The 144179-nt window shown below is 36.1% G+C and overlaps 1 protein-coding gene across 1 annotated transcript; it reads right to left on the bottom strand.

Moving 5' to 3' along the window:
- Positions 1 to 24451: 24451 nt before the first annotated feature.
- On the bottom strand, positions 24452 to 130855 carry LOC112056293 (uncharacterized). The gene is made up of 8 exons (XM_052883838.1): positions 130023 to 130855; positions 66693 to 66904; positions 65999 to 66134; positions 55265 to 55473; positions 43761 to 43896; positions 41287 to 41420; positions 30848 to 31049; positions 24452 to 25964 (listed from the first exon to the last, which is right to left on the bottom strand). Exons 1-8 carry the CDS (start codon positions 130099 to 130101, stop codon positions 25870 to 25872), a joined length of 1203 nt encoding a protein of 400 aa, XP_052739798.1. The 5' UTR covers positions 130102 to 130855; the 3' UTR covers positions 24452 to 25869.
- Between the last annotated feature and the right edge of the window lie 13324 nt (positions 130856 to 144179).

Below are 144179 nucleotides of genomic sequence, written 5' to 3'. Positions count from 1 at the left end.
TTTTCCATCACCGTTTGAGACATGTTTGTAGGTGAATGCCCTGGATCGGATTTCGAACACCATCCGGAATCGGAGGCAGAGGTCATATCCATTAGGCTATAACGGCTCTCATATCTCTACCTACTGATTGGATTGGTTGAATTAATAAAATGTTATATCCAACAGCATAAAGGAAGTCAAACTTGCTACTGGATGAAGAAGAGGGTCATCATATACAGACATCCGTCTGAAACCTTCCGAACAACTGAACTATACCAGAGCCACTCTACTAACTAACTAATGGATTAATTAATTACAGATTTTGCCAGCGAGGCTTGAGTCCGGCCCTCGCCAATACCGGTCTTCTCAGTAACAACGGACTCCCCGAAGATACAACGTTATACCTGCCTTATATATCGCAAAACGAAAAACACTTCGATATCGTGATGTAGGCCTGAGATGCTGATTGGTGGATACTTCGATATCGTGATAAAGAATCAAGAAGCTGATAGGTGGAATTGAAAGGCAAGCGTGCGTAACCGTCACGGTTTGCGCCTCGACGTGAAACTGCAATGAATAGGAACGTACCACTTTTTTAGTATCGACGTAATTAATATTACATTTGATAATACTTACAAATTCAATAAAAAGCAATCGAATTTCGCCTTTAAGAAATATCTCGTTTCAGGTTCAGAAAAAATTGTCTAGTTTTAGTTTTTGTGATAGACTTTAGTAGGTACCTAGTGCTTTTAGATTTAATTTTTCTAGATTTAATTTTAAGCACATAAATGTTAACATTTTAACTACTTTTGTAAAAATGTGTGCATGTACGTAAGACGTTTTGTATACACGATAAACGAGTCAGTACAGACCTCATAGTTCAATATAATATTAACTTGTTCGTACAATATTATCTACATAAGCAATGATCATTTTAAATTATAGATCGGTTACCTCTCTACAAAATCACCGTTTAAAGTGATCCGAATAATAGGCTACAACACTGAGCGCACACATGCACAATCTTGTCTTTAATTCCATTATATATTTATGTATATATAGTTTTTACAATTCCTGAACACACAACTCAACATTGTAAATGATATTTAGGTATTATTTGTATAAATAACGCTCGTTGTTGACCACAACTAATATTGAGTGGACTATAAATTTCCATTTTGGGGAGCCTCATTTTTCATGCGCTAGTAACACATCTAACAGTATTTAATATCATTGGTTATAAGCAATAAATGAATAGGATTATTCAGATAAAATATTTCTTGATTGATTGATTTTGAGTTACAATTTTCGTTCTCTGGAACCTTTAACATATTTTATTAAAAGCGATGAATTCGCAAAAACGATTAATAAAACAATTTAATTAAATTCACCACTTGATCCTACAGTTGTTTATTATGTAATTTAGTGTTTGACAATGATGAATTGGTGCGAACTTCACGCAGAGTTCCAATTATGTGCGCGTTAACTGACGCTAGACGGGAAACTTTAAACTATTTTTTTTTCATTTATTATTTATTATTCCACAAAATACATATTGAAAATGAATAAACATTAATGAAATTGAAAATTTAGAAAAACCCCCGAATGTCATGAATTTATTTATTACACTCTCGATCTAGTCATTAATAGGTATTCTCTTTCAGTGCGCTTCCATTTGAGACCCCACTCGAGTATATTTGCAGACATTCGGTTGTCCTCCCCCACAACTTTTAAACGGATCAACCGTTTTTCATGAAACATGTCCAAAAACACTCTCCGTAAGTCACCTTTAGTACGAAAAAACTAAATTGTAATCGCTTCATTCGTTCGGGAGTTATGGTGCCACAGACAGACAGACAGACACGTCAAATTTATAACACCCTTCTTTTTAGATCGAGGGTTAAAAACTCAAAAACAAAGATTTTGACGGCCTCCGTGGCGCAGTGCTATGAGCGGTGGATTTACAAGTCGGAGGCCCTGGGTTCGATCCCCGGCTGGGCCGATTGAGGTTTTCTTAATTGGTCCAGGTCTGGCTGGTGGGAGGCTTCGGCCATGGCTAGTTACCACCCTACCGTCAAAAACGTACCGCCAAACGATTTAGCGTTCCGATACGATGTCATATAGAAATGGAAAAGGGTGTAGATTTTCATCCTCCTCCTAACATGTTAGCCCGGTTCCATCTTAGATTGCATCATCACTTACCATTAGGTGAGATTGTAGTCAAGGGTTAACTTGTAAAGAATATAAAAAAATATATATGAAAACTCAGTTTGATCTAGTCCTGGAGAATCGCAGCATATAATCATCATCAACTAATCAGTTGTTTTAACGGTCCGCTCCTGGATCAAGATCCTTAAAAAAGCGGTTTCAGAGCTTAGATACACCACGCTCTTATGCGGATTGACGAGCAGGGTTATCACTTTTAATGTATTAAATGTAACAATTCACAATTTCATTGTTTTCTCTTTTCCTTCCTCAAACTTGCGGATAGAGAGATTAATATTCGGAGCTAGATATCGCTTTCTGTTCAGGATGCCTATGTGAAGCCGACCGGCACTAACGCACGGCATACCAGCGTACCTGAATGCCTTCCCGTGATTCATGCAGCGGAAATGGCGTGGAAGTAACACAGTTATGTATTATACGTATGTGTTTTACTTACCTGGAAATATTTAGGCGTTAATAACTTAAGGGTATGTGGGTCAGCGTGGACTAGGTTAATCGACTGGAAGTAGGAAGGTTGCTAATGCTTTGCACCACTCATTTTCAAAATTGTTTTACTTACTTTTGTGGGGCGTACCAACCATAGTTGGAGATAGGAAGGATGGGAATTGATAACTAGATAGATGCAAATGAAGAGCAAAGAGAAGAACGAAATTGGTAACGCAGGGTGAAGTAGACATAGGTGCTGGTATTTGGAAGAAAAGGCAGGAACAGCAACGGTTTGAAGGCAAGAAGGTTTCTTAGCCGTACAGATGTGCCTAATGGACATTTCTCCCTTTTGTAATACATTTTTCTTTTTTTAGCACAGTTCACAAGTTACAACGCCATGATTTTGGGTGGCCAGCGACTCGTGAAACCAGTCATTTAATTTCATTTCAAAATCTCTGAAGAAACCTTGCTCATTATTTTAAACTTTCGATGTGATCTATCTTATTGATATACTTTTTTTGTAAATCACAACATATTATTGAGTTAACACCAGCAGGATAATTCTCTATCTTTGACGTACGCTATTTGACATAAACGAAATTGAGATTCTATGTAAAAGTGTAATCCGGTGTTTAGGTACTGGTGTATATAAATGACATCAGTAGGTAAATGACATTTTGTAACTTGATTTGATGTTTATTTTAATAGGTTGATAATAAAGACCTAATAATAAATAGGCCAGCAGTTCTTAATGAATAAACGAATTTTGATAAACGAACCTTTGATTTTGTTGGTTTGGCATTAAAATTTAAAATCAGGCTGATGATGAAAATGATGATGAACTTACTGTTTTTTTACTGTTCTATCACGTGCGAGATACGATCAAATAATATCGGCTTCGGTACTTCGTAAGAAATAAAATTTACCTCCAAAGTTATGCGTCGTTCGAGGCAGGATATGGCAGCCATAACGCTTAGCACGTGGCAAATTTACGAGTTACCAACCTAACTGAACGTTCGTGGAAAGGCATAAACAATTCCTTTTCGTCTAACAAGTATGGAAACTAAGTTACGATGGCACGTAACTGAAGTTTCAGCACTTCGACAATGGTGCTGTTCTGTTTCATTACAAGTTGACGGTTGATTTGTTATCGCCGCGTTGCAACGAAGCCGCCGTTTTTAAATTTACATGTTTTTAATAGTGTAGAAAATAGTAGTCTGAGACGGATATGACGTCGCTCGATCTCGTGTTGGCTCGTGCCGACGCTAGGTGGCGCGACTTGTTTTCGTAAAGAGTAGGGATTTAGAAGGGGGTAACGATCGGTTGGCGGGAACGACTTGCGATATAAGGCGCCCGTCGTACGGTCGGCTTCAGTTTGCGTGTGGTGTTCGAGCCGTCCACATTTATTGTTGTGTAATTCTTTATGGGTTACTTGGGATATGCAGCGAGAGTGACTTGAGTGGAAACTATAGTGCTTGTCATTGTGGTGAGTGGCATAATTTTAGAATAAATGTTTTTTCTATTTTTCTTTACATGGCAGACTGCAAGGCCGCCGGTCCAAATCAATATTATTGAAATTAATAATCATAGAGTCAAACATCATCATTACAATCACCACCGGCTCTGCATGATTTCTACGCTCGTAATCCACTCTTTGTTGTTGCCAGTTGCGATCAGTGAATTATTTAATAAATGTTTTATACTATAAATTGCACTTTCATAGACTGCATAAAATATATCAGCCACTGACGATCAAGTAATCTCGCGTGCCAGCAGCGCTAACGGCTTCACAGCCGATAGAACTGATCGTGTGATGGTCGATGTACATAACATCATACCGATCGCGACCTGTTAGCGCTGCAGGCATGTGAGATTACTTGATCGTCAGTGGCTGATATATTTTATGCAGTCTATGAAAGTGCAATTTATAGTATAAAACATTTATTAAATAATTCACTGATCGCAACTGGCAACAACAAAGAGTGGATTACGAGCGTAGAAATCATGCAGAGCCGGTGGTGATTGTAATGATGATGTTTGACTCTATGATTATTAATTTCAATAATATTGATTTGGACCGGCGGCCTTGCAGTCTGCCATGTAAAGAAAAATAGAAAAAACATTTATTCTAAAATTATGCCACTCACCACAATGACAAGCACTATAGTGTCCGATGCCTCAACCACCTAGCTAGGCAAGACCAAAACTTATATAATATATGCACCATAATATTTTTACACTATTTGAATCCATGAATGAGCTCAAGTTAAGGTAAGTTAAGTTTATAAGTTAAACAATAAAGATAATGTATCATCACCAAAAATGCATAACTCTAGGCACGATTAAAAATCAATAACTAACTACTAGGTAGTTAATTTACTACGTATCTACATAATAACTACATACAGCGTCTGAATTCTAATGTAAATATATCGCTAAACGAAAACTGCCGCAAAGGTAAATTATGTTAAATTATAATTAAAAATGGACCCACATTTGTCATTCCTAAAAAAACTACACGAAAGAGAAGTAAGCGCCGGAATACACTGTAAATCACATGTTTCCAAACGATAAAACTGTAACATAAATTATTCATCCGATGCGAACTATTGCGCGCTAACAAAGTTATCTATTTGCGTTATTAATTCGAACAACTTTAGGAATAAACATTCAACTGTATGTGAAACACGATGTAACTTCCTGTAAACTTGTTCAAACTTGTTTATTGGCACGCGAATACTTGCATGTGACTTTGCTGTGACCAATGTTTTGTTTGCAGCTTTTACACACGTTTTCAGACCCACGGCTTGTTGGTAATTAGGCACGTTTATAACTCATTTGCTCTTAAAGTATCTGTTATTTGAACAATTTCAATATTGTAATGTATCTCATTACGCACATATGCCATAATGTAAAGTATAATGCACATGTGCTGTTATGTAATATAAAAACGAACGGTACTTTTTTAAACCTTAGCAAAAAGTTTTTATGTCAGAAAAGTGCTTAATATTTTATGAATAAAATTAGCTTTGTGAGATAAGATATAATAAATAAATATTTAATTATTTCATTCTAATAATTTTGACAATAAATGACAACCCACGATTATTTTAATTTTTATTTATCTGTAATAGAAATGTAAAAATATTAATTTACTTTATTAGTACTGGCTGTTTTTGACGCAATTGTCTAAAAAAAAACGCTGGTGCCTTCGCTATCTGTGTAAAAATGATAAGCGTGTCAAAATGTCATCAATAAAACAGACATAGATGCAAATTAATTTTCAGAAAGTGTGTTTTATCGCAAATGTGTTATAAAACGTCGCATGACATACGTGCGCTTTGATAATTACAGCCTCTGCCTCCTAACTATAGCTCTTGCCAAGGCTCGAGCTGCAATATCGCCTCGGCTGCAACTTACTGCACTTATATCATAATGTACTATTACCTAACTTATTTCGTTAGCCTACTGTTTTATTTTGAAAGTTCAAAAGTGAGCCTTTAAAGTGAATGGCAATTTAGATAAGTTTTGGTGTCCCTTTTTTCGTCTTTTTCTGCTTAAATATTATTCTTTGGCTACAGTAATGGATTTTCAGATGTAAGTACTAATTGAAAAAATATAAGATTTATCGGTCACTAAAAATAAAATTTCAATTTCTGAATTTGACCCTCCAAACAGGGCAAGCTAAATAAAAACAATAATACTTATTGCCTATTTTGTTATGAGGGAGAATATTCTTACGAGTAGTAGAAGCGTGTTTACTCTATTGAACGACGTGTCCTTGTTTACTCTCGATGGCGAGTCAACAATATCTGATATCTAATAGCTCTACAATAATAACGAGTAATATCTGAAATTCAAATGACGTTTACGGAATATTATTACTATAAATATAATTCTAATTTTCCCTACAGTGAGTACAAAACACGGCTTCCTAAGGATACACTGCTTTAACACGAAAGCATGGGCAAACACAAATGACTGCAAACACACTAAAGAGATCTTACCAAGCCTCAACCCATGTTTGACAACAAAAGTACTTAAACCATAGCAGAATTAAACGGTAAAATTTAAAATTAAAATTAAAATAGTACTAATGATGAGACTAAGTATAACTGACAGTCTTCTATGCAGATCATGCTTGGAGGAAGAAGAAACACCAATACACGATAATCTTAGATGCAGAGGTATCTGAACAAGGCATAGCACACATTTGTTCCCCAGCAACACTCCACGAAGCGTTCGGTGACAAGGGCGGTCTGCTAAGTTTCTACAGCGATCTTGGTGAACTGGAGTAACTCCAATGGGGACCAGCTCAATAAATATTACAATAATTACTATTATCTAACTAAATAAACTTTCGGTACTAGAACAGACGGTCTTCCGTGCAGAGCATGTTTGGAGGAAAAGGAAACATCAATATATGGTATGTATGTTATGCTTAGATGCAGAGATGTACCTTGACAAAGCGCAGCACACAACAAAAAGCAACACCTGGGTGGCCTGCTGAGTTTCTAGAGTTTTCTGGAGTTTCTAGAGTCTTGGTTGACTGAAGTGACTCCTGTGGGGATCACCAACTGATGGACCTAAGCACAACAATAGGTCAACAAATATTATCATAATTAGATACTATTAACTAAATACTACTAACTAAACTCACTAAATATCTGGGCAATGTAACGATGTTGTATTGGAAAGCCATTATAGCCGTACTAGCCAAATTTCGTTTTAGAATATCGTCAACGTGGGAACATTGCCTAGTTAATTGGAATATTGATTTAACATTGGATTCTAACTTCAATATTTAGTACTTACTTACTTGTATGGAATATAAATCGGTCGTTTAACAATTTTAATTTAGGTAATGTAATGTGAAATTTTGTGGCGTACAAAAGTAATGTCACAGTTCAGTAAACACAGAAGTCCTGGGTTCGATTCCTAGCGCGGGTGAGTTTATTATATTATAATTTCTAAATTAGCTTAGGTCTACCCCGATGATGTATTAATTCAAGCCATGTAAGAATATCATAAAGATTTAGATTTATCAGACCAGTATTCTTTCATTACAACACGACATCAGATTAGCACCGCCTTCAAGCTGATCAGCAGGTAGAACAAAATATGATGTATTTTTCGCTTTTTAATTTAATCGGTACATTTTATGTTTTTGAAGTCGGTTGTTTTTTTATTAAAGTCTTTCGCCTTTATCATCAGTCCCCTAGTGACAATAATTACCCATATAGGTGGAAAGTTCTCATCAATACACGTTAATCAAGTCCAATCACAAGGTAGCTACTGTAAGCCATTGAGGAGTTCCTTTAACTGTCCTTCGTCTTCTAAACCAGACCCCTCAAGACAGTCACAACTCATCAAGGTGGAAAGTTTCGGTCAACACAAATTGAACAAGCCCAAACACAATTTTATTGTTTTTAACCGTTGAAACAAAGGCGAGGGAACTCCCCTCGCCTTTGTTTAGCAAAAGTCTAAAGTCACCCTTACAATTTTTGAAAGTTTTCCTTGATTTCTCTAGGATCCCATCGTCAGATCCTGACATGATGAAAATGGGACTACCTTTATACTATACCCTTTTAAACCAATAAAAACATATTTAAATCGGTCCAGGCTTCTTCGAGTAGGTAATCGCGTAACATACATACAATTGAGAATTGAGAACCTCCTCCTGTTTTTGAAAAGTATATAATATTATTAATATCTAGTTCCTCGGCGTACGTATTGAACACATGAGTTTCAAAGTCAAATCGATATCTCAATTAACTATGCGATGTAGCGCTGACGTAATCCCGGGGAGAAACTTCGCAACTGTACCTACAACGGCTTTCCGATACAGACTCGTTACTGTTGTTCATGGCTGTAGCTGCTCGTGTTGTTGGTTGTGGCAACTAATGCTTAGAGATGCTATAGAATGACGTAGTATCATTAAAATACATTTTCACTCCTCTTGTTCAAAAGATTACTTGTCAAAATGGGAATGAAATAGTGCTTGAAGCATAAGGGGATTTGAGATTTTGTCAGTTACATAGCCCACAAAAACGTAAAAAAAATTAAATAAAGAAAAACGTAAAACGTTACTAAAGCATAAACGCTTTAGTAACTGTTTACCTATTAATCTTGGTTAAGCATAATATGTCGGCGAGTGAGTTATTTGATCAGTCGGCTCGTGTCATCATGAGTCGAGATAGTACGAAGTTAGGTGGGAAGTAGTGAGAGATCGAGTGCTGGCGATATAAGAGACCTCTCGGGTGGTCTAGCTCATTCTTTCGATCCGTCCACACCTTTGTTGGGTAATAATCCTGGGTTGTTATAGGATAGGCTGAGAGAGTGACTTGAGTGGAAAAAGGGAGTGTTAGATATCTGTCAAAGGTGTCTTTAACCCTACATACATCGTTCACAAGTGCGTGATTCCACTCATGGTCATTCTCTGCCAATGAGGGTTTATTGGTAACATTTTGTAAAGGAGCCCCTCTACCCTACTGGAATCAGTTGCAAGTCTGAGATCCAGTCGTGCTCGACTATCTGCCCTATGATAGTTAATCCGGGTTACATCTGATAGTATCAGCGTTGTACTTGATCAATATTGTAGTTAGAGGGTAGAACTGTATTGGTAAGTTAAACGATCGTTCCGGTAATGATCGATCGTGTTACTTTGTGTATCTGCCATCCTTGACACGTAAAGTTTAGAACCTGCTCTGAGGCTTCTCCGTTATCAGAAGTGGAATTTAGTCTGCTCCGCCGACACATATACTTATTTTGCTTTCAGCGGTGGAGTTATAACTACAGACTTGAAAGACAAGACAAATAAAAGAGATAGCTAACCATCAAAAAATGGTAATATCACGTTCATTCCAATATTCACTGTTCAATATACATATTGAACTTCCGCGAAGAAAAGCCTACTTCTATGCAATACAATATCGCTCTGACAAACAATGCAATCAATGCCGATACACGCCACAGAACTGAATAATATTCAATGAACACTGCAAATTATGCTCGACACTGAGCTGAATTGTTTCATGGAACAGTATTCATCAAAACTTGAAAATTAGCTCTCCTATTGAATCCTGTCGACTGTTAACCCTAACAACTACTGTTGCTAGTCGACGTCGCAGTGAATTGAATATATTGGGTTAGAATAAAACTTAATGAACTGTAAGTCTAATACAGTTTAAAACTATTATATACTGGGTAAAGATTTCTCATAAAAGAAACAATAATGCGTACTTAGAATTAAAAAAAACAGTGACAGAACCTATAAAGAATGTTTTCATTTTTTGACCGCACGTTTAACCCGGGAAAAATATTGCTTATTTTGAATTTTGTCATTTTCTTGTTGGTTCCAAGTAAATATTTAGGGTTTTTTTATGATTATCTTCCAGAAAGCACCAGATTAGGTAACATTGTGGATTACATTTTACCAATTTTTGCTTTCACACTTAAGAAGTGTAGTCCGGGGGTAGATATGGTGGCAGCTACGCACCTGGTGCTTATTCATGATCAACATAATAAACGTCAATATAACGATCATCAAACGGAAGTTCTCATCAAAACTTGAGATTGTGCTCAAAACCGAAGCATTACGCCGAGGAGTCATATTTTACAAAAGTTGGAAATTAGCTTCCATTCCTAATTAAACCTGTCGGTGGTTAGTCCTCCCCTCTCATCCCTCAACCCTCAGCGCGGCTTCTTAGCTAAATATTGAGTTTGAATATAACTTTTTTATTGTTTCAGGCTTATTGGCTTCTAATTCACCTTTTCAATTTTAAACAAAAAAGTTGAAATGGAATTGAGGTTTGAATTTGATGAAATTTTCCGTTACTTTGAATTAGCAATACGATGGCAGCTGCTTTCCATCCCAATACGTAAGCTAAACTAGGTAATCAGCGTCTCATACGATGCGCTGTAGAAAACATTAAAGACTATTTGAACAAGCTTTACTTATTTACTCCTGGTCCTGCTAAATTGATTTGTATTTCAGTGGCTAGCCAGAATAGCTTTGAATCACGGGGTCTTGGGTTCGAACCCTGGGTCAGGCAATGAAGAACGTCATTATCATCATATCAGCCGATGGACGTCCACTGCAAGACATAGGCCTTTTGTAGGGACTTCCAAACATCACGATGCTGAGCCACCTGCATCCAGCGAATCCCTGCGACTCGTTTGATGTAGTCAGTCCACCTGGTCTGGGGGTCTACCAAAACTGCGCTTACTAAAGCAGAGTCGCCATTCTAGCACTTTGGGACACCAACGTCCATCGGCTTCAAAAACTAGAAAAATGTATGGAAATGGGAACAAATTTTGATCACGTGACCTGTCGAAGCAAATGTCATTCCCATACATTTTTCTAGTTATCGAAGCGTTTGCGATCGTAGAAAGAGAATCGTGCTACTTGGCTACAGGGGCTGGCCTGTAATGGGCCGTTGAAATAGGCTATTGATGATAGTAGGTAATTATTAAAAAAAATAGTTTCAATCTTGCAAATGTTACGTTTAGGAGGTAAGTCAGTCACAGTAACTAAAACTGTAATTCATAATCGTTCATCTTTAAAATGTACCTATAGTTTATAAAAAAATATTACCTACAGACATTGCAAATGTATTTTAAATACATTTATTAACTCTGTTCACCAACTATTACTAAAATAATAAAATGTTCAAAGACATAATACAAAAGTTGTTCTTTAAAATGTGGTTTGAAATCTAATAAAAACCTCATCAAGATTTCGGTTTCATCTCAAAGACATAAGAATCTAGTTACCGCCGCAGAACGCCCGGGGTCTTTAGTTATTCCACGTGCGATCTTCAAAGAATAAAGCAGCCTTTTGTCTAAAGTACGAATGGAGTTTTATTAGTTTTAGAACGGAATATCAATAAAGATAGGTTTGCCAACCTCTCTGGATGCAGTAGCATGTGCCTTGCAAGGATGTCTTGAGTTGGATTATCAGTACAGTCCAATTTATAATATTCCATCAGATATAATAGAAAGTCGTGTTAGTTACTATAATAGAAAGTCGTGTTAGTTACTATAATAGAAAGTCGTGTTAGTTACACTATTTATAAGTCAATAACGGCTAGACCGACTAAGCTGAAATTTGGTGGAGAGATAGCTTAGAACCAGGAGATGGACATAAGGTAGGGGTAGGGTTTCACGCGGATGAAGTCGCGGGAACAAAGTTCATTTTTAAACCTAAATTGATAATTAGGCCATTATCAATTCGCATTGCAAAGTATGCAAGTAAATGAATGCCTGAATACCTATAATTAACCATCAATAGTAGGTACCATTTAATATAGCGAAAGAAAAGCAAACAATTAGACCAAGAAATATATAATTTATCATAGCTCATAGCTGCTTTTGCAAAGAATAAGTATTGCTATTAAAAACTGTTACTTCACCAAAGTGAATAAATCTAGCTAGATTCGCCTACATAAATTTTACAGCAATGGTGAGAAAGGGGACTGCTATTTAATTCATTCAGGCGCTAACATATGCCAGACTGTTAATGCAGTTTTACATTGAAACATTATTACTACTGGCCATTGTTCATTTCTTAGCATATATTTTATATTAGCTTTACAACCGTCTACTTTCAACATAATGCTTGAGCTAAAATTATTATTGTAGTTTGGAGAAAAATTCATATAATAATTTTGTTTCTTTTAAAATTTGTTGTATATGATTTTAAATCATTGACTTTTTATTAAATCAAAGGTAAAATGATTGAAAGTAATAATTTTGATATCTAGAAAACCATAAATGAATGCCTCAATATTTCAGTACGTTGAATATTTGTGCGGTTATTAAAGGTTCATTCATTTCCCCCTTCTGTCGTACCTGATCGTAAAACAAGTTATTCTCAAACTAGGTAACCTTTTTACCTAGTAGTCAAAAGTGCAAAAAATAACTGTTAGTGTTCATCTTTTTTTTAATAAAAAAATTGTTGAGAAGTCGTAGGTATACGTAGTGTCAGTGGTAGGTATAGATAGATTATTTTCATTAATCTATAGCAAAGTTTTATAATAGTGAAGTTGACAGGGTTAAGTTTTTTTTAAAAACCAACAGGACATATTTAGAAAATGACTAGTTTCTTAGATTTGTTAAACATTTTAAAAACAAAGTCAAGTTTCTAAAACGTTACAAATATCTTATTATCAAAAGCTATTCAAGAAGGTGGAAATTGGATATTTTGTGAAAATATTTTCATTAAATTTACGATTTTAATTCAATTCTGTTTTCCACTGGCAAGTGTTTTCTCAATTTGGTCGTTAAAAGCGAATTTGTTGTTTTTGCCAACAAAATAAAAATGATAAGTGGTTACCCGTCTCCTAAATTAATTTCCTTTGATCTATTGAATGAGGCTTTACCTTAAGGCTCTGTTTTTTTTTAACATTTTCTTAAGCCCTCTTTCATGAATGTTATGAATCTCTAACAGTTGTAGATAAGTAGTTGTGGCGTGTGTTTTAAATTGTAGCGTTCCGGGGAAATATTCCGGGGGCCATGGTTAGTCACCAACCCGTTGCTTATTATAATTGGTCCAGTAGACCTATTCACTAATGGTCTTTATTAACAGCCTATTAAAAAAAACACCAAATCAACTGAGAAATGTCACCTACTTACTGTTTAATATCCACAATTTGATTTGTTGCCTAGAATTTCAATTTCGAATATATCGACTAACATACGTCAAAGTTAGTGAATGAGCCTGCAGTCAAAGTTCTGTCGTAAGCAACTGCTTGGAGGAGTGCACACTTTTTGATAGTAATAATATTTATTATTTTTGAAAAATTTCATAAATCAAATATTGACGAATTGATTTATGAAATTTTAAAATCAGTTCATGATTATAATAATTATTGTTCTACTATCAAAAATTATGACCTTCTCCAAGCAGTTGTGTAAGACAGAACTTTGACTTGGGTGGTCAATGCAATCCATACATTAAGCATCTATGTGTGTACAGCGCATAAGTGTTATTTCTTTTTGAGGTACTGAACCCTGAAAATGAAATGCGTTAAGTTTCAAAGTATTCACATGAAACAGCATGTAACTCCGGAATCTCTCCGCATGGTTGTACAACAACACTTTTTCTTCCTTAAACCGAAATTAATCGGAGTTCCCAACTAAACTTGCCAGGGTTTGCGCCACAGAATAAATATAAACAATATTCCGTTAAACTTTTCGCATTAAAATCGCTTTATTATTCACGGAAGGCTGCCCTGACCGTTTACGGCATTAAGAATGCAAACCTCGTGGTGTGCGCGTGTTTCAATTATATGTTACGTCGGAATTTAAACGTAAAACGTAAAATGCAAACAGAGATAACGCAAAAAACAACAGCCTTCGTAGCTGTGGCGTTTGTGTTTTGACCTATATGCAGTGCCGAAAAAGGCTCTTTTTTGTTATAAAAAAATGTGTTTCCCGTTTCAAAAATCTACGCATATGTTTTTGCAATAGGAGTTGAAAGTTCATTATAGAGGGCGGCGGTTAATAAAGTGCTTTCTTCATAGAAGATGGCGATTCAAATGGAAAGTAAAAAGTTTATATACTTTCAGATTGAAACGATTATTTTATGTTCATACATGTTCTTGTATTATTGTACGTCATTCATGAATCAGGAGTCATTCATGAATGGCTCCTGATTTTGGTAATTTTGTTTCCCCTCCTCTCCAATCTCTCTGATGGTGGTGTGTACTTCACACATGCAAACATGCAGTGCTCTGAGGCCGTATTGCAGAAGAAATTTTCCATTTTGTACATGATTTGTATATTTAATGCCTACCCTTTGCTTTGCTTTTTACATAACTAGTCATAGCCCGAGACATTTGTGAGAATGCCCATATTATCACATAATATGATATTGCAATAATACATGTTTAAGTTCCAAAACTGGTTATATTTTTATATTTTTCATTTTATTTTCTAAAAACAATTAGCAATTTTTTCTTAACATTGTGAAAAATAATATTTATTTCCTCCATTGTTCCGATTTAAATATGTGAAGCTTATCTATTTACTTTTAATAAGATTTACATACGATATTTATCTAACAAAATCGAATTCCAAAGATATTTTTCCATCTCCCAATAATGAATAGAATCTTCCCGAAGTATTCCCGGAATATTTCCCTGGGAATCGTGTGTGATTCATTATAAAAATGCAAAAACCTCGTTTGATAATAACGAAGGGAACGTACGTTTCCATTGTTAGGAGTTTTAAATTAAATTTACGCACAAAAAGTTTGGGCGTTCATTATTTTAACGCTTCAAATTACTTATGTGACACATATATGAAATGTAAATGTTGAATGTTATATTATTCAGCATATTCATCATCTATGATGAAATTCACAGCCCGTAGAAGGAAAGTTGATGTCATATCAACTTTCCTTCTACGGGCTGTGAATTTTTACTAAAATATAAACTTTATATTTTATATAAGCATTTTAGTCCTATTATAAAAAAGTTCTATAAATTCCATCAGCCGAAGTCAATGGAAACGATTCAAATATAAACAATCAAGAAAATAGAATTAAAACCCATTTTCAACAGGTCAGGTGAACAAACAAAAGATATTTATATCGGTCTATTATTTACTTAGGCATCTCTCATGAAATTAAGACACACCATCTAAAAATAATATAAAACACCATAAGAAACACAACCTACAAAGCTAACTGGACCCTAATAAGGAAGGATAAAGAATGAACTTATAAAAAGTTAGCGCCGAAGTTAAATTATGTTTTAAAACCAACTGAGACAGTGGAAACTGGAAACGCCCCGAAGGCTTATTAACACTTTGCAGAATCTTTCAAGAACTCGTCCACTTTGAAAATATCGTATAACTTCAGCATGGCGCGATTCAATTTCTGTTCACCGTTGTACTTTAGCGTGTTTTTATGTTGTTTCCCATTTAGACATTTTATAGTACGTACGTACCTAGTTATTCTTTTGTTCAATGATAAGTTGCTTTTTACTTTTTTATTACGTGTAAGTAAAGACTTACATTATTCATTACCTTCCTACTACCATTTTAGACAAAACATAAAAATGGCGTACAAAGTTGTTCATTGTTTGTTGTTCTCATGCTGAAGGGGGAGCAACAATTTGACAAGTTTTCATATAATCTTGATGAAGTGATCATCGAGTCTAGTCTAGGGCCGTAGGTATAATGAATATCGTTGATCATTAACTGCCTGACTCCGAGCTGGTACATAAAATTACTTGAATAAAAGAGAAGCTCAAATTATCATAGCCCTCGTGTTTCGTATACAGACTAACCAGTAGACCAACGGGGCATATAAAAATATATAAAGACAAGATAATTCCGAGTGAGTAGGCTGACAATAATTGTCACGTGTCAAGTGAAAGCAGACAGTGTAACGCTCGGCTAAGTTCATGAGCGTCTAGATGCTGTCAAGTGGCGGAATCACCGTGTTGGTGTGACAGCTTACAAATGTGTCACAATACGAGTATGTATGGAAGGGACTATCTACGTCACACAAATTTGATACATTTATTTGATAAGTGCCTTGTTGGTACAGTAGTTTACCCATGTGGTTCGGATCATGAGGTCTTGGGACCGAACCTTGGGTCGGGCTATGAGAAATTTAGTTTATCTATTTTCTGGGAGGATTTTTAGTTGAAATTCAGAGAACGCGTACCGCCGTAGGTCCCAGTTACTCAAATTAATATCTGATTGTGATCATCAAAGAATCGTTCTCACCATAAGATCGCAAACCCGCATTGGAGCAGCTCTACATCTCCTCTTCTATAAGAAGGAAAGCCTGGCCTTGTAGTGTGCTGAGGTGGATACCTGTTTTGTCCACGACCAGATATTTGTATGTTCTGTTTATTTTTTTTTTTTATTACTCGTGTGTGGACAAATAAAGATATATTCTATTCTATTCTATTGATGCCATTAAAATAGGCAGTATTATCATTATCATTAAAATTAGCAAGGCGTCAAAGCATTTTCGAATTAAAAAGTAGGTAAGTTTTTGTCGTAACGTATTGTTTAAATAATAGCGACTTTGATCTCGAACTCGTTTGACAAGTCAAAACTTAAAATATAAATTTAAAAAAAAAAAGCTGATAATGATGATCACAATTTCATAATTACTGTATGATGTACCTTACCTTAGTTAAGATCTCGTCACCATCGTATAATTATAAATCCATTGTAATAACCAAGTACGCCTGTAACTTCAAAATCTTTATTTATACATAGATTAAATATTGCTATTTCATTTTTAAGAGCGTTCTAAACAAATCACTTTGAAGAATTTTCAAAAAATATATTTTTACCTTGTCACGTGAAGCTTCTGAATTACGTGTGAAATGAGGAGCATATATAAAGAAAAATGATTAATACGACCGTGACCTGAAACCTACTCATGAAAAATGTATTTCATATTTTTTGCTAGTTTTATTTTTGTGTCTTACTTTTCTAGTATCTCATTAATTCGTATTACGTTCGCTCTATGGGACGGTTTTGTGTTTCCTCATAATAAATATAATAGAAGCTTTTTTATGGTTTTACATAAAGAAATTATTTGGTTTCGGCCTAGTTTCGAAAATAGGAATAATAATTTGATATCTACGTTGTTGGTCCAGTAGTTAGTCTTTACTATTACGAGTTCGGGATAAGAAACTTTATAATAAAATCTCAATGGTTGGGAGGTTGGTAGTGCTAACCCCGTACATCGGAGTGCACGTGCTCTGTCGGTTTCGCACATTATCTATAATTTTTTGTCTCTCATTTATTTATTTATCTTTTTTTTAATTTTTAACAATTTTAATACAAAAATATAATACAAAACACTATTAAAAGCTTATTAAAAAATAAACCCCCTCCCGGTGCAGCACATTTGAGTGCCCAAGCAACCGGTGGTCAGGGCTCCAGAGTGAGGAACCTCCTCACAATACGCGCCGTCTGAAGAATCACATACACACAAAAGAACTGTATCCGACTCTTGATCCAACAGTTAAGTGAAAGCTTCTTAAGATGTTGGTCGAAGCTTTTCGCTATAAGAACATTGGCTGAAACAACTATCGGGGCAATAACAGTTGACTCAACATTCCACATGACGGTAATCTCGTGAGCAAGGTTTTCGGCTTTAACCAGATTGTCGTCATGTGGAACAGTATCCAGCAGATGACGTCGCTGGATTGCCCGCACCTGATCCGATAGTCTTTGCGCAGTCACGGTCACTGGTTCAAGAGTCTGAAACAGAGACAACATCCTTGACCGGTACGCAGTAAGTTTAGTTCCCCCCTCTGTTGCCCCATAGTACGCACGCGCTCCTATATTATTAAAGTATAGTAGTTATAACCAACGAACATACATGGTTACCCTTTACAATATTAGTTTTCCGATAACTAGTTTATGTTCCCGTCCCAAGAGCAAAACAAGCGGCCGGCTCAAATCTCCGTATTCCGTGCCCGCATCCATCTGTGCCCATACTTCATTCAAGCAAGTAAATGCAACGAGTTTCCTAATTACTCGCTTACTCCAAACGATATCTCGTCACGGAAACTACTCACGCGATATCACGTATTTTATTCTCTACATCTATAAGGTCCGCCGCACACTTAATATATTGTCAATAGAGTATGGTATAATTAGGTTGACTAAAATCGAACCCCCTATCTTCCTCCAATCAAATTAACCAAAAAAAAAATTCAACTTGAAATTAGAGTGTTTAGAATGAGCTCTAAATTGATATACATCTTCATTTTGGTGTTGTTTCAAAATTATTTATTTTTATTATACAAGGTGCTCGGAATATTTTCCATAACTTTAAAGTGTTGACAATTCCACTTGTAGGAGCCGAACGTAACAAATATAACAAATTATTTTTACTAAAAAATTTTTTAAAGTTTTCACACAAAGTAATTCTAATATGTAATTCCGACTATCCATGTAACACACGCCTTTATCTATCCTTGCATTTTAAAATATTATGTAATCGTAGTGGGTAAGGCTGTCAATATCGACGAGATACTGCAACTGGCACTCCGCACTTCACTAGTAAGCTACTTCATGATATTTGTCAATGAATAAGTTTGGCTAAGTTTTAATATAAGGATGCGATATAAGGGACACAATTAGTCCTTACTACCTTATTAGGTAATAATATAATCTGTTTCTTCCCTGTTTTTGTTATACCTATTCATTTCTTTTGTTTACAACCTCTGCCACTGCCAAGGATCACTGGCAGATATCTCTTGTAGATATGTGTTTTCTTGTCCACTGTTTTTCTATTACTTTTGTTTGTGTTGAATGATGGAAAATATGTTCTTTTTTCTTTTCTTTCAATCTTAATATTTTCCTAGCAAGTGTCACCAATTGCAAATTGATGCTATTATACTCTATTTTTTTTTTCTGCGAAATAATGTATTTTTTTCATTTGTGTTTTCTTCTTTCAGACTATCTTCATTTGTTTCGTCGAAGGATCGATACTGAAAGCTCTTGCCGAGATTATGCTGACTTGGAGAAGATCATTTAAAAGCAAATTCGGGAGCAAAACACTGCAAGTTCCGACCAAGTTCGGCTTGCCGAAGTTTCTAGAGCCCGGGCAAGAAACAACAAGAAAAACATGACGTCACGGAACGCTTGACGTGTTTCCAATACCAAACTTCCACCGACTCTCAATAGTCCCGTCCGGCAAAAACACTGCGAAGTTTTTAATTTAACTTTAAAGCCAGATCGCGGGATCTCGCTTGCAAATATTTATTTGCAAAGGTAATGCGCCGTAACTTTTTTTTAAATTAAAGTTAAACGGTGAAATGTTACGATCTTGGTTGCTTTTAAGAAACTCGAAAATTGGGATACTTGCAATGTTTTCGTCTGCAATCTATTTTTGTAAGAGTTTTGTGCTGGTTTCCATCTTTTTAACCGACTTCCAAAAAGGAAGAGGTTCTACGTTCGGCTGTATGTATGGTTTTTTTTTGATCTATGAAGATTTACGTTTATGAAAATTGGATTGGTCTGATCATGAATCCGAAAAGTAGCCAAAACAATTAAAAATAAAGATGCCTTTACTGATTAAAAAATATCTATTTATCATATATATCATTTGTTTTTAATTACATAAATGGTATCCAGGGTTTAATGGAGTTTACATTACTATTTTAAGTTTTTTCAATATAGTTCTGCAAACATCTAAAATACTTAGTTTGTAATGGTCGAGACACACATTTAAAAAAAATATTATATAAATATACTTTTGTTACTCATAGTGATATATTTATAGGTACGATTACTTTCATGATATAAAGTACGTATGATTTTTTAAAACTAAGAAAGCAAAAAAAATGCTATAGATATCGTAAAACGGCTAACAGAGTGATTTTGAACATTTTGAAGAGACGTTTCGCCTAAATGACCATTTGTGGGCCAAAATGGATCGTATAATAGCTTTTACGGGTTGACAGGTTGGGTGCCACTCCGCCCATTAATCGCCCATTTACGGGTGAGAAATTAAATTAATCGCGCAAAATTTTGGCAACAAATCCGCGACGAACGCAGCCGTATCGGAAATACGTCGGATTCATTTTGAATTAGTATTATATTGTAGATCCTGTCATGCTCATACGTGTATGTCCATCTACATTTTGGAATAACTGCAGGGTTTTTTTTTAAAAAAAAAAGAATATTTTATTGAGATCGTGTTGTGTTGAGTTCAATCTTTTAAGGTAGGCGTCCACATATCCGCATCGTGCGCATCGCATCAAACGGATTTTAGTATTTTTTGTATAGAAAGTCATACAAGCGCGTCCACTGTTCCGTATCGTTAGAATCGCATCGAACGGATTTTTAACTGACTTCAGAAAAAGGAGGAGGTTATCAATTCATCGGAATCTTTTTTATCTGCCGTAAAATTAAATTCCGTTTGATGCTATGCTTCCGATACATACGACGCGTTTCAGAGGACGCCTGCCATTAATGTGAAGCTATTGAGGCACAGTATATATTTTTACTGTGATTGATGTTTAACGTACATATCGGTTATTTTTGATAGGTTTCTGACATTAGCGTGTTCAACCAAACGAACATACGAATTCTTCAGCTTTATAGTATTAAGAACAAGCAGACACCCAGCAGTTTTACCCACGTATTTCCCATTCGCGTTAGAAACATAACATGTGTTACTCGCTGATAACGTAACATTATATTGTAATCTGTCGATATATTGTGAACTCAACATATTGATTACAATATTGCGAGTGAGATTATAAACTAACGTATTTTACAATTTAACGGTAACATATACAAACTACATCTATTTTTTTCAAAGTCGTATAGAAGCTGTGTAGTCTGTGCAAATACCTTTCGTACAAAGGCATACTTTAGAGCTACGGTAGTGTAAACTGAAAACATTTCAGAACTTTTTTTTTTTCGTCGGATCTTTTTAGCGGGTTTTTCAACCAGTCCCGCGTTGTGCTTTTTGAAAACCTTTCTCGAATTCATGTTTCTACCCATTTCGACGGCTCCATGTAAAGTATTTTTTTATTCGGTTTTTACGCGATACCTCGTGCGGTTGGAAATTTTGCAAGACCTTTTTAATTAAATATTATGATTAGATTTCAAAAAGGCGGGCTTATTAAGGTTTCTGTGCGATAATTTAGGAGGTAAATAAGGATTTTTTTTGGAAAAAAAAATCCTTATTTACTACGTTCTGTAGTACATCATAATGGGATACCAGTAAATCTTGGATTTAATACCAACTTTGAAACGGTGGTGTTGATTGATTTGAATTGGCAGACTTCACACACGCAGATAATTAAGAAAATTCTCTGGTATGCAGGTTTCCTCACGATGTTTTCCTTCACCGTATGAGACACGTGATATTTAATTTCTTAAAATGCACACAACTGAAAAGTTGGAGGTGCATGCCCCAGACCGGTTCAACCCCACATCTTCTGTAAACGGAGGCGAGTTAAATATATAAATAAATAAAAAAAAAATAAAAAAAATATAGTACTAGCGGACGCCCGCGACTTCGTCCGCGTGGAATTTAGTTTATCACAAATCCCTCGGGAACCATGGATTTTTCCGGGATAAAAAGTAGCCTATGTGTTAATCCAGGCTATAATATATCTTAAATCTTAATACCTAATTTCAGCTATTTCGGTTCAGTAGTCGAGGCGTGAAAGAGTAACAAACTAAATATAAGATAAAAAATATTATCAAAATTAAAGTTTTCGCAAGTCTCGGGAAACCATGATTTTTTCGAAATAAAAAGTGGCCTACGCGTTAATCCAGAGAAAAATCCATTTCCAATCCGAATTTCAGCCAAATCGCTTCAGTAGTAGCGGCGTTAAAGAGTAACAAACATCCAAACATCCATACAAACTTTCGCGTTTATAATATTAGTAGGATTAGTAGAATTGTGATAGGTACTATGACATCAGCTAGGTTAGACCTCTCGTTACCCGTATACGACCGGAATGTGATTAAAAAGTTCATCGTTAGTTTGGAGCGCCGAATTGCGAAACAACTCGCTACACCAATAAACTTTGCCCGCGTGCCTTCGTGTGATTTTGACCTATATCATCGGCCGCATGAATCTAAATTTTCTTATCTGTGGTTCTTGATTTTCATTTGAGAACAGCGCAATATATCAGCCCCCCCCCCCCCCCAGAAAAATGTATAAATGATATCGCCGCGTTGGCCGCGTTTTCCGATCTCGGGCTGGCTTCAGTGTTCTCGTGAAATTCGAGCCGTCCACATCTCTTGTTATGTAATTCTTTATGGGTTACTTGGGATAGGCGGGGAGAGTGACTTGAGTGGAAAAGGGGAGTGTTAGATATCTGTCAAAGGCGCCGTTAACCCTACACACATCGTTCACAAGTACGTGACTCCACTCAAGGTCATTCTCTGCCATTCTAGGGTCTTATTTTGGTTACAGTTTGATTTGTTAATTAAGTTGTTCTGACAAATGTTGTGAATCATAACCTTTGTTCGACATTAGTTTTCTTATATTTGTAATCACCTTTTGAGTCCTATAATAGGAATGACATTTGGTATCGACAGGTCACGTGATCAAGATCTGCCATTCCCATACATTTTTCTAGTTTTCGAAGCGTTAGCGATCGTAGAAAGAGAATCGACGTGCTGCTTGGCTACACGGGCAGTTCCTTATTGTTAAGGAACAATACAGACAACCCAACGACCAGAGCAAGTAAGAACTTTTGTAAAGGTCATCGCGTTTAATTTTAATATTCTAATTTTTGGCTGGTGGGAGGCTTCGGCCGTGGCTAGTTACCACCCTACCGGCAAAGACGTGCCGCCAAGCGATTTAGCGTTCCGGTACGATGCCGTGTAGAAACCGAAAAGGGGTGTGGATTTTCATCCTCCTCGTGACAAGCCCGCTTCCATCTTAAATTGCATCATCACTTACAATCAGGTGAGATTGTAGTCGAGGGCTAACTTTTAAAGAATAAAAAAAATCCTCCTTTCATATCACATGTTGGTCTAAGTAAAACCAAATAATTAATTTGAATTATTTTGTATAAGTATCAAATTATTCAATTTCCACAAGTTACAAGATCAAACGCTACTTCAAAAGCGCTTGTCAAGTTGTACAGGAATGCCAGCTTTGACATACAATCGATATTACCTACTTGAGTTGAGTTCGGGCATCTGATCTGGCTGAACCAATTTGTTGTATCGGGCTTTCATTAACGTACTTAACGTCAGATGTAATTTGCTGTAAGTAGATGTATGTTGGTATTGGGGATTAAATTTGTATTTGGCAAATTGGCATTTTCCTTATGATGTAAAAGGCTGTAATTGCTATAATTTTGTAATTTTATATAGCGAAGAGTTGCTATGATGATTAGAGGGCTTGATATATGGCGATTGAGGGTATGTTTTTTTGTTGTGTGGGTATTCTCCGTCCGTAGAAACGGGGCGGGGGTATGCCTCCTTGCTCAGGTGCGTTGCTCCCCCAGTTCTCTCTTCCTCCCGGGGTTGAAGCGTAAAGGTTGTCTAGGTTCGTCAAATACAGTGTCGCGTCACATACGCCACGCTAGAGCACGGACGAATTCCTCCATGGTTGACGTCCTTATGTCACGATGGATGACGTCATTTCTGACGTACCTCGGAGCTCCCGTGGCATGGCGCAAGCAATTGGTTTTGCTGGATTTGAAACCGGTTCTTCTGGTACGTGGAGCACAGCGCGGACCAGAGCGGGGCCGCGTACGAGAGACGCGAGTGGGCATAGGTGTTGATGATCTTCAACTTGTCCTTAGTGGTAGTTGGAAGGTGCAGCATCCACCTGGCCTAATATCCTATGCTTTGTTATATTATTCTGAAAAAAATTACACCATTGAGGCACTGGATTTTGTTACCTGCTCCCAAATCTATACCATGATGAAAACTCCATATTTTCCTAACGAGCCGTTATAACCCAGTGGATATGACCTCAGCCTTCGATTCGAAGGGCGTAGGTTGGAATCCTTTCCGGCGCATGCACCTCGAACGTTTGAGATATATGCATTTTAAGAAATTAATATATCACGTGTCTCAACCAGTGAAGAAAAACATCATATCTAAGAATTTTCTTAATTCTCTACGTGTGTGAAGTCTACCAATTCGCATTGGGCCAGCGTGTTTGACTATCAGCCTAACCCCTCTCATTCTGAGAGGAGACTCGTGCTCAACAGTGAGCCCAATATGGGATTAACGATGATGATGTACTTCGTATTATAAGGTCCTACATTCTAGTCCCTGGTCTATACTTAACGTTCCACTATGCCTAGAATGTGTCATTGGAGATGAAAATAATAAACACATATTTTTCACATATAATTTGTATTAAATCAACAATATTCTTAGTCTTTACAATCTTTGGTATTAATATTATTTAGCTCATTTAGGTACAATTAACTATTTATAATTTTCTTCTTATCATCTGACCAGATTTAATATACATCTATGGCGTATCTATTTTATAAATAGAACAATATTTCACTGCGTCATTTGAAAAAAGAACACATCGCCTTTAGAATCCACCAATCGGATTTTAATTACAAATGGATGCGATTGGTTGGTGTAATTTTTAATTTTCAGTTAAAATTACATTGATACAAAAACAAAAGATACACACATTTTCAGAAATGCCTAACTAATAAATTGTCTTGTCTGCTTTTTTATAAAAACATATTATATAAAAATCATCATTCTAATAAACTTGCAAACAAACAGAAAAATTATATGAAAACATCTTATTTCATTAAGCAGCTTAAAACAAACAAACTAAAAAAAATGTTATATGAATAGTATATTACATTTCGTTTGCGTTTTAAGCGTAATCATTATATTGTCAATCCTAGCTAATATAAATGGGCATGTTAGACTGGTTTTACACGATGCGTTGCGGCGCCGCAGCGGTTTCTCTGCGTCATCTTACATAGAAATATCTGTGGCATGTCACACGATTCGCTCCGGCGCCGCACCGGACTTGCAACCTCCGAGAAGAAGCGGGGAGGGGTGAATGAGTTGCGACGTCGGAGAGGCACCGCTCAGTTGTTTATGCGTCTCAACATTACTTTATTAACAGACTGTCTAATACAGCGCCGCCGTGACATAGCAACGTTGCGGCGCCGCACCGCTCGTGTGCTCCCGCTCTTAGTTTGTTGTTGTGTTGCCTTTCCCGCCAGAACTTCTTGCCTGTTAATCATGTAACTTTGTATACGTATCTATGTATTATTCTAGAAGTCAATAGTTAAGTTAAAAGGATAGAAATAACTTTAGTTTACCTGAGTTTACTGTATTTACTCAATGTAATTACTCAAGCCTTTATAGTCCAAAAATTTAATCAACTCGTAAATTGAATTAAACATTTACCCATAATATAGGTAAAACCTTTTTACCAAATTCGGACTTTACCCAAAAGGCTTGGGTAATACTAGTTATACTAAGGTAAACATAATTTAAACCAACTTTCTAACATAACTCGTATACATGGTCAAGAGTAAAAAAGCACAGTGTACTTTACATTCAGAAAAAAAGACATTTCTGAGGGACAGAAGACTAACTTTCACATGAACGTCCAACATAAAAGTAATTGACACAAAATATAAACCGTTCTCAAAGACATAGACAAAAGCTTGTATGCTTTAAATGGACACACATTTATAACAACTTTTGTTATCGAAGTCTTGTTTCTTGTCGCAGTGAAACATCACTCTTTCGCGAGTTTTATGACTATCCCTATGTATTGTTAGCCCACAGAGCCCACACTATAATGTGGAGTAGTAGAAGGATTTGGCACGCGCGCAGCTTGGCTCCGGAACCCGGTGACGTCACTGCAAAAAAAAAGCATTTTGTAGAATATGAGATGCGACCGAATTTGCTTTTGAGTTGTACCGCGAGGCGCATACGATATCGGCTTGATTTGCTGCAGCGCTATCCACGAGGGTAGAATTTTATTTTTCAAACACGTATAAATAAGATTTACCATTCTCTGGTACGAATATGTGTGCATACAAAGATGTTTGGATTTTTGAATATTCGTAACTCAATCTTATATCAACGACTGAACTGAACGGATTTAAATATATTTATGCTATTATTATAAAGAGGAAAGAATTTATTGTTTGTTTGCATTGAATAGGCTCTGAAATTACTGAACCGATTTGAAAAATTCTTACACTGTTAGGAAGCTACATAGTTCCCAAGTGCTATATTTTATCGCCGTATTCCTACGGTAACGTGAACAACGCGAGTGAAACCGTGCGGCATTTGCTAGTATAAAAATAAAAAGTTTGTACGTTAGCCTCACAAAAAAATAGCTTGGAGCGTTATAGTCCTATATTTGTTTCATTAAGATTTGGTTAAAATTCATAAGTGTACCGCTTTACGAGTATCTTGGAACGAGTAGGTGAATCGCTTAGCGCTGGCGTTTTTTGCCAGTAAGGTGTTAATTACGTTACCCTACCGGCAAAGAGTAAGTAAAGAGCAGATCTGAGCCTCATTGGAAAATATAAATTCCTGCAATAACTAGAACTATGAATCAAATTGATCATTCGATCAAAGAGTCATTCGAGGCCTTCGTATGCCTCGAATACCATGCTCTTCAGAACGAAACACAAGAATACAAATTGGCGTCTGAAATAAGCATAGCAGTAGAAGGTACTTCTCCAGACTTCTCCCAAAAATATCTACTACTCGTAACTTATTTCATGGGAATAGTTTTCTCTCTTTCCCTGCAATTAAGCGAAGCATTTAGTGTGGTTTAGTGGACGAGGTACTACAATAGTTCAAATGACAAGGTTTAAATCGTATAATAATAATAATTTGCTAAAAATACTTGGACCTTGCTCACGAGATTACCGCCATGTGGAATGTTGAGTCAACTATTATTGTTCCGATAGTTGTTTCAGTCAATGGTCTTATAGCGAAAAGCTTCGACCAACACCTTAAGAAGCTTTCGCTTAACTGTTGGATCAAGAGTCGGATACAAAAGGCAGTGATTCTTGAGACGGCGCGTATTGTGAGGAGGTTCCTCACTCTGGAGCCCTGACCACCGGTTGCTTGGGCACTCAAATGTCCCGCAGCGGGAGGGTGAATTTTTTTTTATAAATTTTTAATAATGTTTTGTATTTTATACTTTTATTGTTAAAAATTTAAAAAAAAAGAAATAATAAATAAATGAGAGACAAATAATTTGCTAAAACATGGCTTATAACAAATACAATGAATACAATTCACAATTACTGGTCCAAACATGTTTTGCCACAAATTAGGCGTGCAAATTTTATAAATCAAGTAATACAATATAAATGTTCAAATTATTAATATATGTTACATGTTTATTTGTATAGATTTTGACGGCCTCTGTTGGCACAGTGGTATGTGTGTTGGATTTATAATACGCAGGTCCTGGGTTCGATCCCTGGCGATCCTTAATTGGTCCAGGTCTGGCTGGTGGGAGGCTGATGCCGTGGCTATTTACCACCCTACCGGTAAAAACGTACCGCCAAGCGATTTAGCATTCCGGTACGATGTCGTGTAGAAACTGAAAGGGGTGTGGATTTTCATCCTCCACCTAACAAGTTAGCCCGCTTCCAACTTAGATTGCATCATCAATTACCATAAGGTGAGATTGTAGTAAATATATATATATATATATATATATATATATATATATATATATATATATATATATATATATATATATATATATAGGTACATATCGGATTTTAGTTTAGTTCCTTAACCGTGAGATATTTAACCTTAACTTTATTAGTTTTGAACGACCATAATAGATAACTCAATGTATCGTCTAAAGACCGCAGTTTCTCAGAACGTTGTAACTAACATTGTCGGAACATGCGTCGAGCTGAAATTACGCCTTAACAAAGGCACCCAGTGTACTCAAAGGAAATTGTATTCGTAAATGAGGCGGGTAGCAATAATTTACGGGGACTCAATGACCTCTTTGCTACCAGTAATAATATTACTATGGTTTCCTGTCACGAGATTTGCCACGCGAATGTAACGCTTAACTTGTATGTAAACGCTCTTGCAATAGACACTATTTTTCCGTGTAACACTTACTTAGTTGATGAAGGTAATAAATGAGTTAAGTCTTTAGTGAAGTTACTATGTAGGAAATGAAGTTTCTTTATGAACGTAATGGTCGATGGGTGAAGATTTTTACGCTCACATTGTTTCAGTAGTAGTCTAAGAGCCAGTGATAGTCAAACCTTTGTTATTTTATTAAATGGCTTGTCCGATATGGTAGATAAATCTATACAGGGTGACTGGGAGTATTTCCCATAACTTCAAGGTGTTGACGAGTCCACTTACAGGAGCCAAACTGCATAACTAATACTTTTGTAACTAAAAAATAAATCATATAAAGTAATTCAAATAATTCGACTATCCATGTAGCACACGCCTTCATCGATCCTTGCATTTTAATTGTAAAACTTGGCAACGTCATAATTAATAAAGATGCGTATAAGGGACACAGTTTAAGATCTATTTAAAAAATAAATATTATTTACCCCTAAAATATTAATTTTAGAACACACAATAAATGTTCCTTGAACATTTTTGATTAATTTTCGGTAAAGAATATAACCCCAGAGTAATGAGAAAAAATTGGTGGAGAGGTCGCTTAGAGCCAGTAAATGGACATAGCATACATAGGGGTAGTTTATAGGGTAGGAGTAAGGTATAGGGGTAGGATTTCACGCGGACGAACTCGCGGGTGTCCGCTAGTAGGTAATTTTAAAAACTCAAAATTAAACTGTAAAGGTCTCGGATCGATAATTTTTCGTCGGAAAATTCTTGTCTCTTTAATTATTATCGATATAAGCTGCGCTAGTAAAGAGTAAGCTATAAACTTCAAGTCCTGAGTATTATTTTAGCATCATATTCAATGATAAACAGAATAGCTTTTAGTCCTTTTAGGGCATGGGATGCTAAAAAATACAATTGAATAACTGAAAATATAATTAGGGTCGTGATAACCCAGTGGATATGACCTAATGGTGGACTATTGGCCTAGGGGTTAGGCCAATAGTCCACCACGCTGGCCCAATAGCCTCATCCTGAGAGAAGACTCGAGCTCATCAGTGAGCCGACAATGGGTTGATAATAATGAAATGAAATTAAATTAAAATACGCTTTATTGTACACCACAAAGAAACATACAATGCAGAAAAATAATAAAAAAAAATGCACAATAGGCGGCCTAATCCCTAAAAAGCGATCTCTTTCAGGCAACCTAACGAAGAAACTAATAATAAAAATTATAAAGATGTAGGCTAGGGTGTACAGAAGTAATATGAACTAAAAATTAAATTATTTTGACATGACATTAAATTATTCGTTTCAAAGTTATACAAGCAAGAGTGTTAAGGTGTTACAATTTTGACTCGTTCGCAAAACGAAGTGAAAAGTAGGTCAACATGGCATTACTTCAAAGTTTTCATCATAATTTCGGTTTCCTTTTATAAGTGTAATACCTTTAAGTACTTTGGGTCTATGCTGAAATTCAACAATAGTGATATTTAAGTTGAAGCGGGCTTTTGTCTTAAAGCTCTTTCGTTGAGCTTTGAATGCCCTCTAGATCTTCGGATTAAATTTACCTACTAGGTATTCAGCAGATGAATAGATGGATCAAGAATTAAATTTAAATTAATTTATTAATAAAACAGTAGATTGCTTGTAAACGTGGCATCAGGATTTTAGGACTTTGTTTCTCTACTTCAGTTCTTGTTTAAATAAAAGATTAAAATTACTTATGAAGCTATTTTAAAAAGATAGACAAATTAATTTTATTAATAAACACGATTATATAAGGTCAGAGTATGTCAGACTAGTTTCGAACCCATACGAGGACCTTACTCATGTGCTGGTTCATGCAACGCGAGCCATTTCGAGACTAGTTGGGCATACTCCGAAGTTGAATCCCTTGAGTTTTATCCGTGTTTTATGATAAACTAGCTGACGTCATGCGGTTTCACCCGCGTGGTTCCCGGTCCCGTAGATATACGGGAATAAAATATAGCCTAAAGCCTTCCTCGATAAATGGACTATCTAAAACTACTTCAGCTTTATAATATTAGTATGGATTAATATGAATAACACTCACGATAGTTTAAATTCTTAGATAGACAAATTGTTACTTTTCTTTTGGATGATCTTAACGACCAAAACAAATGCTATTATGGTTATTCATATTCATATTTTCCTTTTATTTTATCTTTATAATAGGTTTTAGGTAGTTAATTTAGTTCAAATTAAATATTATTGTTTTAGTTGGTATAAATAATAACACCTAAAAAACTCTTTTAAATATTGGATAGAAGCAGGCGTTATTTTGCGGAAGTTCATCATGATTATATAATGATTTATTTATTTTGCTATCATCCGCGAAAAGTCGACGAACCCATGCGACAACGCCACCCAGGTCCGACAAAATACTCTCTACGTACGTTTCACCCCGAAACCGGAGCATCCTCAGGAGAAGCAAAGACGTGCAATTCCAAAGACAATGGACTTTGCAATTGCACGTTGTAGAGTCAACATCTCCTGAGGATGCTCCGGTTTCGGGGTGAAACGTACGTAGAGAGTATTTTGTCGGACCTGGGTGGCGTTGTCGCATGGGTTCGTCGACTTTTCGCGGATGATAGCAAAATAAATAAATCATTATATAACCTAAAAAACAATTTACCTCTTTCAATTTTAGGGTCACTATTGGCCGAGTACAATGCCACAGCGGAGTTGTCTCTATACAGGTCCGCTACTTTGGCCTCGCAGCGGAGGATCGGCGCGCCCCGCTCGTAGTGCGCGGGCCACAGCTGTACTTGCACGTACAACTCCGACCAGAACAGGCCCTCCGGGGCCGGTTGCTCCTGGTACATGCCTGGTGTTACCTGGGGACAAACATCTATGTTGTATAGTATCGCCGCGTTGCAACGACTTGCGATACGGACGGCTTCAGTGTGCTCGTGGCGTTCGAGCCGTCCACATCTCTTGCTGTGTAATTCTTTATGGGTTACTTGGAATAGGCGGGGAGAGTGACATGAGTGGAAAGGGGGAGTGTTTGTTAACAGTCAAATGATCCTTTAATCCTGAACACATCGTTCACAAGTGCGTGACTCCACTCAAGGTCATTCTCTGCCACTTAGGGTTTATTGGTAACATTCTTAGTGGGAATTGTTAGACCTGGCAGACTTTCGTTCAATAATTGTGTTTTGCAAACAACCGCTTCTGATGTGAAACCCCTTATACTCCGACAATAGCTTGGCAAATCCGATGGTCCGCGGCGGCCGGGAGGCGGGTAGGGAAGACAGATAAATCCACAACTGCACCCCAGTTCCAGCCTCTACTCTATAATTCACACTTGCACAGTCTCCTTTCCTCCCCGTCGCCCGCATATCATCGGAGTGTCATCAACTAACTTGTCAAGCTATAGGAGGATTTATGTTGGTAATCTAGATTTCGCGTAGCTCCTGATTTAGTAGAAGTATGGGAATAAAATATAGCCTGTGTTACTCGCTGATAATATAGCTATTCATTGATAAAAGGTTATTAAAAATCAGTTTAGCCGTGAAAACGTAACAATCGTTCACACTTTGGCATTTATAATTAAAACCTTATTACAAAGCATTTGTAATTGTAGTGTATAACTCGGTGAAAATGTAGCAATCTAATGGTGAATGAAATTTAAGATTGATCGTGTAGTATTCTAGTAAAAATCAAACAAACTAAAATTCAAACCTTACATACTAATACTTTATATGAGTATAAACATTAACAAGCTCTATTTTTTATTATAATATTGTATTAAAAAGATTAAAATTTTCCAAGGTATTGAGTAATCATCTCTTATTCTTAGAGGTAAAGCTAAAGATTTGTATTTTAATCTCTGTAAAGATGAAACTAAGTCGAAGCTTAGGGCGTTCTATGTATAATCTAGATTAAAAGATTTATTACAATATTAAATTAATCCGAACTAATTGGCATCTCTTTGAGCTGACTTTACCTATACAATTTTGTTTGAAAATTATAATACAAAATTTCTTAACTAACACACATAAATATATAACATTTATTTTATTTTATAAGAATATTTTTACACTTTAAAATAATACTAGCTGACGCCGCGAGGTTTTACCCGCGTGGTTCTCGTTTCCGTAAGAATACGGGGATAATATATAGCCTAAAGCCTTCCTCGATAAATGGGCTATTTAGCACTGAAATAATTATTCAAATCGGACCAGTAGTTCCTTATATTAGCGCGTTCAATCAAACAAACAAACAAACAAAGTCTTCAGCTTTATATTATTAGTATAGATTTGGGGTCCTGCAACTCGCGTTAATGTGAAAGAATATAAATGAATAAACTACATATTATTATATTAAAATTAAATTTAAGTCTGTGATGTGAAAATTGCTTAAGTTTTTGTTTGTACTCGTATTAGTGACAAAAACACAATCAAAGTTTTTAAATTTTTTGTATGTTGACCCGATTTTAGAGATAAAGGATAGGTAGATAAGGTTATTGAGTATCATATTATATAGGTGACACTTTTATTCTTTAAAATGTATACAACCCGCCCGATTTACGAACAGTCGTACATAAAATATGTTCCGAGAATCCATTCTATCTCAAATTAGAAAATAAAATCGGGTTCAAAAAACTCACAAAGCCAACTAATAAGTCAAGAAGTCCAAAATACAGTCATCCAATTAAAACCCGCCACAGTAATCCGACCACAGCTTAAAATAAAGTGCAAATATCAACAATGTAAACAACCAGTAAACAATGTTGATTGCTTCAACTTATTTTAAGCTGTGAGCGGTGTTGTTGACAGAGGCAAACGGTTCTGTGGCTGGTAAATATTAATAAGATGAGTTACAGTTCTCAAAGTTTTGTTTGTTATTTCGGGGAAATTGATGAAATGGGCATCATAATGAAAGTTTTATTTGACTTTTGGAAGTCAGGGTCGTTGTTCCGGGCATTGGAGTTGCAATTATGTGCGTAACGCGTTTTTGAACGACTTCAAATAACCGGAATTTTCCATAAGAAGTGTTGTTTTGTGTAGTAAATTTTATTAATATATCAATGATGGCAAGTTTGGCAAGAGAGCTAGCAGAGTCATTAATATTGACAATGATATTATGTAGAATAAGGTTGCCCATAAGAAAAATATAATGCCGTGGCTAGTTACCATCCTACTGGCAAAGACGTACCGCCAAGCATATTTAGAGATTAATAATGGTATGCCTAATAAGCGTATTACAAAAAATTTATTCTAGAGTAAATTTAAGTAATGTTATCCACTATCATTTGTAGACTAGTTTTTATAAATAAAATATGCGAAAATATAAATAAGAGGGGGTGAAATAGGGGTTGAAAATTTACATTGATGTCGATGTTATTAAATCTATCATTATTTATAAACTTTTTAAATTTTTTTTTTGGTATCGTTTTTTTTTCTTTATTATTCTTTACAAGTTAGCTCTTGAATTGAGATTGTCTCACCTGATGGTAGGTGATGATACAATCTAAGATGAAAGCGGGCTAACTTGTTAGGAGGAGGATGAAAATTCACACCCCTTTCGGTTTCTACACAACATCATACCGGAACGCTATATCGCTTGGCGGTACGTCTTTGTCGGTAGGGTGGTAACTTGCCACGGCCGAAGCCTCCCACCAGCCAATAGTACATTAATTTTATTTAGAGTCCATGAGACATTAGTTTATAATTATTGTTTACGGTAAAACCGTTAAAACCTAAACCTAAACCAATGTAGATCATTTTGATCGAATCGTTTTCAATGAAACAGCCAAACAGCCTTCGCAAATTCTGTTTATCATACTTAATGAGTGACGCAGTACACGGGCATCGGGCGTCAAATGAAATGCTCTTTGAACGGCTTTTTACACGAAACGATGTCCATTGCACCATTTCATGTATACTAAAAATATATTACGTATAATTTCAGAAATGTAACGCCTATTTATTTATTCAAAAGTAATTGTTTTTATTACTTATTATAAGCGCACCACCGATTGTGTTCGCATGGAATTCACATTTATTTGCATATTATTTTATTTTTGATCTCAATTAAGCAGAGCTTTGCACCAAGAGCCTGCATGAGTGATGCGTCATTTTATTTTTATCTTATTACTAGCTGACGCCGCTCAGTTTCACCCGCGTGGTTCTCGTTTCCGTAGGAATACGGGGATAATATATAACCTATAGCCTTCCTAGATAAATGGACTATCTAACACTGAAAGAATTTTTCAAATCGGACCAGTAGTTCCTGAGTTTAGAGCGTTCTATCAAACAAACAAACAAACAAACAAACTCTTCAGCTTTATAATATTAGTATAGATAGTGTTAATTATTATATAAACAATAAAAAGCTTGATATTGAACTGCTCTACACGATTGGATACTTAGTTCTAGATATGTTCGTAAAATGATGGTAACCAAATAAAACCTCGGCTGAGTTTGTTATGGGCTCTGCTCGGACCAAAGCGCGTTTGGTACCTTCGTAACTTTAATTTCAAGTTTTGGACTTAAATTACAATAGCACCTTAAATCATGACATAACTTAACGTTTCCTCCTACCATACGGTCAACTATAAAATTTAGAACGTGTTGGTTTTGAATGGTTGCAGGTTTCAATTTGAAGTCGCGACCGTCTGCTAGTCATAACTATAAAAATGAATCTCTAACCTTTGGCTTAAAAACCATAAAAACAATCATAAGAACTTTGAAGTTCATTAACAAAATTATATTTATATTTTAAACTTATATATATATAACTCATAATTTATTATAAACTTCGATCATTAAATTAACCTTAAAACCAACAACTTCAAAAATCAAATTGTGACAAATGACAAATGACAAGTTTCTATATTGTCGATAGGAAAAAGGTGCTGTATACACTCTACAATTAGAGTGCAACGTATAGAATGCCACAGTTTAAATAAAATTTACAGCGACAAAGGTATTGCCGCGCTAAATCTACCGGGCATACGTATGTCCCACGGGCATTCAAGGGTCGATCGATTACCGGGACGCACTCATCCCATGGGCGTTTCAGTGGCTAATTTTCTTAGTCACGGCATCACACGTGACCGGTGGAAACTATTTTGCAAATTATTACTAGACTTGGTGGGTGTACTGCCGTGCCCCCAAATTTTCGTGTTATGTTTGTTAATGTCAGAAGGTTCTCATGAAAGAGAAAATTAGGAAATTTCGCTGAGCTTTAGAAAATTGCGTTTTGCGAAATTATATCAAATTGAATTCAATAGAACTAAGTCTGTCGGGTCAGGTACTACGATTTAATATTATACGAACTTGTTACATTAATTTTATGAGTAATCAAATAATACTGCACAATGATTTTGAAAACAAACATGTGCAGCGAGAGGGAATCCGTTTGTCCAAACAATTTGTGTGTTATTACGAAATCATACAACTGTCAAAACAATTAAATTTTGGAACACGTAACGTATTTATTGAACAAATATTTAATTTGTTGGAAATAATAATGAGTTATGTTTACCAACGAATAAAATATTATTATTTAAATTTTTCCTGCAATCTCATTTGATTGATGTTTATTTTAATAGGTAGTTAATGGTGACCAAATTAGTGAATAGACCAGCAGGTGAGATTGTCACAAAAGTTGAATGATTAGTTAGTTTTTAAACCAAACCATATCGTAGAGTATTGGATAGAAGCAGGCGTTACTTTGCGGAAGTTCATCATGATTATATAATGATTTATTTATTTTGCTATCAACCGCGAAAATTCGCTTTGCTTCGTCTTTTATAGACCAAAAACTTATACTAGACTTTTTGGTCTATAAAAGACGAAGCAAAGGTCGAAAACGACACTTTGCAATTGCACGTTGTAGAGTCAACATCTCCTGAGGATGCTCCGGTTTCGGGGTGAAACGTACGTAGAGAGTATTTTGTCGGACCTGGGTGACGTTGTCGCATGGGTTCGCCGAATTTTCGCGAATGATAGCAAAATAAATAAATCATTATATAATCATATCGTAGAGGACATTACAATATCAAAAGAAATACGGAAGCTCGCTCACCAAAATATTCTGCAAAAATCCAGACATTTTGAATCTTATTTTACGTAAATTTGTTTTCCATTCCATGAATCATGTTACAATTTCGCACTTTAAGTTAACTTTTAGATATTAAAGTAACTTTAGTTTCACGTAAAGCGGATTTAATGCGGACATAATTTGACGCTCAAAGCGACGGATGCTCCTCATTATACGTCATAGAACGTCGCTAAAGGCGTTATGCGACGAGATTTACTCGCTAAATAGAGCGGCTTTTCGAAAAAATATCAAGTTGCATTTTGATTGTTAAAATGCAACTTGAAAAAATAGAAGTTGCATTTGTAATTTGTAACGTAGTCTAACTAGGACAGAGGGAAATAGTCATAATCAGTGGCGGATCAAAGGTCCAGAGCGCCCTAGGCAATCACTTCATTGGCGCCCCTGTACCGGCCACAAATGGCCATCATAATACTATTTTAACTAGTTGTTTTTTGCAATTACGATGACGTTTTATCATCAAACCCTAGACTTTAAAAGACCAGGACCCTTGTACTACACTAATTCGCGAATAAAATATGACGTTATTATAACTGTGATTATATCAAGAGGGACGACAGAACGAACATCGAAAATCATGATTTCTCTCTGCTCTGGGAAATAGACCTTTGTGTTGACAGATGATGGTGTGTTTTGAATACTTATATCACTAGAGGTTTAGGTTATACCTACATCAGCATTTAGTTCTTAATCGTCAATATGTTATTTTCTTTATTGATTTAAAAATTCTGAGCTCGCGCGCCCCTTGTAACTACACGCCTCTAGGCACGTGCCTAGTTTGCCTTACGGATAATCCGCCACTGGTCATAATTGAATAACGAAACTCAAATGGATGGATGACTTTGGAACTAGATAACATTAATCAGTAAATTTAATATTACTTTTGGCTTATGTAACTATTTATATATTTCTTTATTTTGATTGTGCTCTTATATTTATTTTTGATTTGAATTTGTTGAATTGAAATCGTCCGATTTTGTCCCCTCTACTTATTAAGTTAGTTATGTTTGTCATCATGAGATATTTTCGAACATTTTCGTCGTAATATGGTTAGTATTTACAAGTAACATATTATATAAAGTGCAAATGCTGTAATTAAAAATCTTCTCTTTTTCTTCTCCTTTAGATTTTTTTCCGTACTCATTAACTACCGGTTGTTTTTGGCCTACAGTTTGTTTTATATAAGGTCCGGGTGACAGTTCGTTTCACTCTTGAAAGTTTGCCGCGATTCACCATAATAGTACGTATTATGAACGTCATACAGGCGACTGTCACCGTACCCATGCTATCGAAAAAACATTTCAGTACTCAAACTTCGTTGGACCTGTGACGCTGTCCAAACCGCTGAGAAAAAAGTTACCACAGAATTTAATTATAAAAGGCTCCACAAAGGTTTGTCACATTGTCATTGTATTGCCTGCTTCCATTAAATATTTGATTTCGTTAGCGTAGTCATATTTCATTTTGGGGTAACGTTGATATAATGCCGGACGTTTGTATAATCTCTGTTTGCGAAAGCTGATACGTTGGCTTTGCGATGCAGGTGCTTTGTGCGTTCTAAAATGTAAGAGAATTGAGTTTCGGATATAAATCTCTTTGATGTTAAGCCTGAGCTTGTAATTATAATAAGTGAACTGCTCCAAATGGGTTAGCGGGATATATTTTTTAACGTACTTGATATTAAAAAAAATCATCCATTTAATAGATCGGTGAAGGTCGTTCCTAATTCAGATCTTCTACTAACATTTGGATACTCAATATTACATCCACAATCAGGGCAAACCTGAACCAGTTGTAAAATACAAAATTGTTTTGTCGACTAATAACGGCGACATCGAAAATATCGCTCTTTCTTTTATTGTGAAGTAAAGAGAATTATATTTATAGATGATGATGATGATGATATTATCGATGGCGCCACTATTGGTCGACAGTATGTCTGATTCTCTTCACGAGATATCTTTCGGTGCGTAATAAGTGTATTCTCTTGCTCTGCTGGCTACAGAGAGACATGAGCACGGACGACATGCAGGAATCCTTCGCGTCTGAGCAGGAACAGCTTCGCCTGGCGCAGCTCGGCTTGGGCAGACTGTTCAAGATTATTGAAAAAGGTATGGGTTTCAAGTAAAACTTCTTTTCTTTTCTTTTTAAGATGCGTGCTACCATCTACAGGTATAGTGAATCAGTTTGTTTGTTTATTCCTCTGTCACAAACTCTAAAGAGGATCCGAACTGTTTAGGTGGCATAGTGTATAATATACAAACATTCTTTATTGTCGGCAAAAGAAGGAAAAAAGGTGTTGCACATAAGTTTTTAGAATGGTATCCTAGAGGAGGCAAGTGAAGATGTGGCATGTCAAAGGCGAAGCGGTCTATTCAAACGGAGATAAAGGCTGCCGATCTGTCCTGAAGTGATACTGAAAAAAATTAACACTAAGCAAAACAACAAAGTTTGTTTGAACTATAATAGTACATAACATCATATAAATTGATGCCAGCGTATTAGGTACCTTGCCTCTGGGTGAACAATTTAGATGGTGTGTATCTCTTATAATATACTGTTGATTCTTAATTTTAATAATTTGACTATTAACCAATATAAATTAACAAAAAATTATAAAAAAAAAACATCAAAATAAAGAGTACAAATGTTATAAAATTGATATCAAAACTTGAGATGAGTACATAAAAGAAGAGCAAGAAGAAAAGTAATATTTTTTTTAAATAAATAATAACTCGAAGCAAATTGAAGCGCATGTTAAATGTTTTGTTAGCAGCAAAAAGTAAAAATAATCTTCAAATAATAATTAAAGTTAGAATTGGAATAAAAGTATCCAACAATCTTCAGACCGTCCGAAGCTGTTATTGCAAATTGTCAATTGCGCCAGCTGTGGGGACGACCAGAACCGACTCCAGTATTGTTTCCTTTTAATTCCGAATGTCGTTCAGCTGAAATGTGTGAAAGTGTCACACAACAGCCCGTTACAAAATCTTACAAGAACAATAAGCAAACTGGAGGCAGAAACGTAAATTACGCTGTGGGAAAGCGATGTGACCAGACGACACGATTTCGTCGGAAAAGTATTAGTTTAGGTATGCTGTATTTTGATAGTGATAGTTGACAGAACAAGCATATAGATAAGTTGCTTTTAGTGGATAACTATCGCCTCTAGCTGAACATATTTAATAGCTAAAACATGTCCTATAATATAGAGCGCCCTGTATTATGTACCTACTTGTTAAGTTGAAACTTGGGTGTTAATTCTCTAAACCTTTGGAACGAAATCTAGCTTGCTTTGTGGCAGGAATAAGCATGGCGGTAGTACTATGCTGTATGAGTAATCGAGTATTAAATAACCACACAACTTTAATTATAGTAACATTTCAAAAATCTTTATATTTGACTAAAAATTACAGTTGACTCGCTTTCCGGTATAGTCATTGTCGATTATACCAATTACTTGACCTTAGTTTTATCTAACTATTCCTTTTATATTTCAATATTTTGAAATTATTACTTAAATTTGGATACAAATCATTCACTCTCACGCATATTAGTCGCTGGACATGAGCCTTTTGTAGGGACTTCCAAACACCAAGATCCTGAGGCACCTGTATCCAGCGACACCCTGCGATTCACTTATGTAACATATACCTCTATCTCACTTGATGTGAGATAGAGGTATATGTTACATTCTCATAGAATAACTAATAAATATTTCACGTTCAAAATACTAAATAGTTTATTATATAAAAATATTTCACGTATAAAAAGCGTATTATCCAAGTTTGTGCGAAAGCATGGTCACACTAACAATACACCACAACACCGAAGTTGTGGTCGCGTTAAAACTTATATAGAAATTTAAGCGCGTCTTGAAAATGAATTAAACCCGGGCACATGAATAAAGTGTTAATTAAATGTTGATGTTGTAAGAAGTTATGCTGAATAAGTTTTCTCAAGTAAATTGGATTTCAGCAAAATTATGCAATAGGTAAGGAAACACGCTCCAAAGCGGAAAGTTTAAATCGACAAGTACAAAATTACATTTAATATTTATATAAAACTAGCGCAAACTGTTTTCCCTTTAGCTTTATAATGAAGATGAGAAATATATAGTTTTGTGTTTCATATATATTTTCATAAATAATATTGTATACGTTTTTATTCGCATGTGATTATGTCGGATATTAATGAAAATATGAGGAAATATCCTACTACATCAAAGGAAGATAATTATAACCTTTACTTTATGTATATTTTTCCATTTATTCTCGTAGCTTCATATTTAATTAAATATATTTTTGAATTTGATAAAAAAATACATGTTGACCAAAATAATTCAGTTTGCTGATGGATAATTTAGCAGAAGTTTCGCTTTGTTGTTAGGATCTTAAATAAATAATATATTTTGCAATAGAAATGTAACATTTATATATCTATACTCGTAGCAGGAGTACAATTTAAGTTTATTCTATTAGTAGATCTTACTCCTTCATTTAGGTAGTTTATAAACTCGTCATCAACCCATATTCGGCTCACTGCTGAGCTCGAGTCTCCTCTCAGAATGAGAGGGGTTAGGCCAATAGTCCACCACGCTGGCCCAATGCGGATTGGCAAACTTCACACACGCAGAGAATTAAGATAATTCTCTGGTGTGCAGGTTTCCTCACGATGTTTTCCTTCATCGATTGAGACACGTGATATTTAATTTCTTAAAAAGCACACAACTGAAAAGTTGGAGGTGCATGCCCCGGACCGGATTCGAACCCACACCCTCCGGAATCAGAGGCAGAGGTCATATCCACTGGGCTATCACGGCTCTGTTTATAAACTACACTCGAGTTATTAAAAAATCCTATTACGCAACCTTAAAATCTGTCGTGAGACATTCAGCTGGATTTTAACTAAAACGAATTAAATAAAAACTTGTTACGCAACCGATTCTTAAGTAAGTGTTATTATTATTTATTAATTATTGACTTAAATCAGAGGATTACTCACAGGTATATCATTAATGTAGAAGGTAAGCTTAGAGGGCGGTCGACTGGGACCAGACGTGCAGTTCCCGCGAAGGATGTCACCCGGCATGTAGTAGTGCTGCCCTGTGTGGATCACTGGCGACGATGGTGGCAACACTGGAATAAATACAGTTTATAAAGCAATGCTTTCGAAAGAAAAAAAAACGTTTTATTGATTTGACTTACAATCTCTCTATAGTTCGCTCCACAAATATGCTAGGAGAGCTACACTACGGGAGAAATGGCGACGGATAGTGACGCTAGCCACCACACCTGAATGATGACTATCACCACTCTGTCAAAAGTTTAGTGACAAAGCTACAATAATGGCTGGTCATAAGCATTGATGAGGTCTTAGTTGCACTTGCTTAGAAGATGCCTTTTCACCCTTGTGAAGGTGCATCAGTCGTTCTTGTTAGGAAACACGAAAACCGTTTTAGATTACTCTAGTATATAAAATGTTTCGGTAATTCTTAAATGGTATATTTGTTCATTTTTGTAGTATAGAATTTCTTGTAACATCCCAATAGTACAGCTAAAAGGTTCGAAAATTCGCTTAGGTTTTTTACTCTTTCCATTAAACATGTTTGCAATGAGGCACAAGGTTATCGAGCGTTGTAATATATCGAGTCTTTATTAAATTAGTCTGGAATAAGTTTATCCTATCCACAAATATTGCAGCAACATAATATTGATGCCACTGCTACATCTGTGAAAATTCGTGTATCGCAGTTTATCCTGCTTCGATGAGTCAAAGTAGCCTACAGACGCTGTTACACATGCTCATTTCAAGCACGAAAGCATGCTACTATTGCTAATTATTAGCATGTGTATCGCAACATTGCTAATAATGAGCATGCTTATTTCGAATTTGCTCAAGAATCAACAGTCGTGCGATTTATGAGTATGCTACTTCTACTCTTCATCTCTATCTCTCCCTGTCTAACACGATACTATTGACAGAGTGCGATAGATACAAATTAGCATGTGTAATTGGAATGTCTGCTTTGAGCATGCTTATTCAGGAGCATACTTACTTGCTTGTATGGGGCATACTTAATAGCACGTTCTTAGCATGCTATTTTAGAGCATGTGTAACAGTACCTTAAGCAATATTCTAAATTATTCATAACTGTCCTGCCAATCTAAAGTTATACTTACCCACTCGAAAAAGGCAAGTAACTCGACTTGGATTCAAATAATTTTAAAGTATACCTAATCGTAGTATTATTGGTTTTTCGCGTTTGTAATCAATGTAATCTTAAGGAATACCATAACGGAGGTTGTATTTTGTGTATACGAAGAAGAAAATTAATATTATCGTTGTATGTTATACATACATCAATTGGAGAAATCAAATAAAATGCGGTCAAAATAGTCATAAAAATAATACATGGAACAATGATATATTCTGAATAAACATAAATCCTACAAGGTTTTGGTTTTGCACGAATATCTTTTCCTCCTCCCTCAGCATGATTGTTAATAAATATTCATTCCTCGTCCACATTTCGGAAGAGGGAAATAGTGGCGGCGTACTCGTATATCGAACAAATACGGGCGTGTAGCAACATTCACGTAGCAAGATAATTATTACTTTGAGCAATTTGTCTAATACCTATAAGCCTATTTTTGGGCAGAAAGGATGTGGACTAAGGGATAATTTTTGATCACTGTATGGAGGAATATAATATATATCGTATATTAGGTATATATATTTTATGGTACTGATTGAATGATAGAAAAATAGGCTTTTTTTTTCTTTACAAGTTAGCCCTTAACTTGTCTCACCTGTTATGATGTAATCTAAGATGGAACTGGGCTAACTTGTTAGGAGTAGGACGAAAATCCACACCCCTTTCGGTTTCTACACGACATCCTACCGGATCGCTAAATTGCTTGGCGGTACGTCTTTGCCGGTAGGGTGGTAACTATCCACGGCGGAAGCCTCCCACCAGCCTGACCTGAACTTATTAAGAAAACCTCAGCCCAGTCGTTGATTGAACCCAGGACCTCCGTCTTGCAAATCCACCGCGCACACCCTTGAAGGAAGTCAAAAGGCTGTTAAGGCTGCTACTTACACCGACGACCTTGGACCAAATTTGCCTCTAAGGGGACGGGACTCGTTAATTGACATCATTATTTTGGTCAAAACTTTAAATCTACTTTCAGGTATCAGCTTCACAAAAATCTTATTAATATCATTGAGAGCTTAGAAATATCGATATTTATGGCACAAGAATTTGAAAGCGTCTACTAGTAGTGCCTGCAAGATGTTGCTTTCATAGAAGCGATGGTTTTCCATCATAAGAGTCACCACTTAGACGCTGCTGGGATGTTTTCTTCCACACTAACATACCATTAAATTGCTGGGAAATTATTCTTCTACAAAACGTTTCACAAGGAGTGACGGTCGGAAACACGTGAAATAAAACAAAGTATAGCTCTGTTACTTACCAACAACCTCCATGTTATTAGACACGATGGAAGTGGCGAAGGAAGGCGCGTCGGCAGTGACCTCGCAGCTGAAGTTGCCTGACAAACCGAAGCTGACTCGTGTTAGCACCACTTGGCTCTGGTTCGATCTGGCCAGCTGGTGACAAAATAAGCCTGATTAATTTTTTCCTGATTGAGCTTGAGCTTGAGATTTCCTCATCTGTTAGCTCTATAATAGAACTACAGAAGCGTCATCTCGTGGTGTGCGAAAGCTCTGCCTAAGTCTAGCTCAAGAAGAGTATAGTCCTTGATATAGATACATAATTAGGTTAAAACATTTCTCTAAGGGTGTCTGTGCGACTCGGACTTTTGTTTAAAGAAACGTTGAATGTGATTTTGTTTGTGGATGAGTGAGATGACCGTGGATGGAATCCACGTGGCGAAGAAATCGGAGACCTCGTCATCGCTGTCGAAGACACTGTGTGGAGATTGACTGTATTCAATCACATCAGATGAGATGTGATTATAGTCACAGAGTAGACAGGGTTTATTATAGGAACTTCCAAACACCACGGTCCATAATCTCCTGCATCCAGCGATTCTTTGCCGCTTGCGTCAGGTTCCCTGGTGGAGGGGCGACCAAAACTGCGCTTTCCGGTGTATAGTTCACATAAATCAACACCTTGGGAACCTAACTTCCATCCGATCTTCGGATTATATCGAGCCCTCCCCATTGCCTTTTCAGCTTCGCGACTAACTGAGCTATGTCGGTGACTGGTTCTTTTACGGATCTTCTCATTTCTGATCATCATTGAAGTCTCGGAACCATAGATCACTGGCATCACTGGTTCTAATATAAGTACGTAAAGCTAACACAAGGCCATAGTACTTAATGTTGAACCCAAAAGTAACAGAAGGCGTGCCAATTTTTTTAACGAAAATACGACTTTACAAAAAAGACCGCCAATACCTGGATCGCTAAATTATTATGCAGATAACCACATTACACTTCCGTTATTGGTCGAAAATCATGCAATTTTCGCTGCAAGTATATGTATATTTCATGCAATATTTATCTTGTTCAATACGCAAAATAATTTTAGCCACTTTTGTAAATTATAATATCAGATTAATGGTCACCGCAAATGGAACTCAATTATCTGTCGGACTATAATGAGCGTCATTTGTACATTTAACGGTGAGCTTTTACAGTTTTGAGTATTTCACTTGCATAATTTAAAGTTAATTTATAAAACTTTATTTAATTTAATTTGCGTTTATTATTATTTTCAATATACTTGTTACCACCGAAGATTTTATTTTTTAATTTATTTTTATTTGACATCAGAAATCCTGTGATTAATACAAATAATAAAAATTGGAAACCGAAAAATTTTCTGTTTCCTGTATTTCCGGCATTTTCCTGTGCAAACGCGAGATACATTTTTATTTTTTTTTCTACAAAAAAATACACCTCACAAATTATTATTGTAACATGTAGGTATATTGTATACACTATTTGTTTGTATGTACTATTTGTTTTACAAAGAAGATTAAATTCCGAATAGCTGTGTGCAATATTCAATTTCAATTGCTTCGTAAACAACAGAGATCGAGGTGATGCATTTGCGAAACTGTTTCCAGAATTATTAACAACAAAAGCTTGTTTGATTTGGTATCCGAAACGAGGTATTTCAGCTGCACTGCGATCTCACTTGATGTTGAGTGACGATGCAATCTCTTGGACTTACTAACTTGACTACAATTCGTTTTCTAACTTTATTAGGCGGTGATCGAACTAAAAAAGGCCTATGCATTACAGTGTACGTTCAGCGGCTGATATGATGATCGAACTTGAAATCTTTCATCTTTAAACGCTTAAGCGCTTCGAAAATTAAAAAAAAACATTATGCGGATGACATATACTATTCATATATAGGTCACGTGGCCAAGTTTTCGATCGGATCTGTCATTACCATTATTATTTTAACGGCCTCCGTGGCGCAGTGGTATGCGCGGTGGATATACAAGACGGAGGTCCTGGGTTCGATCCCCGGCTGGGCAGATTGAGATTTTCTTAATTTGTCCAGGTCTGGCTGGTGGGAGGCTTCGGCCGTGGCTAGTTACCACCCTACCGGCAAAGACGTACCGCCAAGCGATTTAGCGTTCCGGTACGATGCCGTGTAGAAACCGAAAGGGGTGTGGATTTTCATCCTCCTCCTAACAAGTTAGCCCGCTTCCATCTTGGACTGCATCATCACTTACCATCAGGTGAGATTGTAGTCAAGGGCTAACTTGTAAAGAATAGAAAAAAAAATAGTTTTTTTTTTAGTTTTCGAAGCGTTAGCGTTTGTAGAAAGAAAATCGATATGCCACATGGCTAAATACAAAACTGTGACGCTTTTGAGGATTAAAATTTGGTACTCGTATAAAACATTTTTGACATCATAACAGATGCTGATGCCATTTAGATTGTGACAGATGGGGTTGTAACGGTTGAGAAATAACCCTAAATTTTTTCAATTACGAGCACCTGATTCGGATACGAAGTTTTTCTTTAGAAGTTAGATTTGAAAGTTTTTGAGAATTACTCTTGAAAAACGCTATTAACTTTTCAAAATCTATAGATACTAATAGGTATTATGAAGACTTGTTTTTTTGGTTGTGCGCGCTAATATTAGGAACTACTCGTTTGAATTGAACAAATTTTAAATGTTGAAGCCAATAGGATTTTCGTAGCAGACTTTCCTAACAGCCTTAAAATAATTATAAGCCATACAAACACCCTGTATATTGTGTAATGTAGCCGTTCGACCTAGCTGTTATTGTTGAAAAGTCTGCACTCTTAATTATTCTAGACGAGTACAATAAATAGTTTGAAAAGCCAATAATATCAAGCCATAATAATTAAAAAGACAAACCGAATTATACCGAAACTAGGTATACGTGTCGCAGGGAGCCTAGGATTTTGGGGGTAAGAAAGTCGAAGGCTTTGAAGTGTTATCGACCAACAGTGTGAAACTAGGTGACCTAACGAAATTATTGAACGAGTCACAAGAAGCCGTTGACGGCTCGGGACCGTTACATTTGGAAGTCCCTACAAAAAGCCTATATCCAGCGTGGATATAGGCCGATGTGATGATGATGATGGTGAAATTGTGAATGAGCTTCCAAGAAACTAACGCGTGCTTTTATTTAATACAATAGGAAATATAGTAAGTATGTGAAAAAGGCAGCACTAGTCTTTAATATCAGTCAAGCACACAGCACATCTGGTCTTTATTGCGCTGGCGAAAGACAATTAAATATAACAAGTGCTTCTCAAACATATTATATTTAAGATGCGAATAAGAGTTAAGCATTGAAATGTTTATTATAAAGAGCCTTTTACCTGCAACAGACTCTGATCTGATTTGTTAGAGCTACCAGCAAACAACTTTGCATTGTTCTTTAGATTTTACATTTTTCAAAATGTCTGTGAGTCACAGGTAGTATAAAATATAAAACATATTTATTTTTTGTTTTTAAAGTTTTTAAAGTTTTCATACTTAATCATTCCTTAATTTACCTGCATTGAAAACTGAATCCATGATGTCCTAATTATAAAAAAGTTGCATACAAAAAGTATGTCAGTAAGGTAGATACGTTTATCATTATTTTGTTCCATTCACACCGAAGGCCTAAATCTCATTAAGAATTCCCTCATTTATAATTCCGCGTGCACTTTTATAATCCGCATATTCAGCTCGGAGGCTTATAAAAGGCAAAAGCCAAAAATGTAAAGCGCAAAATTGCATAAACTGAGCTAAACACTAGCCTAGTTTCGAGGTTGAGTCAAATGGTAGGATTTATATTAAAAATTTTTTCAATAGCGAATTTCCGCATTACTCCCATTTTTGGGCGGTAGGTACAGATTATATTTTTCACGTGGAAATTATTGCAAGCTTGGATTTTATTTAATTAAAGTTCATTTAAACTATTTGCGCGAGCTATTCAAGCGCGTAACAAAATATTAAAAACCAAATGAAATAAATTTTAGACGAATAATATGAATGAAATAATGAAAAAATGGTATTATGTTAAAATTATTATGCGATGCTAGAGTTTTGGCTGAGGTTATCTAACCATCATCAATGAATTAGCTTAAGATAGTTAAAGACTCGTTAAAATATGTCCACCAGTTAAGGAGTTACAACGCCACAGACAGACATACAGTAAACTTGTAACACTCCTCCACGAAAAAATATACATAGGTACATAGATATGTGGATACATGTTATTATCATGTCGTCTCCTTAGTAGTGCGTCCACCCCTATAGTAGCTAAGTGGTTTCATGTAGAAAACTTCAGAAGTATCGGTAAAACTCGTATTGTAAATTAATAAAAATTAAGTTAACAACACCTTAGATTTCGAAAATGAAACATCAAAAATGTACTTTAAAATATAAACCTACTCATATATACCTAACTAAATTTAAATGAATTCATTCGGAATAGAAGTGAAGTTAATTCACTTTGTATAGCAACGGTGTTGCTAAATAAAGGCCGTTTAGTTGCTACATTTATAAATAAAGACCATTCAGTTGCTACAATTAGAGTCGTATTGTCCGAAACAGATGCAGGTGACCATTTATCATCCGCGTTATGGTAAACGTTTACTTACTTCTCTCTCAAATAATTAAATTCTTAGTTGTATTCTTGCTTGACTTAAGACACAAGCAATAGCGATTATTCAAATACTTCCCACTATTTGTGCGCTTATAGTTACGCAACAAATTTTAATAAAGTTTTTATTATTAGACAGACTGAATTAAAAGAAAGCTTTTAACGTATAGTTTAAACATCGTTTTCTGAGCTGACCAAGTCTCGGGGGTCCACTAATATGAAGATTTATAGTAATTTTTAATGCGAAACATTAATCTTACAGATTATAATTCTATGTCTATAATGGAACGTGGGGAAAAGGCAATATTTTTTGTATCAGGCTCTAGTTGAATGGTTGGTTGGTTGCCATTTAAATTGCTGATTAAGTATATTATATTCTTATAAAAAAAACAACTGAGTGACCAAGTAACTGAGAAGATACACGGTTATAAAAGAAGGATGATTTAATCAGATGGGTTGTGTCATCAAATACTATGAGCAATATTTATTATTATGTACAATCTATTTAATACTATATTATTGAAATAAAAACGTCTTATGGATCAACGCTCAAGACAGTCTAATAAGCCTTACATTAAACTTTATTAAAATTACACATAATTTTCATTGCAATGTTGTACACGACTGGCTCAAGTTTTACTTTTATTCTTAAAAAACTATGTACTTTGTCATGATATTAAGTATTTTTATTCATTTTGTAAGTTAGAGTTACAGGTTATCGACGTTGGATAGACGTCTGCTCGATAATAATATTTATTTGAAGAATATGCTGTCATTGTATAAGAGATAAGGACGGCTGGAGAACGTCCTTGAGTGTAATGGTCGATGAGTGACTTAGACTGAGTGATACATACAAATAAACACAAACGTTACCTTCTAAAGGCAGTGCAAAGTTTATTAATCTGGAATGTGAAAGAGTATAATGTAACATCAAACATAATTGGGATAGAGTTTCAAGCACATGAATATTTCATTTTATCTTTTCAGAGCAGATTTGACATGCGATTTATCAAGATACGCAATTTGTCATTTTGGGATACAGTCTTTAGAATTATTTATTATCTTTAGAATACCGTTATTCTATAACAACAACAACAACAGAAGGGCGATGGAACGAGCTATGTTAGGAGTATCTCTGCGTGATCGAATCAGAAATGAGGAGATCCGCAGAAGAACCAAAGTCACAGACATAGCTCAACGAGTTGCGAAGCTGAAGTGGCAATGGGCGGGGCACATAGTTCGAAGAGCCGATGGACGTTGGGGTCCCAAAGTGCTGGAATGGCGACCCCGCACTAGTAAGCGCAGTGTTGGCCGACCCCCCACCAGGTGGACTGACGACATCAAGCGAGTCGCAGGGATTCGCTGGATGGAGATGGCTCAGTATCGTGATGTTTGGAAGTCCCTACAAAAGGCCTATGTCCTGCAGTGGACGTCCATCGGCTGATATGATGATGATGATGATGACCGGTATGCAATCTAAAATTCATTCTTCTTTAACATTCTGATCTGATTACAATAAATTGTTCCAAATGGACCATCCATCCAGGTCCACTCTTGTACTCTGTATCTTTAAAATTAAAAAAATACAAGGATCTTATTAAAATTTAAATAAGTGAATAAATCTAACTAAATAAAAAGAAATAAATAAAACTAAAACTCAAAATTTTGAGTTATATCAAGATGGCGCCCTTAAAGCAACTATGATATGACAATTGGCAAACGTCAAATCGACTACTGCATTGAAAACCTCATCAATCCGCGATGAATACCCAGCTTAGTGTTGCATTTCTTATACTAGAATACAGGTACAATAACTGATCCTGGCCTCCATACAATTTTGGACCATCTCCTTTGAGTCTTCAAGAATAGTTGATTTAATTAGTACCCTTCTATATTTGGGGGTTGTTAAGTGTTTAAATGAAAAAAATTCTTGTGCCGCTAACTCTTAAAACTTAAATGTTTGCAAAGATACACAAAGCACCTTCGCTTGAACGCGCGGGAACAATATCCAGTAATAAACCGTAATTGTTTTGTTAAGCTCCTTTGTTGCACTGACATTTTGGATTAAACAATTAATTGAAATTCCATTTTAGATATTATGATACACTTAATTTTATTCAATCCCTCCATCAGGCCCGAAGCCTCTGTTTAAACGTTGTTTAAATGTAAATCCCTCAGAAGTACGCTAGTTTGATGGAAATTAATGGGGTTGTTGGATCACTTGATTTGGGTTTCACGTAAGATACTACATGTAACGTGACGCTTTTGAAGTCGACGTTACATATAATATTAATACGTGTAAGAGTATGTATAAAGTAGGTGAAACGTTTATTATATTAGTTATTATTATATTCAAATTCAAATTCAAAATTCATTTATTTCAAGTAGGCTCAGTTTACAAGCACTTTTGACACGTCAGTTGACTATTTGTTAAGATTCTACCACCGGTTCGGAAGGCAGGTTCTGCTGAGAAGATACCGGCAAGAAACTCAACAGTTGCTCTTTTGAAAAAGTCATACAGTATTACAATTTACATTTGATAACAATTAAATTACAATTTCTTATAGTTTTATTTCCTGTGTGAAGGTGGAAGCTGATCCAATGGCCTCCATGCACCTTTGTCGTTAAGGAACTCATCAATAGTGTAGTAACCTTGACTAAGTAAATGTTTTTTAACACATTGCTTAAAGTTGTGCATTGGCAAGTCCATCACAGTCTTGGGGATCTTGTTATAGAAGAGTACACCCAAACCCACAAAAGATTTTTTAACTCTTTGGAGACGATATGCAGAAATAACTAACTTATGCCCGTGTCTAGTAAGACGTGGGTTTAGATCTCCTTTTCGTTTGTACAAATTAATATTTTGTCTCACATAAACTATACTGTTATATATATACTGACAGGCTACTGTTAAAATGCCTATTTCTTTAAACTTTTGACGAAGGGACTCGCGTGATTTTAGTTGATATATTGCTCGAATTGCTCTTTTTTGAAGTACACATATAGAATGTATATCAGCAGCCTTGCCCCACAACAAAATACCGTAAGACATTACGCTGTGAAAGTACGCAAAATAAACAAGTCTAGCTGTATCAACATCAGTAAACTGTCTTATTTTTCTCACTGCAAAAGCAGCTGAGCTGAGTTTACCTGACAGTTTTTCTATATGAGCACCCCACTGAAGTTTAGAATCCAAGGTCACTCCCAGGAAAACTGTGGAATTCTCTATTTCTAGTTCTAGTTAAGTTAGTTAAGTAAAAGTTAAGTTCTAACAATATTATCACAGTAGCAGTAGTGTGGCATGACGGGTAGCGGCGACATTGATTGTACCATTATTTTGTGGTAGAGGAAACACCTCTAGCAGATCCCAGGACTTGTGACCTTGAGAGTATGTCTAAGGGATCCCTTTCAACTAGCCAAACCTCACCTTACCTGCCCGACATGTTCTCCATGTCCATACAAAGCAATTTATGATAAACAATAGCTACAACACAAAACATTATTGCACAAAATCACTAACACGACTGGCAGCGTGACGGCGTCTACGCTGCCTAACAAACAACTGAGCTCAAGTCATCAAATACCCTCTTAATTATAGCAACATGAATACCTCCCCTCTACAATAATCTAAATAATGTTAATACCACCTGTAATCGAGGAACAGTAGAGTATTTACGAGTTCAGGAAAGTAGGTACTACCGTCATACTAATTTCTGCCTTAAAGTAACATTGATGTGTTTCGATTGAAAGCATGTTTGGCGATGTAATAAGGGTTCAGATTGATGGACTTAGTATCACGAGTTCTTTGCATGCGTGGCGAAGTTTTGCTCCATTTATAGGCGATAGTTTACCGGCTACCGTCATAGGACCCCATCTGTTTAGTCCTTGAAATTTTATTTATACTAATATTAGGTAAGATTGATCGTTTGTTCGTTTGTTTGCACTGAAGCTCTGTAACTACTGAACAGATTTGTAAAATTCTTTCACTGTTGGGAAGCTACACTATCCCCGAGTGCTATAAGCTATATTTTATTCCCGTATTCCTACGGGAACAGGAACCATCTGCTACTTACTACCTATATAAAAAACAAAAGTAAAAGTTTATCATAATTTTCTGATCTGTTTCGTTTTTGAAAAAAAAATATTTATAACCATTTTTCAGATTGATAGATCGATCGACTTGTACCCACAAAATAATACAAAGAAACAACAGAAAACAAAAGCGAAATACGCATAGCGGGTTAGAATGTTTGCAGCAACATCACAACGTCAAAGATTTGCAGTAAAATCTTAACAAGAATACTATGTGAAATCCTGTCTACATTTTTCAATACATTTCTCTGTACACCAATACAAAGTATTCGTATTACATTCGCTACTTAGAATTTGTCTGATCCCCATGTCAAAGTCGCTATCACAGGATACTCTAAAAGGGTTGTGAGGATCCTTACGTGAGTCAAGTATTCAAATATGTTCAATCTTTTACTCACTTATTCAAACGACCACTTTGTTAAGGGGCAAAAAAGTTGATTCAATAAATCTTTGTATGAAAGTTTTTAATATCCAAATGGATGTAGCTTCGTATGTTGGGGTACGAATGTATTTAAAGGTCATTATAGTGAGGAATAAGTTTCTTCTCTGTAACAACCATATCTTTAATATAAAGGTCATCACGAAATCTCGAAAACTGCTAGATATATAAAGATGTAATTTGGCAGTTTATAGCTATTAAATATCCGCTAATAACGGCGATAGGGCCGGATAAAAGAGGTTTAAAGGGTCTCGCAAGTTTGTATGAAAGTTTATTTTTTTTGCTACAAACTTGAAATATAGCCGGGAGGTGGTTTATAGTTAGTAGACGTCCAATGAACGAATTTTGCGAGGGGACCGGATTAAGATGATCTAAAGGCGGACAAAGTCGCGAGCGTCCGCTAGTATGAGTATATGTAATTAAGTATGTTATACCGATTTTTTAAAAACTCATACAAATTTGCAACTGAAAACTCATCACCTTAATAACTATTCCACTCTACTTGCACGCCATTATTTGGTACTTAATTTTGATGCGGTTTCTACTAAAGGAAAGCGTGATAAGTTGAAGTGATAACTTTTATGGGAGGGTAAACCTCTTCGTAACGTAACGCGTTACGGCGCCACTCTGTCTGACATGTCTGTGAAAGAAAGGGAAGTCAGACAGAACGACAGAAGTAATAATCTAAAGTTTAAATTATCACTTCTGTTGAGCACCCCGAGCGTTTTTTATTAAAGGTACTGCAAAACTAAAAGAAATTATATCTGAGTTTTCATAAGCCATTTTTATGATGACTACTTAAAACTCAACTCAACTTATGTGACTACTGTCAGATGTTAATAATAATAACTGGAACTGATGGCTTAACGTGCTCCAGAAGGCACGAGGTGTAACACCACCAACATTCCAACTCAGTAATGAGAATCTATCACAACCCGACCCAGGACTCGAACCCAGAACCACGTGATCCGAAACCTCATAGACTAACCACTAGACCAACGAGGCAGCCACAATTTCATAGTAAGTTTAATTAAATGACAAGGTTTGTCCCAATAAAATACCCTTTAGGGAACTAAGAACTTTATTACCTATCGTAAACTATTGATTTAACATTTCTAGTAAATAGAATCATGTCGTCGAATGTCAATAGCTAATCAAACCATCTTAAATCTAAGACAAGCCGGCAATCAAGGTTTGAGGTTACTAATGAGACGCAGATGTACTTGTTAACGTTTGGATAGCTCGAGTATTGAGGCGTTTATCGAGGTTTTAAATTCAAACGTAATATCGAAATGACAATAATACTGGGCAATATTATATTTATTCGTATTTCAATTGACAAGCAGTATTAGGTTTGATCTCAATTTTCAACTATTCATCATTTATAACCCCTATTCGGCTCACTATTGAGCACAAGTCACCTCTCAGGATTAGAGAAGTTAGGCCAATAATTCACTGCAGCGTAGTAGGACTACGCACACAACTAGGTGTGTGAAGTCTGCCAAATGCGGATTGGCAGACTTCACACACCCAGAGAATTAAGAAAATTTTCAGGTATGGAGGTTTTCTCACGATGTTTTCCTTCACCGTTTGAGTACACGTGATATTTAATATGATAAAATTCACATTACTGAAAAGTTGGAGGTACATGCCCCTGACCGAATTCAAACCTACGACCTCCGAATCGAAAGCAGAGTTCATATCCACTGGACTATCACGGCTCAACTATTACTTAGTAGTAATTAGAAGACAGAGCCGTGATAGCCTAGTGGATATGACAAATTGAGCATATAATGTGTCTCAAACGGTAAAGGAAAAACATCGTGAGGAAACCTGCATAGTCTTTGTAGTCTGCAAATCCGCGCGACAATTAACTTAACCCTTCCTATTCTGGGAAGAGACTCATGCTTAGCAGTGAGCTGAATAATTATGGGTTGTTAGTGATGAACACGCGAGGGACACGATTGCCTAGATGCCTATTCACGCTTGTTTTATAGATACCTTTGGATAGAGGTAAGTAAGTTAAAATACAGACTTGAGAAGGGCCAAACCGTGCGTTAGCCGCGCGTATAAAAAAAAAAAAATAATAATAATCTTTATTTCAGATAATAAAATCCATAAATTACAAGCAATTGATTAAATTTTAATATCCTATTGTTAGTAATATTAGTAGTTACAGGTACTTAAAAACTAGATTAAAATATGTTAGTGTGTTAGTAATGACAGTATCTACCATTTATGAAGCACCGTGAGTGAGTCAAAAAAGCAGACGCAAAGTGTTTTGTTACAAGTCCAAGGAAGATTAATAGGATTCACTTCATAAACTTACGTCAACATTAATCCCGGCAAAGGGAAAGATCTTGGTGGCGGGAGTCTCAGTGGGAGAGTATCGGTAGAACTCATGTCTGCCGCGGTACCACTTGACGGAGTACAGCGGTGCATCTGTCAACTCGTAGAGGCAGGCCAGAGTCACATCGGACCCGCGTTGTACCACCGGCGGCGATATCCTCAGCTCTATGGCGCGCAGACCGCCGATACCTGGTGACAAATATCATGCCGTTCATTAATCTACTACTGATAAGCTCCATTATTAACTGTTGTATGTTTTTATGCCATTTAAATACACAAACCGGCAGCTTTTGGGAGCTAAACATGACGAAACCAATTATAACAATTAAACATCGAGTCTAGAAACAGTTTTTCTTAACATTTAGATCGTTGATTGTTGATATTTGCCGGAGAGGTAACGAGGAGAGAGGTTCCTTTATAATTCTTTTGAGGTATGTACATTGTAGATACCAGTATTTAATGTTAAATTATCTTTTCAAGTTTGCTTCATCTTAGTTGGTAAGCATCGTTATTTGAAGATCACAGTCAAACGTGTTAACCGTTAAACGTGTTACAAATTATGTCAATAAATGAAAAAAATAAAGGAAATAAAAACGCGGCAATAGAAAACAAAGTTACCGATTGAATCCAAAATGGCGGACACGTCTGTAACAACGTGGGCAGCCAGCGACAACCGCAAACAGCCGCTAATCCCACAAGAACCCTGTCTCGAAACTTAACTAAAAGCGTCTCAGCTTGATGCATAAATTTGCTCAAGTAAGAAGTTATTTAGGACAAGAACTCCTTTATCCCTCCCTTCTTTTTGTCAACATCGTAATGCAGACACGGTGAGTCAGCGGTATTCAAACTATTAAATTATCAAAGTATGACATTGACAACGGGTTGGAGACACATTAGGGTCAGTACGGACCGTGGATAGTTGGGGCCGATGCTAGAAATATTGGTGTTTTTTATTTACCTGGTAAATGGTGAGGTAATCATTTTGTCTATCAGGGAAACAGTAGAAGTTAATGTAAAAATAAGGCAGTAGTAGGCAGCATAAGTAATGTAGATCACGCAATAATCAAGGATCATTATGATTTAAAGTTAGTAATTATTTTGTATATTTTAGCCGGAATATTAGGATCACTGTTAAAGTCGTCTTTATTAAACTAGCTGACTATAATATTTGCATTATAAAAGAAACTGATTGACCCTAAGATATGGCGAAGAAAATTTTGCTTATCTACCAACTCGTATTAAAATGCAGTTCTATGCAAATGTGAAATTTATCTTATCTCGGCTTATTAACTGTAACTGATACTATAAATAAGATGTGTATCTTGACAGGTATAATTCTCTACATTCTTTTAAGTCTTAAAACCTACATAGGTTCAGAGTCTTGTGTGCATTGAAAAACAAAAATGGAACTAATAAAAAATAATGAGAAACAAAACTTTGGGAATCTTAGACAATGCCTAGGGTGTAGCTAAAGCAACAGTAGTAACGAAACACAATGGCAAGAAAACTGCTTTTTGTGAAAGGAAAGGGTTTTTACAGTACTTAATAGAATAACACTTGATGCAAAAACTTTTCTATTGTGAGGGAATTGTGAAATTTTCTCTCTGGATAGTGAATTTAAAATTGTGAATAGAAATTTAAAGCTGGCTCTCTGATAGTTATGGCTGACAAATTAAAAATGATTGTCTATCATTCGTAGTTATAGCAAACAAACGTTTTTTTTATAAACAAATACCTATAAAGTCAGCAATTTGGTGTGTATTCGTCGTTATCAACCCATATACGGCTCACTGCTGAGCTCGAGTCTCCTCTCAGTATGAGAGGGGTTAGGCCAATAGTCCACCACGCTGGCCCAATGCGGATTGGCAGACTTCACACACCCAGAGAATTAATAAATTCTCTGGCGTGCAGGTTTCCTCACGATGTTTTCCTTCACCGTTTGAGACACATGATATTTAATTTCTTAAAATGCACACAACTGAAAAGTTGGAGGTGCATGCCTCGGACCGGATTCGAACCCACACCCTCCAGAATTAGTGTGTATTCAGTAGGTATTTTTGATATAACTGCTCCTAAAATCGTTTTTTTAGTTTCGGAGATTTGAAAACAATCAGAAATATAAAAAAATATATTGCTAATTAAGCTATTTCAATATACTACATGTTTGTTAAATTAGCGTTGGAAAGACGAATGCATATTGTTTGCACTATACAAAAGTTATATGATCTTAAGAATACTCAAGTTCCCAACTCTACACGCCCATACCCAACAAATTTCATTTCATTTCATTTCATACCCAACATACAATCCATCATAGTGTACCTATACCATGTCCAGATTGAATTGCGCTATTTGGTAAATAAACAAACCCTTTTGTCGATGCCAAACTTTCATAACAGTTTTCAGAACCATCAAACTATTAAAACACGCACAAACACTTTGTTCTTTACAATCCATCTATGGAGAATCATACAAACGTAACATTTTTTTAATTTACACAGGGTTTAATCAAAATTTTTAGAAATAAACAAAATTAAACACGAAATTATGCACACAGATTACATTTAAATGTTAATTTGACGTTTCGTCTCTCTAAGGTTGTGCCAAGTAAAATTGTCACCACAGATTAAAAATGAACGATTTACCGATTGTAAATATCGAATGTATTCCGTTCAGTATCGATATCGTAATTGAGTAATTTGAATAAAGTAATTTTTTCATAGCGCTGTTTAGTTAGTTACGTACTTATATGTTAAAAAAAGATAATGCGTTAACAAGTACTGCCTAAATTTTTTAGTACTCTTTTAATTTATAACAAACAGATACAAGTAAAAAAAATGTTATTTGTTAGGTATTAATTAATATGTAACAGAAAAAGGTAGATAGTTAATATCGCGCGTATTTTGACTGTGTGATTAGTGTTGCCAACTTAGAAGTGAGTTTTTAAGTAAAGTGATTTTTTTAAAATTGATATAAAATTCGATTAGTAGTAGTTAATTCTCGATATAGTTCATCAACGGCCTATCCCTAGGATGACGTCATAACTAATGTCAGTGATGAATACGGCCATATTTGTTTACAAAATTTTGCAATTCTAAAAAAACGAAGTTTATAGTATTCTGCATGAATTAATGTGCAATAAGAATGAAATCAATGGCTTGTTGTTTATTGTTTAATTGTTTAATAAAACATAATAATATGTATACGCAACAACAAAGATGTCACACTGCTTTCTATTTACAGTAGATGTCAAAGTGTCACCGATGATATGGTATTACAGTTTCCACTCCTCGATCCATATAATCAACTTATTTCCTTTGCGGATACTCACTCTCGTAAACAAAACACGATTCGCGAAAAAAATGGCACCAAAGGGACGTATTAAAGGTACTTTGCGGCTGACTCGGGCAAGAGGGTCAATCTAAATTGCTGATACAGAAAAAAAAACACCACAATTTCAAACAATATTTATGCAACCGTTTACTGTTACGATTAAAGCCAAATATTGCTTCAAAAAAAGGAGAAATAGCAATAAAAATACGCTTTATCGCAAAGTTAAATGAAATGCAAAGAATAATGTGCCTTCATCGCCCCAAAAAACCACCGTGCATTGAAGGCTGTTTAAATATTTTTAAACGATAATCACCCTTATGTTTATTGATATAAGAGCAAGGTAAACACTTTTGCGGCACGTATTCAGATACTCAGGGCCCCACGTTTCGGGACACCGTGTATTTTTAATGGAATTCATTAGGTGATATTTCTTTGGTAGAAAAGGTTTGTTCACTTTGAGTTGTAAATGGGGCAACGTTTCCCCACTTTGCTTTATGTAAATGCTCTTTGGCTGTCCGAGCAGTTCTTGGCCGGTGCGAAAGTTTTGCTGTGCGCTGCAACGGATGTTTTTAGAAGCCTTTGTCTACACTCAAAAGATAGGGATACAATTTTGCAGAAGTGTACTATTTACAAAGTCACTTTGAAAGTACTTTATTGTTCTAGTAATATATTTCAACGAACAATTGTTGCATAATTATATCGTCATCATCATTATCAACCCATATTCGGCTCACTGTTGAGCACAAGTCTCCTCTCAGAATGAGAGTGGTTAGGCCTTAGTCCACCATGCTGTCCCAATGCGGATTGGCAGACTTCATACACGTAGAGAATTATGATAATTATCAGGTAAGCAGGTTTCCCCACGATGGTTTTCCTTTATCGTTTGAGACACGTGATATTTAAATTTCTTAAAATGCACATAACTCAAAAGTTGGAGGTACATGCCCCGGACCGGGTTCAAACCTACGTCTTCCGAATTGAAGGCAGAATTCGTATCTGGGCTATCAGATTTCTATATTATAATAATCTAGGTCATAATTATATGTATAGATCAATTTATATATTATATTTAGTTATATTGGGTACGGTATTTACGTATGTTTTAAGGTTAATGTCCAGCCATTAATATGACACAAAAGCCGTTATTTTAAATTATTAGTTTTTGCGATATTGTGATAAAAAGTAGCCTATGTGTTAGTCTAGGCTATAATTTATCCTAATTCCAAATTTCAGCTGATTCGGTTTAGTAGTCACGATGTGAAAGACAAACATTCACAATGTCATAACCATCAATTTTTGAAAATCTCGCAAATACCATGGATTTTTCGTTATGTGTTAATCTAGGCTCTAGATTATACCCTATTATATTAGTAGGATTAGCAGGAATTATTAGAACTTGTAAACATGTTAAAATAATTTTAAAATTTAAACTATGGTGAGTGTTATTCATATTAATTGATTATGAAACACGGCTGAAACTCACGTGATATTAGGTCGGAGTATGCCCGACTAGTTTCGAACCCATACGGGGCCCTTAGTCATGAGCTGGTTCTTGCATCGCGGCACGATCCAAACTAGTCGGGCATACTCCGACCTAATCACGTGAGTTTTAGCCGTGTTTCATAATCAATTAATATGTTAAAATAATGTTTATCACTTTAGAACTCATGTGCATCTTAACATGTTCTTCAAACGAAATCTCGTTTCGGAGAAACCTTACAATTTTCAAACACAAACTAGGTATGATTACCAACGATACTGTTATCGGAGTCAAAGTGTCGTAAAAATGTCATTACTGCGTCGATAAAGGCCAAAATCGCGTGTCCCAACGGTTAGTGCCTTTATCTGGCCGGCGCTGAGCACTTATTCCCAAAGTTATTGGCTCCGTACGCAAAACAAAGCCATAAATACAACCCGTACGAAACTTTCAATACGAGAGTCGTTAGGTCGTATACATTACGTACGTTCGGATCGCATTGTCATCTTTCATTGTTAATGTACATTTGAAGGATCGGCTAAGTATCTATTTATTTGGATCAATTGTTTTTTTATTCATGACTAACTTTTTTAGGGTTTTATACCCAAAGGATAAAACTGGACCCTATTACTGAGACTCTGCTGTCAGTCCATCCCTCCCCTTTAGTACAACGAACATGACTCTATTGCCGTTTCTGTAAATATTACGCAACCCTTCGTACGCGAGTCCGCTTCGCACGCACGTCGGTTTATTTGTCAATGATAAGTTAGCCATTGACGACGAGTTTATGTTAAGTGACGATGCAGTCTAAGATGAAAGTGGTTTTACTTAGAAGAGATTCAAAATCTATCTCTATACGGCATCGTAGTGATACTATATCTACGCGGCATCGTAGTGATAGGCTAAATCACTTGGCGGTTTGTATTTTCCGGTAGGTAATTAGTCGTGGTATTGTCGTCGTCGAGTGGTGGTCGCCATTCTAGCACCTTCGGACCCCAGCGGCTCTTTGAACTATGTGCCCCGCACATTGTAGATTTCAGCTTCGCGACTCATTGAGCTACTCTATGTCGGTGACTTTGGTTCTTCTCATTTCTGATTCGATCACGCCGAGACACTTCCAGCATTACTTGTTCTATACATGACTCTGAGCCTTCCTATAATCCCTATAGTTAGCGACTTAGTGTCGATATCATCTGGTAACACGCATTGTTCGAAAACTTTTGTCTTCTGGCACTGAGGAATTTCGAATAAAAGAAAGAAAAAAAAGAAAGAAATAGCTTGGTTTTCCGAATTCTATCCAGCGAGTTGAATTTGGGGGTTCGCCTCTTTTTGGAAATTGAACCTTCGTACCTAAGTGGTCCATAATTATGTATTCATATCTACAATTTTGAGTGCTTTTTTCAACTATAACTGTTATAATGAGTTATACACTAATTTTTAAAAACAATCTTGTAAAAACACCATTTAACATGTAAAACAAAAATTAATACACAAAAAACGAAGACCGAAATAACAAGAAACACAATTAATAATTTGTAAACGCAAGTGGAATTAATAATTAAGAACGTCGAGCTTTATTCCAATTATTTCGGTTAAGTCGAAATGTTGGCTTTTACAAGTCCTTGTGAACTCTCGCAGCTCTACCAGCCCGGAATGTTGATTTTACCGCACTAGACTGAAAACTCACTATAGAATATAGACGGCTGGCTTTATAAACGGGAAATATGAATGAGGGGAACTTTTTTAAATGTATTTTCGCGTGTTTATTTTCAACTTGTGAAATGCGATCACTCTGCAAAATAACCGAAAGGGGACCGGCTAGTTTTATTTCCAAAAGCCTCAATACTGCACTAATATTATATGTCTGTATGTATATATGCATGTACCTATATTTTGTTCATGCGGTAGGAGTTTTTGACCCCATACTAAAACCTGATTGTGCTGGCGCGGTGTTTTTTAGACCCGAATTTCTCAACTAAAACTCATAGTAACTCTTAGATAGATTTATCACACAACCTTGACTTAACAGCTTAAATTGGAATATTCATTTCCAACTTGACGTTAAATGCTCTTTGCAGGATAGAGAATACTCCATGTTTTTCTTAGTCTTTCGCTTGAGAGCATCAAAAGTGATAATGGTAGATATAGTTAGACTTAAATTTCAGAGGGTCTAGATAAACTGACGCACGCATAGTTGAACTTTCTAACATTTTACCAGAAATATAGGTACCTGAGTATTTCTTATTATCTACTTAGAACCTTTGCTTAGGATGTAATGGGAGGGATGTAAAACTTCATGGCTTAAATAATTTTCTTTGCCCAACTACAAAAAACATCGTAACTTGACATCAGACAAGCTTATTGTAGACTTAATTAAGATCAGTCGAGCTATGAAGCATTAACTTGTCTGTATAAAAAAGCTTCTTTATTTAACTGAAAATATAGATGGCACAGTTTCATAACATATCTCAATCAACGTCCAGGATTAATTCGCAATTACGTTTTGTCCGAAGTTTATTGATGTTTTAAGCCCAACTGCAGTTTTAAATTTCAACAGCTTCAATAATGTTTTCCAATTTAAAGAATGGCAGCAAACACAATTAATTTATAATGCAAATTTTGGAATTACTGGTAGCAAAATGTTTAATCAAGAATTATAAGTGAATGCTTTTAAATCTTTTGTTTACTTTGATGAAATCGTTTTAATCGATACATTTTTAGTGAACGACGATGAATGATGCATCTATGTGATGAAATTATATACTTAAAATGCTTCTGTTTCTTTTGTTTACATTCTAATTTCATCGAAGCGTTGTTTCTAGTGAAAGATGAAAATTGGGCAGCTTTTGTAACACGAATATCAATGAAATCCTACTTCCATACTTTGTATGGATGTTTGGATGTATGTGTGGATGTTTGGATGTTTGTTACCCTTTAACGCTGCTATTACTGAAGCGATTTGGCTTAAATTTGGAATAGAAATGGACTTTACTCTGGATTAACACATAGGCTACTTTTTATCCCGAAAAAATCCATCGTTTCCCGAGATTTGCGAAAATTGATGATTTTAATGATATGAATGTTTGTTACTCTTTCACGCCTCGACTACTAAATCGAATTAGTTGAAATTTGTATTGAGATGTATTATAGTATGGATTAACACATAGGCTACTTTTTATACCGGAAAAATCCATGGTTCCGGAGGGATTTGTTAAAAACTAAATTCCACGCGGACGAAGTCGCGGGCGTCCGATAGTATGATATAATATGTTAACAATTGTTTTCTTAGTTTATTTGTAAGCGTTTTATTCGAAACTTAGTGAAATATTAAAAATGGGCAGCTTACATAACAAGATTCAATTAAAAATCCTTATCATTCTTTTGTTCTGTAAAGTTTTTGATTTGTGTTTGTTTGTTGTTTTGATCGAGACATCGTTTTAGTGGAAGATGAAAGACTGGCTGCTTTCATATCAACATTAGCAACAAAATATGAATTGAAATGTTAAATTCCATGAGATGTTTATATAATGAGCGCTTTGTCGATGAAATTCAAAGTAATTTATGTTGATCATGTTTTAGTTTACAATCACAATCGGCAACCGAAATCATAATTGCAAATTTGATCACAATCACAAATGTGTTATCACCGATAACATCAAATATCCATTTAGGAGAATTATTAAATTAGGAGAATATTAAAGTATTCACATAAATATGAGAGTATCATCGAATATATTATGAAATAAACATAATTATAATATTGTTTGTCGTGTATGATCTAACGCTGGACCATGGTTGCAAATGTAATCATAATAATCGCCAATTTATCGGTATCATGATTTTGATCATGATTCTTAATCATAATTTGTATGAAAGTATTTAACAACGACATCAAATCTCGCTTTATATTTCGATAGTATATGAAATAAACATAATTATATTATTGTTTGTCGCGTATGATCTAACGCTGATTCGTGATTTAACGTGCATCAATGATAAGAGACCATAGTTGCTGATGTAATCATAATAATCGTCAATTTATCGGTTTCATGATTTTGATTACGATTCTTAATCATGACTTGTATAAAAGTACTTACTGATGACATCAAATCTCGCTTTAAGCATATCTAGTTAACTTATACTTTGTTACTAATGTAATCACAATCATAAATAATTGTCAATTTATCGTGATCTTGATTGTGATCACGACCGTTAACCATGATTACAATTATAGTTTTTGTGATGAAAGCTACTCACCGAAAACGTCAAGTCTCGCTGTGGCCGTGTAATGTGGGTAACTGTGAGCGTTCTGTATGACCTCACAGGTGTAGTTACCGATAAGGCAACGTGACGCGCGTTTAAATAACGTGATTATACTTTGTTACTAATGTAATCACAATCATAAATAATTGACAATTTATCGTGATCATGATTGTGATCACGACCGTTAACCGTGATTACAATTATAGTTTTTGTGATGAAAGCTACTCACCGACAACGTCAAGTCTCGCTGTGGCCGTGTAATATGGGTAACTGTGAGCGTTCTGTATGACCTCACAGCTGTAGTTGCCGCTGAGGCTTGATGTGACGCGCGTTAACACTACGTGATTATACTTTGTTACTAATGTAATCACAATCATAAATAATTGTCAACTTATCGTGATCATGATTGTGATCACGACCGTTAACCGTGATTACAATTATAGTTTTTGTGATGAAAGCTACTCACCGACAACGTCAAGTCTCGCTGTGGCCGTATAATGTGGGTAACTGTGAGCGTTCTGTATGACCTCACAGGTGTAGTTACCGATGAGGCAACGTGACGCGCGTTTGAATAACGTGATTATACTTTGTTACTAATGTAATCACAATCATAAATAATTGTCAATTTATCGTGATCATGATTATGATCACGACCGTTAACCATGATTACAATTATAGTTTTTGTAATGAAAGCTACTCACCGACAACGTCAAGTCTCGCTGTGGCCGTGTAATGTGGGTAACTGTGAGCGTTCTGTATGACCTCACAGCTGTAGTTACCTCTAAGGCAACGTGACGCGCGTTGAAACAACGTGATTATACTTTGTTACTAATGTAATCACAATCATAAATAATTGACAATTTATCGTGATCATGATTGTGATCACGACCGTTAACAATGATTACAGTTATAGTTTTTGTAATGAAAGCTACTCACCGACAACTTCAAGTCTCGCTGTGGCCGTGTAATGTGGGTAACTGAGAGCGTTATGTATGACCTCACAGCTGTAGTTACCGATAAGGCAACGTGACGCGTGTTTAAATAACGTGATTATACTTTGTTACTAATGTAATCACAATCATAAATAATTGTAAATTTGGCGAGATTATGATTGTGATCACGATCGTTAACCGTGATTACAATTATAGTTTTTGTGATGAAAGCTACTTACCGACAACGTCAAGTCTCGCTGTGGCCGTGTAATGTGGGTAACTGTGAGCGTTCTGTATGACCTCACAGCTGTAGTTGCCTCTAAGGCAACGTGACGCGCGTTGAAACAACGTGATTATACTTTGTTACTAATGTAATCACAATCATAAATAATTGTCAACTTATCGTGATCATGATTGTGATCACGACCGTTAACCGTGATTACAATTATAGTTTTTGTAATGAAAGCTACTCACCGACAACGTCAAGTCTCGCTGTGGCCGTGTAATGTGGGTAACTGTGAGCGTTCTGTATGACCTCACAGGTGTAGTTACCGATAAGGCAACGTGACGCGCGTTTGAATAACGTGATTATACTTTGTTACTAATGTAATCACAATCATAAATAATTGTCAATTTATCGTGATCATGATTATGATCACGACCGTTAACCATGATTACAATTATAGTTTTTGTAATGAAAGCTACTCACCGACAACGTCAAGTCTCGCTGTGGCCGTGTAATGTGGGTAACTGTGAGCGTTCTGTATGACCTCACAGCTGTAGTTGCCGCTGAGGCTTGATGTGACGCGCGTTAACACTACGTGCGTCTCATTTGAGCTTAGTCTCTGCAACAAATTACAAAACTTATGAATAATCCTTATAAATTTACCTATCCTGATATACTTTAATGGTTACTGAGAATTCTTGGAAGAAAGAATATCCCGTTCCAGGGCTTGAACCTAGAATATCATTCTAAGCTACCTAGGCTAACCACTTAAAACACTTAAAGGTATTAGCATTTTTTTTATTCAATAAAAAGTTAACCCTTGAGTACTTGTACATATTTTTTCTGTGCCTTGACTACGATTTCATCTGGTGTTAAGTGATGATACAGTCTATCAGGGGATATAGGTTCAAATACGGTCTGGGGCATGCAATTCTAAGTTTTTAGTCATGTGCATTTTAAGGAATTAAATATCACGTGTCTCAAACGGTGAAGGAAAAACATCGTGAGGAAACCTGCATACCTGCTAATTTCTTAATTCTCTACGTGTGTGAAGTCTGCCAATCCGCATTGGGTCAGCGTGGTGGACTATTTTTCCAAACCCCTCTCACTCTGAGAGGAGACACAAGCTCAGCAGTGAGACGAATAATGATGATGATGATGATATAGAAATACTTACATCAACCCTAATTTCCGTTACAGGCCCAATGACCCTTGTCGTGGGCGTTTCTAACGGCGAATACCTGTAGAACTCCTGCGTGCCTCGGTACCACTTAACGGAATATATTTCGCTGGGGTGTATCTGGTAAAGGCACGCCATAGTAACGTTTCTACCTCGCTGCACTACTCGCGGCAGGATGTGGAGTTCCGTGGTACGGAGGCCGCCCGCTTCTGTGGACAAAGAAAAAGGTTTTTAAACCAACTTGAAATATTTAAGTTAACCAAGTAATTTGAACGCCAAATTCCTCCTAATTTGGTTAGAATGAGGAATTATTTTAAATTTTCGACTAACTTTTATCACTAATTCGTGGGAGGCTTCGGCCATGGCTAGTTACCACCCTACCCGCAAAGCTGTACCGCCAAGCGATTTAGCGTTTCGGTACGATATCATATAACCGAAAGGTGTGTGGATTTTTATCCTCCTCCTAACAAGTTAGCCCGCTTCCATCTTAAATTGCATCATCACTTACCATCAGGTGAGACTGTAGACAAGGGCTAACTTGTAAAGAATAAAAAAATTACTTGACGTCTCAAAAGTAAAGTAAAAGTAAGCCTAATTGTAATAAATAATTTTTAATTTAACTTTGATGCCAAAGATGTCTACAGAAGCCATAATTTAAATCTAATTATATAAAAACGAAAGGTCATTTATAACGAAATCTCGTCAACCACTTGAAACACAAAATTGAAGGTAACTAACAACGCAGTTATTCTCTTCACACTTTTAAATATGAAAAAGCTTACACAATTGGATATTTCTGTCCAAGATAAACAGCTACGAAGTATCCTTCCAAAACTGTCGAGTAGGTAAGTCCGTTCGAAATAAAATAGCACTCAAGATACGAAAACTGACGGGCGATTAAAAAGACCAACTCCGGGGATTAGTTGGCGATCCTTTTACTTGAAGAATCTATATCCCATCCGAGTATATCCAGCAAGAAGCTTGTTCAAGTAGATAAACAAACATACTGCCCGAATGTCAAACTTTAGTATTTGGAATTCTGCCAGTGTTGCTATTTCAAAAGTTACTGCCCAACCCGCCCATCGTTTGTGAGAAAGAGCATGCTTTTTGAAAAATAAACCGATGTTACACCGCTTTTTGATAATTTTGTTATATTTTCTAGAAAATATGTGATATTCTTTTTAAATATATTATTTAACTCTAACGTACATCTGTCTACGATTAAGAAACCTTATTTTTATTCATAGCTAAATTATACCTACATTGTCCAATATTTCTATAATTGTCATCTTGGACATCTTATCGTATTAATAAATATGAATAATAATATGATTTTTTGTAAAAAGAAAACAAGTGCGTCTTCCCAAACTTTTTGACAACTCAAGTTAACAAATAACAGAATTACCGCAGACTAAGGATATTTCAAAAAACACTCAGAGCCCAACAAAATTATTAACCAAGAGTTTCCGTCCTGAGTAAATATTGTCTTTATTTGACGGATCATTTATTTGAAGAACTGACATCCCCCAAGTGGGTGCCGAAGCTGATTAAGAGACAGACTGTTCAGATGTCGAACTTGTATTGGAAGGGTGCCAGTAGTTTTAAAATCACATTGCAATTTAGTGCGGGTTGCAGAATAGAGAAATAATCTGAGGTGCGAGTATTATCTATTAGCACCTCAGACCAAATAAAGAAGGACCAGTATCGTACCCGTACCGTACCGTAGTGAATGAAATTTCCTAGTAATCTTCATAGATTTCGTTATTTAGGTACATACTACAGTAGTTTTGTAAACTAGTTAATGCAAAAAAAATATTTTCTTTTTTCTTTTTGTTTTTATTTTTATTTTATTTCCTCATTTCATGTTTCAATTATTATACTCGTAGATTGTTAGATATAAGGCTTATCATTATTGTGTATGTGTGTGTGTGTTTTATTTATACCTTTTAATTTTATATTGTTGATTAATTTGTTGAAACACTTTTATTTGTTTAGCGTAGTCCTATTATTTAGCATATTAATTCAAGGTTGTTTGTTTTTAATTAAAAGGTAATAATATAGCATATTGTCACTGTGGCTATGTATTTCCGTGGTGTCACCTGGATCGAGGTAGCAGCTGAAAATCAGCGCCGCTTGGCCAAGTACTTTGCTTGGTTTATGCGGCACAATGCTGAGCTGTTACCTTTTTTCAAGGTTGTGCCAAACATAACGAAGTGGTTTTTGATGCTTCAATTACTTTAGTTTTGATTTTCAATTGATCAGGTGGTTGAAGCATCAGACACAACAATAGTGCTTAGTTAGGCATTGTGGTGTATGGCACAATTTTTTAAATAAATGTTTTTTCTTTCTTCTTTCTTACCCACATTCATTATCATTCATTCGTTTAGATTTAGTACCTATACCTTATATTAATGCCATTTTTACACCAAATAGGTAATTTTAAAGAGCTCTAACGCGATTACAACTATGAGACATCGATACGGTAGAGACAGTTTTTATAATCGCACTAGATCATTGATCACAATATAGTTTGACAGAAAAGTAACGTCTCACGTTGTAGGTTTTATTCAACAAGTATGAACTCTTTCATTGCTTATCCCGAATATATATTTTTCATTAAAAACAGCACTCTTGATCAGTACCTACTTGCAGACTGTTTGATGAGAAGTATATATCATGATAAAAAAGAAGTAAATTAAACATTATTTGTTCTATATACCACAGTAAATTAATAATAAACAAATACTTGATGTAAATGTTTAGAAAAAAAACAAAGAGAAAAGTTTTTCACAAATCCCTCGGGAACCATGTTTTTCCGTATGAAAAGTAGCCTATGTCACATAAAGCATATGTACAATTACCTATAATTGGTTTAAAATTACCTATGTGTTATTTCAGAATAAAATCTATTTTTAACCGACTTACAAAAAGGAGGAGGTTTTACGTTCGGCTGTATGTATGTTTTTTTTTATGTATGTCCAACGTTAAAGCCGTTTCTGAAAGAGCCACAGAAATTTTGAAATTTAACCGGCTTGAATTAAAACATCACTGGCTTGGCACCGAATTTTTTTTATTAAAATTTTTCTTACTAATATTTTAAACTTTCGCGTTTAAAATATTAGTAGGATTAATGACGCCCCTCGGTTTCACCCGCGTAGTTTTCGTTACCATGAGATTATTTGGCCTATGACACTCGCAAATAACTCAAATTTCTAGAGGTAAAAGAATTTTCAAAATCGGTTCATCAGATCCAGAGATTACCTACCCCCTACAACACCACAAATTTTACCTCTTTATAATATTATTATAAATTATAATTATCATAATATTTCACTGACTACCATTCCCCAGTATTAACCTCTGGGAATCGTAACAGTCCTTAACCATTAAAAAATTGACTATATTTGAATCTTAATTTTCACTTTAATTCTCGGAGTAATTAATGAATTAAACTTAATTACGTCTATTATCTTTAAATACTTAATTAAAATAATGATACCTATTACTGGTTTTGAAGGGAAATTGTAACTACGCTAATTAATTAATCTCGTAATAGGTACCTACATAAGTCATAATGCGTTTTGCATTTGCCGTGTAGACCAGGCGCAGTAAATTATTGAGTGTGCATAATTCGAGGACCGCATTCTGTTTACAGTTTTGTACCTTCTCAGAAAAGCATACACTAACGGTTATCTTCGATTAACAATTACGATTCGATGTTTGCATACTCACATCCTCACAATGCCTGCTCTATTAAAAGATAGATTAGGCTCTCAGATAGATTTGGATCCAAAATACTTCTTATCCTAATTTATCCATATGTATTTACAGGTTCTGCGCGGGTGACACTGAGAGGCAAAGTTATGTAAAGCAGTTTTAATATTTTGGCAGATTTCTCGGTACTTACATTATAGTCATTATAAAATTCGTTAGCCTCTACAGCCTAAGACCATACACTTAAACTCATGGAAGAGAGGCAAGAAATGAGATTGCAGTCTTCAGCAGATGCGTCAAAATACCGACAAATCAGTAGACAGATCTCTAAGTCGCAAACCAGCGACTTGCGAAACTTCAATACCGAGCGTATTAAAAATGCGATTGAAAACAATCGCGGCTCGAAAGTTTTCGCCAGAGATCTGTCTATTGGACAGAGGCAGCTGACGCGTTTGAAGACCGAGCACGGTAATCTTATTTCTTCCAAGCCCGAGTTATTAAGTGAGGTCGAGAAGTTCTATGGACAGCTATACATGACTACTCAGCAGCCTGTTGACAACTTGGCTGAAGACCCCAGAGCCAAGTTGACCCGACACTATACCGAAGATATCCCGGACGTCAGCCTATACGAGATTAGTGTGGCTCTCAAACAACTGAAGAACAATAAGGCGCCAGGTGAGGACGGAATCACAGCAGAACTCCTGAAAGCGGGTGGAAAACCGATACTTAAAGTCCTTCAGCGATTGTTCAATTCCGTCATTCACGAGGGCACGACGCCTGAGGCGTGGCATAGGAGCGTGGTGGTTCTGTTCTTCAAAAAAGGTGACAACACCTTGCTGAAGAATTACAGACCCATCTCGCTGCTAAGCCATGTTTACAAATTGTTCTCGAGAGTCATTACGAATCGTCTCGCTAATAGGTTTGACGACTTCCAGCCTCCCGAACAAGCCGGTTTCCGAAAAGGCTTTAGCACCATAGACCACATCCATACGCTGCGGCAGGTTATACAGAAGACTCACGAGTATAACCAGCCACTTTGCTTAGCGTTTGTGGACTATGAGAAAGCCTTCGATTCGGTGGAAACCTGGGCTGTGCTAAGGTCATTGCAGAGATGCCGAATTGATTACAGGTATATCCAAGCGTTGAAGTGCTTGTACGAAAACGCCACTATGTCAGTCCGTATTCAGGATCAGACTACGAGGCCAATCCAGTTGCAGCGAGGAGTGCGTCAGGGAGATGTGATCTCTCCGAAGCTATTTACCGCCGCATTGGAAGACGTCTTTAAGCTTCTGGACTGGGGCGGACTTGGCATCAACATCAATGGCGAGTACATCACTCAACTGCGGTTCGCGGATGATGTAGTCATCATGGCACAGACTCTGGATGACCTTAGTACCATGCTCAATGACCTCAGCAGCGTTTCTCAACAGGTGGGCCTGAAAATGAACATGGGCAAAACAAAAATAATGTGTAATGCTCATGTATCGCTCCACCCAGTTATAGTTGAGAACGCTGCACTCGAAATTGTAGACGAATACATATACCTAGGACATATGATCCAGTTAGGTAGGTCCAATTTCGAGAAAGAGGTGAACCGTCGAATCCAACTCGGCTGGGCTGCATTCGGGAAACTTCGCGACATCTTTTCGTCCGAAATTCCTCAGTGCCTGAAGACAAAAGTCTTCGAACAGTGCGTGTTGCCAGTGATGACCTATGGTTCCGAGACTTGGTCGCTAACTATGGGCCTCATAAGAAGGCTCAGAGTCACACAGCGGGCGATGGAACGAGCTATGTTAGGAGTATCTCTGCGTGATCGAATCAGAAATGAGGAGATCCGCAGAAGAACCAAAGTCACCGACATAGCTCAACGAGTTGCGAAGCTGAAGTGGCAATGGGCGGGGCACATAGTGCGAAGAGCCGATGGACGTTGGGGTCCCAAAGTGCTGGAATGGCGACCCCGCACTAGTAAGCGCAGTGTTGGCCGACCCCCCACCAGGTGGACTGACGACATCAAGCGAGTCGCAGGGATTCGCTGGATGCAGTTGGCTCAGTATCGTGATGTTTGGAAGTCCCTACAAAAGGCCTATGTCCTGCAGTGGACGTCCATCGGCTGATATGATGATGATGATTTACAGGTTCTGCGCGGGTGACACTGAGAGGCAAAGTTATGTAAAGCAGTTTTAATATTTTGGCAGATTTCTCGGTACTTACATTATAGTCATTATAAAATTCGTTAGCCTTATTTATATCTTAATATTTAATACGATTCTCAGTATAATTAATTAATTACACTGAATTACGCTTGTTATACTTGATTACGTAATTTAAATAATGACACGTTAAAGGCGTCAGTTAAATTAATTAGTCCTCGTAATAAACGAAGCCGCGGTAAGATTATTGTGTAACCAATCTGTTTAATATCTTCATACAGTTGATAACAGTTTATCATACTAAACTATTTGTAAGCTTTTTTAATGAAAATATAGAAAACTAGTCGACGCCCCGCGGTTTCACCTGTAGTTTTCGTTCTCGTGAATGATTCTCAAATAACGTTAAGCCTTGGACATTAACATTAATCGAAAGCCTTTATGGTGCAGTGTTATGCGCGGATTTACAAAACGGAGGTCCTGGGTTCGAGGTCCACGTCTGGCTAGTTACCACTCTACCGGCAAAGACGTACCGCCAAACGATTAAGGGTTCCGGTACGATGTCGTGTAAAAACCGAAAGGGGTGTAGATTTTCATCCTACGGCTAACAAATATTAGCCCGCATCAATCTTAGCTTGCCTCATCACTTACCATCAGGTGAGATTGCAGACAAGGACTAACTTGTAAAGAATAAAAAGAAAATGTAATATTGATCACGTCAGGGTCAAATCAGCTATCAGACTCAATTTTCAGAAGAGGCCTGCATTAAATATAAGTCAAAAGAAAATAATAATAAATATGAACAGACAACTAGACAGATAAAATTTTGTAGATACAAATAGATCTTGCGTGAAAACATTTTGCCGTGTATTGGATTCTGCTAGCGTTAATCGGGTCAAGTTGTATGTCGAGTTGTAGGGGCCGATTTTAATCACAGTTAAATCTGTCTATAAGGCTTTTGAGCGGCGATTGATTGGACGACCTTTATGAGGCTGCAGTATAGACGTTGCTTATAAATATGAGGTCCTAGGTTTCATTTCCAGTTAGGACACTTCATTTCTAAATGATTAGTAATAGCTCTTTACGAGATAGCTTAACGTTAGCTCGACGCACGTTTTTTAAACGCGACGTTGAGGCGCGTTTTAGAAACGTTCGCAGTCGTTTGTATCGATAACGTGCGTTATCATCACGTGCGTTATTATCGCGTTTATAACGATGTAGAAACGGTACGTCATTGTATCGATTCAAACGCGTGTTTGAATTTTTGTCCAGTCCAGTTAATGATATGTGTTCCTTAACCAATATATTTATCAATTTTATTAACTTCTTTTTTCCAGTTTTTTATTTATTTAATTTTCCAATAATTTTAAAACTACGTACGTATTGGCTGAACTACGTACAACTTTTGTATTAACTACATATTAAAAAAAATAATTTTACTAACCAATACCAGTATTTATCTGAAGAGCCGTGATAACCCAATGGATATGACCTCTGCCTTCAATTCCGGAGGGTGTGAGTTCGAATCCTTGGCATGCACCTCCAACTTTAAGAAATTGCATTTTAAGAAATTAAATATCACGTGTCTCAAACGGTAAACTCAAAACATCGTGAGGAAACCTGCATACCAGAGAATTTTCTTAAATCTATGCGTGTGTGAAGTCTTGCAATTCGCATTGGGCCAGTGTGGTGGACTATTGGCCTAACCTCTCTCATTCTGAGAGGAGACTCGAGCTCAGTAGTGAGTCGAATATGGGTTGATGAGGAAGGATATTTATCTATTTTAGATGTGCCAACTAGGTCATCCCGTGTCAATAGCTCAACATTAAGGCATCATTTCCTGAATTAAATGGCAGCGGGAGATACAGGGGGAACCGCTCGAAAGCGATTGCTTTGTGCGGTCAAAGAGACGTGTAAACGTTGTTGAAACACCCTGTGTTTCGGCGCTGTGTAGGTACTATTAAATCCTAACGCAATTCTCTTTGAATTTCACGTTTGTTGCGCACAAAATATACTACCTCTAGTATGGGGGTAATATATGGGTTAAGTAATATTTTATTCAAGTTAAAATTAAGTTACTGTCATTTTTTATTAGATAGGATCGCATAATAAAACATTGGTTATATTTATATACAACGTTTGTTTAAGTAAGTATGTTTATTTCAAGGAAAATATTTAATATGGTTAACTTTATTTTTTTGAAATAACCATGTTAGGTGATAGCAATAACGAAATATCATCGTCACTTGATGTAGTGACACATGTTTTGAATCGTACACTGAAATTCATATAGATACCCCCTGTACCAGGGTTATTATGTATCTCAGTGTATTATTCAAATAATGAGTCACTATAACGTTTTTGTTTGGAAGTCCATGCAAGAGGCCTATGTCCAGCAGTGGACGTCAGCCAGCCAATAAATCCGTCCGTAATATATTTATGATATTTACCTATTTTCTAAAATGTCTGTACAATAATGTCACGTGGATCCATATGATACGTACTCGTAAATATGCGAAGTTGGAATAGCTGTAGGTAAATCGAACAGCGAGTCGACCACATTTACCGGAATATTGTCAAAGGTCCGATACACGGTGCGTGATCAAAGGCCAAACCTTTGATCACGCACCGTGTATCGGACCTGCGTTTAATATCAGTGAATACGAAACAGATTTTGTTTTAAACTGAGTTTTGTGTACCTCATTTGTTCAATAGTTAGCAACGGTGGCTTCGTATTATGGTGATCTGGCTTAAAGCCCTGATTTAGACTTTTAGAGCCTCAATAGCTCAACGATAAGAGCGGTCAGATTCATCACCGAAAGATGGTAGTTCACTCCCCGCCCCGCTGGTCTATTGTCGTAACCACTCCCAATACCGTCTTTCCCGAAAAGTTGGAGGGGTAAGAGATTATTGGTCATTGGATATAAAAAAAAACTACCTACGGAATTTTCACCTTATTTACGAAAAAATTTCAATCACAGCACAGCACGGGCATCAAGTTACTTTAATCCGGCACTATGTTACATGTTTGAAATCGTACACCGAGATTCATAATTAACCTGCTAATGTTAAGTCGAACTTATCTGTGACGAAGAAGAAGTGAACTATCGTCAACACAACATTTTGCAGGGTATGGAAGGATCACATCCTACAATCCGGTATCTGTCTAACTAATATATTTATTTGGTGGAAATATCACGTAAATACGAGCGAGAGTTTTATTCGCAGATCGGAATAATAAAAGTTAAAATTTTCCTAAATTAAATTGGTTCTAATTTATGGTACAATTCAGATGGAGCTGTTTTTTACCACGCTACCGGCAAAGTCAGGTCCCATTTACCGTGATGTTTGCAGCTGTTATTTTGTTTGGAATCTCTAAAATAAAACCCTTCCTAATTAGCGCTCTACCATTTGGGACTACAGTGAAATTTTAGAATTTAAACTATCGTGAGTGTTATTCATATTAATTGATTATGAAACACGATCATGGATCATGGATGGTTGCTGCCCACAGCGTGGAAACCGCTATTTCTTTCATTGTCACATACAACAAACTTGGAACAAGATAGCATTAGTTCGGTTTGCTTACAAGAAGACGAGTCTAATGAAGATGACATTAATGAACCGTCGGAGAGTGTAACGGAACCTTCACTCCCCACCACTCAACCCCTCTCCGCGCGCGCAATGCGTGCAGCAGCGCGTCGCGCAGCCGCTTCGCAGTTTGGATCGTGCCGCGATGCAAGAACCAGCTCATGACTAAGGGCCCCGTATGGGTTCGAAACTAGTCGGGCATACTCCGACGTAATATCACGTGAGTTTTAGCCGTGTTTCATAATCAATTAATACAGTGAAATTGCAACTTCAACTTAATAATGAATACAAAATAATTGTTATTACCTGAATTAGTTTGTATATTTATTATATTTTGTATTATAAACATTGTTAAAATTATATAAATGTATCATCATATCATCGTTATCATCATCATATCAGACGATGGACGTCCACTGCAGGATAGGCCTTTTGTAGGGACTTCCAAACATCACGATACTGAGCCATCTGCATCCAGCGAATCCCTGCGACTCGCTTGATGTCGTCAGTCTACCTGGTGGGGGGTCGATCAACACTGCGCTTTGTAGTGCAGTCTCTATTCCAGCACCTTGGGATCCCAACATCTATCGGCTCTTCAAACTATGTGCCCCGTCTATTGCCACTTCAGCTTCGCGACTCGTTGAGCTATGTCGGTGACTTTGATTCTTATGCGGATCTCCTCATCTATGATTGATTCGATCACGCAGAGATATAAACAATAATAAATGAAAAAAATAGAAAATTATTATCTAATAAATTTAGCTGCATATCTATAAGTTTTTATAGCTGAATTCTATATTGTCCGTGAAAAACAAAGCAACTCTGGTTTAGCTCCTTATAAACTAGGATCACGTATCTTGGAAAACATTGGAATATAAATGGAATAAAATTAATTAAGCGATGGGGAGCGTCTTAATTTTGTTGTCTTAATCAACAGAGCTTGCTTTTGAGATTCATTAAGTGCCACTGGTATAATATTCGCTGTTATAAAAGTGTTCTGACTTTATATGGTGTCATTAGCTGTCTTCATCATCAACATAATAATCATCATCATCATCATCATCATCATCATCATCATCATCATCATCATCATCATCATCATCATCATCATTATCATCACATCAGCTGATGGACTTCCGCTGCAGGACAAAGGCTTTTTGGGACTTCTTGCGACCGCGACTCGACTGCGACTCGCTTGACATCGTCAACCACGTGTTGACCAACACTACGCTTTTTGTAATAATAAATTGTACTATTTTGATAACTCAATCAATATTTTACAAATCACCATTAAAAACTCATATTCGGCCCACTGTTGAACACAAGTCTCCTTTCAGAATGTGAGGGATTAGGCCTTATTGGCAGAGTTCACACACGTAGACCTTTCGCATTTATATATCCGCGGAATAGTCAGAATTCCAAATCCTCGAGGACGAAGCCGCGGAAATCAGCTTGTTAATAATTAAACAAAGCGTTTGTAGTACTTTACAACAATCACACTAGAATTTGTCAATTTCATTGGTATTTTTAAATGTTTCTCAAGCGAAATCTCATTCGGAAACAAAGTAACAAGTAAAAAGCCGTTCTTGTAAGTAACAACTTTGACAATAAATCTTTTTTTAATGTGCCTTCTTAACAGTCAGCGGAACTTTTAATTAATTCGAGACTCGATCTGCACTCGGCCACTTTTTGTTTTTTTTTTTTTACAAAAATAATTTCCCTCATTGTCTTTCCTTTTATCCGTTCGTACCGTTTTATTTATTTCGAAGGTAGACATAAATTTGATTTTCACTTTTTATACGAGTTTTGCTTACATTTTTCTTCTTTTCTTTCTTTAAAGGTGAGGTACCTTAGCCCTATTTGTACATCTAACCAATAAGTTAAAAAAATACATACATACAGCCGAACGTAGAACTTCCTCATTTTTGGAAGTCGGTTTAAAATGTAGCCTCAATAGCTCAACGGTAAAGCGGTCCGACTCATCACCGAGGGGTGGTGGTTTGATCCCCGCCCCGTTGAACTATTGTACGATAGTTGATTAAAATGATATATAAAATGTATCGTTTTAATCAAACACTAATAGAATTATGACTTACGTCATTAATAACACCCCGTATTCAGCTCACTGTTGAGCACGAGACTCCTAGTAAGGGTTAGGCTAATAGTCACACAAATTACACACGTAGAGAATTAAGAACATTCTCAGGTTGCCTCTCGATGTTTTTCTTCTCGTCTTTTACATTTGAGAAACGTGATATTAAATTACATAACTGAAAAGTTGAAGTTTTTTTTTTATTCTTTACAAGTTAGCCCTTCTCTACAATCTCACTTGATGGTGAGTGATGATGAAATCTAAGATGGAAGCGGGCTAACATGTTAGGAGGAGGAGGTGCATGCTCGGAGCGGGTTCGAATCCAAACCTTATGAATCGAAGGCAGAGGTCATATCCACTGGGCTATGACTTACGAGTACATGTATGTAAAGCAGCTAGGGTCTAAGCTCCTTTTCTAAGACGATATCACGAAAAGAAATATCATAAAAAATGTTATAAAACACAGAAATACTTTAACACAAGGAGGAACGGATGAGTATTTTTCAAAAAGCCTTTTGTCTGTATTTCTAAACGTGAGCTCTCTGTGGGATCAAAAAAATATATTAAGAGGAAAAAATTCTATCACAATTTATTCAATACTCCTCTATTATGACGTGAGGATGGCGTCAACAAATAAAAATGTAAAGCTTTCTTTTATACATATTTATACCGAGATACTGAATACGTTTTTATCTGTATCCGGTTTTTCTTCTGCTACATACTCTTTACTTGTCATGCTCGCAGTTTCACTCAAGTATAATGTTACGTTAGGGGTAGGGTAGGGTAGAGTAGGGCTAGGGAAGAGGTATGTGTAGGGGTAGAGTAGGAGTAGAATAGGATAGGGGTAGGGAATAAGTCAAAGCGAAGCTTGACCGGGCTAGCTAGTGTAATAATAATATTAAATAGGTATTTTAATTTAAGATAAAATAAATAAAGTTAATTTTCTTAATATTAATTTGCAATTTCATTTATAAATTAGCCAATAATAATAATAATAATTACATCACAATATTAGATATTTTAACATATACGTGATAGCCCAGTGAATATGATCTTGGCCTACGATTCCTGAGGGTGTGTTCGAATCCGGTCGGGGCATGCACCTCCAACTTTTCAGTTTAGTGCATTTTAAGAAATTAAATATTACGTGTCTGAAACGGTGAAGGAAAACATCGTGAGGAAACCTGCAGACCAGAGAATTTTCTTAATTCTCTGTGTGTGTGAAGTCTGCCGATCCGCATTGGGCCAGCGTGGTGGAGTATTGGCCTAACCCCTCTCATTCTGAGAGGAGACTCGAGCAAAGCAGTGAGCCGTATATGGGCTGGTAACGACGAATATTAGATAGATTTTTAGACATCATAATATACAACAGACAATTAAAGGAAAAGTTAACCTGCCAAGTATCGTTAAAATGGAAGGAAAAATACAAGCGATAGCTCATTCGACGCGGAGTATTGTGTGTTTTATTTATTTTAGGACCATAATTTTCTGAATGCAGGTGAGGTTTTGATACAAAATTCATGTGCGAAAACCTCCGTTAGAGTTTTTAAACGTCACTTACTCAATTCTCATTGTTGTTTTTGGAAGCAGTCATCGTTCTGATATTTCAAAACGCAAACACCGAAGCAAACGCAAACGCAGCGCAAAACGGGGATAAACATTTTTTGTCCCACAGTTCTCAATTTCGACGTTCGTGGAAAATCTGAACGAAGTTTTAATCAAAATTTTGGATTTATGCCACATGCTAACAACGTGGGACTCGTAATGAAATGGGTAACGAATTCAGGGAATAGATTTTAGTTAGACTTAACTTTTTAAACATTTTTTTTTCTTTTCTTTTTGCATTCGGCTTAAAAGCAAGCTGTTTGGATGTCCGTAGAACAGGCGTTCACAGCAGTGGACGTCCATCAGCTGATGATGATGATGCAAATTTTGAAAATTCAACTAGCTGACACCGCGCGGTTTCACCCGCGTAGTTCTCGTTACCATAAGAATATAGAGATAATATAGCCTATAGCCTTCCTCAGTAAATGAGCTATCTAACACTGAAATAATTTTTCAAATCGGATCAGTAGTTTCTGAGATTAGCGCGTTGAATCAAACAAACAAATAAACTCTTCAGCTTTATGATATTAGTGTAGATGTTAGTGATTCCGAAATAGTCTGCCGGAGGGTTTGCAAGTTTCGAGTATTTCTTTTTCCAAGTAATAATAAACGAACCACGCAGAGAGCCAAACAGGAGCAAGGAAGGAAAACCATTTTCTTACAGAGCAAAACTTTAATTTAATTTAATTTTAATTTAATTTAATTTAATATCAAGCAATACCATACATTACATTATACAATATAATAATAATAATTACAAGTTACATTTTGTTACATAATGCAAGTTATGGATACCCAGTTTGGGCGTAGCCTTTTGTCGAGTGAGTGATAGGGAGACCGATTTTATTTTTTGTTTTTATTTGTCATTCAAGTAGTCATTCACCGTGTAATAGCACTTATCGACCAGAAAGTCCCTTAATTTCTTTTTGAAAGCAATATCTTTCGCCTCATTACGTATACGGTCTGGAAGGTTGTTGTAAATTTTTATTGACATTGCGTATGGGCCGGAGCTGTGGAGTATTAATTTTGAAAGAGGGTAAATTAGTTTATTTTCGTTTTTTTCGCGGAAGCGCCGTGGTTTATAAGAGTTTTCGACTTTTTCGTAAAAATGAAAATTTTTTCTCACAAATTTACATATTTCAAAAATATATATGCAGGGCAGGGTCAATATTTTTAGTTGTTTGAAATACGGTTGGCATGATTCAGTCTTACTTATATGTACGAGGATGCGTATACACTTTTTTTGAAGTATAAACAAATCTTGGGCGTTTGTGCTATTTCCCCAAAGGATTACCCCATACCTTAACCACGCGTACCCATAGGCATAAAATGCAGCTAATGCAGTTTTCATGTCAGTGGTTCTTTTTAATTCTTTAAGTCCATATATAAATTTCGATAATTTATTTTTCGTTTTGTGTATATGATTTTTCCAATTTAAATGAGTGTCAATTTCTATACCTAAAAAAGTTAAACTGTCAACACATTCAATATTTATGTCATTATAGGAAAATTTGATATTTAATTCTGTTTTTTGATATGGTCTGAATTGAATTATTTTCGTCTTATTAAAATTACAGGGCAGGCCGCTCTGCGTCTAATCAACTTGAAAGACGTATTGCGTTCTAATGTGACTTATAACACCGGCATACCTTTCAGACGGAAATACAGCAATGTTGCTAGCCACAGGAATAAGTATGGCGATCATACTTTCCCGTCAACTCTGTAAAAGATAATATACTACCGACTATTAATATCATTATCATCATTATCGACCCTTATTCGGCTCACTGCTGAGCTCGAGTCTCCTCTCAGAATGAGAGTGGTTTAGCGAATAGTCCATCACGCTGGCCTAATGCGGATTGGCAGACTTCACACACGCCTCTCACTTGCACACCAGAGAATTTTCTCAAATTCGCTGGTGTGCAAGTTTCTTCACGATGTTTTTCCTTCACCGTTCGAGATACGTGATATTTAATTTCTTGAAATTTCATATCCACTGGGCTATCAACGCTCGAAGTTATTAATATAGTAATAATCATTAGTAAGTATTAGGTACATACGAATACCTATGTATTATATAACTGACACTATATGCTAAACTAAGAAGGTAGGTGAGAGGTAAATGAGTGTGTTCTTAAGTAAGTTATTATCAAATGACTGCGTTGTACCAATATAGTCTTCATTGTAAGACAAAATAAAGAGTATTAATTATAGTTCCAGGAATACATTAGAATAGTTTATGTTCTCAAACACAATGTTCTGGTGTGACCACATTAGATAAAGTTTTGCGTTGATAGTATTTTGTCAGTGAAATCGCTTGGGTAATAAGATTTTGTCGATGATTTTTTAGACGGAAGACCGAAAGAACTAATAAGGATGTTATTATTGCGACGACGATATCACCTCTAAGAGGAAGAAATTAATTGGATGCCTATAATTATATTGAGTGTTTTCTTTATTATCTTACTAGTTATTCAACATGAATTTCACAACAAAAAATAGTCTAACTTCAAAAACTCATGTTTTACAATGGTAAATATCTTGTAAGTTATAAAACTTATTCAATAAAAAGTTTTAAAACTAAAATTCAACCAAAAGATACAACTTCAAACATAAAAATGTTATAAAAATGTTTCTACTGATACATACACTACGAAACAGAAAAAAAATCATAAATGTGCTGACCGTATTGCAGACGCGATATTTATCGTTTTTCGCTCAGGACCTTTGAAACCTGCTTTCGTCCAATCACGACGATCTATACTTTATAGTTCTTGCCTTATTTATTTATGGACGACCATGCGCTGATAAACTTCAAGCTTTTATATAATCACGAAGGTATAGCATCTATTCTTTATGTTTATTGTTGACAGCTCAGCTATTTAAATCGCGTATTCACTCACTATGTCCTCTTCCACAAAATAAGAAGCCATTAAATTGGGACAGAGAGATATATCGCGACTAGTCCAGCAGGTGCAGCAATAAGTAGCAACAGCTGTATCGGAATAAACTAATGGTTATTGCCATCTTATTGCTTCTTATTGCTCTTATTGCTGAGGGAGATTCGGTCCCTTTATATTTGGTCGTCCGTTGTCTTATTAATATTGTATGCTGGTACTGTGTATTATTAGATTGAATACTCGGAATTAAGAGCTGGGGTTTGTTCGTTTGTTTAGTGATTTATTTGTGTTTAACTTCCGGTTTTGTTTATTTTTACCAGAAAGTTTACTTAATTTATTGCTTTCGTTTATTTTGAAATTTTCGGTGTACAATAAAAAGTATTTTCATTTCTTTTCAACTTAATAAGTTCAAATAAGAAAATTGTCCAGCTATTGTCCTGCCTATTTATATATTATTACGTATTTAAGTTAAATGTCATCTACCTGTACGATGCCCACCAGTGGGTACCGGATGATATTTTTGTTCAATAGAATCTCGATTTCGTACAATATGTCAACTAGCATACGTCAAACATTATGTATAATGTTTGTAACAAACATTCAGCTGGATTATTCACAGTGAGGCAAAACAGACATCCAGTATAGGTACGTTTAGATTGCAACTTGATTGCAAACGATCGATTATTCAGCCGCAGCTATTTAATTTAGACAGAAATTCCAAGCATCCGATGCTAGACGAATGACAAATAATTAAAATAGTTAAAGAAATAAAAAACCCGACTGCTTATAATATAAAAACTGACAAATCAATAGGTAATTAAAAAAAATAGAAAACCCGACTGCTGAATCCTTCTAGCAGACTAGACCTGAGCCTATTTATACAATCCTATAGTGACCCATGTTGGGTACCGTGCTGGGAATCAATCTCAGGACCTCTTTGTTTATAACCAATAACCACAACACAAAAAACTGTGCCAGGATTGTCAAAATTCTAACATCTATTCATCTATCAAGAAAAATATTGGAAAAGATAAAAGCCCGACATAAAACGCACCATAAAATTCACATCACACCTACTAAAGCATTTATATGATTTTTCAGTCACTTAACTAAAAGTTTCCCTGCTATCGGAGTTCAGCAACAAAATATACCCACTTATCTCCTATGAATATTTTACGCGATATTTTCCTTTGAAACTAGAAACTCCAAGTATAAGCTGCTATTGACAGCTCCAGCGGAAATATAGTTAGAGAGGAAACTTTTACGTTCTGGCGACGCGACGAAAAAATGTTATCCCTTGCGTTAAGATTAGAAATACTGTGTTACATACGACTTCGCAAGTCTACCTTAGATAAGAACTTTTTGAGGTAAAAGAAAAAATCAGAACTCTTTTAGATTGACTCACTCATCATTGATTCACTCATTTTTGTCTGTCTCTTTCTGTTAATACCCTTTCTCTCGGCGTGAGTTTAAATTCAATCCATCTACTCAGGTGTAGGTACAGTAACTCAAAGATGCGAAAAAATAAAAATTCGACATAAATTTTAAACTACTGTACGGTACTTTCCGTTAATATAAAACTACGAAATTTGACAAATAATATCATCCAAGTATACAAAAATATCTAAAAAAGTTGTAATTAAATCACTAAATAAAAATTTGATTGAATTAACCGTGCTGTGTCAAGTATCGTGTAAAAAGGCTTTATTGGCTAGGGTATCGTATGAAAAGGCGTTATTGGCACAAGCTTAAACGGCTTAACGTACTTTCCGAGGCTGTAACACTTACTTTGTATCTCCAGGATATATACTTACTAAGAATTTCTCTTTAAAAAGAAAAGCTGAGTGTTTTATAGACCTTTCACACAAACCCAAGATCTCATAAATCGTAACTGCACTTGCAAAGCAATCAACGTGGTAATTAAAAAAATATATGAATTATAACTATTTACTCTGAATACAAATAAGAACACATATTGAAGTTCATTTACTGACTAACTGACGCCGCGCGGTTTCACCCGCGTGATTTTCGTTCCCGTTGGAATACGAGGATAATATATACCTTATAGCCTTTCTCGATAAATAGGCTATCTAACACTGAAAGAATTTTTTAAATCGGGCCAGTAGTTTCTGAGATTAGTGCTTTCAATCAAACAAACAAACAAACAAACTCTTCAGCTTTATAATATTAATATAGATTTAGCCTTTCTCAGTAAATGGGCTATCTAACACTGAAAGAATTTTTCAAATCGGACCAGTAGTTCCTGAGATTAGTGCGTTCAAGCAAACAATCAAACAAACTCTTCAAATTAAAGCAAAATACTATATAATCCAGTTAATTAAGCGAACTAAACATTAAACAACATACGATAAACCCGCTTCCACGTGTGGATGCGATGGTATCGATCCGCCGCGGAGTCACAATCGCGCTCAAATGGACCGCAAACTGTAATTGGCTCCAGTGATCCCTTCGTTATTTGATGTGCATTGCGCAGTACGGGTGCACCCAGCGTGTGGGAATTAAAAGATGTACTTTTTTACAATGGACTTTTGCTGGACTGCAATACTGACTCATCATCATCATCATCATATCAGCCGATAGACATCCACTGCAGGACATAGGCCTTTTGTAGGGACTTCCAAACATCACGATACTGAGTCGCCTGCATCAAACGAATCCCTGCGACTCGCTTGATGTCGTCAGTCCACCTGGTGGGAGATCTACCAACATTGCGCTAAATAGTGCGGGGTCGCCATTCCAGCACCTTGGGACCCCAACGTCCATCGGCTCTTCGAACTATGTGCCCCGCCCATTGCTACTTCAGCTTCGCGACTCGTTGAGCTATGTCGGTGATTTTAGTTCTTCTGCGGATCTCCTCATTTCTGATTCGATCACGCAGAGATACTCCGAGCATAGCTTGTTCCATCGTCCGGTGTGTAACTCTGAGCCTTCTTATGAGGCCCATAGTTAGCGACCAAGTCTTGGAACCATATGTCATTACTGGCAACACTCACTGGCAATACTGACTGTCGGAAGGCAATAAGGTTGAAGTTGTAGCACGCTTTGAAGGTGTTATTTGGAGTTGCAGTTCTGCAACGAAACAAATAATGACTGAATTTGATTGTTCTTCGAGATATGGGTGTGTTAAGCTACCAATTTTCCATCTGCTTCTGAGACTCTCGAAAAAATAAAACCCAATGTCTCAAGTTGCATCCGCGAATCGACAATTTTATAATTACACATGTATATCCAGTGGCATGGTGAAAGCTGCTGTAGCTCGTACCTATATACTGCAAATATATCAAAATACGATTTAATACAATTAATTGAGCGAACTAAACTGTAAACAATACACGAAAACCCGATTCCGCTAATATAATAGACATGCTTGATTAGCCAAAATTCAATTAGAAGGAAATAATTTAATTAAATATAACGACAGAAAACGAGAGCCGTGATAGCCCAGTGGATATGACCTCTGCCTTCGATTCGGAGGGCGTGGGTTCCAATCAGGTCCGGGACATGCACCTAAATTTTTTCGGTTAGGTGCATTTAAGGAATTAAATATCATTGCAGGAAAAACATCATGAGGAAACCTGCATTCCAGAGAATTAACTTAATTATCTGCATGTGTGAAGTCTGCCAATCCGTATTGGGCCAGCGTGGTGGACCCCTGGCCTAAGCCATTTCATTCTGAGAGGAGACTCGTGCTCAACAGTGAGCCGCATAAAGGTTGTTAATGATGATGATGATGACCTAAAACACTACTCCGAATTACACATTACCCGGGATCGAAGCTGTAGTCTCCCGAAAGAGTTTACTATCACCGCATTTGAGTTTAAACCTAGATCAACAGAAATTAGGATCTCCTTACCTCAATACTCGAGCTATCCAAACGTTAACAAGTACACCTACGTCTCATTAGTAACCTCAAACCTTGATTGCCGGCTTGTCTTAGATCTAAGATGGTTTGATTAGCTATTGACATTCGACGACATGACTCTATTTACTAGTGCGAAATGTTGAATCAATACCTATTGATACCTACTCCTACAGTATAGTGTATCAGGAATAAAGTCCTCTAGTAAATTATCAGCGGATGTCCGCGACCTCGTCCGCGTGGTATTCAGTTTTTAACAAATCCCGCGGTAACCATGGATTTTTCCGGGATGAAAAGTAGCCTATGTGTTAATTTATACTATTATCTATCTCTACTTTAAATTTCAGGTGATTCGGTCCAGTAGTAGCGGCGTTAAAGAGTAACAAACATCCATACAAACTTTCGCGTTTATAATATTAGTGGGATTTGCTACATGCTATTACTGTAGTCATACTTAATCTGGACATGTAATTAAAATATACCAACCAACATTGGAGCAGTCTAGTAGCTTTTAAGCCTCAAATATCCCCTCTTTCTCCCATAAAATAAAAATCCTGGCCTCATATGGGAACATCTATACTTCTATATTAATATTATAAAGCTGATGATTTTGTTTGTTTGTTTGATTAAACGCGCTAATCTCAGGAACTAGTGATCGATTTGAAAAATTCTTTCAGTGTTAGATAGCCCATTTATCGAAGAAGGCTATAGACTATATATTATCCCCGTATTCTTACGGGAACGGGAACCACGCGGGTGAAACCGCGCGGCGCCAGCTAGTTTTCTATAAAGACTTTCATTAACAGCCCACTATAGGGCAACATAAGAATACCTACTTATATTAGAGGATATATGGAGCTTAGACCGATAACGATATTCCAATGCGGGTAGATGGGCATAAGTTGATAATGTTTGATTCTATAATGATCACGGTAAGACGTTAATGATAGTAATCGACTTACTCGAAACTTGCTCTCCGAGGCAAGAGGGCGTGGCATCACCGACTGCCAACCTCGGGCTGAGAATTTCCATTGGAACGCTTGCTTGCTTTAACGGAGGTCCTGGGTTCCCCTCTGAGCCAATTGAGGTTTTCTCAATTGGTCCAGGTCTGCTACATTTTTCCACCTTCATTCATGAATAGGGGTTGTTGCTGTGAACCCGTTACGCAAAATCAGATGGGCTATTCACTAACTCAGTCGCTTTTAGAGAATTTTTGAAAAGTAGACAATAGTCTACTTTATTATTATTTTATTGTTACTTTATTATTACTTTTTTATTTTATGACTATGCTATAAATTAATATGTATCACGCAGTGAAGTTGCAGTTTTAATTTAACCCATTAAATGTTGTTTGACTATTCGGATTTTATTCTGTGAAAGACATTGAGTTGACGAGTTTTTGGTAGCTGGGAGGCTTCGGCCGTAGCTAGTTACCACCCTACCGGCAAAGACGTACCGCCAAGCGATTTAGTGTTCCAGTACGATGTTGTGTAGAAATCGAAAGGGGTGTGAATTTTCATCCTACATCTAACAAATTAGATTAACCCACAGAACACACAAGGCAAGATTACAGTCAAGGGCTAACTTGTGAAGAATAAAAAGAAGAATTTCTTAGAAGAAAGATAAACTCTAGATATATTTAATCAAAGCGCGACTCAAGTTTAGAAACCAACCTCTTAATTCGAAGAAACAAAACCACTGTCAACAAGGCTATCCACAATTAAGGAGTGCCTGAATAATTTAAGATGACATATTTTGTTCCCAATTCCTTGAAAACACTCAAAATTGTTTAAGTGATTATTTGTTTGCTCACGATTGTGTGAGACGAACCACCTACGCCATCAAACGGATTTCACTAATGTGTTTATATTCACTTTCCCCGCGGAATATCTTTGAAACATACTGGGAATGTTTGCTTGAAATATACACTTGGTGTTCTTAAAGTAATAATGGCGAAGAGAGAAAACAAAGAATGCTAAAACAAAAAATATGCCCTAAATAGACTGTTGGATTATAAACTACTGAAGCGGATTAACTGTTTCGGTAGTTTTTAAAATAATCTATTCGGCATCGCATTACGTGTTTTTTTTGTTAAGAGGGTGTGGGTTCAAATCCTGTCTAGGGCACGCACCTCCAACTTTTCAGTTGTGTGCATTTTAAGAAATTAAATATCACGTGTCTCAAACGGTGAAAGAAAACATCGTGAGGAAACCTGCACACCAGAGAATTTCTTAATTCTCTGCGTGTGTGAAGTCTGCCAATCCGCATTGGGCCAGCGTGGTGGACTATTGACCTAACCTCTATCATTCTGAGAGGAGACTTGATCTCGGCAGTGAGCCGTATATGGGTTGATAACGACAATTACGTAGTTCTAGCTTCGCGTTCTTGTTCGGGGTTGTTTCTTTTAAGAAATTTTAAGTATAAAAGCTCATCGCAAAGTTAAGAAGTGGTGATTCGTTTTTGAGGCCGTATCTTCTATTTACGTTAACATACGAATACAAGTTTGACTTTTGTCACAGCTTCAAGAGACTGTAGACCTGAGTAAATGGTTTTAATTTAAATTCGATATCTACGCGTTTCTGGGATAAAATATCTTGACAGACAGACGGATAACAAAGTGAATACTTGCCTTATATATTTTAAATATAACCAATGCCCCTCAATTCTCAGTTAGACGAACAGAAGCCGGTGGAAAGCGTGGATTCGCAGGAGGTTGGGGTCCTACCAGGACAACGATCTTCAGTAATGAAGGAATGATTGCAGAGAGAGAGAGAGTAGGCAAAGACTGTGTTAGGAGCGGGTTCGCCAATAGTCGAATCACGTCCTCTTGTTGATGAGTATGACCCTTTTAACGGAAGAACTATTGAGGCTTCAATTTCTTCTGTAGAGGCACGGAACCCCGCATAAAATGTAGTTTTGACGGCCTCCGTGGCGCAGTGGTAGGCGCAGTGGATTTACAAAAACGGAGGTCCTGGGTTCGATCCCCGCCTGGGCAGATTGAGATTTTCTTAATTAGTCCAGGTCTGGCTGGTGGGAGGCCTCGGCCGTGGCTAGTTACCACCCTACCGGCAAAGACGTACCGCCAAGCGATTTAGCGTTCCGGTACGATGCCGTGTAGAAACCGAAAGGGGTGTGGATTTTCATCCTCTTCCTAACAAGTTAGCCCGCTTCCAACTTAGACTGCATCATCACTTTCCATCAGGTGAGATTGTAGTCAAGGGCTAACTTGTAAAGAATAAAAAAAAATAGTTGAGCCTACAATAAAGCGTTAAATTCAATTGCATTGTACGCCATATAAACTGAATAGTTAGTTCAAACAAATCGAAACATTTGCATGCGGCCGCACTTTATTAAGTTGATGCGGTGTTTTTGTTTTGCGGCGACGCATTTAGTCAAATTGTGTGCGTAACGTTGATGAGATGGATTGTGCCGTTCGACTGAATTATGGCTGTGCGGTGGTTAGTTTGTATTTTGTTGAGTTTTTGTTTTACTCCTATATAATAATTACATGCGGACGCCCCCGACTTCGTCCGCGTTGGACCCGATGTAAACTTTCAACTCCTATTTCATCTTATTTATATTTTCGCAAGTGTTATGTTTGATAAAGTCCACTAATCATTTAATAAAACTATGACTCAAACATGAACGATTTATAATAAAAAAAACTTCAACCCCTTTTTAACCATCTCTTCTTCTTTTTTATTTTAGAATTTAAATCTCTTCTTCTTGTTGTCTGATCTGATAACCGGTAGAAAGGAGATGGTCCAATTTAGGTTCACTCTAGTACCCCGTATCATTAAAATTTTAAAAATACAAGGTTTTTATTAAAATCTAAATAAGTGAATTAATCTGACTAAATAAAAAGAAATAAATAAAATTAAAATCCCACTTTTTGAGTTATATTATGATGGCAACAAACCTAAATTATGCTTAAAGCAACTATGACATGTTTGTAATCTCTCAGTTCAGGGGTAGTTCACATTTGAGACATTTTTTCCACATTTTAATGCTTACAAATTACTATTAATTGATTATGAAACACGGCTAAAACTCACGTGATATTAGGTCGGAGTATGCCCGACTAGTTTCTTACAAACTTACAAATTGACTATATGTTTTTGTCAATAACGTAGGGCAAGCGTAAACACAGAAATTCATACATATTATTAATGATTATAACTACGCAATATTACAGCATTATTTCCTTACAACTTCAGAAATCTACCGTACTATATTGACAATCTTTTACACTGACAATATTACTATATGGGCGCTGTATTGTGTGAACCACAGAACTTAAAGCACTCTACTCGTAGCTGCATGAACAGTTTTTTTTATAATCAAGTCTTTTTTTGAATATACTTAAATATTTATGTAATACAGGTTATAGGTACTACATACTGAAAGCTATTTTCATAAATGAGACGAATCAATTTACATTTCATAGTATTTTCAACGTGCCAAATGCAAAATACGAGACATACAGACATGTCATAAGACATACGCTCGAAAAACTTAACAGCATTCGGCTAAAATCAACCATTAAGAAATTTAAAGAACATTTGAAAACAACTATTGAAACGCAAACAATTTGAATCGGATTCAAATCCAAAAGACAAATGGTCGGCACTCGTATACGCTCGCTCGGCGTAATCAAATTGATGCGATGCTTTAGTTTCGGTGCGGATACGTTTAGTCAAATTGTGCCCTATCATTTAAAAGGGAGATTGATTATTGCAATTTACTTGATAAAATGGCTGTAACGTTAAATTTCAGCATCCAGGTAAACTTCCTTTTGAAAAATATAAATGTCTTTTTCTCTGAGATTACGTTTTCGTTTAAGATCGAATCCCACGCAGATGAAGTCACATTCTAATATTTCAAATTACATTATTTTCTTAACTGTATCTCTATTATTGTTGGCTGGTGGGAGGTTTCGGCCGTGGCTAGTTACCACCCTACCGACAAAGACGTACAGCCAAGCGATTTAGCGTTCCGGTACGATGTCAAGTAGAAACCGAAAAGGGGTGTGGATTTTCATCGTCCTCCTAACAAGTTAACCCGCTTCCATCTTAGACTGCATTATCACTTACCATCAGGTGAGATTGTAGTCAAAGGCTAACTTGTAAAAAAATAAAAAAATCTACATCGTTTTTTTATACATATTACATATATTATTATTAGATATACCCTTATTTATCTTATTAATTTCTATCGAAATATTTCGGACGTCTCATCTTCATTTTATTTACTAAATTATAAATGAATCATTAGCTTTGATAGAAATTGTAAGGAAATTTATAAAACCCCCAAGTACTATCGAATAATAACAAAAATTACCGAATAAAAATAAAAAAGTTGTATATAAATTTAAAAAATCAATTTCAATTTCAATTTCAATTTAATTATTATTAGAATAATGCCAACTAATTCATTAAATGCGAATATGACTTTGTTTGTAACGCTTTAACTCCTAAAGCAATAAACCATTTTTAAAACAATTTCACAAATAGGAAGCTACATTATCTATCATAGCAATAACTACAATTTTGTCCTCGTATTTCACGAAAATTACGTAGGTGGAAAGGTAAGATATTACAATATACATAAATTATCGATATTATACTTATTTTAATTAGTATTCTAATTATTCACAAAGATGCCTTTTCAAAGATATTTTTGTATAACCCTATATTGAGCTAAGGATCAAACATTTGAAGTGAGTATTCAGTATTCCATTAATTAAAATTGTTTTCGAACTCGCAGCGTTGTTGACTAAAAATCCAGTTCGCCAGCGCCACAAATCATTTGTAATCTTTTAAACTCCTGAAAGCATTCCGAAAATGCAACTAAAAAGAGAATCTACTTCGGTTTGTTGGGTCTGTCCCAATTTTAACTTTAACTTGTTAGCTACCTTGTTTTGTTTTTCTGTGGCTTATAATGTGGCGTTTTTATTACTTAATGACTTTTTAAATATTATATTATATTTTATATGCAAATTAGTCTATTAAGCTTAGTTTACAAGTACCAAACTGTTCTATAATTTTGGGTTATGTTATTTGATGCCATAGACTGCCCATGACTCTATGGTGTTTATTTTCTTCCCTTGTCGTATTTTGGGCACCAAGCATTAATGTGTGTAGCCCATCGTTGCCCTTTCTTCGCATTAAGTACCCATTACCCAGCCTATTTCCATTTTTTTCATGGCAATAGTTATTGCATCTTTATTTTGATCATACTTTTGATAGAATTGTGAACTGAAATACACGATTATCCTTAATCATGTATTTCAGTTAATTACAACAAAATCTGACAGCCTCCGTAGCGCAGTGGTATGCGCGGTGGATTTACAAAACGGAGGCCCTGGGTTCAATTCCCGGCTGGGATTGAGATTTTCTTAATTGGTCCAGGTCTGGCTGGTGGGGAGGCTTCAGTCGTGGCTAGTTACCACCAAGCGACTTAGCGTTCCGGTACGATGTCGTGTAGAAACCGAAAAGGGGTGTGGATTTTCATCCTCCTCCTAACAAGTTAGCCCGCTTCCATCTTAGACTGCATCATAACTTATTACCAGGTGAGATTATAGTCAAGGGCTAACTTGTAAAGAATGAAAAAAAAATAATATCAACGAATGTAATAAGTAGGTACATAAAACAGTCATAAAACAGGCAGAAAATTTGGTTTTTAACGTATGCTTTTTGTACGTATGTTTATCTTTTATGTGCATCTAAGTCATTCATAAAATTGAAATAAGACTAATAAACGGTTTTGCATACGTTTACAAAAAAATTGAAAATGTAAAATGTATTTCCTTGGCATTTCAATGAATGCCGGGCATAGCTAGTTATTTACAATTCAATAATAAGTTATATTAACAGAAATCTTTCCGAGAACTACGAAATGTATGCAAAATATATTATTACGAATGCCAAAGGAAGTCTTCACAATATACCGCAACGGTAATATGGCAGAAAATTTCAAAACATCTCTCTACATAGCGTAATCAAATCGTATCACAACGCCGAGCGGATTTTGATCAACGTTATACTTATTATCCTTGAGGAAGACCCGGGGAAAATCTGCGGGATTATTATACCGAGCGAAGCATAATCCCATACGTTCGTTGCCAAGTGATTTTGGATTAATTTTAACCAATAGCACGTAATCTACGTCTTGAATTACATGATAAAGATTGCGGGAGGCATGAGTAAATTGGTAATGGATTATGACTTTCCTTGAGCACTGTTTATTTCAATCATCTTGATAGACGTACGAGTTTCTTTCTTTCTTTCTTCTTTCTGGTGGAAGGCTTCGGCCGTGGCTAGTTACCATCTTACCGGCAAAGACGTACCACCAAGTGATTCAGCGTTGCGGTACAATGTCGTGTAGAAACAGAAATGGCTGTGGATTTTCATCCTACGCCTAACAAGTTAGCCCGCTTCCATCTTAAACTGCATCATCATGTACCATCAGGTGAGATTGATGAATCTACACAACATCGTACTGGAACGCTAAATCGATTGGCAGTATACATCTTTGCCAGTAGGGCGGTAACAAGCCATGACCGAAAGGCTTCCACCCTGAATGACCTAAATCAACCGGACCCAACTAAGAAAACCGCAATCGGCCCAGCCGGGGATCGAACACAGGACCTCCGTGTTGTAAATCCACCGCGCATACCACTGCGCCACGGAGACCGCACAACTGCTAACAGTGAAATTCATAGACGCTGCAGGGGCACCCCCAGGGGACCATTCATCCGCGAGTGTCGAATTCTCAAACGCATGGAGTTTAAATTTGACACTCAGAGGGTGAATGATACCCTGGGGGCGCCCCCATAACGTCTAAGAATTCCATTGTAAGTTATTTAATGAACTCTTCAGAATAAAACTTTTCAATGCGACTGTCCTATTGAAGAGGAAACAAAATTGTCAAATTATTATGTATTATTCAAAGTAAAAGTAGTCAATCCGACTCACTGTACTATTCAAATTATTATGTATTAGTCAATCCGATTGTTTTATAATAAAACTAGCGGACGCCCGCGACTTCGTCCGCGTAAATTTCGATGTCAACTTTACTACTACCCCTACCCTACCGTACCCCTACCCTACCACTACCCCCACCCTACCCCTACCCTACCCCAAACCTACCCCTACCCTACCCCAAACCTACTCCTACCCTACCCCTACCTTACCTACACCCTACACCCATCCTACCCCTACCCTCCCCGTACCCTATCCCTTTCCTACCCCTATCCTACCCGAACCCCTATCTCACGCCTATCCTACCCCTACCCTACCACTTCCCTATCCTACCCGTACCTCTACCCTACCACTACCCTACCTCTACCCCTACCCTACCACTACCCTAAACCCGGCCCTAAACCTACCCTACCCCTACACTACCCCTACGCTTCCCTACCCGTACCCTATCCTACCCTGTAACTTCTCTATCTTACTCCTACCCTTAGCAAAATCAGTCCAGTCCTTCGAGTATGACCAAGAGAAAGAAATAGAGACTTCTATGCTAATAATATAAAGAGGTAAAGTTCGTGTGGTTGTAGGAGGTAATCTCTGGATCTACTGGACCGATTTGGAAAATTGTTTTATCAATAGAAAGCTACGTTATTTGCGAGAGTCATAGGCTATGTTTGATCCCCATATTCACACGGGAACGGGAACTACGTAAATGAAAGCGTCGGGCGTCATATAGCGGAATTTCTGCGTCTTTTAGAAATTTTGTATTATCTCCGAAACTATTTAAGTAATTAACATACTGTAAAAGGCAAATCTTATCTCCATAATATCCTTGTGATTATTAAATAATTTATTTTAATAAGGATTAAAGTTTAGTTGTATAAATAATGACGTGAACCTAAGTATATAAAATTAATAATTTTTAAAACACAAAAGGTACTATATCTGCTAATATATAGAAGATAGATATATGGTGTCGCGGACTTTTTTGTAGAACTTTTAAAGATACATAAAGTCTCCATACATTAATTTCAATTTTACACAATAGTTAAAGCAGCGCATGCGAATAAGTCTGTTTAAGAGGATTTCAGTCCGACCTGTATGACAATAACTGTGATAACTCGGCTAATATATATGATACCAATTTAAAATATAGCCTATAGCACTCCCCGATAATGTAGCATTCTACTGGTGAAAGAATTTTTAAAATCGGACCAGTAGTTCCGAAGATTACCCCATTTAAAAAATGTGACAAACTTACAAACTTACAAACTTTACCTCTTTATAATATTAGTATAGATGAAGAATATAGTTATACAAGTGACAAGTTACTCAGTAGTTCCTCAGACTGTGATTTATTATAAGTATGGGTAAGCAGATAAGCAATCTATATCTATACCTATAATAAAAGTGGTCGAATTCTATACATTTATTCGCAATTTGAGATTTTACTTACACCATTTGTAACACCAAACGTGGGCCATAACGGACGCCAGCGCCATCTAGAATCTATACTTATAATACGAATACTACTGAATGACTTCAAATGAAACTTAGAGCGGTTTAAGACCATAATACGAAGAAGGTTAAAAGATACTTTTTGTTGCGAAAATAAAATAAGAAGGGTGTGAAATAGGGGTTGAAAGTTTGTATGGAAAGTCCTTAATTTTTTTCTATATCATAAAAAAAAATACGATTATTGGGATTCAAAAATTTTTTAAATCCAGACTTTAAAGTGGTGAAGTAGGGCTTGCAAGTTTACTTTGATTTCCACGCGGACAAAGTCGCGGGTGTCTGCTAGTTACCAATATGATTTCATTACAAAGTTTGGATTCATAAAAAATCAATCCAGAAACACTCATTAAATTCAATTACACGAAACCGAAGTCCCAAAAATATGTGGCGGTTGTCGGCGAAACATTTATAGTCGGGAGTCGCTACAAATATTTTATACGCCCAGTTAAGTGCCAAGCCGTAAACAATACCAGCCATAACCAGGCTGTTAACATGCAGCGTGCAGCCGTTATTGAATATCAAACAGTAACAAAGGCTATATCGTTGCAGTCATATTGATTTTATATAATAACACCGGCCTTTTTGGTGCACTCCGCTACAAAAATGTTTAGTGAGCTCTGTTTTTGGGTGTTGTGAACGAGAAACTCTTATATTTTTAACGCTGGCTGACTCATTTTTTGCGCAAAGGATCAGCCGGACTGTCCAGCGCGGAAATGCAGCCAGTATTCTTGCCACCATTGCACGTGGGCATGATTTGTATAGTTATTAGGATAAGTTAGCTTAAGTTCCTTAATTATTAAGTAGAGTATTCTTTCTCAATAAAAGTGTATTGTTTTAACGATATCCTTTTTAACTTGAAAGTAAGTTGTTCGCTTCTAAAAATGTGTATTCCATTGGAATTTAGTACGTCAATAAGATGGACTGAGTTTTTTCAATTATTATTCCCATAAGGGAGAGTAGGCCAAAATGATCACAACAACGAGGTTCACGAGGATCCCTAAAACATGAAGGAGAAATACTTGATGGACTATAACGCAAAAGAACGTTTGAACGAGGTTCACGAAGATCCCTAAAAACATGAAGGAGAAATACCTGATGGACTATGACGCAAAAGAACATTTAGACAAATTTCACGAAGATCCCTAAAAACATGAAGGAGAAATACCTGATGGACTATGACGCAAAAGAACGTTTGAACGAGGTTCACGAAGATTCCTAAAAACATGAAGGAGAAATACCTGATGGACTATGACGCAAAAGAACGTTTGAACGAGGTTCACGAAGATCTCTAAAAACATGAAGGAGAAATACCTGATGGACTATGACGCAAAAGAACGTTTAAACGAATTTCCCGAAGATCCCTAAAAACATGAAGGAGAAATACCTGATGGACTATGACGCAAAAGAACGTTTGAACGAGCTTCACGAAGATTCCTAAAAACATGAAGGAGAAATACCTGATGGACTATGATGCAAAAGAACGAGAGTAGAGTATCATATGACGCGCATGATTAGAAAATACCTAATAAATTATATATATTGTACGCGGTGCTAAACGGTGCTGTGTTAATTTAAGCTGTTTCTGAAAGAACTAAATGAAAGAACACTGCCTGAAAAATCTAAATCTTTATGATATTCTTACATGGCATAAATTAATCGGCCTAGCACCGCCTTCAAACTGATCATCAGTTAGAACATAATATGATATATAGAACTTAGTATAATGTTATTTTCCGCTTTTTAGTTTAGTCAGTATGTTTTATGTTTCTGAAGTCGGTTGATTTTTTTTTATTAATTTTTTTTTAATTTGTCTTTTTGGCATGTACCTACTCTTTCTTATTTGTGATAGAAAGATTTTTACAGCAATCTATATGCTCTCAATCCATGCCATTTAAACTTAAATAAAAATGCTAAGTTTGATGATTCAGTTTAGTGTCTTTTTCTAGCATGTAACTGTATCAAAAACGACACAATGTTTTTTTTAATTTAATAAAAACTTTTGAGTATATCACTCAAACCGCAGCTTACCTAAACTATCAGTGAAACTGTATAAAAATCTGCGTACGTTAACGCAGATCGACTAAACTGACAGATAAACCGAGTATTTGTCTTGACACGTCAAGGTATCATTACAATAATGTAATCTGTGGCGCAAATTAAAAAAAAAACGATTTTTATTTCGGTTATAGTATAAAAAGTAGTGTTCCGTGTTCTGCTATTTTTCCACCATTTAAATTTTCAAAGTATTATATTATATTTTTTTTTTATTTTTTTACAAGTTAGCCCTTGACTACTATCTCACATGGTGGTAAGTGATGATGCAATCTAAGATAGAAGCGGGCTAACTTGTTAGAAGGAGGATGACAATCCACACCATTTCGGTTTCTACACGACATCATACCGGAACGCTAAATTGCTTGGCGGCACGTCTTTGTCGGTAGGGTGGTAACTAGCTACGGCTGAAGCCTCCCACCTACCAGATCTGGACAAATTAAGAAAACCTCAATTGGCCCAGTCGGGGTTCGAACCCAGGACCTCTGTCTTGTTAATCCACCGCGCATACCACTGCGCCATAGAGGCCGTCAAAATACACAGACATTCAGTTTCTTTCTATTATCATTACATGCATATATAGCACAAAGGAGACGGTCGATTGTGCACGCGCATGTAAGCAATCAACGCTGTCACATTCGTCGTCCTTCTTTCTTCGAAGAGGGTTAACTTGTCATTCAAACATAACCCTTATTCCCTACACAGTAAGAGCTACACACATCTGTTTGCACTTGCGCCGAGTACTTTATGGTGATTTTATTTAAGTCCATTTGAATGGATCCGGTTTTAGCATAACTGAATTTGCTTTGATCCTCGCACTAAGTGTCTGAGAAATCTGTTTGACGAATATCACGTGTATACATTTTTGTCGGGGATAATAAACAAACAAACCATGCTTAGCATTCGTTGGCCAGGAGATACTTTATATGTGTTGAGATCACCAGGTCCTGGGTTCGAGTACTTTCTTTCTTTCTTTTAAATAAAAATCTTCTTAGCTGCCTCGTTGGTCCAGGTTAATTCAGGTCTCGTTATATTTGTTGAGATCACGAGGTCCTGGGTTCGAGTCTTGTCCTTTCTTTCTTAAAAAAAAATCTTCAGCTGTATGTTGGGAAGTTTGTGGTACTTCCTCTGTAGGTGCCTCGGAGCTTTTGGTAAGTGGCAATTTGCCCTGGCTCCTATTTTCGCTCTTGCTTTACGATGTTTACGGTTACTTGCATCCTTTTATAAACCTGGATTATTTGGATTCGTTCAAGTACAGATATTCCGAGTCTCAGAATACAGAAAACACCAGAAGCCACGTTCAATCGTTGTTATAAAGTACCTATACAGGTATACACACAAAACGGCATACACAAAGTGACAGATTACTAGTTTTGTGAAACTACACCAAAAAGAGTAATTTCAACTGCTTCACTTCTATACGTGATCACACCTTCTGAAGTTTTCTGTATTCTGAGTTCCGAGCATACGAGAAACTCCAGTAATATTAAGACTTATTATAAGCCTTACAGTTAGCGACCATATTTTATGACAATTATCATGATTTTTTTTTATAACAATCAAATGATTACTAGAAGTAGTTATTAATCAGCTAAGGTAGCCATATTATTTTATTAGGAAAGCAGAAGTATATAAGTTGGTGAATAAAATAAAATATCCCATAAAAGATTAAAAGGAGCCAATGCTTTCGTCTAATTTATCGGGAACACATAAATCTCCATCTGACTCATACGAGGAAAAGAGATTTACATTCTATTACGTGGAATTTATGTGCTCTACAATGTTTCAATTTGGTTATTACAATAATCTTTGTAACTAATATTCTAAATGCGAATTAAGTTTATTTGTTACCCTTTTAAGCTTACACGAATAAACCAATTTTAGAAATTATTATTTCACTACTCTTGCTCAAAAACACTGTCATATTACCACTCCACAGCGGGGCTAAACAAGCATTTCAGCCTCTAGGGGCTAAAGTAATTTTGTTTTTTTAAATTCTTGTCTGTTACGAGTACTAGCCAAGTACTAGCCTACTATAAAACGGAGGAGGTTTTATTTGAAAATAGAATCATTATAAGTAAGACCCTGATTGTCTTGAAAAATAAATAAAAAACTTTAAATTGGAATTAAATGCAGCGTTCTTGTCTGTGGAATGTGTTTATTTTTTATTTAATTTTTATTAAGTTGCGAATAGAGCGAGATTTGAAGACATGGGACATCCTTTACGGTGTAATACCTTTGCCTTTTTGTCATATAAAAAAAATAAAATTAAAAAGCGAGAATTTAAAAAACGTGGGCGTGAATAATACACACTTGATTTTTTCAGAAAATAATTGTAAATTTGTGACTGTAACTTACATATTTTTCAACAATAATTGTTATTGTTGTTGTCTTCATCTAGTGAGAATGGTGATCCTAAATTCGGAGATGGTTGAAATTTTCAATCTATTACCATCAAAGTCGAGACGCATTTACTTAAATACTTACCTACGATACCTACGAATACCTATGAAAAATTTAATAAGTGGAGAAAACAACAACGAATGGATTTACTTACGAAAGGAGTTTTTTAAACTATTATCTCCCACGTTTACCTCACATACTCATTATTCATCTTCACAGTAGTCGGAAATTATGTTACCGGGTAAAAGCATCTCCCTTATTATCCAAAATTGTAGAGTTTGTACATTTAATTTTCAATTAAAATAAATCATTGAATATTGTACTAAACTATTTTATTTTCTCGCAATTGTAGTGAAAAGCAGAGTGTAACACGTGGGGCTAAACCCATTATAAACTCGGTTTCTATTTAGGCCTCGTATATAAAGGGTCTTTTTAGCCCCTTGTATAACAATCTACTATTTCACCAATGGATCGCTATGTTATCAATAATAACATTTTCAAAAAAATTAGGGATCATTCCTGAAACTCCAATAATGTAACCCAAGGTCTCCAAAAGTTTTGTTTATATTGCGTGCGCTGCAAAAACTATTGATGGTAGAATAAAATAATGTACTACAACTTTGCAGAACACATCATTTTCTACAAAAATGTCGCGACAGCATATATCTATCTTCTATATTCCATATCAGTGCTCAAGGTAGACATGAAACAAAGCAAATACCCAACTACCTCTTTCAAAAAGAACAAAATAAATTTTTCTATGCTAAGTTACTATGCACACTCTAAGCTATCTTATACGGAATAATAACAGCACTGAATCATGGACGGAAACATAAATTCTTCCCACCTGAATGTAAATCTCTATCCCACCGATGCATCAGTATAAGATTTATGAATACTAGATAAATTAAAGTGGAATTCTTCGTATTTCCTGAATGTCTTCAAAGTAGAATAGAGGTAGGTCCCATGATAGGCGGGCGACGAGGGGAAAGACTGCGTGGGTGTGAAATCGTGCGTGCGGTGAAGTGAGGAGCATCAGTCGTGGATTTTTCATTCATCGCTGCATGCCTTAGGCACGCTTAGGCGTGGCTAGTTACCGTCAAACCCACAAAGACGTACCGCCAAGCGATTTAGCGTTTCGGTACGATGTCGCGTAGAAACCAAAAGGGGTGTGGAATTTCATCCTCCTTTCTAACAAATTAGCCCGCTTCCATCTTAGATTGCATCATCACTTACCATCAGGTGATAATGTAGTCAAGGGCTAACTTGTAAAAGATAAAAAAAGGTAGGTACTTTGTGAAACTAGTTTCTAACGCCGGCCATCGTTATTTTTATTTGAAGTGTAATTCTAGCTTAGCTACCACATACTCGCACTCAAGTTGATAAACAGAGAGAAACACACTGTAGACCGTGTTCTAGAGTTCTAGACAAACAGATACAAACATATTTATGTGTATTAAACTACGATTCTAAGGTTTATTAAACTTGGAGCAGGCTTGGCTTTTAATTAAATAATGCATTATTCTAAGAAATTAGAAAGGAGATACAAATAGAACTTACTAGCAAGTAAACTCTGTTTTAGATTGAATATAGTCTTCTATACTAAGTACTTGATACATAACTTTATATATACCCGCGCGTTGGTCGGTGAGACCTACATAACACATAACACATTTTCAAGATTTTTTTTCTATAAACACTGGTGAGTCTAGATTTTTGCTAGCTGCCAGATTTATTGCTTACTAGCTGACGCGGCGCGGATTTACCCGCGTGGTTAAAACGGGGATAATATATAGCCTATAGCCTTCCTCGATAAATGGGCTACCTGAAAGAATTTTTCAAATCGGACCAGTAGTTCCTGAGATTAGCGCGTACCATCAATCAAACAAACAAACAAACAAACTCTTCAGCTTTATATATTAGTATGGAGTATAGATTTCAATTTAGTGTCTTTAACAAAATAAAAATAACTTCTTAAAATAAGTCGCCCACCGCGACAAATTAATTAATGATGTTATTTTGAGTAATGTAGGCGGTTCGGTATAATCAAATACCAGTAGGTACATCAATTTCGACATATACCTAAGTTATCAATACCTTACTTAAAAACAATATTGTTATTGAGAAAGTAATTCAGCAAAAATTTGTTTCCTAAGGTTACTTAATTACAGTCAAAGAAAATAGAACAAATAAAAATATCTTTTATACAATTTGTATCTAATAAAACAATTGAACCGAATATATAAACAAATCTCCGATCCACGCAATACAATAAACATACAAAAGTTATTGTTAAACATTTCCATTATAACATCTGACGCGTTTCGATAAACACAAATTCATCGATATATAAACATTCGTCTGAAATGAAATGAAAGAAGGTATTAAAAAAATCTCGTTTGCGCACATAAAAGATTGGGGAGCAAACATTTGATAAGTAACTCGAAAATATTGACTAAACATCCAAATGATATTTACCTTACATACGAGTACATTCAGTGAGCGAAATGTAATCACTGGAAGCAAACGAGGTTACCTTCCAAGGGTACCTCGCATAGACCAACGTAGCTCGTATCTCTCAAAGAAGACAACATTTTACATTACTAGGTACTATCCATAATAATACTATACTCCATAATATGGTCTCGTCCACTATACTTAAAAGTTAGTCTGTCTGTGTGTTACTTTTTTACGCCATACAATTTAGTTGAAATTTGGAATAGAGATAAATTGCAGATTGGACATAAGGCTACTTTTTATTTACTCTTGCCGCAAGGTTTTAGGAAATTGGTACTTGGAGCAGAGCAATTTTTTGAGTAATTTTTATAATAATTGTTGCATAAATTACATATTTAAATATAAAATATATTATGTAATACAAAAAGTTTCCAAATCCACTATTTAAAAATATCTATCAAACAACTATGATAGATATTTTTAATTTTTGTGTTTGATTTTTTTACATTTCTTGTATGCCCTTGTTTTACACAGTGTTAAGCAGAATTAGACGTGAACTGTTCTCGTTACATTGTAATATGACCAATTGACCATCTATGCATAATATCCGCTCTTTCGCGTATCACTTGTTGAGCGGTGTGCGCTATATCAAAAAGATCAAACAAAATCTCTCTCCCGAATAATGAGGTTTCTATGTCGACATTTCTGATTCTTACACAGTTCGTGCGCTGTAGCATGGTACGGATGACCGTTGCCTGTATGACATTCATAATACGTACTTTTATCGTGAATTGCAGCAAACTTTCAAGAGTGAAACAAACTATAGTTATTACTGTTTTTGTTTTCACATTTTTTAACGTGCGGTAATTTTAATCCTTTAGCAATATAAAGCTTACATTTCCGACGTAATGTCTAGACAAATCTAAAAATATTGGACGTTCTAAAAAAAAATTGACCTATAAGCCAACCTTCATTGGGACAGCATCTATGCTTCATATCCCCTCTCCTATACGGAGATATATTATTTGTTTTTGTCATACCCATACATAGAAATAAAAAAGTTACGGTGTCCCGCACAGAGGTAGATCACCACTTTTTTGTTGAGAACCGGCTAAAAGTCTCGCAAGGGATCTTTTAGACCCCCTAACGCAGTCAAAGTGTTATAGTAAGACGATATTGATGAAAACAAAGGTTCCCACTTTTAATCATAGACTCGATACTGCTTCAAAACGGGTTAGTGCGCTTATAATTAATATATCTAACTATTTCACAATCATAAGAGAGGGGGGGGGGGGGGGGGGGTACGAAACGTCGAAACATTATAGCGTCGCTACGGACTTAAGAGCTTGTGGTAAAGCCCCAGATGTTAATGATAGTGCCACCAGGGACTTACCAGGCTGTTACAAATATAGAAAACTACAAAATATATAGAAAGTCTTTCAAATATTGAACTATATGAATAGGTACGCAATTTGCATACATTTACCTAATTTCATAGATGTGGGGCGAGACACAAATTAACTAATTAAATCACGGCAGATAATCATATTTGTTTTACATTAGGATTACAAGGAGAGGAGATGATAATATTATTATGTATACGCTGTAGTTGGTGTTCTAATTGACTTGTTGAAATTAGTATTCCATTGTTTTATTTATTTGAAATTAAAGTTATCCTGTATATTCTTTACAACCAGACGCCCGCGACTTCGCCCTTTGACCTCCTTAATCCAACCCTCTCGCAAAATTCATTCTTAGTAAACGTCTACTATCCAATGAACTACCTCCCTGCCAAATTTTGACTTTGTACGTCAAGCGGTTTTTGAGATATCGTGATGAATGACATTTCGCATTCATGAATTAAGATAGTATGTTCGTTTTAGGCTGGTGATGGTCGATATCAGTTTGACGTTAGTTTAGATTTAACGTGTATTTAGAGTTTGATCCTGTTTTTTAGGGTTCCGTAACGTACGAACGTAATGTAAAATAAAAAAAATATTGTACTTATTGGGCGCTTCGCGGTTTCAGTCGTTCGACGTAGTTTCCGTTGCCGTGGTAATATTATGGGTTACGAAAGGTTTTTTTTTAATTTGTTAAGTGGTTTATTCGATAAAGTGCAATAGCGAAACACAAAAAACACGTTTACAACATTAAATTATTAGTTAGTATATCTATACTAATATTATAAAGCTGAAGAGTTTGTTTGATTGAACGCGCTAATCTTAGGAACTACTGGTCTAATTTGAAAAATTCTTTCAGTGTTGGATAGCCCATTTATTGAGGAAGGCTATAAGCTATTATCTATGTATTCCTACGGCAACAGGAACCACGCGGCTGAAATCGCGCGGTCAGCTAGTAAATAAATAAATTGACTTTAAAATTCTCTAAAATGTAAACATGACTGGTAAAACGATGCAAGTGAACCTATGAGCGCCGGCATATTGGTTTTGGCTGCTATGGCAAGGGCCTATCTCTTTACCCTTACTGCGGTTTTGTGACATGCGGTAGATGGACAAAAAAAATCGAGGCAATGGAAAAACTTTTATACTTAAACACTAAGTAGATAAGTAATAGTTGCTACTTCAATAAATTTAAAAGTTCATTTGTCTCAGTATACAGTTAGTTATCCAACTCTTCGCAATACAAGTCAAGGAGGCACTCAAACGGAACGAAACAATAAAGTTGGAAAAATTACAACTCGACTCGATAAATAGCTGTCGCCGTTTCAGTTGCACTTCGCAACTTGCAACTTAGTTCGCGTTGCCTTTAATCATAATAAATTGGTTCCGCAACTTTGTGTCTTGGGTCCGTGATTAGGGTTTGGGCACAATAACAGCAATGTATTAAAAAAATATATCCATCGATAGGTGATGTTTTAGTAAGTGAAAACACGTCGTACAAGAATTTTGAAAACATCATAAGAAAATTTTGTTTAATAACTAAACTGCTGAACCAACTTTTGTAGAGCTTGTAGTTTTAATTCGAGAGAAGATATTTCTCTTAAATAATTTGATAAGAATAAAAATATTATTCTTATCAAAAAAAAAAAACATGCAATCATAATAAAATCATCACTTTTAGCTTCTTTATACTAAATAATATATATAGCTAAACTTTGTCGTTTTCACCATATAATACAAGTATCTAGATATTATATTATTACTATATTTATTTAGGTGCGATCGGAACCCTAAGTTGTAACTTTAATTGTAAGGTTTCAACTTATTATCAGCATAATTATCAAAACCTGACGTTTCAAAAGAAGTTGAAAACTAAATCTACTTGATAAACTCATAGATTAATTTGACTTTAACTTTTGACTATTGTTTAAAATTTTTATGTAAACTCCTCTTCCTAGTCGAGTTCTATGTTCTAGCATGTTGAATATGATTAAAAGTGCATCACAAACTTCTCGCATCTTTTAGTGTTCAAGACCTAAAACTAATTTTACGGCAACTTGCGAACTTGCTAAGGCGAGACAAGTTGCGTTTCGCAGCGGTTTTCGATGAGCCCCCGGCAACTTCCGCGTTTAACCCTCGCTCGGGCTGGCTCCTGTTGGCAACTAGCAACTTCAAACATTTCAACGGCAAACATAAATGCATTACGCTAAATTGTAAACCTAAACAGGTCAAAGGGAGCTTTAGTTTGCTAATGGTGGCTAGTGATGAATTTAGACTGTTGGTTGTCACTGTATGGCTATCATACAGTTTGTTGCAAAATTTATTTTGTAGGTATTGAATTTGAAGTACTTACTCTTTTATAAACTGTGTAGGTAAGTATTTACAATACTAATCCAATAATTATTATGTATATTGGAAAAAAAAATTCTTCCCAGTGTACTTTCCCCAATGTACGATAATTTTATTGGATCAGCAGACACATTTTACACAGGCAGTAAAACTATAAGAAATTATAATGATGTTATCAATTTTAAATTATAATACTGTATAATTTTTTTTTTTAAATCAACTGTTGTGTTTCTGACCGGCTCTTTTCAGCAGAATCTGCCTTCCGAACTGGTGGTAGATTCATCACAAATGGTCAACTGACGTTTGCAAATGTGCTTGTAAAGTGAGCCTAATAGAAATAAATGAATTTTGAATAAGACGTGACTAATAAATAAATTTTGATAGACAAAATAATTTTGTACTCAATCGTAAACTGTACGTTAGTTACTATAATCCAAACCATTTGTTACTGTATACGTCACGTCATCAACCCATATTCGGCTCATTGATGAGCTCGAGTCTCCTCTCTGAATGAGAGGGGTTAGGCCAATAGTCCACCACGCTGGCCCAATGCGGATTGGCAGACTTCACACACGCAGAGAATTAAGATAATTCTCTGGTATGCAGGTTTCCTCACGATGTTTTCCTTCACCGATTGAGACGTGTGATATTTAATTTCTTAAAATGCACACAACTGAAAAGTTGGAGGTGCATGCCCCGGACCGGATTCAAACCCACACCCTCCGGAATCGGCAGAGTTCACGGCTCTGTACATTCATTGGGAATAATAAATAAACTAAGAAACTATAAAATCTTAATTATTTATTAAATACAAATTGTAAACAACTATTTTAAATTTGTTTTTCTGATTTTCTTCATTCTCTCTCAAGTAATTAATGAACCATTTAAGTCAAAAAGAATAAGAAGCTATGTTCGCAAATATACTTAGTAATAAAGTTTAAAGCGCTTTCGGTTTATTATAAGCGATCAACCTTCAACATCAAATCTAAGATATAACACGTGAAATTGCAAAATGATTTTATTTACGAACATGGAAAACGTTACCCATCTGTACGTTTAATAAACTGCAGTTTCATTGTGTTTTGTGAAAATGAAAGGGAATTTCCCGCTGTGTATTTACGCGTCCATCATCAATGCGTTGTAAAGCCTTTGTATATGATGATAGGGAAATGACTTTTAAGTTTGTGTGAAAGGTTTTTTGGAAGTAACTAAATATGACAGATGATCGGTTCCTTGGTACCCATTGTTGTGAGACGTAATTGTTTCCTACAAAAGTGGTTATTGCTTTTTAGGATAAAGGCCAAACGATTCAGAAATATCTTTTGACAAATAGATTTAATTTTTTTTTTCTATTGATCTTAGATATTCATATAGATACGAGAGCTAGATAGAAACAAAGAAACAAGCGTTACTTGGCCAAGGTTCACTATAATTAATGAACAATATTTTTGATATTTTCTGAATAAACCAAATTAAAAATGAATGCAGGAAGACCACTAATTCCTTATAACCGACAACCTTTTTATTTATACGTTTATTCCAAAACGTTTGGATCCTAAGAGTTGGTGACTTTCAAATGTTTATTTGCAAAGATTATTCCACTACGATTATAATAAATCGTCAGGGTATTTGTTGTTGGTTTTCCTATTAAATAATCTAACTCATAGCAAATATTATAATTAAAAAATTGATTGTTATTGCTATAACGATGTTCTCTCCCCACCATTCAACCCCTCTCCGAGCGCGCCATACGAGCGCGCGTCACGCAGCCGCTTCGCAGTTTGGATCGTGTCGCGATGCAAGAACCAGCTCATGACTAAGGTTCGAAACTAGTCGGGCATACTCCGACATAATACCACGTGAGTTTTAGCCGTGTTTCATAATCAATTAATATGAATAACACTCACGATAGTTTAAATTCTAAAATAATGATGAGGCATATAGGTACTTACATTCTGCGTACACTTTGTTAAACACTTGGAAATCGTCCATATTGACAAGTAGGACAGTTGTTTTTACAACCGCTTCGAGGGAAGACCCGCCCGCGTACAAGACTTGCTTCATATTGTCCAAGGCCTGCCTAGTTTGGGCCTCCGCCCCGCCGGCCACCAGCCGGGCCTCCGGGTCCAAACCCAACACTCCTACCACATCCACAACGAATAATCACCGCAATATTAAATTATTCCAAAATACATACATTTTCAGTTTACTAATTATGTAATATTCATTACCTAATTAGTAGAGCTTCTACACTTCAATATAAAATGTACTAAAATCAATAACTCAATGTTATATTAAAGAGTTACAGAAACTTGCGATACGTACTAACTTTGGCAACTAAATTTGCCACAAGTTGCCAACACGCAAAGCTGCCGTACCGCAAAGTTATCAAGTTGCAAAGTTGTCTACAAGACAAGTTGCGTGCTTGCAGCGGTTTTTGATGAGTGCTAGCAGTAACCGCTGGTAATTTCGTTTGGCAACTCAAATTCATAAATTCAAGTTTAAAAATTGCAGTGCAACAATCACAATTCCAAGTGAAACGTTTTGCAAACAGTGAAAAATTAGCAATAAGCCAACGTTTCATCATCATCATCGTCATCATTATCAGCCGATGGACGTCCACCGCTGGACATAGGCCTCTTGTATAAACATTACGGTCTCGAGCTGCCAGCATCCAGCGGCTCTCTGCAACCCGACTGATGTCCTCGGTCCATCTAATGGTTGGTCGATCAACACTGCTCTTTCCGGTGCGAGGGTCGCCATTCCAGCATTGTTAAGGAAACTCGAAATTGTAGACGAGTATGTATCACCGTCCAGTTAGGTACTCGTATGCCCAACTCCGAGAAGATAAGAAAACTAAATATTTCCCAGCCTGACTCTTGGCTTCATGATCCTAATAGGCTAACTATTGGACCAAATAGGTCGTTCAATTGGTATTTAGACTTAATAAGTATATAAAATTAGTTAGAAATCTACAAGAGTAAGTTCAAGTTAATTAATTTCACCTACGTAAAGCTTTGGTCGTTAGTAAGTATAGGTAAGATAGAGAAGTAAAAACCACAGTAAAACAACCTAGCTTAGTCCTAAAAACCCAGGATATGAAAAATCCCAAAAAAACTCAACTTGTTCCTTTCTTTTTCTGTAACAGATTATCCCATTAAGCGGAATCGTTAATTAAAAGCGACAAAAGCAAATCGAGGGTCCGAAGCTAATAAGATCATTTTTTTGATCGGCCCTCAGTTCATTTAATTACGGATAATCTTTACACGTGCCCGTCGACGGTGTTAACGAGACTTTTTCTGCTAACTTGGATGGATTACCATGAAACACAAACATAGCCTTCTGTTTTATAGGTAAGTGTTTTGTTTTATGTAACAATCTTTGTTAAGCCCAAATCCGGACTTGTTTATATTTCTATTTTTGTTTTATTCTTTACACGTAAGCCCTTGACTACAATCTAACTTGATCGTTAGAGATGATGCAATTCTTATCGCCGCGTTGCAACGCTATAAGAAACTAAAACAATATAAGGCGTAGGAAAACCACACCCATTTCGGTTACTACACTTACTTATACTTGTCGGTAGGGTGGTAACTAGCCACGGCCGAATCCTCCTACCAGCCAGATCTGGACCAATTAAGAAAACCTTAATCGGCCAGATCGAACCCAGGAACTCCGTTTTGTAAATACACCGTGCATACCATTGCGCCACGTCAATAAATTTTGTTAGAAGAAAGAAAGTCTCAGTATTTATTAGTCCAGGAATCGTACCCAGGACCTTTTGATTCGAAATTTACATTGGTTAACCACTGGACCAATGAGGCAGAACTTATTTTACGTAATGGAAATAAGAAAATTCATCATTATCATCTTATTTAACAGCCTGAAAATTCCTTCATTCATTCGCACGAGAGCATTTTTAACTGACGTTAAAAAAGCGTTCAAATACAACAAATGTATTTAAAAGTAAATGTTCACAAGACAGCGTTTTTAAAAACACGACGTGCTCAATCGCACGAGAGTTAATAAGGCGATTTTATTAAGTTCTCCATTTTATTCATGGTTTATTTCCAATGAGCAAAATTGAAAATGCAACTCGGCTCGATAAAAAAACGCTTTAAAAACGCTATCGTGTGAAAATATACTTGGGAATGCATTTGTTGTATTTGAACGCTTTTTTGAGGCCTTATAGGAGAGGAAATATGTAAATAACAATAAGAAGGCAATTGCGCATAAAATATTTAAAATGACATTTCAAAATTAATTTTTATAACTGAGGTTTTTGAAATAATAACGTCTAACTTCGGCTTAAAATTAACAGAATGCTGCAAATTCACAAAGGAAATTCTAGAAGATGCATTTCCCGAGAAAAATAACCTGTTTACTGAAGCATTTGAGGAAATAAATTCAGTAAATGTGCATTTTAAAATAGACTCCAGCTGAAAGAGATGGCTTCATACAAGTTTGGTTAGAGTAAGCAGGACAAAGCATGGGATAACGGATCTAGGGCGGATCTTAAACTAATTTACTTGCAGTAAAAGTTCCAATTATTTTTTTCGTTCGTATTTTATGACGATTGAAGTATTTTAAGTACAAAAATGTACAAAAAATGCCAACACAGATAACATACACATACCATTACATTAGTGATAACAACAGCATAGTGTAACTATAGCCGATAAATCATAAAGATTTAGAATTTGAAGACAGTTTTTTCTTTCAGAAACGGCTTTAATTAAGACGTCACTGGATTGGCACCGCCTTCAAAGTGATCAGAAAGGTAACACAAGGAGAAGGAGAATCCTGATAGCCCAGTGGATATGAACCCTGCCTCCGATTCCGTAGGGTGTGGGTTTGAATCCGCTCCGGGGCATGCACCTCATACTTTTCAGTGGTGTGCATTTTAAGAAATTAAATATCACGTGTCTCAAACGGTGAAACAAAACATCGTGAGGAAACCTGCATACCAGAAAATTTTCTTAATTCTCTGCGTGTGTGAAGTCTGCCAATCCACATTGGGCCAGCGTGGTAGACTATTGGCCCTGTAATCCTTCTCGATGTGAATTTGGAGACTTCGGCCGTGGCTAGTTACTACCCAACCGGCAAAGACGTACCACTAAGTGATTTAGCGTCGTGTCGATGTCGTGTAGAAGCGGGCAGGGGTGTGGATTCTCATCCTCCTTCTAACAAGGTAGCCGGCTACCATCTTAGATTGCATCATCACTTACCATCAGGTAAGATTGTAGTCGAGGGCTAATTGGTAAAGAATATATAAAAAAGGTGTTTTTACAATGTTTTTTAAGAAAGGCATTTTAGGGTTGGATAGATCCTTTTTACTACTAAGCTTAATCCATGTTACAAAAACTCCATCCTAGGAAGTAAATGCTAATAAAAAATTATGCAACCAAAAGTTTAAAACCTCAAATTATGAACGAGACCGCTAAAATCGGAACCATCACGTCCGAGCGCTTCTGTGGCTGAAAGTATTTTATTTTTAGCTTATTTTCTGTAACTTTGAGCTAAGCAAATGGTGCCTGTCAACCGCGGCACGAAACTGGGTTATGTCACTGTAAAGGCGGTTCACACTAATTGCGCGACGCTGCTTGTTGCTAAAACACTCTTCGTACATTTAAAATTACTGTCAATTTGCTGTGTGCTGTTTAAATGTATATCGTTGCAATTATAAACAATCGATGAGATGTAGTAAGCTGAAGTGGCAATGGGCAGGCCACATAGTTCGAAGAGCCGATGGACGTTGGGGTCCCAAGGTGCTGGAACGGCGACCCCGCACTGGAAAGCGCAGTGTTGGTTGACCCTCCACTAGGTGGACCGAGGATATCAAGCGGGTTGCAGGGAGCCGCTGGATGCTGGCGGCTCGAGACCGATGTGCTTGGAGGTCCATGCAAGAGGCCTATGTCCAGCAGTGGACGTCTACCGGCTGATATGGTGGTAAGGTAAGGTAGGATGAGATGTAATCGATTTATTAAACGAACAAAAGTGTTACTAAACATTCTCAAACTCAGGGATTACCTCCTTTGTAGTTACTAAACTATTACATGAACTGTTGCAAAATTAACTATTATTTGATAGTTGTCAAAATTACTAAAGAAACTAAAGAATGTAAAAAAGAATGATTTTTTCTAGTTTCCTGTATACGCTTTAAATTGTTGGACCATAATAATTTTATATCTAACTTAGTAACTTTGTTGAAATAACAATACATATAACAAACACATTTTATCTTCGTTTTATGTTAAAAATACCTCGAGGGATTAAGTTACTTTTGTACATTCTTCTTCACGAAAGCCGTGATAGCCCAGTGGATATGACCTCTGTCATCCCGGAGGGGGTAGGTTCAAATCCGGTCCGGGGCATACACCTCCAACGTTTCAGTTATGTGCATTTTAAGAAATTAAATATCTCATGTCTCAAACGGTGAAGGAAAAACATCGTGAGGAAACCTATATACCTGAGAATTTTCTTAATTTTCTACGTGTGTGAAATCTGCCAACGCCCATTGGGCCAGTGTGGTAGACTATTTGGCCTAATCTCTCTCATTCTGAGAGGAGACTCACTGTTAGAATTGAGCCGAATATTGGTTGATGATGATGATGACACTCTTCTTTCGTACCTAAAGAAAGACACGCAATATCTACTTGTGAATAGATACGTAATGTATAGTCGCGTCGTCCCGCCACCAATGTAACTTGACCTTTACATTTAAAACGCAAGAGCCAGGCTTTCTGTATTCGCCGGACGCCAAGTAACGTTTTGTTAGGACGTTAGTTTTGACATAAAAGGCCTTTTAAGATTTGGCACGTCCAAAACTGTTAGCGTCTTCATTCCAAAGGGCAATAAAGATATTTCCACAAAAGCCTTCTATTATTCCTTTATTTTCCTGTTGTATTTCAGAGTTGTTATACAAACAACGGAGGCTTTCGTGACAACAACAACTATTTTGTGAAAGTCCAATTGGTCTTTAATATAAAAGTTAAGATAAATAAGGATTGTTCCATACTGACGTTTGTTTAGCTTAGACTTTTGTTAAAGGTAGCAACGCAAAAGCATATTGTGATGACGTCAACATGCCAATAGTCCATTGCAAGGCTAAGCCTCTCTTCTTATAGCCGAGGGAATTTGGAGTTTGGACCCACCATTCTGTTTAATTGCAGGTTAGTAGTATAATTCCCTTCTGGCGCCTGTGTCGGGCCATAAAAAATGAAAACCTTATCATCAGGCATGAATAAAAGCAATGATAAGGTAGGTATAGCAAATTGAAAAGTCATTTAGGACAGTCAAAAGCAAACCTATTTACCTTAAAAATGCGCTTTTTATTAACCTATTTGCCATTAAGTAAATTACTAAACTCCGTGTTCCTTTTTCCCAATTGTAATTAAAAACTAACTTAAGTTGCACTTACAAACCGTTATAGTTAGTTGAAAGTTCTATTATTACAAGAAAGCAGCTACGGTATATAAAATGAAGTGAACCGATCCTTTTTAATGAAAATGTTAAGTGAGTTCGTCCGTCTTCATATAGACATACAAAAAGTTCCATCTCTTTCCATTTATAATTTTCTTTGAGAAATGTATTAGATTTTAAAAATATTCTCTTTACCAAGATAATGGTTTATAGTGGTATAATGGCTATTTTGTGCACTCGTGGATCATGAATGTTCTATTTGGGTTGGACTCGAGACGATCTATATTCTTTATACATTAAAATCTAAATCATAAATGACTATTACACGCGCTGTGGTTTTACCCGAAATACGGGGATAAAATATGGACTGTTACTCGCTGATAATATAGTTCTACACTGTTGAAGTTATTCCAGTAGTTTTGGAGCATATTTCTAACAAACAAACAAAAATAAAATCTTATCGCTTATTATTTTAGATTAGACCACCAACACATACACAAGATACTAAACCATACACATACATGCTTTTACAACTTTTTTGTCTGGCTGTCTGTCTCTCTGTTTGTCCGGGCTAACCTTTGGAACGGCTGAACTGATTTATCGGGACTTTCATTGGTAGATAAGAGAGATTATGCAGCAATGTATAGGCTACGTTATGGCCCGAAAAACAAAAAAATATTTCTTTTTTTTTATTCATTACAAGTTAACCCTTGACTTCAATCTCACCTGATGATAAGTGATGATGCAATCTAAAATGGAAGCGGGCTATCTTGTTAGGAGGAGGATGAAAATCTACAATTCCTTTGGTTTTTACAAGACATCGTACCGGAACGCTAAATCACTGCGAAATTCCTGCTTGCTGCCGTCCTCTAGTTGAAAATATAAAAAAAATAGATAAAAAATGACATTTTAAATGATCACCCGAGTCAGTCGGGGCACATCAAGGGAGCTATTTGTGCTCATTAACGCGAAGATCACAGGGAAGCCATAAGTGCCTCACAATAGCCTGTAGGTGCTTTGAACTACGGATTTAGATACAAAATTAACCAATTATTTTCAGCGATTTAATAAGAGACGGCAGAATAATGATCCAATTTAACAGAGATTTAGTTTTCAATTATATTAGGTACATTAGTTTTTACATTTTTACATTACAAAAACCGATGCAATGATTTTTCTAGTAGAAACAGAATATTTAAATGCGTTTTGTATAAAATAAAGCTGATTTAATTATTAAAGTCAATCTAAACTAAATAAGATAAAATTTTCAAATAAAGTGATACAGTTTATTTAGAATACAGTGAGTTTTAATTTTGTCATTATTTGCTTTAATATTGCAAGCCATAGAATGGAGATGATGACTAGGTTAGTATTGATTTTTTTGAGAAATTTGGGTAAATATGGTCAATATTAACTAATTAATATAAAAAAAACAAAGATTGACTGGATGTTTGCAAAATAAATAAGATTATAAAATTTCAAAATTGACTAACATTTTTTTAATCGTAATTAGATAAAAATTTTTAGCTTTGAACGTGACATTTTTAATATGTAAACTATAAACATAAACGCACAAATAACAAAGGTATTCGTAATTTTGTTTGAACGCCCATACATATCTTACGATCAGCGAATCAACGATGTCATTAATTCGTGCCATTTTTTGATTTTTATATCAAAATTAAGTGTTTAAATGTCCCGCTTTCGGGACCGCCAAATTCGGGACGCCTGGCAACGCTGACCCGAAGCCTCATAGGCCACTGGACTAGCGAGGCAAGACTGTAAAAGTATATTCCACGAAATAATGATAATATTTTTTTGCATTTGCAAGACACAGGCAATTTAGATAAAAGGAATCGAAAGAACCAACCATTAGCATTCTAATATTTTTAATTAAGAAACTGTATTTACATTTTACATTGGAACAGAGAATAAATTATTGCTTCGTATTTACATTTGCAATTCTGTATTTTGCAATTGCCCTTTTTTTCTTTCTTGATAAGGTTTTTGCGGTATGTTTTAATTTGTTATTTTAAAAGTAAAATGCAGTGTCGTCTGTGCGCTACAGTTGTAGCTTGTTTTCAGTACATTTATTTTTATGTTTATTAAAATGACGTCTGGCAAATGTCTGTATTTACTAGCTACTGCGCGTGGCTTTGGTATTAAGGCTTATATAAATACTAGCAGACACTGCGCGGTTTCACCCGCGTGGTTCCCGCTCACGTAGGAATTAGGGATAAAATATAGCCTACAGCCTTTCTCGAGGCTATCTAACACTGAAACAATTTTTCAATTCAGACTAGTAGTTCCTGAGATTAGCGCGTTCAAACAAACAAAATCTTCAGCTTTATAATATTCGGCTTAAAAATACCGGTCGTAAAGAAATTAGACAGAAGTAAAGTACTAAACTAAAACTTACGAAAACTTACGCAAGTAAGTGACAAGTCTTAGTCTAGCAAATTCTCATTATGAAACTTTATGGATTTTTTAATTAGAAATAAGTACAAATAATTATTTTTAACGACTCTAACTCCTCAATATTTGTAATCGAATGAGCAATGAGCAATGTCAAAGTTGAAGTTAAAATTCATTTACAAGGACTCTTTTGAAACGTCAGGTACTCCTAATATTTAGTATAATTGGAGATATTAAAAACAAAATGACCAAGGACTACTAATTCCGAAAGTTCGACCAATATTTTTCAAGAAATTTCAATTTTGAACCCTGATTCCTCGTCGAGTCCGTTCCGATAACCATAGAGCTACTAAGACTTTAATAAAGTGGATTCCATATATAAATATTTTATAGCAACTAAATCTTTCTCATAGCTAATCAGGAAATGTATCAAGAGGTTTAATTAGTCTGAGTGGGACAGTATAAACTATTAATCCATTATCTCCGTCATCGTGCCAGTCTGGTTATTGTGTCGTATTGCTGTTTACGCCATTTTAATGGCGACGGACGAGACGAACTGGAGCGTCTTCTATGGCGTATCAGTTGTATTATCTAGAAATATTATATAACATTTTATTACTATGTTTTTTTTTGTTCTTTACAAGTTAGCCCTTGACTACAATCTCACCTGATGGTAAGTGATGATGCAGTCTAAAATGGAAGCGGGCTAACTTGTCAAGGAGGAGGATGAAAATCACCCCTTTCGGTTTCTACACGGCATCGTACCGGAATGCTAAATCGCTTGGCGGTACGTCTTTGCCGGTAGGGTGGTAACTAGCCACGGCCGAAGCCTCCCACCAGCCAGACCTGGACAAATTAAGGAAATCTCAATCTGCCCAGCCGGGGATCGAACCCAAGACCTCCGTCTTGTAAATCCACCGCGCATACCACTGCGCCACGGAGGCCGTCAAAATGTTTCAGTTAAGTTATTTTTAAATGACACGTGATAGTCCAGTAGCCTCTGCCTTCGATTCGGAGGGCGTAGGTTCGTATAGGTAGGTACCTCCAACCTTTCAGTTATATGCATTTTAAGAAATTAAATATCACGTGTGTCAAAAGGTGAAGGAAAACATCGTGAGAGAACCTGCATACCTGGGAATTTTCTTAATTCTCTGCGTGTGGGAAGTCTGCCAATCCGCATTGGGCCAGCGTGGTGAACTATTGGCCTAATCCATCTGATTCTGAGGAGACTCGTGCTCAGCTGTGAGCCGAATGTGGGTTGCTAATGATGATGATGAACTTATTTTTAAAAGTCCTTACTTCATAGGGTTTCCCTTTGAAGTAAGGAATTTTATATACGGAATTCTTATAGGATCACTTTGTTGTCTGTCTGTCAGTCTATCTGTCTGTGTATCATTATGTTTGTCTGTCTGAATAGTTGCCTGTCCGTCTATCTATCAACACCCTACATGTGTGAAGGTATTGCGTTGAAATTAAAACCATATAATACTCTTAAAAATCATAGCCTAAGTCCACAGCCCCGTGAAACTGTAAAAAGTTCAAACTTTTAAGTTAACGTTCAAAAAAAATACAAGCCGTGTAAGCCGCAAGCAACAAATAGTTAGATACTTTCAAGCTAATCTAAATTTATACTTTAAATTTATTTATTTATAACACCAAAGCAACTTAGAAATATTTTCTTGGACGTAAGTAAAGTTCATTGCCCGATCCAGTATGCCTAACGATATTAGTCCAGTAATTTTAGATATTTTAAACTCCAATCTGGGGAATAGTTACAAACGTCAAAAGGTCACGAAAATCAGTTGCTCGCAAATATTTCGCGACCTATTGCTCGGAGGTCAATAGAGATGATTATAAAAAATGTTCCTCATAAAATTATCTATAAAAAATATATCTTAAAGTTTTTCTGTAAAATTAACCATTTCCGAATTTTTAACTAATTTGTAACTTTTTTAGCCGGCACGATATCGACGTCGATTTTTCCATCTTCACAATAACACCGAAATAAAGGTGTATACAAAAATTCAGCTCAGTAGGATTTTTTTCCCAGATAAAACTTAATATTACTGGACTAGGTATATATCTAATGAAGAGAATAGACATCGAGCAATAGCGGCGGAGTAGTCCCAGTGCTATGCCCTTCGTCCCAATCGGTTGCGCCGCAATTGGTTGACATTAATTGTCTATATCTCCTCACGAGATCGTATGAGTCAAATTCGTAACCGCATAATCCGTAACCGCACAAGCTAATACCTGGACACGAGGCAGTAATATGCCAAGCGTAACTAGCTAAAACATTTAAAATAAATGACCAATAGCCGCATTATATTATAAGTTAACAGAATTTAGTGCATCATTAAATTCTATTAAATCCATTATAGTAGATCACGCGTGCCATAACCGTTAATAGGGTACACTATTTACGTCATTTTAATGGTACGGTACGAGCGTGACTCTGAGACACAAATGGTACGAGGCAGGAATTAACATCACTCCAAGATTAGATTTGGGATGATACTATAAATAACAATGAAATAAATACGAGATTAAATCACCATTCATTCGGAATCCTTACTCATTACTAGCGGACACGCGCGACTTTGTTTGCGTGGAATTCAGTTTCTCACATCCCGCGGGAATCGTGGATTTATCGGGATGAAATGTAGCCTATGTGTTAATACAGGGTATTATCTATCTTCGTTTTAAATTATAGCCAAATCGCTTTAATAGTTGCGGCGCTAAAGAGTAACAAACAAACATCCATACAAACTTTCGCGTTTATAATATTAGTAGGATGCTTACCTACATACACTTGTCTATTATATGTTGCCGTTTGTTTATTGGAAGAAGAAGGAAAACTTCTATTTGCCCTTAAAAGAGATTCTTGTGCTGTTTATGGATAGTTTTCGACTTACCATGGGGCCATCTTCTTGGCATTTATTATTAAAAGCGGCTAGTTGCCTCGACTGGTGACAGAAGGGCTGGCTCATTTTTTGTGCTAAGGATCAGCCTGGCTGTCCAGCGCGGAAATGCAGCCAGTATTCTGTAGTATAGGCAGGCATTCAGTTGCACAAACACCACGATATTAGTCATACTCATACGTCAATACTTGTAGGAGTAGCAGTACGCTTAAATCTGTCCAGCCTTTGAATGACAAACAAACCAGTACCTACGCGCATAATTGAGAACATTTTAAAAACTAAAACTTCGCAGTAAGGCAGTTCCATTTTCAAAAACAATACCACCAGTCGTGCGTATTAAATTATACCGAAAATATACCATATTTTAACCATCCTAAATTCACGGTAGGTAACTCCAACTTTTACTCTGAATATAATTGTAAAAATAATTCCAATTCCATTTAAAATTTCAGTAATTGGTTTAAGAGGAAACAAAATAACGGAACCGCTCGAATGTAACGAAATTTGAGAACGTCCGTTATTGTAATGGTCCGAGAGCCAGTGGGAGCCAGACATGCCTCATATTATAAACGTTCCAAAGTTAAGTAGTAATCATTTTGTTTGGACCGTGATGGCTTTGGACCTAAGCAGATTTTAAGAGTCCAGACTTTCAATTGTCCAACTTTAAAGCGCATTTTTTAAATAATTTTCGTTTCTTATTTTTATTTTATTAAAATTATTTAACAATAATTAACTTATGCTATTCTCTCGCTAAACTGTACAAGCAGTTTGTTGGCGAGTAGACGCTCATTATACTAGTTATTTATATTATTATTTAATAGCGGTCGCTCGCGACTTAGTCCGTATAGGACTTTTTTTTCACGAATCCCGCTGGAACCATGGATTTTTTCCGTTATGAAGAGTAGCCTATGTGTTAATCCAGAGTAATATATATCTATTTCCATTCCAAATTTTAGCCAAATCGCTTAAGTAGTAGCGGACTTAAAGAGTAACGAACATCCAAACAAACATCTAAACAAACAAACATACAAACTTTCCCGTTTATAACATTAGTAGGATATGATAGGCTATCTTAAAGATCATAATAATTATGACAAATCAAACCCCCAATCCAATAAATTTCGCGGCAACTCATCGAAAAACACCGGTATAGATTTTTAAAAAGAATTTTATGCGTGCCTAAAGATTTGCTACGAAGCTAATGGTCTAGCGACTGGAAACATGGTTCTTCTTGTACAGATTATTAAAAATAATATGTACTTGGTTAATTGAGGATCTAAAGCCTTAAAAAACCTGCTACCTTCCTAAGCCACCACGCTCTAAACCCTATATAATTGGCTAATTATAATTAAAATTAATAAAAAAGTACGGTATAAGTACGGTACGGTAAGTATAATAAAGTAAGCTTGCCGTACTTACAAAAATTAGTTAAAATGTGCTTATGGTAGGAGCGTAGGCTGACATCAAATTTTCAGCCTTCCTAAAATGAGGTAGTTCTGGCGATTGCATGCTCGCATTCTATAATGGTTTGGGCGGAACACAGGCAGCGGTTGGACCACGTGAAACTGTGTTCAGTTTTTCCTTTACTTGTTCTATTTAATGCGAGTGAAATTTTATATGCATATTTCGGGTAAATTTTGAGGTAATTATTTATTTATTTATTATTTATTTATTTATTAAGAATAAATTACAAAAAATAAAAAGGTAAATTAAACGGACAACCACAAAAATCACAAAGATTTGACCTTGGTGTCCATCTGCAACTAAGCTTAAAAATAACTTTAAGTATAATAATATTTTCTTAAAAATAACTTTAACTAAAATAATATTTTCTTAGAAATAACTTTAACAATAATATAGCATGAAGACAATTTTGTTACATTTTAGACTAAATTAAATTAATGACTAAATAAAATTAAATGTACTTAATATTTTATGTGAAATTCATAGGTATATACCTAACCTAACCTAACCTATAATTTTGACATGAAATACTGTTTTAATTTTTTTTTTATATTAATCTCGTTTACTGCATTAATTATGTTGGGAGGTATTTCATTAATAAATCGAGGAACTAGGTAAGCCGTCGTGCGTTCACCGTACGTATTGCTTGCTCGCTCGGTTTGCAGTCGGTTAGCCGACATCGCTCGAGTTTGTACAGGATGTTCTATATTTCGGATTATGTCTTTATTGAAAAACTCTTCTTTTAACAATGAATATTTGAATTGCATTTGTATCGGTAGTGTTTTACAATGCTTAAATAAACCCATCTCATTACTGGCGTAATTTATTTTAACCGAACTAGAAACAATTGTTTTAAGAATTTTTAATTGAAGTCTATATATATTGTTAAGGTACGTTTTATATGTACGACCATAGCTGCTGAGACCGTATTGTATATAAGAATGGGCAAAAGAGTTATATAGTATAAGTTTAGTTTTAAATGGAATACGGTTATTTAAAATAGTGATATTAGCAAGGAATTGTCTCAATCTCTTACAAACGTAATCGACATGAAGATTCCAATTTAATTTGTGGTCAATAGTCAATCCTAAGTAAGTGTAATGGTCAACAAATTCAACCACAGGACACGTACATCCATTCTGAATTGAGTTATGTAAGCACATATGGTCATGAGCTGTAATGGGTCTAAATGGTTGATATTTTAAGTATGGTGAGCGGATGTGAATTAGCTTGGTTTTTTTAGCGTTCAATACTAAACCAGCATCGTGGCACCACAAGGTCAATGTATTAAAGTCCTCCTGCAGTGTGTTACAAATCTTGTTGGGGTCACGGTCTGCGAACATGATGCAAGTATCATCCGCAAATTGATAACAGGTGCAGTGTTCGATGCAATTACTCATATCATTGACGTATGACAAAAAGTGCAATGGACCTAGGACGGAACCTTGAGCAGTGCCCTCACTAGCTGTTATGGTATAACTGTACTCATCACCCACTTTTACATTATATGTTCGATTACGGAGATAGTCCGCACACCACGCGAGCAGAGGCCCACGTATGCCGCAATTGTCAAGTTTAGTTTGCAGTTGAATGTGGTTCAGAGTATCAAAGGCGCGTGAAAAGTCAATGAATAATGCTAAAACGTGCTTTTTATTATTAAGGTATCCATTAATTTCGTCAGTAAATTTGGAAAGAAGGTTAGTTGTACCCTTTCCTGGTTGAAAACCATATTGATTATGATTATGATAAATTTCATACTGTTTTATTCTAATTTTGGCGAGTAAATGTTTTCTTGGCAATGCAGTAGGTATAGCTTAATATTTTGACCAGGCCAAATTTATGCTATTATAATAATTATTATCGAAATAAATTGTAGATGGTAGGTTAGGTTGGGGTTTTTGAAGTGAAAACTTGCGCTTTGAGTGTTTAATATATCCGTCATACTAGAGTCTATAGCTCAACGGTAAGGGCGGTCGGACTCATCATCGACGGGTGGTGGTTCCCCGCCCCGTTGGACTATTGTGGTACCCACTCCTAGTACAGTATTTCCTGACTTGTTGTAGGGGAATGGGAATATTGGTTATATTTAATATTTCTTAGCAATGGCAAATATGGCAAATATTCTTTATAAAAAAAATAATAATAAAAAAAATACATTATTTTTGCGTAAGTTTAACGGATAACGCAGCGCATGAAACATAAGCTCCCAAAAACAACAGCTCCCAAAAAATTTTAATAAAAAAAAATTCAACCGACTTCAAAAACAAAACATACTGACTAAACTAAAAAGCGAAAAATAACGTCATACTAAGTTCTATCTATCATAATATAGAACATATTATGATAGAGATGAACTAATGATCAGTTTGAAGCTTTCTCTTCATCAATCGGTGCTAGTCCAATGATCGAAAAATGTATGTATGAATGTATGTAATCCAAAAAAAACAGTCCTTTTTTGAAGTCGGTTAAAAAGGAAAATTATTCTCTTACTTTTAATTAGTTTTCGCTCCTGTTTGTTATTTTTCATGTAGCACAAAATTAAATTATCACGTGTCTCAAACGGTGAAGAAAAAACACCATAAGGAAACCTGCATACCTGAGAATTTTCTTGATTATCTGCGTGTGTGAAATCTGCCAATTCGCATTGGGCCAGCGTGGTAGACTATTGGCCTAACCCCACTCATTCTGAGAGGAGACTCAAGCTCAGCAGTAGCCGAATATGGTAATGATGAGTAGGTTTATAATAACGAAAAAACACCCGTTATTTTGAACGAGTATTCCCTTCACAATAAAATATTTTCTGATGATTCAAAAAATATTTCTGGTTACTTCTTGAAGACGAAGCATGTGATCTTAAATTAAATAGGCTGTTGATTATATTTTTACTCAACATATAAACAAAATGTAAGTATTTATGTAAAGTAAATTTATGTGTCTTATAAATTAAAATTAAGTTTATAGAACGAAGAATATGAATATTTCATGAATACACAAAGTAAGATAATAACTTACAAAGAGATACGAGATATATTTTTCCGTGAAATAATTTCACTATTTAATAAATAAAACAGAAATGAAACAATAAATATACACTTGTTCCTTATTTTGTCCTCGTTGAGCGACACTTATATTCTGGGAAATGTAAAGCTTGCCGCGCATTGACCACTGTTGCATTGTTATTCAGATAAAATCTCTCGGATTTTTACAAAATATATTACGGAGAGTGTGCCAGGATAGCCCAGTGGTTATACCTCTGCCTTCGATTCCGGCGGGTGTGGGTTCGAATTCGGTCAGGGGCATGCACCTCCAACTTTTCAGTTGTGTGCATTTTAAGAAATTAAATATCACGTGTCTCAATCGGTGAAGCAGCATTGATGGATACTAGCTCTAAATCACTTCTTCTAATAAGAGAAACACTGGCCCTATCAAAGGTCCTTTCAAAAAGGCTTGTAAAATACATCGTTATAATTTTTTTTTAATTTCTACATACTGCTGAACAAAAATGGCCTCTAGCTAAATGTAAGTCCGTTACACCTTTTTATGTAAGAAGTGTCTTACATTGTGTCAATAGAATGTCGTAGTAGTGTTTAAATTAACGTCGCTAACGTTCCACTGGGAACCGTCGTAATGAGAAAGTGCGGTTTCTAACTGAACATAGGTGCCATAGAACGAGCTTGCGTAGCCAGACCTACCCTATGTTTTGTGGGCTCATCTCGGACCAAGGTGCGTTTGGGAACCTTGTAACTTTGATTTTAGGTTTTGAAATAATTATCATCAACATCATCATCATCATCATTGTCATATCAGCCGATGGACGTCGACTGCAGGACATAGGCCGTTTGTAGAGACTTCCAAACATCACGATACTGAGCCAGCGAATCCCTTCGATTCGCTTGATGTTAAATAATTATCACCATTATCTAATACTAGCGACTTCGTCCGCGTGGAATTCAGTTTTTCACAAATCCCGGGGGAACCATGCATTTTTCCGGGATGAAAAGTAGCCTAAGTGTTAATCCAGAGTAAAATCTATTTACATTTCAAATTTCAGCCAAATCGCTTCAATAGCTGCAGCGTAAAAGAGGAACAAACATACTTACATACTTACACACTATCAAACTTACACACGAACTTTCTCCTTTATAATATTAGTGTGATAACCTGACGTTTCTACACGTCGTGTGGTAACTAGCCACGGTCAAAGCCTCCCACCAGCCAAAAATTTTACTCTGGATTAACTCATAGACTACTTTTCATTCCGGATAAATGACGCGGACGATGTCACGGGCGTTCGCTAGTTATTCATAAAATGAGGTATGTGTGGCTACTGCATGCTCTCAGTCCACCGCGGAACGTCATGAATTTCGACCCAATGTTTCTTTTTATTTTTATTTACCTTTTCATCGTGAAAAATTTTAATTAGACCCTTGATTTTTCAACGTGTCACTCTGGGAGACTGTATAAGTAAGAATTATGACCCAATTATTTTTGTGTCTTGGTTCAATGTGAGGTCGTATATTTTTAGAATTTGTATTTTTTTTTCTTTAGAGAACTCGAGTTCATGACTTGCGATCTCACCTGCTGCCATTTTCACTAATTTTGACTTTTTTAACAACCTATTAAAACATCAAATCAATTGAGAAATGTCATTTACCTACTGTATGATATCCACGAAGAGTTGTTTGTAGGCACCGGATGACTTTTGTTACATAGAATCTCAATTACTGACATACGTCAAAGATAGTGAATAGACCAGCTGATCTTAATCGACGATGAAATGTATAATGTTATCGGAATCACTCGGAAGAGGTAAAGATAAATTGGATCTTGGAACAGAACATAGACTACTTTACATCCCAGAAAAATCTATGGTTCCGTTGGATTTGTAAAAAAACAGAATTTAACGTGGACAGAGTCACAGCCATACTTGTTAAATAAATGATATTTGGCGGCTTTCATGTATAGTGGTATGCGCGGTGGATTTACAAAACGTAGTCCCTAGGTTCTATTATGGCTGGTGGGAGCTATACTACCCTGCCAGCAAAAGATTTAGCGTTCTGGTACGATGTTGTGTAGAAACCGAAAGGGGTGTCGATTTTCATCCTCCTCCTAACAAGTTAGCCCACTTTCATCTTAGACTGCATCATCACTTACCATCAGGTGAGTTTGTAGTCAAGGGCTTTGGCAACATTGGTTTGCACAAACATCTTCTCATCCAAAAGTATTAGGTATATAAAACTAGCGAACGTTCGCGACTTCGTCCGCGTGGAAATCAGTTTTTAACAAATCGCGCGGGTACCATGGATTTTTCTGCGATCAAAAGAAGCTTAAGTGTTAATCCAGAGTAAAATATATTTCCCTTCCAAATTTTAGCCAAATCTCTACAGTAGCCGCAACGTAAAGAGGGAACAAACATACACACTTACACACACACACACAAACTTTTGCTTTTATTCGTAAGTATTAGTGTGATTATAAGATTCATCATCATCATCATCATCAACTTTTCGAAAAGACTACGAAAAGTTGAAGTTCCGTAAAGTTGAATCTTATACATAGTTCAGAATACTATTTCTATTTTGTGATATGAAAAGTTTTTTTTATCAAATTTAGTACTTACGTTAAAAATATAAAGCGAGTAGGTTGCCTAAAAATTTCACACACACTTAAACTTTCGCCTTTATAATAATTTTAAGAAATTAAATATCACGTGTCTCTAACGGTGATGGAAAAAAGTCGTGAGGAAATCTGCATACCAGAGAATTTTCTTAATTCTTTGCGTGTGTGAAGTCTACCAATCCAGCGTGGTAGACTATTGGCCTAACCCCTCTCATTCTGAGAGGAGACTCGAGCTCAGCAGTGAGGCGAATATGTGTTGATAATGATGAGTGTGATGCTATCTTTGCATCTTTGTACATATAAATTTAAGCCTCAATAGCTCAACGGTAAGAGCGGTTGGACTCATCATCGAGGGGTGGTGGTTCGATCCCCGCTCCGTCGGTCTATTGTCGTACCCACTCCTAGCACAGTCTTTCCTGACTAGTTGGAGGGGAATGGGAATATTGGTCATATTATAAAATATGGCAAATATTCTTTTTAAAAAAAAAAAAAAAAATGTAAAAAAAACCCTGTGATGGTGATATTAAAAAAAATATCCTTCGTATTTAGCAAACTGCACTCGCTGTGTCAAGTTTTCCTTTTTCGCAGTACACTTTTAGCGTCTTACCTTTTTACGAGCTCTTGAGCTTTTTAAAAGGCTTTACTGCGTCTAAAGGAAAAGTTTAGTACTTTAAAGGATAAACCTGTTTTAGTTTGAAACTCATGAAAGTTTTGTAGTTATATTTGAAATAAAAACTCGTTATGGTTTAAAATGACAATAGATAAAATAGAATGGCGACTGGCTCGGGAAGTTTACTTTGAATGATAAAAATGGCGCCCAAAAGTTTATTTAACCTACTAACTAGCAGACGCCCGCGACTTCGTCGGTGTAGAATTTAGTTTTTCACAAATTCCTCAAGAACCATGGATTTTTCCGGGATTAAAAGTGGCCTAAATGTTAATCCAGAGTAAAGTCTATTTTTATTCCGAATTTCAGCAAAATCGCTTCAGTAGTCACAACGTAAAGGAGGAAAAAACATATTTACACAGTTGCACACACACAAACTTTCGCCTTAAAAGGCTTATGACCAGCAGTGGACGTCTATCGGCTGATATTGATGATGATGTTAAGGTGGGTGCTTGATCAATCAGTAACTACTACTAGTTTTCAACCCATTTTGTTATTCAATGGCAAGTTAGCCTTTGACTGCGGTGTCATCAGATTTGTCAGCTGGTTAGTAACAACTCTTAATAACCTCGTTATCGATACAAGTTGGGAGGAGGGTAGATTAACCAAAGTTGTTACTAACCATTTGTTTTTTTTTTACTGTTGATAAATTAATAGTTATACAACTTAACAGCCGCAATGTCCTACAAATTGCGTGGTACATTATCTCGTTCCGACGCTCTGAAATTTTCATTTACTGGTAATTCAGTTAGCTACCAGAATCAAGAATTTTCCTGAATAAAAAATTTGATCGTCACATCAAGATGAAGTTACTCACGAAAAATTAGCTTGTTAGTAATCAGGTGTACAAAATGTTCTAGAGATCTTTTTTTTATTATTTACAAGTTAGCCCTTGACTACAATCACACCTGTATTACCTGATGGTAAGTGATGATGCAGTCTAAGATGGAAGCGGGCTAACTTTTTAGAAGGAGGATGAAAATTAACACTCCTTTCGGTTTCTACACGACATCGTACCGGAACGCTAAATTGCTTGGCGGTACGTTTTTGCCGATAGGGTGGTAACTAGCCACCGCCGAAGCCTCCCACCAGCCAAAAACGATCCCTGTCTATGAGTGTTTCTACGCGACATCGTAGCGGGACGCTACATCGCTTGGGAGTACATTTTTGTCGGTTGGGGTAACTAGCCACTGTCGACGCCTACCACCAGAACGGACCTCAGCCAATTTAGAAATTATAAAATCTTAAACTCACTTACCATCAGGTGAGATTATAGTCAAGGGTTAACTTGTACAGATAAAAAAAACTGGCCCCAAGCTGGGAATCCAAGACCTCTCTGTTGAGAACGACAGAACCACTAAAGAGGCCGAAGCCCATTTTTTGGCAAAGAGAGGGGTGTATTAACTTTGATGTGTCTGTCTGTCTGTCTGTCAGTCTGTCTGAGCTCCCGAACGAATGAAGCGATTTCAATTTAGTTTTTTTTGTATCCTTAGACATATTTGATGAAAATCAGTTAAGCCTTTTAAAAGTTGTGGGGTTTGAAGTGGGGAAGAATAAACGAATGTCTGCAAATATACTCGAGTGGAGTCACAAATGAACTGAAAGAAAATATTGTTGTCTTGATAGAGAGTGTTATTTTTAATAATTTCATGACCTTCAGGGGTTTTTAAAATTTTTTAATTTCATGTTTTTGAGTTACCTAAAATATGATTATACGTAAAAAAGATCTAGAAGAGATGTATCTTCTAATCTTTAACATTTTATTTAATTTTAATATTTTTGTTTAATCATTTGCTATTGAATTTATTTTTTTATATTTTGTCAATAATATTGTATTTGTAATATAAATTGTTGTATGCCAGAAATGGCTGAATACATTTGATTGTATGTGTTCTCAGCAAATAAAGAATTATAGAATACTAATCGCGCTAATCTCAGCAATTACAAAGTTCGATTTGAAAAATTATTTCAGTGTTAGATAGCCCATTTATCGAAGAAGGCAATAGGCTTTATATTATGCCCGTATTCTTACGGGAACGGGAACCACGCGGTCGAAACCGCGCGGCGTCAGCTAGTTATTAATATTCTTCGCAGCCTCCGGTACGCTACGCTATGCTACGCGGCACAACATTGCCTGTCGGGGTAGCCTGTGACCTTAAGTTCCTTCCATAGCTGCAAACTTGCCCTATCTTGAGGACTCATTAACTGAATTGCGGAAAGGATTTTCTATTTTAGTTGATATTTGTACTTTTTGTGCAAACCCTAGTTGAAATCCTATTTCACGCCACTGGTAATGAGTAAAGTTTCAAAATATCTAAACCTAAATTGACCCGAACTTTTACTTCAAGATTTTTATTAAGTAAAGAATTAAACATATAAGTAGGTCTCGATCTTACGTCTGTTATCTAGGTAAGAGTTAAAACTTAAAGACTATTGAAAAACAACTCGCTTGATTTTGTACCACTTCAAATTTACCAAATAAAATAATACTCCTACGCACCCGTATTACGTACCATTTTTATTCCTTAGTCACCCCTAAATTACAGCAAACAAAAAATTCTCAAATCAATTAAGCCATCTTTAACAAGACAAGCAAACAGAGTTTTAAGGGTACCCACGTCCCACAATATTATGCGATATATAAGACGTCAATAGTCATCTAAATTGATAACATACGGTCAGGAGATGAAGGCCTTAAGGTCTAAAAGCATTCAGAAAGGGTAGTATTAATAACTCACCATAAATCATCGAGATAAATAGCAGGATCGCATTCAGGACGTATGAATGCCACTTTATCCTTTTCAGATCCCCAGCCATCTTCTATATTTGTTACAACTATATTACTGCCGTACACTTTAACTTTATTGTTATATTTTACACCACTTATCTTTTTTTCTCATTATCACTATGTTTCATCTATACTAATTATTCGATTAACACCTAATTAGTCAACATTAGTGTTAATTATATAATTGAACACGATTAAATTACGGCCCGTCTACACTAGACCATGTGTCACAACTTATCTCTTTTAATAACCCTACCTGTCTTCACTAGAACTGTCAACATTCATTTAAGTTCTTAATCAACTACTTGACAAATAACGAAGTGACACTCTCGCCTGTTAAAATTAATGGCTCGTCATATATTATAAGCTCCTTCTGGGTGTCGTTCTGCTATTTTTATTTTGTCAGACATCCATTACACATAAATCGTTTGGGAAGTTTAGGGCGAGCGTGTGCAAGGATTAAGCCCGACATAATGCATTCGGTCTAAATTTAACTCAAAAAATATATCGTGTTTTCGATACGAATCCATTTAATCCTGATGAGCAAGTTTGTAAAGAAAATTTTGGTTAACTAATATATTTTTGAGCACAACTTTTTACACTAAAAAATCACTGCTAAGATTCTCACGCAAGTTTGCTGAATTCACGAAATATGTAGGCCCTATCGCGCTCGTCGGTACAGTTCGGCATTTTCGGGAGCGAAACACCGGCGCGCGTTCCACGCGTCCTCGTCTGAGCACTGCCCTGAAAGCACTGACTTACATAAGGGATCTGTCCTGTGCCAGAGAGTCTACCCGACAGAGAGGGAAGACGGCCCGGTGAGGGTTGTTAATAGTTTCGAGAGGGATGGAAGAAATTTTCGCATCCATCGGCGGTCCATTGAAAATCCACCGCTGAAAATCTTGTGTGAGGAACAATTAAAATGTACATAAATCTGAATGAGTTTCCTACTTATATCGGGATTAATGAATGTTTAATCCTTCCCCCAAATGGAGGCTCAACTATTTGTAATTACAGGGAGATGTTTAAATCCTTTATAATTAACAACTCAAAAATTCATGAATTCTGATTACGGACATAATAGAACGCACTCATTTGGCGAACATACGTACAATTAACCGAATGGGTAATGTTTAAATACGGATTATTTATGGATCCTGAATAAACACTGTGTTAGAGGGAAGATAATGGCTTTTCTAATTACGTATTACGGGGTTTGATAAAACCATTATTATAGTCATATTAATTAACAATGCTATATCAGAGATTGGCTTTAAATTATTTCGAGATAATTGCAGTATAATACTAATTATTATTCATATTAGTATATTATTTGCATATATGAGTACCTACCGAGTCTTGTGAAAACTCACGAATTCCATATTACTTTAGGTTCTCCGTTTGATTCCCAGCTAATTTATGTATTTAATATTTATATTTTTACATTGGCACAAATATTGTATTATTATTTTTAATATTCTTAATTTTATTAGGTTATTATTTATTTTTATTATTCTTTATTTTATTAGGTTATTTGATTCGTTCTTAAAAAATGCCCGTGGCTATCGCTATCCTCAGCCCAATTTCAACAACGGCTACTTCTTTAGACTTTTTTTTTATAAGTTGCGAGTATCCCTTGACTACAATCACACTTGATGGTAAGTGATGATTCAACCTAAAATGGAAGCGGGCTAACTTGATAAAATGAGGATGATATCCACACCCCTTTTAGTTTCTACACGTACGTCTTTGTCGGTGAGGTGGTAATTAGCCACGGCCGAAGCCTCCCACCATCCAGACCTGCAGGGTTGTTATGTAACTCGGTGTATTTCGAGTTATCGTTTTTCATCGTACTTTCGTAATTATGATCAACATATCATAACATTTCATAACATTTCAATGAAATAATCTTGGCTACGACATTTTACATCAAATGACAGTGATATTTTCGTTTAACGATCATCTAACATGATTATTTCAACGAAATTACATAAGTAACGGTTTTTTGTTGAAATAATCCTACTAACTTGCTACTAACACTTACTACTGCCACTTGACGTAAAATGAAGATATTTATGCAGATTCGTTGAAAATACGATGTTAGATGGTTGTATAACCGAAAATACGATAAAAACGATGTAGTGACTGATTGTTTGAATGGTTGGTCCAGCAGCCTATTATGTACACCGAGTTACATAATAGCCCTGCTGGAAAAATTAAGAAAAACTCAATCGGCCCAGCAGGGGATCGATCCCAGGACCTCCGTCTTGTAAATCCATCGGGCATACCACTGCGCTACGGAGGCCGTCAAAACAGGATAGTCAGAATGTGGTTTTAGTGCATAATGTTGAATACATTTTATATTTCCGTTCATTCAATTTACATATTTTGTATCGATGTAACTGTAAATGTTTTACATACTGCTAGCGCTCCAATATGATACCGCGTAGAAACTGTCGTATCTACGAGTAGGTATGGGTAAAATGAACCTTTTACCTCTTCCGAGTAAATGCACTTCCATCTTATACTCAGATCTGACATGAATTCCGGACCCCTAGCTTTTTAAGTTTACAAGTCTATAGTTTGATATTTTTTCTTGTGTCTGTGGTCCATATCAATGTTACTTGCCAAATTTCATAGTTCTAGGTCAACGGGTAGTACCCTATGAGTTTTGAATTCCATGGGAATGTCGAAATATGCGTTGAAATAAACGGCATTTTTATTTTACATAAACTTAGAAGTTTAATTTTTTTCACAACATCATGGGAAGTTTACGGTTACAGTTTAAATTACAACTTGATATCTTTATGGATTCCCGAAATAAAGGGTCTATAAGGGTTCCGTCTTTTTACTTATAAGGTAGAAAACCGAAAAAAGATGCTTATTATGAGACAATTGTGTATCGATATTGATTAATGGTTTTGCTCTATATATTAAAACATCGAGTAATAAAACGTGTCACGCGACCCTAATGAGATCCAATATCTTAATTCGCCCGCCGCTCCCCTTCGGGTCTTTGTTCGCGGCGAATCAGTCATTCTTATCGCCGTTGAAATTATTTCTCCTCATATCTTTTCAAAGGACGAACCGATCGATCTGTTACAGAGCTTGTATTATGTCTTTCGCTTGTATTATATGTTAATTCAGAGTAAGATCTATTTGAATTCCAAATTTCAGCCAAATCGCTTAAGTAGCCGCAGCACAGAACATACACACCAACTTTCACCTTTATAATATTAGTGTGTTTTTAACTGACTTCAAAAAAGGAGGAGGTTCTCACTTCGTCGGAAAGACAAACATATGTTTACCAATTATTTATATAAAAGAACAATAATTAGTTGTTAAACAATGTGCCTACTGTACTGACAAATATGTAGAAAGTTTCTCAAATCTAGTTTCGTTAAAAGCTTTATGTTCAAATAAATTTTCTTACCATTTATTCACAAAATAATAACTTTCGAAATGAGATAAAGCAACGCTTTCTGTTAGTGTATTTTGTATGAATATTAAAACGACTGAATCGGAATCGCCCCCCATTTAAAGTCGAATGATTAAATGGCTGACAGTTTTTGTTTCGTTGAGCTTTGGGATGTGTATGGAATAATTTATAACCCGAATCGTATTTTCATGAGGCTTAAGTGGCCTGGATATTGTAACGAACTTTATATTCCTATTGGATTTCGAAAATTATTGCGTAGGTATACGAGTGTGTATGTTTTTTTGATCATCGTTACATAGTATAAAATGAATGTAGTATTGTGTATATTAGCTTAGATCTTTTATTAAACTGATTTTAATGCAATTTTCAGCAATATATAGAGTGATTCATGAAGATGGTTTATTTATAACTAGCTGACGCCGCGTGGTTCCCGTTCCCGTAAGAATACGGGGATAATGTTATAAAATTACACTAATTACAGTAATTTTGGATTTCATTACTTTATTTTTTCTACAAATTGAAAACCATTTTGAATGTTTCATTTGAATCTTCAAAGCCTCGGTAAATATTATAATATCTATTTTGATACCTATATCGATTTTGATAAAAGACAATATTTTTTTTTAAATCATCATTGCATTCAACACAAATTTTATTATAATACTCGTAAGTGCTGAGTGTTGGGCGGCTGATACTTTGGGGTCCTGAGCCTAGACTACAAATCCGTCACTGGTTGCAGGTTATCAAGTAATCAATTTATGTGGCTTCGTATCATGAGGTCCGGTGTTCGACTACTGGGTCGAGCTGTAAAATAATGAGCTTTTCTTTTTTTTGATGTGAGAATTCTCAACCCGGAGAGAGGAATGTGTTACAACCCACGTCTCTCGGTGAGTTTTATTATCATTAATATCTATTAGTGATAGTAAAAGAGTTTAAAATTATCAACCTAACCCCGCCAAACCACATTGGCGTAGCTTGGTGGGTCGCAATTCCATATTCCCTCCTTAAGGACGAATGCCTAATGCCTAGCCCTTTAGTGGGCTATTTAAATAGGCTGCTAATGATGGTGATGATGATGCCACTTTATATCAAAATTCAAAAATTCAAAATTTATTTATTTCAAGCAGGCTCATTTTACAAGTACTTTTTATACGTCAGTTTGTAAAGATTCTACCACCGGTACGGAAGGCAGATTCTGCTGCGAAGAAACCGGCAAAAAACTCAACAGAAACTTTTTAAAAAAAAAACATACAATATTATAATTTACAATTGATGACAACATTACAATTTCTTATAGTTTTACTTCCTGTATGAAGGTGGGAGCTGATCCAACGGTCTCCAAGCATCCTTATCATTGAGAAACTCATCAATGGGAAAGTCTATGGTTCCCGCGGTATTTGAGTAAAGGCGAAAGTTTGTGTGTGTGTATGTTTAGAATGGAGATAAATTTTACTCTGGATTAACACATAAGCTACTTTTCATCGCGGAAAAATCCACGGCTCCCGCGGGATATGTGAAAAACTGAATGATGATGACTAGGTTTGAATATATTGATTTTTATAATCTATAAACATAAACGCACAAATAACAAAGATATTAGTAATTTTGTTTGAACGCCCATACAAACCTAACGATCAGCGAGCCAACGACGTCACTAAATCGTGCCATTTTGTATGGAGCGTTTTTCAGGGATTCGCGGCAGCGTCGCAAATCTGACCCTTTAAATCCCTGTAGCTCCGAAAATAATGATCACAGATACCCTGTTACTTTTACAAAATTGCTTTGCTATTAGTATACTCTTAATTTATATACAATTTAAAAAACTGTTATCATCCCTATTCCACGCGGAAGAAGTCGCTGACGTTCGCTATTATTGAATACTTTGCAAATTATTCAATATTCTAGGATCTTGTTAATCTACTCACGTAATCTTTAAAAAGGCGTTTTCATAACGAATAAGCCCCAGACTAGATATTAATAGAGTAACAAAGATTTAGTAAGCGCAGCCTCTCTAAAACTCATTAATTTGATTAAGAAAACCTATTAGTGCTAATAACTCGACGGCCTCCGCGAATAATACGAGAATTTTGGGGTTTGCATAAAATTAATTAAGTACCACCTTTGTGAGAAGATCCTCTTAAAATTAAACCAAAATATTTATACGGGAGGGTCACCCGCAATAATATTGATTTAGGCATTACTCACACATCTAGTTGGTGAATTGCCGTGTTTTGTATGAAACTAGCGACAAGGCGCGACTTTGCTTCCGATGAAATAATGTACTAGCATTTAGCTTAATCGTAAGTACGTATTTGTAACTGTTTAACTTAAGTAGGTACCTACGTTTGGCCGATCATTATCATTATCTACCTAAGTAGTAGAGCTTTTTGGGATAGAGCTCGTCCGGGGATGTTTTACCACCTTATTGTAAATATGCTTGTTTCTGTCAGCAATCAGCATTGCTGTGTTCCACTCTGAAGGGCACAGTTGCTGGAGCAAATACAAGCACCAGTTGCGTGCACAAATGACAAAGTTTATAACTATGGTAAGCGTTATAAGTAAAAATTATACAAAATAAAACCCTTCTTCAATTTTTATTCTTTACGAATTCCTATCGAACTCTTTTTAAAATGCCCCCTATTTTCGGAAGTATGGGGATACTGTGAATATATACTAGGCACTCATAGTATCAACGATAAAAACTGTCGCAATGTTTTAACCTTAGCTAGGCGATTAAGGTCGTGAGGAAAGCTGCTAAGGTAAACGGTTCTACAGTGGCAATGCAATTAAGAAGTAGTCTTTAATTAGCAGGTAGGTAATTGTAGTAATAATAGTAGGAAATAGTAGTAGGTATAAGTGTTACAATGATTTCAAGTTAGTAATTAAATAGGATAGAGATGGTAGGTTGGTTGTTACAATATTTAGTACCTACGAGTATACCTTTTTTTTTCACGCTGGGAAATGCTTTTACACATCTCCCTGTATGTATGTGTATGTATGTGGGCCTGCCACCGGCTGCGAGTCAGCCAGAATACCCACTAAAACCCAGCAAAGTTCCATCGCCTCGCCTGATGCCTGAGTTCCGGGAACAAAGATTAATCTTCCGCAACTTAGACAGCGGCGTCCGCCGAGGCAGACCCTCCACTGGGGATCTAAAGATCCCCTTGCTCCGTCTGTTGCGTACCAAGACAATAAGGTGCGACTTCCGACCCAAGGATCTTATATCTTGTCTGACGGTAGATTCCTCAAATCCACCACCCGGAGCTCCTCATTAGGGTGGTAGGCGGCGATCGTGGGCACGTCGCCTTCGACCTGCCCTACGGCGACCTACCTTATACCTACGCTAACTCTTGAACAACATTGTACAATATTGTACATAAATTGGTACCAAAATGATTGTCGTATTATACTACATACGTTGTTATAAATACTTTTTGGATTTAATTGCCGGATAAACAATAAAAATGCCTAAATTGCTAGTTTTCAAATTTTAAAATTTAATAAAATTTTTACTTCTACTCGCGATATCTCAGGTTGGTTTAAATAGTTAGATATGAAAAATACAAATTACTTTAAGTAATTTTGCGCCCAATGAGACTTAATCTTAATGTTAATTAGAAATAAAATAACCCTATGCTCGAAAAAAACATACCTTAATCGGTGTACTTTTTTTTAAACGAAAAAGTTGTGTTTTCAATTTTTTATTTTATTCAAATCAATATGAAAGAGCAATGTCTGAAGAAGTTTTGTAATTTTTTACAGATTTTTTAGAGGTGTAAGTAAGAAAAATACCGAATATAAGTACCGATTTGAGTTTTCTGCTTGCCTGTATAATTATGTCTTTTGCACGGAACTCATCTATAATTCTCTCAACTCATTCATCTATAATTCTATACATACTTATTACAATAATGAATATGTATGAACTTTTAAAATGTAACCCGGCGGGAATCAACTTTTATGGACTCTTCGCCGCTGGTGTTTAACTACTTTATCAAAGTCGAAGGGGTCGTATGTAAACCCACTATTATTTCAAAAATGAATTCGAATGTTTAAGGATAATTTCAAAGGGCAGATTTTACCAGGGGCCGGACAAAGCAAAGAATTTTATTGGCGGAAGTAATATTCTCAAAGAGAACCTTTAAGCACTGATTTCGATTTGATTTAGGATGGCTGCAGATAAAAGAATTGAATGTAGTTCTTTGTAACATGTGATATTAAACTTTAACGTTTGATACATACAAGGTTGCATTTAGACTGTAGACAGTTTTGTCAGAGTACACCAAAATAACCCGGACAATATGAGGGAGACGAATTTATAATTAACTGCAATCAACACTAGAGTATAGAATTTCGTGCATTCCGGACATTCGTGGAGGAAATATTTTAATTTTAAAAATGGCTCCAACTCAAAGGATTCCGAGTGTTTTATTCCCTTTGCCGGAGAGTCGAGCATGAGAAAAAATGTACGGAATTAATGACATTTCCTGGAATTTTGACATGAAAAATATTTGTCGCTGAGTATTTTTGTTTAAAATGCGGGGCACGAAGTTTTTTAAGTACTAGGTAATATGTTGATACTATGCCAGCTATTACTTAACGATGCACCCAGTTATATTACAGATATACAATAGATAGGTATGTTGTTGATTTTCTATGCATTGCAAACTATCTATACTATTGCAAAAATACATAAATAAATGTAAATTAAAATATTTAGGACTACTGTATGTAAGTTTGTATCCTGTATAATTTGTAATTGTTAAATTTTCTGAAGACTGTTTAGTTGAGTTCGTAAATAATTATTATTTTTGGTTTTTGTATTTTTTATAATTAATAAAATAATAAAAATATTGCAAACTATCAACATTAATAAGGCTAAATTACTTTTTATTACTATTTGTTTTTTATACCCGCCATAACCGCCAAAGCTATATTTATAAAACAAAATATTACTCATTATTCTAAAACTTTTCCTTATTTGTAGCTTAAATATACATTTCTAAATACAGTTATCGTGATAGTCCAGTGGATATGACCTCTGCCTCCGATTCCGGAGGGTGTGGGTACGAATCCTGTCCGGGGCATGCACCTCCAACTTTTCAGTTGTGTGCATTTAAAAAAAAAAAACAACACGTGTCTCAAACGGTGAAGGAAAACATCGTGAGGAACTGCACACCAGAGAATTTTCTTAATTCTCTGCGTGTGTGAAGTTTGTCAATCCGCATTAGGCCAGCGTGGTGGACTATTGGCCTTACCTCTCTCATTCTGAGAAGAGACTCAGAAGTGAGCCGAATGTGGGTTGATAACATAATACAATTTGTCTAAACAAATTTGACCAGAATCATAAGTATCATCACCTGTATGAAAAATCACATAATTATATTTTACAAGAATTGTTTCTTTGAATAAAATAAAAAAAATATTTAATGATTGTAAACCACTTGTTTTGTGAACTGTACCGGCGCGTGCTACGACAGATGTTAACATATGTTGTTTGTGCGTTGATGTTTATTTTTTTTAAGGGAAGACTCGAGACACTCCCCTCGGCTTTATTTATGTCACGAGAAATTAACTGTCGGCTAAGAACGCCATCGGAAGATAGAATTCCCTAATAGCCAAAACGTTATTAGCTTGGATTTACTTGGTCAACATATTTCTTTATTAAGATACTAGTAGACACCGCGCGGTTTCACCCGCGTGGTTCCCGTTCCCGAAAGAATACGGGGATAAAACATAGCCTTTCTCGATAAATGGGCTATCTAACACTGAATTATTTTTTTAAATCGGATCAGCAGTGAGATTAGCACGTTCAAACAACTGAACGTGTGGTGCTTAGAACCACCACACGTTAGCTTTTTTTGTCGCTGGAAAATGCTTTTAAGCATCCCGGAGACTGCACCGACAGGACTACTTAGTCTACGTCGGGGTATGTGGGACTCGCGGATACTTTTTTTTTTTTATTCTTTACAAGTTAGCCCTTGACTACAATCACACCTGATGGTAAGTGATGATGCAGTCTAAGATGAAAGCAGGCTAACTTGTTAGGAGGAGGATGAAAATCCACACCCCTTTCGGTTTCTACACGACATCGTACCGGAACGCTAAATCGCTTGGCGGTACGTCTTTGTCGGTAGGGTGGTAACTAGCCACGGCCGAAGCCTCCCACCAGCCAGACCTGGACCAATTAAGAAAACCTCAGCCCAGGCCCAGCCGGAACCGAACCCAGGACCTCCGTCTTGTAAATCCACCGCGCATACCACTGCGCCACGGAGGCCGTCAAAACTACCCACTAAAGCCCAGCGGAGCCAACTGTGTCTTATTTGGTATGTGAAAGGATAATAGTGGTAATAACCCACCATGCTACTCTTGGGCTTAGGATAGAAAGAAAGAAAGAAAGATCTTTATTTTTTAGTAATGCCACATAACAGATTATTCAATTTTAAATTAAATTATGGCTGATCTGTCCACTCAAACAGTGGAACAATATAAGGAAGAAACCTACAAAAAGGCCTCAACTCAGAATTTTGTCACATACTTCCTATAAAAAAAAGTATGCAGCACTGATTTTCGGGGATGATATTGTTTCATTATTTCACTTTTCAGCACCACCAACTTTCCAACCCGGGGAAGAAAATTTGCACTGATTTCTAGAAAAAAGTAAAGCTACTGAGCTTTTCTTATTTTTTTAACTCGACCCAGGATTCGAAGCCGAAGTTCGTAATCAGAAGCTACATGGGCTAACCACTGAACTAACCAGACAATTACGAAGCTATGAAACATAATATATATAGTATTTTTCAGATAGCATGGGTACGGTGACTATTCGTTTCACTCTTATAAGTTTGCCGCGATTCACGAGAATAGTACGTATTATGAATGTCATAACGCAACTGTCACCATGCTATCTGAAAAACATTTTAGTAGGTTTTTTGTCAGGTCTGGATAGCTAAGCATTTTAGAATCTACGGTTTCCTACGTAGTGTGGCACGAGTAATTAATTTTTCATAATGAGCATTCGCAAAATAACCTGTTTCTAGTCAATAATCGAATCTTTTACTTTTCGTTGTATGGCTTACTTAAATTGGCAATAATTCAACGTTAATTACCCTAATTGGATTTTAATACTCTGACAAAAGATTGAAAAGGAAGAAAATATTTTTAATGATCCCTCAATTTTTATATTAATTACTATAACCTAACTTTTTAATTAGAGCTTAAGGCATGAGCAAGCTACCAAAGAAGTGCTTAATAATAAATTAATTAAGATTTTCATTACATAAGCCACGGGCAAAAGTTACCTATTTTTTATAAAAAAGAATATTTGCCATAAAAATCTTTTTTTTATCACAAATACAATGTTCACCATTATCAGTCACCGATGGAGTCAACTAGTTTTTCGTGAAGACTTCCAGCATAAGAATAAAGATTACAAAAGTAAAAAGACGTACCGTCAAGCGACTTAGCGTTCCGGTACGATGTCGGGTAGAATCGAAAGGAGTGTGGATTTTCATCCATCAAGTTAGCCCGATTCCATCTTAGATTGCATTATCACTTACCATCAGGTGTGATTGTAATCAAGAGCTAAAAAGCAATTTAATTGTAATATCACTAATTAAGTTGCAGTCAGAAAAATAGTTTCCGTTTCAGTTAAGATGTTTGAAGTTTGCAATCTATTTAAGGGATATAAACGAGCCATAAATCTTGATTAATGCGAAACATCCACTCGCGCGAGTTCAAGGGACGTGTAGGGACGGTTAAAAATGTCTTTATTTTGACTCTACATCATAAGGGTGGCTATACATTTAAGACTAACGGACGCTCACGATTTCATCCGCGAAAAATTTGTTTTCTTCCCTTTTTTAACTATTTCATATTTTATTGAAATTAGTATATTAATTTCCATGAATATAATTACAAAAAATCCGGACAAGTGCAAATTGAATTCGCGTGAAGAGGGTTCCGAAGGATGTTCCATTATCATGTGTTTGAAATCTGAACCTCAAATTATTATTATTTAAATATAGGTATTCGACTATTCGTAGGTACTATGTTACAAAACTAAACATTAGTATTGATGAATAGGTTTTATAGTACCTAATTTATGTAAGTTGGTACGCACAATATTGAATGATTTATCATGTTAGTTAGAATTATGGAACAACATTATCGCCCTGTGATAAAGGCACCTAAATAAATTGAGTAGAGTTGTATTAATTACGAAGACTATTATCATTTTATACCAGATATCATTTTGTTATCTTAATTGGATTGATACTTTTAAATAATTAAAAACGTACAAGAAATGCACAAGAAAGTTAAATTAAATAATGAGACAAATTTGTCTTTTGAGTATTAGTATTAGTCTAAAATAAAGTCTTGCTTAGAGGCACCTAAGCAAGATTTTATTTTAGTTTCAATTTTAAATGAAAAACAAAACAATAAGACAAATATGTCTTTCTAGTATTAGTTGCCCTTATGTGGGGCTTTATTTTAGTTACAATTTTAAATGGACTTAACTTGAAATTTGTCTCAACATGTTCCAACTATAGATTTCGTGTGAAATACCTCAATTTGTCAACTCATACGGATTTACATTTTTCATTCCGAAAATAACACAAAAACGAATTAGGCCAGTCTTCATAATTAATAATGTTGAAAAGGTAAATAAATTTCAAAGCTTGGCAGTGGTATATTTTTTAAATTTAAGAAGATTTTTTGTTGTAATATCTGACGGAACAATTATAGGGCCCACCTGTTATTACGCGGAAGACCATTATACTCGTAGTATTAGTATGAGTATGTATAACCAACTATAGCGGGAAAAACACGCCTTACACTACCTGCTTTACTACTAGGTACTATTTCTCAATCTCAACTTAGGCTACATAAATTATTCGTGCGCGTGGAATTCAGTTTTTCACAAATCCCGCGAGAATCATGGATTTTTCTTTGATGATAAGTAGCACATGTGTTAATTCAAAGTAAAATCAATTTCCATTCCAAATTTCAGCCAAATCGCTTCAGTAGTTGCAGCGTAAAAGAGGAACAAATATACACACAAACTTTCGCCTTTATAATATTACTGTGATCTGATTAGCTGAAGGTTCCACACATTTATAAACGTAAACACAAAAGAAGTTGTAAATTTGATTTATAAAATTCCACTCTAGAGTTAAAAATATTATGGATATAAAACCTTTTGTTTTGCATTTAATTATTTAAGCTTGAACCCTTCTTGCGCAAGACGTTAATTAGATAAAATAACAAAAGATAATAAGGAAATGAAAGCGGTAAAAAACAACGTGGAATGACGTAAATATAAAACAAGTAGAGTTTTACTGAAACAATTCTAAAAACCTCAAAGAAAATAGGCCAAGAAACAGACATGCTACATTTTTACAGCTTCATTCATTAATAGGGTTGTTGCTGTGAACCCGTTACGCAATATCAGATGGGCTATTCACTAACTCAATCGCTTTTAGAGAATGAAAGACACCGAATAAGTTTGCCATTTAAATGTTTTGCAAAGTAGACTATAGACATGCTATAAATTAATATGTCTCAGTCGATGAAGTTATAGTCTTAATAAAACGCACTAAATGACAATTGTTTGACTGACAGAGTTTGCTCTGTGAAAGATATTGAGTTAACGAATCCACCCAGTGTCTTATTTTTATAGAGTTTGCATTTAATTTTTTATTCTCTTATCTAAGGTATGTACTCGTAGGTATATCGTATTTATATTCTATTTATCAGCGTAGTTTACAGGTAAGGGTTGTGACCACTACCATTCTTGATTTTGGTAGCATCTTGCCTTGTCTTTAGCTACCCGGAGAGCATTTTTATTCTTCTTTAATTAACTTGTTAGGAGGAGAATGAAAATCTGCATCCCTTTCGATTTCTACACGACATAGCACCGGGACGCTAATTCGCTTGGCGGTCCGTTTTTGTCGCTAGGGTGGTAACTAGCCACGGCCGAAAGCCTCCTATCAGTCAGACCTGGACTAATTAAGAAAGTTTCAATCGGCCCAGCCGGGGATCGAACCTAGGACCTCCGTCTTGTAAATCCACCGCGAATACCATTGCGCCACGGAGGCCGTAAAAAGCCATGGTGTCGAGTGTGGTGCGGATCTAGTCAGATCAAAGCATCGGAATGCGGCTTTTTTCCTTCCAATTTGCTAGTGACTACGTGGTTAATACATCAACTATTCATCATAATAAAGTTAAAGAAAGTTTTTAAACGGTCAACCCTATCCCGAAAGCATTGTTCCAAAAATAAGAAAAGTAAGTATTACAAAACGTAGAAACCCGTACAATCATTACCCCTTAACGGCCGTGTAAGTATTTATTAGAGGAAACAAATCTCAAATAGAACGTATAAAATGCTTTATAGCCCTTTGATTTGTGTTAGGCACAGACATAAACACCGCCTTCAGTGTGAATTGAGTCTTATTATTTGATAATTAAGGTAGAGAGTTAAATGTCGCGTAAATAACAACGGACGGATGCGGGCATCAAGAATTAGCAAGGCAAATACAGTCATGTGCTAAATGTTTAAGGAAAGTTGTAAAAGAAATAATTCGGTGACAATCTTGTCTTTAGGGGTTTTTGTACCTATATTATATTGCCAAGTCCTCTTTAGTGCTGTTTAAATACATTCCTCGT

The sequence above is a fragment of the Bicyclus anynana genome, chromosome 10 (genome assembly GCF_947172395.1).
Source record: "Bicyclus anynana chromosome 10, ilBicAnyn1.1, whole genome shotgun sequence".
Taxonomy (NCBI): domain Eukaryota; kingdom Metazoa; phylum Arthropoda; class Insecta; order Lepidoptera; family Nymphalidae; genus Bicyclus; species Bicyclus anynana.
Note: the sequence above shows the minus strand (reverse complement) of the source record. Positions and strands in the feature narration are given on the sequence as shown.

Coding starts and splice junctions, on each gene's coding strand:
- LOC112056293 (XM_052883838.1), bottom strand. CDS start 130,101: ATGGCTGGGGATCTGAAAAGGATAAAGTGGCATTCATACGTCCTGAAT. Junction 31,050..41,286: donor TCTACATTAATGATATACCT/GTGAGTAATCCT, acceptor GTTTGTCCCCAG/GTAACACCAGGCATGTACCA. Junction 25,965..30,847: donor TGACCCTAAAATTGAAAGAG/GTAAATTGTTTT, acceptor TTTTTTTTGCAG/TGACGTCACCGGGTTCCGGA.